Source organism: Oenanthe melanoleuca, chromosome 12 (genome assembly GCF_029582105.1).
Source record: "Oenanthe melanoleuca isolate GR-GAL-2019-014 chromosome 12, OMel1.0, whole genome shotgun sequence".
Lineage (NCBI taxonomy): Eukaryota > Metazoa > Chordata > Aves > Passeriformes > Muscicapidae > Oenanthe > Oenanthe melanoleuca.
In genome coordinates, this window is record NC_079346.1 from 20,262,595 (window position 1) to 20,370,885 (window position 108,291).

At 40.8% G+C, this 108,291-nt stretch overlaps 1 protein-coding gene across 4 annotated transcripts; it reads right to left on the reverse strand.

The window, feature by feature from the left end:
* Positions 1 to 4,350: 4,350 nt before the first annotated feature.
* FGD3 (FYVE, RhoGEF and PH domain containing 3) lies at positions 4,351 to 98,774 on the reverse strand. 4 transcript variants are annotated; one of them, XM_056501612.1, is made up of 19 exons: positions 98,464 to 98,774; positions 52,493 to 52,663; positions 48,184 to 48,352; positions 46,506 to 47,103; positions 39,272 to 39,361; positions 37,926 to 38,062; positions 36,443 to 36,599; positions 31,080 to 31,218; positions 30,242 to 30,300; positions 28,563 to 28,709; positions 27,799 to 27,891; positions 25,381 to 25,460; positions 24,950 to 24,980; positions 24,373 to 24,474; positions 20,147 to 20,209; positions 15,635 to 15,757; positions 13,257 to 13,409; positions 11,532 to 11,672; positions 4,351 to 5,753 (listed from the first exon to the last, which is right to left on the reverse strand). In XM_056501612.1, the coding sequence occupies exons 1-19, from the start codon at positions 98,474 to 98,476 to the stop codon at positions 5,529 to 5,531; spliced, it is 2,691 nt and encodes an 896-aa protein (XP_056357587.1). In that variant the 5' UTR covers positions 98,477 to 98,774; the 3' UTR covers positions 4,351 to 5,528. The 4 variants fall into 4 exon arrangements, with proteins under 4 accessions (XP_056357587.1, XP_056357590.1, XP_056357588.1 ...); XM_056501615.1 differs by lacking the exon at positions 98,464 to 98,774 and adding an exon at positions 55,958 to 55,984; XM_056501613.1 differs by lacking the exon at positions 98,464 to 98,774 and adding an exon at positions 55,374 to 55,455.
* Between the last annotated feature and the right edge of the window lie 9,517 nt (positions 98,775 to 108,291).

Sequence of the window (108,291 nt, forward strand, 5' to 3'; positions counted from 1 at the left end):
TGCATTGCCCCTGTGCAGTTTTAAACTGATTGTTGCAATTTTATTAAGACATTTTTATTTTTACCTTTTGCGCTTTTCCATTCACATAATGGATTTTTCACAGTCTCTAAGTGGTACAAATATAATTGCACAGATGCTCTGTAACATTGTCAATTTGGTCATTCAGCAAAGAGCAGTGATTGAAGGATATGCATGTACATGTCTAGCACCAACTTCAAAACAGACTAAGCTGATATTAATATTTCTTCTTCCAGCTGGTTTACTGGTTTACTTTCTTTCAGCTGTTTACTGAACAAGGGAAATACTGCCCACCAGCAAAGTCCTCACACATCACTACTGTTCAAGACAGTCAAATGACACAAGATGCTGAAGAGATGCTGAATATTCAAATATTCTTTGCCCCAGACATAAACAGTCTGAGACAGAAATGTGAAAAAAAAATAAATTCCTGCACCAGCATCTCCCCTTGACCCACCTCATATTCTGTGTCATCAAAGAAAGGAGATTTAAGGAGAGGAAGCAAATGTGATCAGAGCTATCCAGCAAGGAACAAAGAAACAGTCCAGACTCTTTAGTACAGAAAGAGACACCTGGGAAGACCCAGGAGACTTCTGTGCAACCTCAGGGTCCTGAGGAAGGTTACAGGGGAGCTGTTCAGTGCTGCTCCCCAGGCCAATCCTGGAAGTTGCCAGCATTACAGCTTAAAAAAAAAGTAAGAAACTTTCTACCAAAGTGGGGTTTAGCTACAGAATTCTTTGACACAGGATATTGTAGATATTAGTTAAAAAAAATTTACAGTGAAAAAAATCATCAGTTAAGTTCTAGGTCAAAAATCCTCTAAGGGGTTATTAAAACCGAGGTACCATCTCTAGCTCATCTCTATCTTCAAGCATCAGGCAGCTGGCATCACACATCCATACATGTTCCTTCATATCTGCTTTGGCCATGGCTGGAGACAGGTTCCTCACCTGGCTATGCTGTGTGCTCTGGGCAGGTACAAGGTGCTCACCTCCCAAATCCACCAGCATCCTCCACATCACTCCTGGAGAAGGGAGATGGGCATACACATGGTCCCAATGTGCTCCAGCACAGTGATTACTTTGTTCCATCTCTAAAATATGCTTATAATGGACATAAAAACATATTCCTCATTTTCACTGCTCTACTGTATTTTATCTCTCTGAGCAGCTCCAGCATCAAACAAGAAACTCACAGCTTTGTCATCTTTCTCTCTGAAGAAACTGTGAGTAACTGTCAGTGACAAGGAATTCCATGAGAACAGAAGAATAAATCTGAGATTCACATTGCCTCCCCTGCACCACCTTTAGAAGCAGTTTTACATATACATATATGATTGTGCTCTTGTGTGCTCTTGCATCTTGTGGGGACTCATGGAGTTCAGATTTAAAATATAAATTAATTCTTCCCTGTGAACGTAGTGAGGCCCTGGCACAGGGTGGCCAAAAAAGCTGTGGCTGCCCCATCCCTGAAGAGTCCAAGGCCCGGTTGAACAGGACTTGGAACACCTTGGAATAGTGGAAGGTGTCCCTGCCCATGGCAGAGGGTGTTACAAGATGATCTTAAGGTCCCTTCCAATCCAAATAATACTGTGATTCTGTGATTTAGCAAAAACCCTCATTTGATCACAACAAGGCACTGATAGGGTGGCACTAGTTCTCCTAAACCCTCAGTCAATGAACCCTGTGTAACCCATAATAGCCAACACAGATGCTGGAGAATGAGTAAACCAAATGAGCACACTGAAATCTAGCCTTTTAAAAAGAGATTAAGGTGAATAATGAATAGTCCATCTGAATGGATCAGTCCCATTTGCCTCTGTGAAAACCTGACCCCAGTTCCCTGGTGCTGATGTTCTGCAGCAGACACAGCAGATAAGGACCATCCATTTCACAGTTTTCCTGTTTCTCAGCAGATTTGTCCATGCCAACTTTGCCCCTGATGGACCCTGGTCACAACATCCCTGATCTTTTAGATACCCATGAGCAATTTGAGGCCTGCGATAGTAAAAGGTCACATATCATTTAGCAAAAACACAACTTCTGCCCTGATGATTTTACATTCCCTCTTAATAATTTTGAGTGGAGACATTGATTTCAAACAAAACCTCTTCACTGACTGGTTTGATTTCCTGTAGTCTTGGTGTTGACAGTGAGTCTTGTCCAAAATCCAAAGATCACAGCAGTAGAACTCAGGTATTGCTTGAACAGAACCAAAAGCTCAAATGTAGGTGGAGATGTAGGTTCATCAAATGCATCCAGACAATTTCTGTAATGCTGTCTCTCTCTGAGTCGTAGTTCTGTGTTGTTCCTTATCCTGATCACCACACTTGCTCACCACCTGCAAAATGAGCCACCCACCAACATGCATCGCACCTCTAGGTAGGAAATAAATAATTAGAGACTGGCCTCATCTGTCTGCTCTGTCACTGCCTTTCTCCCTTGCCTTTGCCAGTTCTTTGTATTTTTGCCTTTGCCAGCTCTTCCTTCTGAGGGCATAACACCACATTTTAACAGGAAAATTAATAAATAAGCACTCATAATGAAAAATGTGTGGGAATGAGATTAAATACAGCTAATTGATTTGTTAATGAAATCTTCCTGAAACAAATCCAGGGTTGCTCAAACCCTTAATCTGTGATTGTCAATTTACAGAAAAAAATTTAAAAATTACACACATCAGTTTAATTCAGGAAAGAGATGACAGGCATCTTGGAGAGACACAGCAGCTCCTGGAGAAGCAAATGAAAGGTTTATCCAGCTGTTAACAGGAAGGACCAAGCAAGCTCTCACAGATTTGTGAGGTTTAGCTCCAAAACACAGCAGAATTTGGGGATCCTGCAGTGCCTGAGAGCCCGGAGCACCACAGCTTGTTTTAATTCTGCACCAGCCATGCTCAGAGCAGGAGCTGGCTATGAGGCAGGCAGGGTCTGGTGCCTTGACCTGACAGGCAGAGTCACAAAGATCTGGTATGTTTTACTTCATGGTTGCAAGCAGTAAAGTGGAGAGGATTTGTTGGCACAGCTCCACAGGCTACATTCCTCATGCACAGAGAAGGTTCTTGCCTTATTGTGAGATTTTGGCATCTTTTCTGAAATGTGCTGATGTCAGGACACTGCAGCTATGGGTATTGTACTTTTAATCCCCACTTAATCAAAATTCAGTCCCCTGGTTAAACTTAACTGCTGCTGCCATATCTAAATTTTTTTCTCTGGTCTTATCATGGCCAGCATATATAATACAGCTCTGTGCAAAGCTGGAAAGGGGCTATTAGTGGCTAAAATCTTATTTATGCACTCATACGAAGGCATAAGTAGGATTTTTGGGATGCTTAATCCCTGTGCTAATCCTCTGCACAGAAGCAGGCTGAGCTCAGAAGAACAGCTTTTATGGCAAAGGAAAGTCTAAAGCTTACAGCTTTTATAAGAAATAGTATCAGCAATGCCTGTTTCTTCAGCTTTGGGAGTTCCCACTTCCTTCCAAAGGAGAGCAGATGAGGAAGGAGAATGAAACAAAAGACCTAACCCTCCAGCCTTTGATCTGGACAAGATCAGATCTTGCTGTAAACTTAGGACAAACCTTCAGAGACGAGTAGTGATTTCTCAGAGAACTTGACTGTGATTTCACAGCAGCACTGTATTTTGGGACCTTGTGCTGGTCAGTCAATGCAGATCAAGAGAGACTCCTCCTACAACAGTGTTCTGTAGCCTGTGGCTGCTCTCTGAGGGTGCTTTGCTCTTGCATTACTGCATGTTGGTTTGTTAATGTGTTCACTAAGCATATTTCCCTTGATTTGCTTAGAATCACAAAATGAGAGAATGTTAACACAAAAAAAAAAAAACAAACCCAAACAAAAACTCCACCTCCAAACCAGAAATGTTATTAAATGAATAAATTTTCAAGGCAAGTACTTTACATCATTATATTTTCAAGGAAGCTTGGGAGAAGAAATAACCACACACTGGAAAGAATTCCTTTTCATGGTAAAAGCTAGTCTTCAAGAAATCCTTTCTGTGTAGACTGCTGGGAGAGGCTGAGTAGGGAGGAGAGGAAAGATGCAAGTCTCAAGAAAAATTTCCAGTAGATAATCAAATACATGGCCTCTAATTTTTTATCATCCTGGACTTCAGATATTCACCAATATAAAAAATAAACCAAACCCCAAAGAAGGATAAGTCCTTTTCTGTAGGTCAAAAAAAATCACTGATTCAGATCATTAATTGTCAACAATCCTAAAAAAACTCTTGTCTGCATGGAGCATTTCTTCCTCTCTATCAGTATCAGTACAGCAAATGTAGAAGGCTAAGGAGGAAACAAAAGTTAAACCAAGCCATTTAAAAAGTACTGTGACAGATTTTATTTCATTTTGATTGATACTACATGCTTACTACCACTAGGAACAGACATGCCTTTTTTTGTTTATTTGTTTTGGACTTTTATATATTTTTTTAACCTATATTAAATGTTGACCTAAACTTTGCTGTGCTTTGGAAATCTGGCTCAGGAGTTAACTGCAGGAATTTTTAATTTAAATAGATAAGCATTTATGTTTGAAAATAGGACAAAAACAAGTGAACAGGAAAATAAAATGACAAATTCAGTTCATACAAATATCTCTTAACTATGCACGAAATCCTCTTAATTAGCTGAGGTCTTTTAAAAATTTTTAAAATACTTATGAAACATTATTTACAAAATATATAAATAAAATCTAGGCCACTTAAATTAACCAATACAACAAAAAAGTCACCTTTTTGTATGGTGTATACTAAAAATGTTCTTGTTTATTGATCATAACCCAGTTTGCAGTATAAAATGTTTGTTCACTTACATCAAAATGGGTTCCAATATAAGGAAGGAAGATATTGGTTCCAGAAGAAAGCAATCTATATAATAAATGCTTAAAATCAATGAGGCTTCTTAATGTTCTATTCTGCTCCATTTGCAGTCATTTTTAGAAGTCCTTTCTACAGTATTTGTCATTTGAACAGGTCATCTCAAAATAGCAGAGACATAGTTTTAGCAATGGGAAAATACTCAGTACACTGCTCACACATCACAAAGACCTTAGGAGGAGGGTGAGGCAGAGAATGGAATGTCAGTGGCCAGCACAAGCCTTTACAACACTTAACTTAAAAGGCAACATTTATAGAACTAATCACAGACTATACACATCCTGCACTCAACAGCAATCAAAAGGACTGGAAAATATACATTTCGGAAAACAAAAAACTGATGGTTTTCCATTATCTTTGTTAAAATTAATGTTTTGCTCCTTTTGTTTTAAAACCAGCATTGACACCACCACAAACTATAACTACTTTTTCATTTAACATAATAAATGGCAGGTAACTACTGTATGTGAAAAATGTACAATAAAAGGTAAGAAACCACTGAATTTCCTATGCAGACACATGAAAATATAAAGCAATACAGATTCCAAAGTGCCATGAATACCAAATTCAAGTGATAGTTTATAGCATGTAGGAGAGGAACTAAATGAATCTTGCTTTATGGGTTGCTGAGCCCTTCAGCTGTATCCTCAGTCTCCCCTTTGGCAACTTTGGTGAGAACTTCCATCCATTTCACCTGCAGCTCCTCATCTTCTGCACTGAAATAGAGAGTTTGATGGGACTGGCAAAGCTTAAAAACATGCTTCACGTCAAACTTCTCACCAGAACCTGGTAAACTGACTTCGTAGCCAGGTAGGGGGATAGGACGTGGGCTTCGTCCATCCTAAAGGAGAGAGAAGAAGTGTAAGAATTCAGGAGAAAATGCAGTTTGAGGCAGGAGGGGCGGGCACACTGCATGGAGCCGGCAGGCACACACTGCGGGAAGCACACAGATGCAGTCCCAGGCTCTGCAGCAAGGAAGCGGGGACAAGGCGGTACTGACTACTCAGCTTAAACCAGTAAAAAGCAATGCCTTACTGATGCTTTATTCTTACTTCACTGATTCCCTTTCACAGAAAATATAGCCACGGATTTTCATACAATTTCATGTAACTTATGCGTGTGTCTTTGACAAAATTTCCTCTGCATTAGATACAGGCAATGGGATCCAGCTGAGATTGGTGCTGTCCCTTTTGAACATCATGGGATATTTTGTAGGATTGGTTAAAAGGAAGCAAATAAGCAAAGCTAGACCCTGAGAGACACCAAGGCAACTAAAGGGCAAGGGAAAAGTCTTTGAAAGAAAAGACAGTTTTTGACTTTCAGTCATTTATGATGCCTTTGAGAGTTCTCAAGGAAGCCAATGCTCAAATTCTTGACCATCCTTTAAAAGCCTGATCTAAGGAGCAATACAGCTCTCTAACAGTCACATCTTGAGCATCAACCAACTCCTCTCCTAGGCTCTCAAGAAAGACATATTTTAGTAAGGCAGGGTGTGCCATGGCCAAGCAACCTCTTCAACTGCTCCTAGCAAAGTGTTTCTAAAGATGAGTCCCCAAACTGAAGTCTGACTCACAAAGGCATCAAAGCATCTGTACAAAGCTGTCACCTTCTGTAGCAGCTGCTTGTGTTGCAGCCCCATAGTAAAGCTAATGAAGCATCCCACAGAGAAGTGTCAAAAGTCATTCTTTCGTCAGCCCACACCAAAGGCAGATGACTTGGTAAATCTGGAAGAGGACCAAAACTCTGAAAACAATGGCCAAAAATATGCCTGCTTTTCTAACACTGTCTAAAGTAATTCAAGTATCAAAACTGCTCACATCAATGCAAACACATACATTAATTAAATGGGCAAGAAATACACAGTCAAAGATGTATCACAGTTTATTAAATCAATAGAGACTTCTTGATGTATTAATCTATTGCTTGTCATGCAAAAATGTCAGAGTCCAATTGCTTGAAGACCAAGCACTATTCAATGAGACTTAATGCAGCTTTAGGCCAAACACTAAATCTACATTCAGTTCCCATTTGAGTATAACTAGCTGTCCTAAATGCAGACAGTTTCTACTCCCTGACACCACAGCCACATCCTTATAATCAGGAAGGTCTTGCCCATGCAGAAGAACTGGCATGTACAGAACAGCTCCTGCACACGTGGCACTGCTCAAGCAAGCAAACATGGGACTGATGAACACAAATGCACAAGAGCACATGCAAGCTCAACCATGCCTGTTTCACTGGTCTTGATTTAGAAGTGTTGACATTAGACTTGCCAAATGGAAAATTGTAGGTTGCCCACGACAATGACAAATGATATTGTTTGTAGCCACGAAGTGCATAAGAGCAAACTGATGTTTGAGCTGTATGTGTTGCACCTACCCAACATGTGCAGACACAGGCAAATTAAGCAGTCTGCCTTTGGTCTTGCATCCTCCCTTAATATGCTGCCTTTGGCACTTTGTCTGAACCTGCCTGATCCAAAAGGAAGGGATTTACATTATCTCTGAAAAGCTGTATTGCTGACAGGTAAAGGTGAAGCACTTGGCCTTGAGGAATACCCCACCCCCAATTCAGGCTTCTCTTTGGGATCAGCAGCATCTGTGGTTGCCATGTGTTGCCACTGAGCCCTTCACTCCAACTTGAAACCCAGCAAATCTGGGGGCTACTATGAATCCATGAAGAATTCCAGCCCTTTACTGAGCATGTAGTAGGATTTACAGGCCTTACAAGAGAGATGCAATTCATGTTTTAGTTTTAAGAGCCTACCCATTTGGCTGGTTGGACTGTATTTTTTAAAAATATTTCTGCATGCAACATAGTACAACTGCATGATACTGGTATTTCATCAAACCAAAATACCCAGTGCTGAAAGAACTTCACTTTAGGGCTGATTACAATAATTTTTCTCTGATAGTGAGTGAGTGTTAGATAAAAATCTAGTGGATGTGTAATACTATCAGCAATCACAAGCACTGTACACTCATGCTGACTCTGAGCAGCACAATACAAATGGGTTATTTATCTAGGTCATTACAGCAGCATGTGTTTATTGCTCTGTTACAGTCATTGCAACACCCAGGGTTTAAGATCTGGGAACAGACAACTCAGTTCCAGCACACAGGCAGTTCTGTTTCAGGCACCCCTGCATACAGACATGCCTCTTGCACTACACAGCTCTTTGCCGTATATAAGCTCTCTTAGGTATCAGTGACCCACCAATGGCATTTTCCCTCTCCTACTTCTGAGTGGGCTTAGATAACCCCTGTTTTTTTCTACCTAAACTCCACTCTTTATCAACTCATGATCTAACCCCAACCTTACAGAAGCCATTGAGAGACTCGTGATGCGAAGATCTTCAGGACCAAAAAAGGGCAGGCAGAGTTTTGTGCAGAGCCAGGTAAAGCTTCTACTAAATGGAATCAACAGGCAAGTAAAAAAAAATTACTTCTCAAAAACCCTGAGCTCAATTTGAAACTCAGCTTCTCCCTTATTTTCTAAAAATAAATCACATTTACATGATGAATGGAAGATTTTTCTTCTTTATAAAACAAAATTTTCTCTTGGATCAAGCTGATCTGATATATACATAAATATACTACCTCTAGCTATAGTAGTTTTACCTTTCATATTTCTCCAGAATCCATTACTTTTCCAGCTAGTCTGGAAGCCTTAACTTTGCACTCAGGTAAGAGCTTTGCAAGCAGCTGTGGATTTTACAAGGCCAATAGGGGCAGAAGGTCCAGGTGGAGCCCTTGAAAAGACATGACTAATTTATCTTAGAACTGCTGCTCCTTACACTTGAAGTGGTCTTTGCTTATAAGTAAACTCATATAATTTCACTGAGATAAATATGACAAACTGTGACTCCATTTGAGGACAAATCAAACTGGTATGATTCCCAAACCTAAACAAGCTGGGAATCCTCATGCCTAAAGCCTTATGCAAGACTTGAACTGTGAACACTAGGGATTAATTCATTCTTCTGGAACAAGGGTCTAAAGCAAAAGAGCAGTTTTCTTGCTATTTTAAATCTGTGAGTCATGTTTCTACCTGCACTAGCATCACTTCTTCAGCATGAGGGCCAGGGGTGCAGAAGAAGAAGCTTTCACTGTATCTAAAGCTCCAGATGCAGCTTGGTTTGCTCTTTCTTCCCTAGAGGCAGCTATTTTTTCTTCTTAAAATTCTTCTTCTTATTCTGTTCTTCTTAAAAATAATCCCCCAACTTTCAAAATTCTAAAGTCATGCTTTACTCTATGTTTCAAGTTCTTTAATACTATTGTTGGCAATATTATTCCCAAAAGACAAATCTCAGGCACTGAAATGCTTCTTTTCAGGTCTAAAGAGGTCTGTGAGATCCACAGAGGTGGTTGTGCAAAACAGAACTATGCCTGGGAAAAGAATATTTAAGCACATGAGTAGCTCCCAACTGATTCCAGACATTCAGACTGAATGAAGCTCTGGAAGAGATTTTCCTCAAAAATCCAGCATATCCTATGTAAACCCGAATTAACAAGAATGTTTGATTAGTATCAAGAAATAAGACTGGCTTCTGAATTTTTTTCTGCAGTTGGAAGTAAATTTAAGTATACAAACGGGAATGGCAGGCCCTTGAAGAAAGGGGCCTAACTTTTGTCATTTTTGGTCTCATTCCAGACCGTAAATCCTGGTTTTGGAATGTAAGATAAATAACTTTGTCCTTTTGCTTTCTTGACACTTTATTGGGAAATTTATCTCACCCCTGATATAGCTGAGGACACTAACCACTAAATTTAACTGTCATAAAATTCACAATTAGTGCTGAGGCACCCTTTTCCCCTAAAAAAGAAAAAGGATCTTATTAATAATTATCAGCAGAGGCTCAAGATCAAATTTGGTAGGACATGGACAAAGTACACAGCAACTGAGGCAGAGAAGCTCCTCCAGCTTCCATCTGTGGCTTTGTCAGGTGGGGCCTGAAGAATCAAGCATCATTAAGTTTGCACTGAATGCAGATGAATTATGTCCATAAATTATTATTTGTGCTGTACTGCAACCATCAGTTGGGCAGTAGGAGAAATTCTCAAACATACTGTGTAAGGGGTGTTGCTTCCTCTCAGCTTCTCACCCCTGCCATCTTTTAGATCACACATGTTTCTGTGTGAGGAAGGACAAAGGACTTCTTTCCCTCTATTCCCACTGTCCTTGCCCAAGTGTGAGACAATCTGGCTTGGTTTGTGTAGATTGCAATGGCCATTGTCTGAGGCACAGCTTGCTCATCAGTTGCAAAGTTCTGTGGGTGAAACTGTTCTCTCTGCCTGGCTTTTAAAGCATCGTTCCTTTCCCCAGACCTCTACTCCAGAAAGAGCCAAAGACTGGATTTGTTGCCTTGTTTTTGTGCCTTGTCTGAGGCTGTTTGCTATTCCAATGTGTCATTTCAGCCACGCATGTCCTGCTGACTAGGAGTGAAACCAGGCAGCTCGCTGCCTGAAGGATGAATTAGATGCTTACTCAGTGTGGGGTTGGAATCACAAATGGAGCCAAGGGAGCTGAAGCTCCAAATTCAAGCTTTCAGCCTCTTTGAGCACTACATCACACAAACTTGCTTAAAGCCAGAGGTGCTCCTGCTGACAAGCTGTGAAATGAACACAGCTCTGACAACAAGGTGTAGTATTTGTTGATTTGTTGTGATTTGTTGATCAAATTTGTTGATTTGTTGATTAGAGGGTAAGCTTTCCTCTGAAATGCTTTATAAAATCACAGGGAAAATTGATTTCCCTGACTGTTCCTAACCACAAACAGGTGCTAATAAAAAGAAAACCTTATTACTACAACTACAGAAGGGTAATTGCTGGCTGAATTCAGTTCCATTCCTTCTTCCATCCCACACAGGAGATAAAACAAAGCTGTATAAATACGTCAAATGCCAAATGCAAACCTGGATATGGGGCATCTCCTTTCAGCACTGTTGTTCTTCAATGCTAAGGAAGCATGACAAATATTTCTAGTTTGGATATAGATGTTTCTATCCCTTGACTTTCATCACACACAAATGCTAGTTAGCTTCAATAGTACATTTAGAGACACAAAATTCTTATCAATGTAAATATTTCAAGTAAAGATAAAACCCAATGATGCTATGACAAGGAGCTTTATAATTTTCCAGGCTGAACAACATCTACCTTTCCACAAATTCCTCTACCCCATCAACCCAGAACTGGGTTTAAAAAAAAAAACTTGAACCAGCAATTCCAGCAATTGCAATATTCAGCCTCCTTTGCTGTTCTATATATTTAACAGGAAAGTGCTTTCCCTAACAAAAGAGTAATCAAACCCTTGACTTCACCTGTCTGAAACCTTAAAAAATCTAAAGGATAACCTAATTATCCTTGTTTTGTCCCCTTTTTTTGCTAAAAACTTGAATGAAAAAGCAATGAGCTTTAACATTTGCTCACAACTGTATCAGAAATAAGTACAGGTAACAAGATCATCTAAACTCTGAGGCTTTGTTCAATATCCAGAATAGGAAATTCAGTTCTGTTGTTGAAAACAAGCCAAATCATTTGACCCATTTCTGTGCTTGACATATTTAAACTTATGCTTTTCTTCTCCTGTATGTTAACCCTTGTGAATGCCATCTTACCTGGCTGCTTCCTTGCAGATACAGAACAAGAGGTTCACTCTTGGGGATGGTCACCCACATTTTGTACCAAGTCTTCCCTTTTTCAAGGAACTGGAGGTAGCTGCTGAAGAGGCTGTTTTCAGCTGCAAGGATGCTTTGCTTCTGAATGAAGGAAAAAAAACACAACCAACCAACCAGAGCTGCTTCCATTTATATTTAGGTGTGCAAAACACCTAAAACACCTAAAACACCTAAAACACCTAAAACCCCAACCTTAGAATTAAATAAAAAATACTCAAGTGGTGCAGTGTCAAATAATACTTGAGGGCAAATGTTGGATAGGCCATAACCAAATAAAAAATTAATAATTATTATATACAATTAAGAAATAGCATAATTCCATGTAAAAGAGGCAGAGGCTGAACCACCATCCCCAGTGGACATGAAGCTAAATTCAACTTCCACTCAGTAAACTGAGAATGGTAATTAAGATGATGCAGCTCATTTCTTACTTAGCAAAGTAGGCTGGGAGATTACTTCAAATTAATGCAAAAGGTTTATTAACAGATCCTCTTATGCATGGATGAAGCCAAATCAGACTCCAAGAAAAGATCAGAAGAAATTGTTGTGTTCTGATAGAAAGCGAAGAAAATCAAAATTCCTGTTTGCATTTGGATTTGCACAGAAGTATCCTGAAGATTTATGGCAGCTGCTAATAACATTTTTTAAGTGGCAATCTCTTCAGCTGCTACTAAGGTTGTTAAAAAGTTTAATGTAAATAGAAGTGAAAGAAAAAGCCTGACTCTGATATTTTCTTTCCATACACTGGCTTTCTTGCATTTTACCTCATCCTTTGAAGATTTAACAAAAACTTAGCAGCCTGAGTAGAAGAGGGGAAAAAAAAGACACTTTTCCTTGGGTTTTTACAGCTTTTGCTTTAATATGCTTTCTGAAGTAAAGCCATGGGTCACATGGGTCACAAAGCCTCTTGGCTTTTCAGATGAACAGGGCTCTCTCTTCCTTCTGTAGGTAACTTTTCCTACTGAAACAGTGCTGCAAAGTTTTTCATGAGGTACCACAGACTATATTGGCACCCATGAAGAGCTCACCATCTGTAGGCACAGCTGAAGCAGGTATCACAGAATCACAGAATGGTGTGGGTCAGAAGGGACTGTAAAGACCATCTCATTACAACCTTCTGCCACAGAGGGGAATATCTGATACCATATGTAAAGGTTTTGATGGGTCCAGGTTCCGGATCCAGAACTTCCTCTGCAAATCTGGCAGCTCAGGGCAGGGCAAGGTGGACCTGCAGTTTTACCCCACTCTGTTGCTGAGATCTTGGATGTGTTTGTCTAAAAGCTGACAAAGCACCCAAGCAACAGAGTTGCTACAGGGAATTAGAAGTGAAAAAAACGATCTTATTTTTTAATAGTTACTGTGCACAGATCAAGATAGGAAATCCTCCATAATAAAAAGAAGTCAGAGGGTTTTCCTTCTTTTTTGTAAGTTTGGAAGCTGAAGCTTAGCCACCAAACGTGTATGCATCCCTGTGTGATCAGCATCCTATGATGAACGCTCACTATCTACAAACAGTGTCCAGGCTGCAGGCGTGTTCAATGAGAATTATAGGTCAGAGTTTCAAATACCATGGTAGGGTAGAAAAGAAAACCAATTTCGTTAGTTTTTAATAAATATACTAAAGAAAGAGAAATCCTCACAAAGCTTCTTTGCCAAAGACTGTACCTCTGCAGCTAGTCTTTTCTTCTGTTCCCCAACTGCTTCCACCCCAGGATTGCAGGGGCTTGCTGGAAGTTGCAGGAAACACTCTTTACACACTCGATTATGGCGGCTGTTATCTGCAAGTGGCTTAAACTCAGAGCATTTTGCACAGATCACCTGTAACAGACAGATGGTGTTTAATTAGCCATGTTTAAAACACAACCCTTTATCAAAGAAATGGACTTGCAGAATTGTTGTTAGTAAAGCAAAATTCTTGAAAGCTAATGTAAATGTGAGACTAATATAATATTCACTATATCTACCTCCATTAATAATTAACATGTTTGTGATCCAATGCCATATACCACAATACTAAATTAAAGAAAATTTATGTCTCTACTGTATGACTAACATCATGGAAGTTTGCTTTTCTTGTCTTTTCTTATAAGCTTTTAAAAGTCAAAGAGAGTTTAAGTTTAAGAAGCAATTAGTGCTTTGGTCTAAGAAGGACTGATTTTCAGAGTGAAAGTGACTGGCATTCCTCATCAATCAAGGACATCCTGGAGAACTGAGGAATCCAGAAAGCACCAACTATTTTAAGAACATAATCCATTATTCATCAAGAATTATTTGTCTGCCTCAGCTGCCAAGAGCATGCAGTGGCACATTGGGCCCAAGGAACCAGTGCTTGTAAAGAATGATGGATCTGCAGCTCCAGAACCTGTTTTCATGCTAAAAATTTGTCAAAATACACCTGCTCCAGGGAGAGAAACTGTCACCAGGGTGACAGCCTGATGGACATCCATTCTGAACTTCTGTACAATAATGACCTGCAGCACACATATATGTTGTTACATGGTTCACTGTAAGAGGACTGCCTTAATTCAGGAAGTGTTACCCAAACAAAGACTAGACAGCATTTTTAGCAACATTATAATCTTTCCTTGAGACAAATTAACTTCTTTAATTCGAATGCTATTGCCAGACTACAAAGCATTGCAGAACAAACAATGGTTTAACAATAAATTATTAACGATGTAATTCTTGTTATCTCTCTGTTCCTGGGGGAAAGCCATTATTTCACTTCAGTTACACTGACTTTGCAATGGGATATTTTAAATCCCTAGAAATGTATTTCATGATTTAAGCAATTTTTAATAAAAACAAACCCAGAAGGTTGAAAATCCCAACTCCAGGGTAAAAATGCCTCCTCCACAGCAGTTTAATTTCAATTGCTGGGACTGAGGTTTGTTTAAATATCTTAACTATACATTTAGATCTCTCTGCAGCTGAAAATTTATCTCTATTTCAAATGACTAATGTTATTTAAATAACATTACTCTTAGTTACATTAGGAACACTGAATGAGGTTTCAAATCATCTTGCAGCAATCCGTCTCATCTTGGCCACGGTTACAATTTACAGAAAAAAAAAGGGAATTCAGTCGTCAATAAATGGCTCTAGGGGAGGTGGCTAAGGGCCTTCAGTAAGCCACCTTTGCCTTTCTGGGATAAATTTTCTTTGGTTTTTCAAGCAGGAGGAAACCACTCTAGCACAACCTTTCCTTAGGGAAAGGAACACAGAATCGCAGAATATACTGACTGGGAAGGAAACTGCAAGGATCACCAAGTCCAGCTCCTGGCCCCACACAGGACATCCCCAAGTCACACCCTGTGCCTGAGAGTGTTGTCTAAACTCTCCTGAAGCTGTGAGAGGTTTGGTGCTGTGACTGCTTCCCTGGGAAGCCTGTTCCAGTGCCTGGGCACTCTCTGGGGGAAGAACCTCTTTCTAACATCCAACCTAAACCTCCCCTGACACAACTTCAGGCCATTCCTTTGGGTACTAGAAAGGTACCAGAGAAAGAGATCAGAGTCTGCCCCTCCTCCTCCCCTCAGAGGAAGTTGCTGACCCCAGTGAGTCTCCCCTCAGTCTCCTCTCCTCCAGTGCCCCCAGCTGCTCCCCTCATGGCTTCACTTTGCCATCTTCGTTACCCTCCTTTGGATACTCTCTAATAGCTTAATCCCACCTTTAATATTTCATGTTCAGCTGCTCATTTTAGAAGAGCTGCTGTCGGGGTGAAGTGAAGCTGTCTTAAGGCCATTGCTTCTACAAACAAACTACAAATCCTTCCCCAGATACACACCCACCCACAGGAAAAGCACCACCTTTCTTTCTATCCACTGAGGCACTGCCATTAAACCAGCACAAACTAGGACCCTTGCACCACTTTTGCTCCTTTTCCCCCTGATACCCAGAGAATAAAGCAAGTGGAAAAACCTGATCTGACAATGACTTGCCATGAACCAGAATGTTTTTTAGTCCCTGCACTGAAAAAGATTAAAAATTGTCTTTAATGGTCTCTGCAGAAGAAACTCAAGAGCTGACTGTGCTGGGATACTTACTGCCCCACACTGCTTACAGTGGTGCCGCCTCTTCGTGATGGAGTTAAAGCTCTCACTGCAGCTCTTACAAGACTGTTTCTCCTTGTCTCGCTTGGATTTGGAAGATTTCCTAGAGGAATCACTCTGAAATTAAAAGCACAATATTTGATAATAGTAATAATAATAATAATAATAATAATAATAATAATAATAATAACAACAACAACAACAACAACAACAACAACAACAAAAAAAAAATTGTTCATAGAGTTCTACTGACAAAGATCCTCTTTGGGGTTCACACCATTTTAGGAAAGAATCTGCATGACTCTGCTGTTTGTCTCAGCTGGAGGGCTGGCTCAACCATCAGGGGCCTCGGGGGGACATTATGTGATCTGAGCCCCTCTCTGCCCACTCATCTCCTGACTACCATGGAGCAATCTCCTTTCCCTGTCTGTGAGGAGGTGGAGGAATGGCCAAGGTGGGCCTCTCAAGAAAAGCTTCCCTTCCAGCATTCACCTCTTCCTTTTTCAAGGTACAGCTTGACTTTGTGAGTGTGTTGTAAACTTCCCTCCCTTGGTGGGGAGGAGATATGAAGATTTTGGGGAAAATGGCTTGACTGAAGAAGTGAATGGTGTTGAGAGTGAACTTTGCACCACCCAAGTTCAAATATTTAATTTAGGAGATTTCTTAGGCTCCCTCCCAGCCCAAGATGAAGCATAAAGCTCCTCAGGAAGGCAGGTACACCTCACCAGGGACCTGGCCAGACAAGGTTAGCCTCTAAATCCAAGCCAGTACCTAAAGTTACTCAGCAAACCCTGTTGCACAATTTCGTGATAAACTGCATTACTGGATGCAGCATCAACTGGACTTCCCATGCCTGAAGGTGTTCAAGGCCAGGTTGGATTCAGCTCTGAGCAACCTCATCCAGTGAAAAGTGTCTTTGCTCATGGTGGGGGTTGGAACAAGATGATCTTTAGGGTACCCTTCACCCCAAACCATTCCATGATTCTATGATTAACATGCTAATGTGCAGTTCACAAAAATACACAACGCTGTATATATGTCTTTTAAGTGTTTGATGAATGCCAGCAATATTTCACAGTATTTGTCAATATTGTGAGAATACAGTGAGAACAAAAGAGTTTGAAACATTGCTATTGTAGTTGCAGAAAAGATAATAAAAATGAAGAAGTCTTTATTACTCGGCAAATTCCAGTGAGCTATTACAGAAGAAAGACTTTTTCAATAATATGTTATTTAACTGCAGACACTGAAAAAGAATTTTAAAAAATTGCTTTCCATTCCTGTGAAAACAAGGAGGCCATCCTGCACTGGCAGTGCCCTCATAGCACCCAGTGATGGCTCAGGTGACCTTACCACATACTCTTAACACATCATCTGAACAGAGGGGCTTTTGTAGCAAACAAGGACATGCATTATAACTCACTTTGTTCATCCTAGATAAATTAGATAAATTTAATGGTCACTTTGCAACTGTGTCCTTTATTACACAAGCTACTTTATTTACTGCTGATGCCTTTCAAAAGGGGTGCTAACACAGAGCTGCCCTCGCCTCAGCATCTTGATACTAATGAGCTTGAATAATTGCCATATTTCTCACCTTTCTCAATATACCCAACTCTGTTTTGAAGCTGCTAAGTCTGACAGGAAAAAACACTCACATAAAATCTGTTCAGAGCCAGGATCTAATTTCATACTAGGCTGTTTTGACTGCTAATTTGCTTTTACTCTACTGCATTTAACTCTCTAAATCCTGAGAGTTTCCTCCATTTTTAAAAATTTGGTGGAAAAATAGCATATGTCCCAGCAAGAGGTACAACTCAAATGACTGCAAGATGAAGGCCTGTGGCTGGCCTTCTTAGGTGAGCAGAGATCTGAACTTAGTGAACTATGCAGCCTCCATTTGCTTCTTAAATGCAGGGAAGAATCACCAAAAAAACTGGTAGGAGCAGCAAGAAAACCAGTGGCTTTGGAGACTGCTGTTACTGTTATTTTATTACTTGCTACACAGCTGGAAAATCATACAGTCCCAGAATGGTTTGGCATGGAAGTGAGCTCAAAGCCCATCCAGTTCCACTCACTGCCATGGGCAGGGACACCTTCCACTGTCTGAGGCTGCTCCAAGCCCCAGTGTCCAACCTGGCCTTGGGCACTGCCAGGGATCCAGGGACAGCCAGAGCTTCTCTGTGCCAGGCATTTCATTCTGTCTGGGCCAGCAGGTAGAAATTCAATATTGTTCATGTAATTCATAAATACAGTCTGATGAGACTCTGACATGAGCAGACACATGAGCTACAAAGCAGTTTCAATTATTTTTCTTCCCATGCTTTTACAGGTGTATTTCCATTTATAAATTAACTGCTTGGAGCAAACCATGATGTGGTAGAACATCAGCATGTGCTTCTAGAAATGCTTACTGTAAATGAAAAATTTTAAATTATATAGCAAATTTTGTACTTTGTAATATTTTAGTTTGTTTCTCTACATGCCAACATTGTACATGAAAGACTATGTGTAAGGTATTTTCCACAGGCTCATATTTCCTCCTGCACACAGAAGTCTGAACATAACCTGCAGTGCAAAGCAGCAAGACAATTCAGCAAAGAGGTACCATGATGCTTTAAACAAGCAGATGATCCTTCCTGCAGCAGGATTTCATTGCCTGGTTATGCAAACGCTGAAGAAAATCCCACAAGCCTCTCAAGCAGGCTGGGGAAGCACAGGAAGGTGCTCCCAGTTTGCTGGCCACCACTACCACCAAGTGGTTTGCACGTGAAGCTGCCGAGCACACGATGTGTTGCTTGTGCTCTCACTGAGCTGTTACTAAAGGGATGTCAGCACTAAAAATTATTCTTTTCTGAGGCTGAAACTAATATTTTTATTCATTATTCTCATTTATATTATCCATTTTTAGCAAAATTAGAGCTCAGAATCAGTACTACACAATTTTGGGTATTTTAAACTATCTTTTTGATCAATTCCATTTTTCTTTAAATACATGGTTTAAGGAAAATTACTTAATATATCAAGATATGTTATGCAAATCACTGACACAACTATTCATAATCAACTAAAAAGATACAAGTTTTTTATTTCATTCCAAATAAAATTTACATTTCCCAGTACTTAAGACCAACCAAAATTTTTATGTGGCTTTGGGTTTTTTAATACTATAAAACATCAGGTTTTTTTTTTAAGTAGCTCACTAAATACAGCTTCTGTAACTCAAGGCACAAAACACTAATCACAAAACCGACTATAAATAAAGAAAAAATTGTTGTATTTCATTATAAATAAAGAAATAATTGTTAAATATGAAGTGAGAACAAAAAAATAACCAGCAAGAAGCACACTAATCACAGACACTTATAAATTGTTTTTTGTATAGGTCAGGTTGCTGGCTTGTTTAACAGTTTTGTGTTGACATTGTGCACTCTACCAGAAGGTTCCAAGCTTGGCCAGAGGACTGGAGGAGCTGCTAAATTGCTCCTTTGTTACTAAAATCATCATGTTAATACAGAACATCCTATAGGACATCTCTAGGTAAGGGTATTTTTGGTGGTTGGTTGTTCTTGTGGAGGCTAATTTTCTGTAAATTCAACTGACCCTAGGTATCTCCTGAAAATCTTTTAATCTAGAAGAGATATAAATGATAAAAAATAGACCTTGTTAAGGACTCAAACACTTGGGTTTGACTCAGCAGCAGTCATAGCCATTTTACTGAGCAAAATGAATAATACCTTTGAAAGTAAATTTTGCTTCTGTGGCAGCCAATGTTTTACAGGCCAGAGACATAAGTATTATCATCTCTTCCTCTGCACTATCAGAAACATGGAAAGCATACTGTGGAAGAAGTGCTACTCAAAATTTGTTTCTGGAGATGAAATCCTGAGTTACACAATGCAACAGCGTTATTCAGATAGATTTCTTTATATGTTTTTGCTCTTCTCCCTTCAAGCAATCAGTGTAGCTCCCTATCACAATTTAAAAACATGCACAAAAAACCAACCAACCAACCAATCAACCAAAAAAACCCTCCAAAAATCCCAACAAAAAACAAACAAAAAAACTGACACAAAAGCCCCCCTCTCCAAACCCAGTGCTACAAACTGAAGGAACCAGCTCTGATGGATGTGCAGCATATACCCGCTACCAAATGAGTTATGGTGCTTTAAGAAGTCTGTGCATGCTTTAAGGAAAAACCCCCATACATCCAGCACTGTTAATAAAGTAATGTCAGCTCTCTAACCCAGTAAAACTGGTTGGAGAGTTTATTTCCCGTTTTTTTGTGACACATCTGAGCAAGATTCAAATTCTCTGGTGCTGCAAATGACAAGTAGCTATGGGTATAACTTAGCCAGGAGACTAATGACAGCACAGCTGAAGCCACAGCAGGACAGAAACCCTATAAACCTATACTGAAGAATGATTATTTTTTCCTGCTACAAAAGAAATGCAACCCACCTCCCAACACTGCTCTGACTAAAGTATTATCTTCAAATTACTCACCCCTCCTAATGCACCACCACCATCTGCTCCCGGCATTGATTCCACTGAGCTGGTGCTGGCTATCTGAAGAGAAACAGAATGATAAAGGAGAGTTTCAACCTGGACATTCCTCCTTAAATATATTAAACTGAAAAGAAAACAAAAACAAAACAAAACAAAACAAAACAAAACAAAACAGTAAAAAAAAAAGCAAACAAGGGCAGGGGAAGAGAAAAGAGAGTTTGCTTTCAGTCCCTCAACTCTTTGCTTGTGAGCACGCTTTAATTAATAAAATCAGATCACAGAATCATAGAATGGTCTCAGATGAAAAGGACCTTAAAGCTCATCTTGTTCCAGCCCCCTGCCACGAGCAGGGACATTTTCCACTAGCCCAGGTGCACATTATAACACATGTTCAGCCACCCTCAAATAAGGGCTGGGCTCTGATGTGGAGGACTTTGCAGATGGTAGTGAATTTCCAACCTGCCTTTGGATGCAACCTCTGCCTGTCCCCCACATGCTGCAAAAAGCCAGTGCCATGGTTTGAAGGACACTTCTCTATTGGAGCCTGCCAGCCAGACTGGAAGGGCTCTGTGAAGGCACTCGATTCTGAGAGGAAGGAAATTTCCTCCATCAAAACATCACTCAGTTAAGTTTCTCTTCTTCACAATACATCTCAATCCTAAATAAATACGAAGTGGCATCTCCATTTATTCAATTATAGAGATGTATATGTATTAAATACACATAGATGTTTTTATATCTTTATATATTCCTACAGAGTTCATATATAATATTAATATATCTATATGTACACCATACATATAGATATCGATATATAGATATATAGATATATATTCAATAGTATTCAATACATATAGAGGGCAAATGACAAGCTTTGTACATTAAATACCAAAATCATAGGATATATTCTAAAAAGGAAGGAAAACCACCTTATCTGCAATTAATTTACAGAAAGTTTGCTAGTTTACACAGGGTTCTCAAACTATTAGATCCTTTATGGTAAATTCTCTTCTTATTCCCATACATCATTCTTCCTTTGCCAGTCAGACAACATCTCTTTTTTTGAGATTATCCAAAGGCCAGTGCATTTTGGCATTCTGGCTCAATTTCATTTTAAAGCAAGAAGGTTTAATCTCTGTTTAAGTGGCCAAATTGAAGAGCTATTCATTCTGATGCCTCATTGGATCTATTTATATTCTAATACAATCAATCCACTCTTTAAAACAAGGAAAGGAGCAAATGCATCTCCTGGGGCCAGGGCTGTGTCACCCTAGACCACTTCATCAAGAAATTCGATTGATTTAAGGGAAGCATCACTATTCAGCTCTAACCACCTATTTCTGCCTCTGCAAAAACTCAGCAACCCAAAGGTATTCACATCATCTGTTCCTCAGTCCCCTGCAAAGGGGGTTCTTTTCACTGCAATTGTAATCAACCCAGGGTTTTACTCTGCCTAGTAAAAGCATGTATGTGTGCTGTGACAGGACTTGGAAAAAGAAAAATGTAGAGAAAAAACAGGGTTTGAAGAAGAGCTCAAGAAAACCCCTAGCAAATTTAGGGAAAAGAGTAGATTTCTCCAGTTGCCTATTCAGATCCTCATGTCTATTTGTTTATTTGGAATAATGGGCTAAAAATCAAATACCCTCTACTCTTACCTGGAAAATATTTCAAAAGGGCTTCTCCCTGTTACATTACCATTACCACTCATAGTGTCTCAGATCGGGTAAGAATAGTTATTGACATGTTTGTCAGAACCACCCCAGATCTATGGGGAAAGAAACAGCGGAGGGAAATAATGATGATTTAGCATCTAGCATTCATAGCTTAACTAACAGAAGCATTCTCAATCTCAAATCATAGGGATGCCACTTCCACAAAGCTCAGCTCTCTGCAGCACTTTTCCTTGCCAGCCTTCCAAGATTGCACAAACCGGGTCCGTCACCACACCAGGAGCCTCCAATTCTTCTGAGATGAAGCAGTGGTGAAAGAGGTCCTTTTCCCTGGGAACATTTTTAGATGGCTTTAAAAACTCCTTTCACACAGCCTGGAAATACTGAGGGTGAAAATGGAGGAGCTAAACCACAAAGAAAACTGAAGCTTTCTAAAAAGACTTTTTAAAAAGACCATTACCCTGCCTAGCACTGGTTGGCAACGACACTGGATATTCCCCTGCTGATAGGTGAGAGTTCATTAGTTGCTGAAGACCTGCACAGGCATAATCTGAGGTAAAATGTCAGATCTCTGAACCTCCCAGAAACCTCAAGTCTTCTCTAGGCAGATTTCAGGCTGACCCAAAACGCTGGTATGAGCTCATGAGTCAGCAGGGAAACACAGGGATGTGTTGCATGCACTGGTCATGAACTGCTACCGGTCCTAAGCACTATAACAGAGAAAATTTAAGGCCAAAGATGGGGAAAAAAAATATTAGACTCTTTTTTTGCAGGCTAATTTCTAGTAGCTGTTAAAGATCCAGCCAAGAATTCATGAGTCCATATCTATTTCTTGACTCATGAGAGAAAAACAGGGTCACTTTTTCCTCTAAAGTTGCTGCTCAGTATTCCATAGATGATATGTCTGGTGCATACTACCCAGCGCAGTGTATTCAGTTAGAATATTCTCAGTATTTGTCCAGTTTTTCTTACAGAAATATATCCAGCTTGTTTTAATGGACATCAATTTCTGTCACATTTAGCTGTGACATCAGTCTCAAAGCTGATTATCTAGAGAAACTAATCTCCTGAAAATGCAGGTTAGTATTCTGGCATTAAAGAAATTGTCGTATAGACTGCATTAATTTCACAGCTAAGGATAAACCAGACTCCTGCTCTGATTAGCCTTTATGAAGAGTAGAGTATAAATACGTGGCTACACCATGAACATATAAGAAAAATCAAACTGAATTTACAAAGTAAGATAATAATAATGAACTTGACCAGATGCTTTTAATTACATAGACAGAAATGTGCTTATTAGTTTGCTTATTAGCAAAATATTTTTTCCATCAAAGCATCCTGGCTCTGAATGCAGCCATGAGTTAACTGAAAAATATAGGCATGAATTGATTGTTTTCTATTTTTTTCCCAGGTATTTTTAGCTGATGAATAGTTCAGGATGACTATAATAGTTCAGGATATGCCAGATTCTGAAAATGGTTCATTGCTGGCTGCTATCAGTAGCAGGATTCTAGACTCTATGGAGTGTTGAGAAGATCTTCACTGTCAATCTGATTATGCTGGGATGAAAGGCATATCCAACATCTCTCCTGAGGCCCCTGGGAAATCAGGCAGATAAAAAATCCACATTATTGAGTCACCAAATCAGTCCTGAATCTTCAAGGAGAGATGTCAAAAATGGTTAGGTACAAAACCAAAAAAAACCCTAAACAAACAGTTTAGGAGGCAGGGGAGGGGGAAGATAAAAAGCTCCCAAAGTTCAATCTCTGCAGATGGACCTCTCCCTCTGCTACAAGATCTACCAAGTCTGAAGTCATAAAGTCACAGGCAGCACTGTATGATATTCCTAAATATTTTGCTCTCCCAGGCCCCATTCCTCTTTAGTTTGTAGCAAATGCCTGTGGCTAAGGTTATCACCATCAAGTCGAATGGAGAGATACTGTCATGATGTGTATACTTCTAAAACAAAATTCCTTGCAAACACAACAGAGTGATACCTTACGGCTATAGAGAAACAATAAACTTTCAAGACTATTTTACATATTTAGTTGAAGAATATTTTTCTGAAATATATTTACTATCTATAAGACAGCATTTTAAGATCCTTTTAAAATACATGATTTTCCTCCCTAGTTTTTAAAATATTTTAAATAATAATAAAATTACATCAAAGAAATAATCCCAAAATGCATCTCTGATGAGATGGGGAAAAGTAATGAACAAAATCTCCCAGGGACACAAATAACATTCCAGACTGCTAAGCACTCATAACATTAAGGAATTATACCTGTTCTGCTAAAAAAAGCCAGCAGCCTGGAAAGGATGCCTGATGTGTCTCTGGCATTGAATTGTCCGGGCAATTTTTTTCTGTATGGCATGGTTGTGTAACTGTGACTGACACACATTTGAGAGCCAGAGAAATGGAGATGACTGCCCTGTAATGTCACATAAAAGTCCAGAACAAAACTCCACTATTTTAATGTTATCTGTGTAAGTCTTAACTGTTGGTAAAACTGTTCTGGCAATGGAGAACAAAGCACTGGTACTTACTGAGGATTCAGGAAGATGCTCCTCCTCTTGTGAAAAAGAGCTGTTGAAAGCTCTGAAGGTCTCACTGTTCTGTTTGTGCTTTTCTATTGTGGCTTGAATGACCTGAGACAAAGATGCCAGCAAAGACGAGAAGCATCACCAAAAAACAATCTCTCATAGGAAGATGGGTAGGATTATCATTTGGTATACCCTTACACTTGAATAAATGAAAGGGAAACTTAAAAACCTTCAGTGGTGGTGTTAAACCTATTATTGTTTAAGTTAAAAAACTAAGACTGCCATCAGATAGTGTCTCTACAAGTCAAACTGGAAGAATATACAAGGTCTGATGCCTCATTCTCTTCTCATACTGGGCTTAAGGAATGCAGGAAAGGGGAGCCCAGCTGGAGTCCCCAGATACTTTCTCAGGCCACCTGGTCAGCACTGGGACCCTAACTGAGCTCCACACTTCTCCATGAGCAGTTCCACCAGACTGGCCCACCCAGCTTCCCTGTACAGCCCCAGAACCCCAAAACGATAATTTCAAATGCTGCCTGCATGGTGATTGCCCTCCTTATCACTGGTGCTTTGTACTAACATGAATCCATTCCCTCTTCTCCTCTTCTGTCCTGTTAAAACAAAAGAAAAATAGAGAAAACATCATTGTTCTACTTACAATATTTTCAGTAAATTCAATTCGCAGCTCCACAGCTTTATATACATTAGATTTTATCTTTGCTATCCACTATTTTAGAAACATTATTAATAATTATTAACAGTAATTATTTCCAAGTGCCAAAAATACTTGAATTGTTGACACAGTGGGCCCTACAAGCACTACTATAAACACTGTAAGCATTCTATAATGCAATCAACACACTTTGACTTAGGACCAACATTCTCTTACATATCTAAGTTATCCACCTCTGCTGCTCACCTTGTGATTTAAAGCTCTCACACTAGCACAGCCTGTAGATCAATTTCTCCACACATATTCACAAATCTTCAAAGACAGAACAAGTACCATACCTGGCTTGTAGTTCCAATGATCTCTTTTTTCCTGTTATGGAAAATGTATGAGCCACATTTTGTTTGGCAATTTCTTGGACCTGTAAAAAGCACATCAGCTTTTTACTCATTGACCTTGTCTTTCCAACATTTTTAATGACTTACAGTCATTCTTTGAAATGCTTAGTCGAAAGGATCATTTGGAATAAAGTACAGAGGCAGAAAAAAGAAGGGACTATTTCCATAGTTATCTGTCTTGCTACAAAACTTGTGGGTCCTTGTCCTGGGTTGGTGTTGTGTCTGCTCCTCTCCCGCCCCCACACCTCTCTGTCTGCATGGAGCTGCCGCCGGTGCCCTTCTCCCCCCCGGGGGGTGGTGCCCCGGGGCTGTGTTGCTTGGCTTGCCCGGCTGCTGCTGCTGCTGCTGCCCCGGCTGCTGCTTTTCCCCCCCACTTCTCTCCTTCAGCTCCAAGATCTGTACCGGCTCCGGTACATCTGAGCATCAGAGACTGCCTCCGGAGCCTGCCCAAGAAGCTTCTCGCCCTTCCCAGCAGCGACCGTCTCTCACACTGGTGAAAATGTTTTTTGTCATCTGGGATTGTACTTTCCTGTTGCTGGGAAGTGTTTTTCTTGTGTTTGTTATAAATAGGTTTGTTCCACTTTTCACCCTGAGTAAAATTCTTTCCGAGCCCAGTGGGGAGAGGAATTGTGAGGGGGGCTTATTCTCTGGGGGGCTCCTTTGGAGGCTTCCCCCCAGTTTGTCCTAAACTTGGACAGTCCCTATCACCAAGCAGACTCCTACAGCACTAGGTGGAGAAAGTGGCTCCTATGCCAGCCAGGGGACAAGGTAAGGCTCTCAATCCAAACATGCCACACAGTCACCATATTCTGCTCCCCTTTGAATGATTCTTATAAAAATTTTTAAAACTCAACTGTCAGAGACTGAAATATTATAATTTAAGTTTTAAACATCTTCATGAAAGACTTTTGCCTGTTGCAGCAAATCTGCACAAAAGCTACAGAGAAAACCACCAAAACCAAACACTGAATGGAGCCCTACACTGCTCATTGATGAAGGTAAGATAAAGTGACTCAGGGGGGAAGAATACATTCACAGAAGGATCAAGCTTAGCACCTTCGGGGTGGAGGCTACAGAGCCGGGGCTATCAGCAGCCATGCTGGAACAGACCTCACACCAAAGGATAGGGGGTAAAGAGGTTTTGGATGTGTGAAAAGGCTCTCATCCAAGCAGTGAACGCCCATCCTCTGCTCTGCAGAGGAGCTCAGCTGTGAGTCCTGTCACCCTGGGAAAAGTCACATCCACACGAAGGACAGCATCAAGGACCTCCCAAACGGATCCCCAGACCCTGCACCAGAGATGATGATCAGATCCACAGTGTTGTAAGGGACAGCGTCAAACTTGCTCTACGGGACAGGCACGTGGGCATTCCCACCTGGCCCAAACCACTTTATTAACCCACTGGATTCCATACTTTTCGATGATGGGTGGCAGGGGGATTTTCACCACCAAGACCAGATGGAGGGGAGCAGCGAGAAGTTGTTGGGACCCTGGGGAGGGTGATATGCTTCCACCTAACCCCTGTCACCCTCTCCCTGTGCCCCCACCCATGCACACCTCTTTTTCTATTTCTTTCCTTCTTTTCTCTTTCTTTCTCTTTGCCTCTTTTACTATCAAATAAAATACATCACTACTTTGGCACCAACATGTAACCTTGTTTGGTTTTAATCAAGCTTTGGGGTATATTTCAAACCTTTCTGAGTTCGATCCATGTTATTCACAGAGGCTTAGTTTCCTCTGGTCTTCTGTGTTAAGCCAGTTTGTAACACTAACCAACCAAAAAGCCCAAAAAGAGATAGAACCATAGAATCATTAAGGTTGGAAATGACCTTTAAGATCCTCAAGTCCAACCATCAAAACAGCACCATCACATTCACCACAAAACCATGTTCTCAAGTGTCCAGTGACCAGTTCAGGAGGGGGGGACTTCACCACTTCCCTGGGCAGCCTGTGCCAGGGCTGCACAATAATTTCAGTGAAGAAATATTCCCTAATATCCAACCTAAACTTCCCTTGATGCAACTTGAGGCCGCTTCCTTTCATCCAGTCACCCTTGAGAAGAGGCTAACCCTCACCTGCCTACACCCACCTTTCAGGCAGCTGTAGAAAGCAGATCTCATTCCTATCTCCAGACAGAATCCCCCCAGCTCCCTTATCAGACTTGTGCTCTAGATCTTTCCCCACCTCTAGACACACTCTAGCTCCTTAAGGTCTTTCTCGTAGTGGAAAACCTTCATTGATCCAAGGTGATCCAAAGCTGGGTTTTAGAATTTTATTATATTTTTACATTCATATAATGTTATGTGTTTGGATCAAAAGCTATCAAGAAGCATTAAAAAAGGGAAGAAAAGAGATGCAAACCTGCAGTGCTGCAATGTCCATCTTCTCTCGGACACTGAACTTCTGGCCAATCAGCCTCAGTTTTGGCACACAGTACAGCACCATGCTGTTAAACTGTAACGAGGCAAGAGTTCAATTTAGGCAGTTACATGCTGGACACAGTCTGCACTGTGAAAGTTTAGAGCTCTGGTGTGTTTTTCTCTAAGAGATAGTTCTCAAGAGAGATTTAAGGTAAAAGTGAGGCTGATGGATCATTACCAAAAGAAGTGGGCAGACAGAAACACATCAGCCAGTAACTTCTCCCTCCTGCCCCTCCCTCTGCATCTGACTTCCTTGAAAGCCTGAGAGCTCTTCTTCCAGCTAGAGCTGGCCATCTCCTGCAGGAAGGTGGTTTGGCTAGAAATCACCTCCTGTGGCACTCTGCAAAAACTCAGCCTCTGAGGAAGGAGAAGGAAAAGACCCCTTTGGGCCTGACAAGGCATCCGCAAAGGCACAGCAGGGAAGGAAGAAGGAATCCTTGAGGAAAAAGCTACAAGAGAAAATTGCTGCTCAGAAGGAGTAGCTGGGCTCAGCTGGTGAATGCTTTTTGTGTTTAAGCTTAGGAAGATGGAAACGTACCACAGAATCATAGATTCAAAGGATGATTTGGGTTGGAAGAGACCTTAAAGCCTATCTCGTTCCACCCCCTGCTGCGAGAAGGGACCCCTTCCACTGGACCAGTATGGCCTAAGGCCCATCCAACCTGAGCACAATCCTGAAAATAAAACAGCAACTAAAACACTCACCAGGAATAAATACCTATCCTGTGCTGTGCCATTCTTTGCTGAAAGTTTCTGAATGTGTCCCTCTTTAATGAGCTCATTGGCTGGATTAACAATATCCTCTTCACCACCCAGGCGCTCATAGACTTCCAAAAGCTTGTGCATCTTTTCCTGCAGGTACAAACCCACAGCAATTTAAATTAAAAAAAATATATATTCCATGTGGTCTATTGCCCACTGTTTAATTTCTGTGGTAAATGCATGTAAGTTGAATGAAAACAGTCTTTCACTTCTGCTATAGCTTTGTATTTATATTAAAATCTGTTGCATACTCTTCAGTGCTATTCCCCACTCTGGATTAGTACTGGATTAGTTATACTTGGATTGTACCATTTAATGACATTTTGAGATAAATTCATTTGACACTTTTAGACAATTATTATTCAACAATAAATACATATCATAGAATCATGGTTGGAATCAAGGTTGAAATAGATCTCTAAGATCATCAAGTCCAAATATTAATATTTGGAACTTTAGAAGCAATGTTCAATAAAATCAATGGCCAAGTTGGAGACCTATATGTTATTAAGTAATGTAAGCATGATTTATTTCTTCTACTGCACCACAACAGGAGTAAGCAGCCAACAATTAATTCAACCTGCCACTAACTTTTGGAGATTTTGCTACAGCACTCACTTTCCTTTCAGTCTGGCTTGGACCTCACGCAGCAAAATTATTATAGTAGCCTTTTCCAATGAGTTCTTGTGTACTAACAGAAAAAGCAACCGACATAGAAACCAATGAGCCAACAAGTCGTTTCATATTGATATCTGCAGAGATACTGTACATAGCCCCCAGGAAAAGACTTGTTAGAGACCCCAAACCAGAAAAATTTTCACCAAAATATATCCTTATCAAGAGAATGTGCCAGACTCAAACAGAAACAGAGGGTTTCCTGTGTTTTCAGACATACGGACAGTATGCAGACATCAACTGGCTACTTCCCCACAGCCAAAGGAAACGTGGTCTCATGGTGTCCCCACCAGCTGGGGGAGGAAGTAATGGTCTGACAGGGAAGTGAATAAAAACCTTGGACCTCCAAATTTTCAACAGGTGTTAAGACATATACACAGTATTTCAGGTCCCTTTGATACAAGATGTCCTGACACTCCTGGTGCACCAAATGCAATGCACTACCTCTTCTATATGTAAAATATGTGCTAATGTCCAAAATCTCCAGTCTGTGTCTAGCTTTTAAAGCACAGCTTTTTGAAGCTACTGATACAGGCAAGATTCTGTGCACTTAAGATGATTCAAAAGCAAATCAAAGCAACTTTTGTTTTGTTAAAGAACTGTAGGACTAAAAATCCAGTGTGAAAATCTGCAAGGACACCTTGTGAATGGGCCTAATTGGAATACTTGCAACACTTTACAAGGAAAAGCAAATAATGAGTTTTATAAAGATTTTCTTTTTCAACTCATTGGGTCCTTAAGAATGAGGGAAGTGGAATTTAAGCTCAACAACCCACAGAAAAACACACGTACAATAAAGAACTCAGACATGCAACACATGTTTAAAGCCTGACTGACAGTCAGATATTCCTCTCTAGCTACTGTAATGAGCCTGTTGCAACGGGAGGCCCTCAGTGTAGCCAAGTGTTTCAGTCAGATCATAATTCTTTTCTGGAATTGCCACTCACCATCTTCCGGATGGCTGCATTGGAATGGTTTGCTGCTGTTGATATCAGCTCCAGTGACTCTGCAATAAAGGTACCAATAGTTATGGATTCTCTAAATTATGTCTTTTAATAGCACCTTGGGGGATGGGTTCATCCCTCTGAGTATTCTTTTCCCTTCAAAATTGATTATACATAAGCAATTATAGACACAATCACTTCTGCTTGTTCAGCTGATCTACGTTTCATCTTTCTCTCCTAAAAATCTGATGACCCAAAGCACACAGTGACAAAGAACCCTCACCTTCTAGGAATCACCTATTAAAAGTTAAGTCTCACTTAAGTCTTCCTAAGCATATTTTTAAGGTTGTTTTCCTAAAACAAGGCTTGTCTGCTTATGGTGATATGGACCCCATTTTGGTTAAGATCAAAAAACTTCTCATAATCAAGAGAAGTCCATTTCTCCTGTTTCACCATATAAACAGAGTATCTGGCCTTTCTTGGCAAGAAATACAGATTTAAATACAACACCAATTTAAAACCATTCTTCCTCTGGCTACTGCAAGGATGTCCTTCTGTCTTTGTCCTTAGCCACAAAATGGATCAAACAAAAACATTAGATCTTCTACTACAGTAAACTTCAACATATTGTCACTGTTTATTTGTCAAAGCTGCTTTCATTCCTAGAGCAGGCGTTCCAACTTTTCTTCTCAACTCCAAAAGCATTCAAAATCCCTTTGTTTGGCAATAATTAATTCAAATCTCCATTTCTACCACAGTCCTGGTTGTAAGTCTGAACATGTGAAGAAAAAACTCCCCAAGATTTCATTGTGCTTTTAGACAGAGAGAAGTTTACATGTACTTTCAGCATCTTTCCTGTCTGGAGATTCTTCTGGAAGTTTCTTTAAATAGTCCTTTAGCAGAAGCTCATAACGAGGAATCCTTTGCACTGGTTCAAGCATGTGATGCTGCAAAGTCAGGTTTCCACACACTTCCTGTTTCTGTAATGGAGATAAAACAAAAACAGCAGGGTTTGGTTTTTTCCTGCCTTTGGGTTTAACAGCAATGAAAAATGACCATTCACATACAGCTAGAGGAGTGTATAGGACCTTCTTAAGCTATCATGGATCAACAAAGTCATTAGGTTGGAAAAGACCCTTGAGATGATCAAGTCCAAACATAAACCTAACACTGCCAAGGCCACCACTAAAGTCCACAAGTGCCCCATCTGCACATCTTTTAAATCCCTCCAGGGATGGTGATTCCATCACTGCCCTGGGCAGCCTCTGCCAGGGCTGGACAATCCTTTCCATCAAGAAATTTTCATTAATATCCAACCTAAACCTTCCCCTGGCCCAGTCTGAGGCCGTTCCCTCTCCTCTGTCCCTGTTCCCTGGGAGCAGAGCCCGACCTCCTTGGCTGTGCCCTCTTGTCAGGGACTTGTGCAGAGCCAGAAGGTTCCCCCTGAGCCTCCTTTTCTCCAGGCTGAGCCCCTTCCCCAGCTCTGTTCCCTTCTCTGGACACGCTCCAGCCCCTCAAGCTCTTTCTTGTTGTGAGGGGCCCAAAACTGACCCTGGGACTCGAGGTGGGGTCTCAGCAGTGCCAGCACAGGGGATGGGCACTGTGCTGCTCCTGCTGCCACACCAGGGCTGGAACAGGCCAAGGTGCCCTGGTCCTTCTTGCCCACTGTTGGGGATTAAGTGTTTTTTCCTATTGCTGTGTCAATTTAAAGAATTTTTCCCATTGTCATGCCAATGGAGCTGCCGGGTACACCGCGGATCTTTGCGGGCTCTGGACAAAAGGGGTAGGTGGGATCGCCTTGGAGAGGGGCTCTCATGCTTCCGGAGGGGACTTGTGTTTCCGGGGGCGGGGGGAGGAGGATCCTCTCGGTCTTGGAGCCGCGCGGCGGAACGCAGGAGAGAGCCAGAGCCTCTGTGATCACCTGCCCTGCATCTGCCCTGCTCCAGCCTCCAGTCTCTGCGGACACAGCTGAGCACCAGAACCCAAACGGTGAGCGAGGATCTGCCCGCTCCAGCCCGCTCCCCCCTGAGACCGGCGCGGCCGCGGCCGCCCCTTCCTGCCTCCACTCCCGCCGAGAGAGAGCGTGCTCACAGCTAAAGAAAGGACTGGAACCGAGTTATCTGTTCTGTTTTGTTAGTAATTTTAACAACTGCTGTTGTTTCTGCTGGTACAGTTGGATATATTAGTAAAAGAGCTGTTATCCCTACCCCCTTATCTCTGCCTCAGAGTCCTTGATTCAAACGTTTATAATATTTTGGGGGGAGTGGAATTCGGGTCTCTGTTTAAAAGGAAAATTTCTGCCTTTCTTGGCAGACCCCTGTCCTTCAAACCAGGACACCCACCTTGGACTCCTGTTCAGCCACTGCCACCAGCACCCCCCAAGGCCTTTCCTGCCAGGCCCTTTCCAGCCCCTCTGGAAAGCTGGAGCTGCAGGGGCTGCTGTGACCCAAGGACAGGACCTGGCACTTGGCCCGGTTCAACCTCAGACCACTGGCCTCGGACCCAGCCTATCCAGATAAAACCTATGGAGACTTCCTGCCTGACAGCAGAGATCTGAGCTGGCAGGTTTTATATGAATCTTCATCCTATGTCTAGCATTTTCTGCTAATATGCAACTATCTTCTTTCAGAAGGCTCAGAAAAGCTCTTCCCATCCATGGCCCTGTGCAGTGTTGTTCTCCCAACTACACTAAATTAGAGCACCCCCCAGGGATGTACTGCTTGCCAGAGTTCACTGTATGAGTAGCAGAAACACTGCTCACACAGCAGCTTTGAAAGGCAGAGCTCTCTCAAATTCTACTTTTTTTTTACTTGGCCAAGAAGGGGAGGAGGTTTGATTACATGAAACATCATCCGATAAGGCACTGATGTGCTCTGCATGCAATGGCACTGAGTATTGCAGTGTACCTGATTTCATAGGATCCTGTGAAGCAAAAGAATATTTCTATTTAAAAGAGAGGAGATGAGAATCTCAGTAAGAACCAGTAATTTGCTTTAAAACACACAGGAAATTTCTGCTAGTGATGCAATCTGACTCCACAGAAGCATGTAAACCACAGACACACAAAAGTTCTTCTACACAGCATTATTTTTACATCAGCCCACTAATGTGGTTTGTCCTAGCGTAAACAGTTTCTCTACAACATTAATTTCACTGTGCATTTCTCAGAGAAAGAAACTTCTTTCAAGTATCTGCAATTTCCTCACAAATATTTCAGCCCACAGCACACTGCTGACTTGCTCCATTCTCACAGCAAGGCTAGAGATAATGGGATGAATGTCTGAGAGAAAAATTTTAGCTATCTTTCCAGAAATTCAAAGGACTAAACTTGATAAGTCACAGTCATCAACTTATTAGTAACATTTGATTTTTCTTTTCTGCTTTCCCTAATTTAATATAAATAGTAACCTAGATGCCTTAACCTATATATAATATATATACTATTATATATTATATATACACTATTCCATTAGCAGCTAAGGTAGACAGTGCATCCCTGAAGGATCACAAAACATTTCAACTGGTATGTTGAAAACTATCAGTGGCTTTTGTTAGTACAGAGATATGTTAGATGAATGGACTAAGCATTCTGGGTCCAATCTCTGCCTCCTGCAGCTATGATCACTGAGCAATGGAGCAAAAGGTGCTGTGTAGGTGTGATTAAATAACCTACAGTGCAATTCTGTCATAAGCAGGCTTCCAAGGGGCACCTCCTGCCTGCATTGCCAGTGCCCACACTGCCTGGCAAGAGCTCTGCTCAAGCAACAGCAGAGCTGCCCATGGTCTGGAACCAGTGCAGACCGACAACACACATAGTTTGTGCTGGAAGCTTTTTGGTGGGAAGAGACAGGTGAATTTTTGCCTGTGCTACAGGGCAAACAGTGACAAATGGATTTACCCTACTGTTGGGGGTTAAGTGTTTTTCTATTACTGCGTCAATTTAAAGAATTTTTCCCATTATCATGCCAATGGAGCTGGCCGGGTTACACCCTGGACCTTTGACAACTCTGGATAAAAGGGGTAGGTGGGATCGGCTTCGAGAGGGGCACTCGTGCTTCCGAAGGGGACTGGCGAGCTCGGAGGAGGATCCCCCGGTTTTGGAGCCACGCGGCGGAAGGCAGGAGAGCCAGACCCTCTGCGATCACCTGCCCTGCATCTGCCCTGCTTCAGCCTCCTGCCTCTGTGGACACAGTGAATCACCCGGACACCAACGTCCCGCCTCCGCTCCCGCTGAGAGAGAGAGTGTGCCCACAGCTAAAGAAAGGACTGGAACCGAGTTATCTGTTCTGTTTTGTTGGCAATTTTAACAATTGCTGTTGTTTCTGCTTGTACGGTTAGATATATTAGTAAAAGAGCTGTTATTCCTACCCCCTTATCTCTGCCTCAGAGTCCTTGATTCAAACGTTTATAATACTTGGGGGGAGTGGAATTCAGGTCTCTGTTTCAAAGGAAAACTTCTGCCTTTATTGGCAGACACCTGTCCTTCAAACCAGGACATCTACAGAGAATCATGGCTTGCCACACGCTGAGGACAGCAAAACACAATGCTGGTGTACATGCCCTTAGTGGGAGCAGGATGGGAGCAGGCAGAAAAAGGGTAAGAAAAGGCCATCTGGAGCAGCAGCTTGGCAGGAAAGGACCTCCCCCAGTCCTTGCTTCTCCAAACTTCTGTCTGAATCTCCGACATGGCCCTAAACCTCCAAACAGGGCCTCTCCTCTCCCAGCTTGCTAGGGGATTACTTGATTCTGGACAGCTGGCCCAGGAACAGTCCTTCCATTTAGCGCAGGCAGCTGTGCTCCCTGCTCAGCTTAACCCACTCCTTGCCAGCCCTCCCCTCCCAAAGGACGTTATCTGCTTTCCCAGGAGTGGCACAGGGATGCTCATGAATGTGCTGGAACCTGCATCCTCTCAGCTGGCCCAGGGAATGAGTGGAATGGAGCAGTTCTGTGGATACATCAGCATAACTGAAGCTCTTCCCCAGCTTTCTGTGTAATTATCAGAAAATATGTGAAAATCCCTCTTAAGCATCCTCCTGTACAGCTGTGATCCTGAGAGCTGCGTGCCACTTTGGAAGCCTCAGGAAAACCAGACAAACAGCAGATGCTGTCAGTGACATATCTAAACTTAAGCCCACCCACCTCAGAATGAATATGTATTTATTTTAAAAAAATTAAAGTTAGAAATGAGGAAGACAAATCCAAAAGAATCAGAATTACTGGGACAAGGGTGAAGTTTCATTCTGTGACTTCTGATACTTCTCTTAAACCACAGAATCATGGAGTGGTTTGGGTTGGAAGGGACCATCCAGTCCAACCCCCATCCTTTGTCTCAGATTGCTCCAAGCCCCATCCAGCCTGATCTTGAAAACTTCCAGGGATAAGGGCAGCCATATCTTCTCCAGACAGTCTGTACCTGGGTCTCACCACCCTTTACAGGGAAGAATTACTTTCCAATATCCCATCGAACCCCGCCCTCTGTTAGTTTAAAGCCATATTAAAAAAAAAAAAAAAGGTTGGAAAAAAAGCTGTGTGAGAAATCTGTGTACTAGCAAAAGAGAAGAAAGGAATGCCACTAAAACTGTATATCTTTAGTATTAGTGTCTTATTATCTTGACAACATGTGTCATGAACTGGGAAACAAATAAACACACTTAAGTGAGGATCTCTCACTCCTGGTTCTGGCCAGCAGAGAGTTAATTTTTTCCAGTAGTCAGGAGGGGGTGTGGCAAGGGCCTCAGTGTTATTGGATAACACCTCAGGTCATTGCCAGAGAGGGAAGAGAGGGTGGAAGGCTGGAAGAGAGAGTATCACTTTAGAGGAGAAGGTTCGTTATGGTGGAGCAAGTGTGGCACATGGAGCAGTTTGGGTGATGTTGGTCCTGGCTGGAGGGAGTGATTTGCAGTTGGATTGAGCTCTGCATTCTCTCTTTATTTACTTTTATTATTAATATTGTTGCTCTTACTGTTTGTTTTCTTATCTCATTGGTGTTTCCAGTAAATTGTTCTTACCTCAACCCATGATTTTTGCCTTTTGTGCCTCCAGCTCTCCTCTTCAGATGCTCCATTGTGAGGAGGAGAGAGAGTGAAAAAGGGCAGAGGAGGGAAGCAAAGGAGTGGCAGTGTGATTTTGGAGTCTCAAAACTGAGGAGTATCATTCCTAAACCATTACAGTCTCCAAGTCCTATTATGCCAATTAACAACATACCTGTATATTCTGAACAACGTCTTTGAAGGGAGAGGACCGCTGCATACATGTGTTCACTATGTCCATTGCCCTGTCAAAGTTCTTTACATATTCTCCATACATTTTTAGGAAAGGAGCAAGTTTCTGTAGGATATCTCCTAGCCGTGGGTTGACACTCCTATGGTAAAAAGACAGGTAAATACTGAAATCTCTGGAAATACATGATACCTTCAGAGAGAAAACACAGCTGTAAGATTTCCCACATGCACATGTCTCCCACATGCACAAGCACTTACACATACATGCAATCAAGACAGGCTAGGTTTAGTTTAAGGTAATCTATACAATATCCTAAATGAAACTTCAAACAAGAATCCTGATGTACAAGGTCCTACATGAACACATAGTGAACGTGATACTTCTGCCCTCACTGTCTTAAGAGCAGACTGACTACACATCATTAAACAACATCTATATATCTCTACTGCCCAGCACAAAATCTTGTGGGAAACTTCTACTTATTAAAAATACTCTTTTCCACTACTGCCAAATATCTGGACGGGTTTTTATGCAAAGAGAGGGTTCAGTTCAGCTGGGTAATCCCTAGAGGCCAGTAACCCCAGGCTGGAATAGCAGTAGCTACACACGTCTCTCCTCCAAAGTCATAGCCAGGCAGAGAGCCAGCCATTTTTCCCCGGTCTGCCTGAGCAAGACCCTCTTTAGCCAGCTGACAAGCTTCTATCCTCTTCTGACTCCCAGACACTGCAGTTTTCCTCCCTTTGTTGCAGCTGCCTCAGCAAGTGTAAATCTGGCACAGAGGTGCTGAGATTCACTAATTCCTTCTGGTCACTGATGAACGTGTGAAGACTGGACTCAGCCAAGAGAGAGGCAAGCCCTGGTCTTGTCTTGGTCAGTCAGGGTACCTGGAAGGGTCAGCACTATCTGCACCTGCCAATGTAGGACACTGTGCAGCCAATGTGTCCCCTCAAATGGGGTTTCCTAGATCTGACTTAGAATCAACCTTTCTACCTATCACTGCATTTCTGCTTTATCTACAACTTACAGAATGACAAAATCATTAGGGCTGGAAAAGACCTCTAAAATCAACAAGTCGCCCCTTCAAATTATTATAGTATCTAAATTTCAACTGGTATTTGAAAATATTTATTTCGACTATGGTGGCAAAACAAGCAATTTCATTCCTTACTAGTACTGTAATTTCATAGAACTACAATAATAGGAGAGTGGGAATGCAGTAAGCAAAACAGGTCTGGCAATACTTTGAACTGAAAATATGCTCACAATGTATTCTGAAAATTTTGAGTGCTCAGGCCTACTCCTTAAGTTGGAAATATCTGAGAGACTTCACATTAATATATGAAATAACTAATATAACTACTGTATTAAACAATAAAAAATTGGAGTTTTTTAAGGGCTAGGCCTTATGGTTGCTACAATTTCTTAAAAATGTATTTTTAAAATAATTGCAATGACAGCTACCTACCATTCTTGTGTAATTCTTGTTTTGAGCTCAGGAAGAAGAAATTGTCCATGGAAACAATAGATGGAAGAAATATTTGAGAAGATGCCTGTTATCACTTCAGATGAAATCCCTGCTTCAGACAATTTAGTGCAAAAAACCTGCAGGAGGTAACAACACAGTACCAACATTTTTAGACTAAAACCACTGCTAGACATACTGATTTTAGATTGCAATTTTGAAAAGCTGACTGCTTAGAACAGAGCTGCAGATTTTGATCCCTGGTAGCCAGTCCTTGGAGTCTTCAGGAGGTTCGCAAAACTTAAGCCCACTGTCACCCAGGGTTAGACATATCACTATAGGCTACAGAAAACACTAGGAAAATCTGAGCTGTAATTCAAAAAAGATTGAAGTGACCAAGAAGATCAGACATCACATATTTGGAAGCGCAAGATGGAAAGAACATCCAGGCCTTGAAAAGCATTTACTGCTATTTACACAAAGTAAAATAAACCATGTGATTTGGTTTTTCCCAATAGGAAAAATTACACTATACTAAACAAATGGAAATATATTCCCTAGATTACTATGGTCTAGAAATAGCTTCTGTTCATCTAATACAAACACTGCAAGTATTCCATAGAGCTCCAAGTGTTGTAGGGTGAAGGGTTCTCCAAGTTATAGCTTCTAACAACATTTCTAGCCAGGTGACAGTTTTCTATTTTTATTTTTCTTCTATGCATTTTTAAAAAACACTTGACTAGCAATGTGTCTCGTCCTCATTTTTATTTCTTTCCTGCACATTCATGGTTTTTTTCTTTGATACAATTATAGAAAGGCCTGACTTGCATACTGTCAACTCCAAGTCTACAGGGAAGAAAGTTCAGACTCATGACACCAATTTCACTTCATCCCCATGTGTAAATATGATGGACAACAATGACAAAACACAGTGGTAAAAAAGCAGTTTGCTGTAGGCACAGGGCTGACATATGTGGCCTGATTTTAGTAAAACTTCAACTTCTTGAACATCAAAGAGCAATCACAAATTTCATCATTTCTAAGTGCCTTCGTTGTCCCTGTGACTTCCTCTCCTCATACACTCAGGGAGGAGCCAAATGCCGGCAGTGTCTGTGTCTTGGGCTGCTGATTTCCCATTTCCCTTTCTGCCATCCTAATCCTCTGGTTCCTTCTCAGAAAATGCGCTTGCCCAAAGCTCACCTCTGGGACCCACGGCACACAGCCTGGCAAGCAAACTCCATCTTACACCTACACACAGTGTTTGTATTGAGCTATAGCTTAGGCAATGGACAGGAGACATCATTGCTGTTCACTGAAAAGAAAGGAGAGCTAATTCAAAATGGAATTACCTGGTCCAAGAGATGGAGTCTTTTAACATAGGCTTCTTCCGTGTGGAGCAGCTCATTGGCAATGTTGAATAGCTTTTGGGGCTCTGTACACTGAAAAAAAGTTACAAATTACACAATCCATCGGCACCTCCATACCTAAGTTCCACTAACTGTTCTGCTTTTCATTTTGTCAGTGGCCAAAATCCCTACCAGCAGAGGAGCCTGGAGTGAAAGTGATTAACACATTTCAGAATCCACTCCACATCTCTCAAAAGATCACTTTGCTCCAGAGACATTTTTAATGCTGTTCTCTGAAAGAGCAATTAGTAATGCTATCTGGCTGGTCAGGACATCACTTGAGTTCATTATGGCTTTATAAAAAGAACCAGAAACACCCTCTAAACCTGGAAATTAGTCTATTTGAAAAACAAGGCAACAGGCTGTAAATCAACTGTTCTCATTTTTGGACCCAGATCCTCTAACTAAAATGAAAACTAGAAACCAGGATGTTCAGCCAGATTTCTACCCCTGCCAGCACAGCATTACTCTCTATGGCATATTTTTTAAGATTTTTGTGCAGCTTTAAACATGGGCCAATTTCCTGGAAAGAATTTTCAGCAAGGTAACCCAAGTCACTCAGTGAAGCCTTTCATTAAACTCATTTAAAAAAATAAAATTAGAAAGGACTACTTGAAAACTCTAAATACAGTTATAAAATACTGACTTTAGGCACAGCTCAGCCAAAAGCTACATACATAGACCCTTCACTCACTAAGTGCTTAAAAATACCTGAATTACTAGAATACAGGCTTGAGCTTTCCAACCATTTTTTAAAGTGTTAGACTTTAAACACCGTGCCTACTTATAATGAAACCAGTTCAGAACAGAGCATTAGCGGGCTTGTGTTCAGGAATACAAGCATGGAAAATGGGCAGCAAAGATGATCAAATGTAGGGAAACTACACTGGACTGGATCAAAAAAAAAAGACAAATGCAATGAAGGTAAGAGTTGCATTAATGATTCCTGGAACGGAGAACATTGACTGGGTGCAATTAATCACTATTTCTATGGGAAAACTGGAGGACATCAAATAAAATCACCAATGTGCTACTTCAGGGGCTGCTTCCTCACGCAACAACTGCTGGCAGCAATCTTCACGCAGGTTCACAAAAGAACCAGAAATACCCATAGATGAAAAATTCAGCTGAAGTCTATTAAACACATGGGGCAATTTCCAGTTCAGGAAGTACCTGGGCCTGTCACCAGCAGCAGTGCTCCATCCCAGATGCCTGTCTCTGGTGCTCGCATCTGGGGCAAGGACTTCTAGGTATAACAATGTGGGCCACCATCAGATTGTTGGAAAATATCAAATAAAGGCTCTCTTTAAGATTCTTCAACATCACCTTATTTTGTTGCCAAATAAAGTTGATGAGAAAAATTTAAACACCCATCCTCCACACACATTCAGACAAACTGCAGTACAACTGAAAACTTCAAAGGCTTTTCAAAGCAAGCCATGAACTTCAACAAATCAGACCCACGTAGTTATCCTACCCATGTAGCTATCCTACATGGAATGAGATGCCACTTGGCATGAAGTACCCACAGCTCCATGATGTAAGTATTATTGAAGGAAAATGAATAGCTTTTCTTTATTTGAAGCAACCCCTCTTTTTCCAGGCATAAATCTGAAGATAGGCAAACACGCCATGAGTGAAAGTTTTGACACAGACTCTCTATGCCTTGCCTGTCAAATTATTTCAAGTCAGTTCAAATATTCTTTTAAGCTCTTTCAACATGCTACACAACACCCTTCTCTGTTCAATATGTATTAATATTTAGTGGAAGAGAAAAAAAATCACAGCACAATAAGGTTTGAAATTGCTCCAAGTACATACATCTTATTCAGTTTACACTTATTCAGTCAAACCTAGTAACTACAAGGATCTCTCACTGAGAAAGAATTTATCTGCTGGTTTTGCTGGGCACAAAGGAGGGCTCAAATGAAAAGCACTGATGTAACTAGCTGGTATGCCAGCCACCAAGAGCACGCTTCGAGTTGTTTGAATTCAGAATTGGAAAAATACTTCTTGCCAACCAAATACATTTGTACTCAGAAGTAAATCTTTACATAGCACAGGCGATTTTTAACCTCCTGACCTTCACCATCTGCAATTCAGTTTATATTTCAAGAAAACTTGCTGACATCTGCTTAAATACCAAACAAGGGCTTAATAGATTCGGTGTGAGCTCAGTTTTACAGTGACTCTGTCTTCAGTTGCTCTCTCTGCTAGACAGAGAGATAGGCACATTTTTCAGACAAATTTGAAACATATTTGCCTTTCAACGGGCATAACATTTTAAATTAAATTGTAGATTAATTAATTGTGAGGCAGTCCCATTCTTCTAAGCTCCTTTAGTGCCATGGCAGGATAGCTTTAACACAGCCTGAGTCATCATTCAGTTCACTAGAAATGAGGTATTTCATGGTCCCTGTTTCTAACGGAAAAGTAAAATAAATCTGCAGACTGAGATTATGCTCTGCTTTGCACAGTGCTCTTGCTGGGTGACTGTTCGCCACAGCCACAGCTCCTGTGCAGTCATTTGCTGGAACCTTATGCCTACTGCACAGGCTGAATGGAACAATGTGGCTGGTGGGGTGACGAGAAAGATGAGAAAACTGAAGAGGGAGGTGTTGCCTTCACAACACAGAAAGTTCACTCCAGCGCTCAAAGCAGCATGATGCACCTTCACTTCTTTATGGAAGATTCAAAAATTCATTTTCAGCTGCAATTGTCCATAAAACATTTCAAATAAAAGGAAACAACAGCCTGAAATCAAACAGAACCAGCATCTCATGAAGGTCAGATTCACACTTGGAATGCATTTGCACCTCGAATCTTGCAGCAACCATTTTCATACAACGGATGTGCACAACTATATTCAGTCAGCATGTGTCTCCCCAGGGCTTTCAGCAAAGCTTACAAGAGAGCTGCTGGGATAGAGCTAAGGTTAAAATCATGCTTCATAACCCCACCAGTCAGCCCTGCAAAGAACACAAAAGTCCCAGAAAGATTATAGACCACTTCCTACTTGACAATGCTGAAAACAATACAGAAAAGTTATCCAATGAGTTAGGATATCTTTGGTTGTCTTTGCTGCACTGAAGTCACGTTTTCCTTAAGATATTTAAACCAAGCATGATTATGATGATGATGGCATATTTGAATTTTCTCAACCATCATTATGACTAAAATACTGACATATGGACTTTTTTTCAGAATATACATGGAGATAATCTCACCCAAAGGTCTGAGTAGCAGGCTGCAGGCCAAGTTTTACAACACGCACTGGACAATGAAATCAGATGTGAAACTCCAGCCATGTACAGGCAGAATGGAAGCATGTGTCCATGAATGCATGAGACCCATGTGGGACTCCACTGTTACTATTTACACAACAGGAAGCAGGGCAGAGGTAGAAAAGCATTTTTTTTTGTGATTTCAAATGAGCATATTTTACTCTTAGTGAAAGAAATACCTACATAAAAAACTGTGAAGCACTGATACCCCTCCCAGAAGCATTACTCAGACTCTCAGGCAGTCAGCAGGTCTTGGGACTTTGGAGCTTGACAGTCCCTCAGTCTCATGCCACTCTTTTCTTTGTAATCATCTTTGTAATCATCCAGGTTAATGTGCATCACTTCCTAGAGATCTTGACATTTTCTGAGACATTATCAAAACTAATATGCTCCCCTTGATTAATTTTAATTTTGATAAAAGATAACTGGAAATTGCAGTAAGCCACTCCTGAGATTTTAAAATTTGTGCTAATAATGAGTCCTGTTAGACTGCTGCAGACTCCTAAAGAAAGCCACATCACTGTATAGCTAAACCTGGACTAAATAAAACAATACAAGTCACATATCAGGCAAGGTTATCTTCCCCAGCCATGGGCTGTGTGAAAGCTTGGGCAGAAGATGGAGAGATAACTGAAGTAGAAAAGAACAGTTATTCATGAGCTTTACTTATGCTGATATCCTAGCAGTTACTGAGCCATCATTAAATCACTCTGCAGCTGTACTTATGCATTCGCCTCCAACTATAACAATTTTCATATTTAACGATACCACTGGTTACCTCCATGGTCCAGCTGAAAGGCCTGGTACTAGGGGTAGGAGGGGGAATGCAGGAAAAAGACACTCTCTCCCAACTTAAGGCTTTCTGAAGGAGATGAGGTCTCCCCAGCTCCCAAGTCAGCAGCTGATGCCAACTGAATTCTCCTCTTCTCCTCCAAGCAGGAAAATTATCAATTTTGTCAAGGGTGATGAGAAATTCCAGCTTAAGAATAATCATGAAACAAGTCAACTTTGAATCACATTAGCTCTCCTTGCGTCACTCTAGACTGAGTGCACAGTGCCTCATATCTGTGACAGAATCGAAGACGAGAGCAGGAAATGACCTCAAGTTGTGCCAGGGGAGGAAAAAGTTTCTTCACTGAATGGTCAGGCATTGGAAGAGGCTGCCCAGGGAAGTGATGGAGTCACTGCCCCATAAGGGACACAGTGTAGTGGTGGACCTGTCAGTGTTAGACTAGTGGTTGGACTCAATGATCTTAGAGGCATTTTCCAACCATAATGATTCAGTGATTTCATGTGGACACTTGGCACAGAAATCAGCTTCACCCAATGTGCCCCCAGAAGAGGGCACAATCTTTACACTGAAGAAGAGGTAGCTACTCCCTCAGCCTTCCTCCTCTATGTGGCTACAAAAACAAGACGACTTAATGTAGCTTGGTGAGCCTCAAAATTGCCTTTTGGAAGGAGAAACCAACTCAAACTACAAGGGAAAACCTGCAGCACAGCACATATATGCACATCAGGAGGAAGGGTAATACAAAAAAAGCCAGAACATACAAGTTTTCTTCTGGAGATACCTCTCTCATAAACTCACCAGGTGAGTTCCAAAGAATTATGACCTCATAACTCTGTGTTTTTTCATCCTTATTTCCTATTATATGGACACAACCTAAGGAACAAGACTTAAGAACAGCTATCAAATATTCAAAGTCTTACAAAACATTGGTACTTGTCAATAAAGCACTTCTTAATCATATGGCAAAGTGTTCATTTGGGGTTGTTACAGTTAATTTGATACAGCATTGCTAGTCCAGACTGCAAATTTAATTACCAGATTAGAGACTTTTTTATGTAATGTATTATTTTCCAGGAGTTGGACTTTGATGATTGCTATGGGTTACTTCTAACTCAGGAAACTGTATGATTCTACGGTTTCTTGTTGGTCTCTTACAACTAATAACGTTTCTGTGGCACACATGCACATACATACACATTATGACTACAAAATAATTGAAGTATGTCACAGTGTGTGTATGTATGTATAAACACACTTGTCAAGCTCTGAGGTACAGAACTAGCATGCCATGTTCATAATTCTTTTCCAGTCACCAGATGATTGACCTAGAAACTAAGAAATGCATTCTAATGTCCACATTTCTGAAGGGACAAGCCCTTGACAGTGTTGGGGGTTGGGTTTTGTTCTCTCACTGTCTCAGTTTAAAGAATTTTTCCCATTATCATGCTAACGAGACCTGCCAGGTTACACCCATGCTCTTTTGACGACTCTAGACAAACGGGCAGGTGGGGGGGAGGTGGGGGGTACGCTGCTCATGCTTCTGGCGAGCTTGGAGCCGGGGACTGCTGTCTCCAGCCCACGAGGTGAAAACGCGGGGGGAGCCAGGCACTCTGCCGTCGGACATTGCCCTGCATCTGCTCTGCTCCAGCCTCCTGCCTCGGAGGACACAGCTGACCACCAGGACTCAAACGGTGAGCGGGGAGCTGTTCCTCCACCCCGCTCCCACCTGAGACACAGCGCGGCCGCTGCCGCCTCCTCCCGCCTCCCGTCTGCCACCTCCGCAGCTGTGCGGGCCCTGCCACGTTTTTCACCACCGGGAACAGACACAGGCAGTGTGTCTGTGGCTAAAGAAAGGGCTGGAACTGAGTTATTTGCTCTGTTTTGTTGTTAATTTTTCATACCTGCTGTTTCTGTTTGTACGGTTAATTATAATAGTAAAGAGCTGTTAATCCTACCCCCTTATCTCTCTGCCTTAGAGTTCTTGATTCAAACAATTATAACACATGGGAGGGAGCGGAATTAAATTCTCTATTTCAAAGAGGAGCTTCTGCCTTTATTGGCAGACACCTGTCCTTCAAACCAGGACAGACAAACACAAATCATGATACACTTGGTGATTTCAACAGAATCACTCGATTTGTACAAACTGAGGTGTGGATGCTGCACTTCACTAGCTATAGGTCATTAGCTGCAGGTGCTCATCACATTCTTTAAAACACAAAAAATCAGAAAAATCTCATATATTAACTTTACTGTCATCATGGCTTGGGGGAGAAAAACCTAACAAACCCAAGCAATCCCAAATACAAACAAAAAGAACCATCAAACAAAAAGTGGAACATTTTGCAGATATTTTGCAGTATTCTATTCTGTTTTTTTGGAAAAATCTAATCCCTTTTAGCAGCACTATTTCTAAAAAGAACTGTTTTGATAAGTTGATAACCAAAGAAATCTGTCATTAATCTTACACAGCTGCTGCAAATACACAACAGCATGGACTACATTAGTCTGGAATCAAAGAAAAAATCTCTTTTCCAGCTACAGTTTCCTGAAGGGTAATTTGACATAATTTCAATTAAAACAACTTATATGCACTCAAGAAGTGGTCACACCAACAAAAGCACAGTTTTCTGTAAAAAAACACTCTAAATTTTGTGTGAGACAAGATTCGGATCCTGCCTGTTCTACTCAGACACAAGGTCCTGACACTGCAAGATGCATTATCCAATTAACTCTCTGAATAACACAAAGCTCCACAGAAAACAACATGCTCTAACAAGCTGAATCTAGACAAACTCAAACAACAAACACAAGTTGGGAGTCTTGACCTACAAAAGTATTTGAATTTTAACAGCTTACCTCCAGCTGTGATGGATTCTCTTACATGAAACCTTTCAAAGCAAGCTGGGAACCTTTTTAAAAAACTATCTAGTAAAAAGTTAGGACCTGCATAAAGCAGGAAATAATACTGGCTTTGATGATCCGTTGATGAAAAATCAACCAAACAAATAATCAATGTATGAAAGTGATGCAAAAGACCTCTTGCCTATGCCAGGAACTGGTTTCTAAGCACTCGATAGCAACAAACAAATTCCCTTACCTTGTTTACATCCAAATACTCTAACTTTGGGACTTCTGCTATCTCTTGCTCCTCACTGCTTCCTTCATCAATGTCACTGTCCTCGTCCTGTGTGGAGTCTCTCTTCTGCTCCACAGAGGAAGGTTTGGCGCCCTTTCTGTCAGGTTCCATCTCTCCTGGGTTCCCAGCCATGCTGGGCTTCTTCTGATCTGCCCCTTCTTCACTGGGGAATGTTTCCCCAGCCACACTACAAGAAGGACTGTCAATGCCACTGTCTCTGTTGGGAATTTTACCACTCCCATTCAGTTCTGCAGTTGAGTCTTTATTGCCAAGCTCTTCTTGGGGCTCTTTGCTCATAGTCACAGCAGTACAGACTTCATGGCTTTTGTTACTACCTATGCTCAGCTCTTTAATTTTCATTATGTCTGCGTTAGTTAGATCCATGCTGCATGGTACATTGGGCTCAGCTTCATCCAATTCAGTTTTGTCATTTGTGGAAGAGCCACTGGAAGCCACTGTGTCACAGTCACACAAGCTCATCTGCTTGGATGAGTCCAGGCCAGGTTCCATCTTAAGAGCTAAATTTAACTGGTTTCTTTGAAGAATATGCACAGGTTGCCTGTGGGTGAAGAGAAGCATTACAGTCATATTAACACTCCAGTTTCATAAGTGCCCTGAAAGAGAGGGTCTGACTGTCACTTGATTCAGGTTGTATTTCTTGCACCCCACTGACAATCCCAGAAAGCAAGAGTGTGCACATCGCAATAATAATGATCACCCAACAACATCCAATGAAAAAACATCACCCCTACATTCTACTGAAATGGCACCACCAGAATCCTGGGCCGTTAGTGCTTTCCATGTCACCTTGAAGAACAGTCTGGTTTGAAGGTTTCGAGAAGGAATCGCCTTTAAAAAGAAGCAATTGGTTCTGGGCTCGCTTAAACAGGAACTCTCATTCTTCAACAGAACCAAGCCTTTGAGGCAACGTATCTTCTGCAGAGAGGATGCACTGAAGCGTGAGAAGGCACTACTCTTCCTTTTTGAAAGACACCATGTTCACCTAGGTAGTAACACTCCAAGGCACAGTACGGTGCCTGTCTCCCTCTCCCTCTTTGTGAAAAAAGCCCCATCACTTAGCTCCATCAGGCAGATTTGCTCATTTGCTCTTCGTGGAAACTTTTCATGTATTTGTAAAATGAGCTGGTTTTACAGCAAAGTACATGTATTTTATCCAATCAAGTGTCTTTCATATACAAAGTTTCAGAACAGCTGCTGTTCTACATGACATTGTTTCACAGTACCCTATGCCCTTCCCTGCCTCCAAAATATCTGATGTTTATCGTATCTTTTTGACAGAAAACTCAATTATTTGATATCATAACAACCAAGTTCCTATGATGCAATTCCCACATCAAGCCAACTTACTGGAAGCAGACTGTGGGCTACTTGCCTCTGCTAGAATTTTACCAAATTCAGCAGGTCTTAAGCTCCTTAAGCATAACTGTATGCTACAAACTAAAACTCGAAGCTTTTATTAAAAAGATACTTTGTCCTCAGTGAAGCTTTGCACTTCCAGCAGAAAACATCCCAAGAGGATCCCTATGTGATCATTACAGTTAATGCTTTCTACTATTATATTCTAAGTTAAAAATGCAGAAAAGGGAGAAGAGAGCAGCTCTCACAATGCCGTATTTACCTAATATTTTCAAATTTCTCAATGAGCGTGTTGACTCCTGCTGATATTGGTATTTCCTCCTCTCCAGGTGCTAAGCTCCTTGATGACTTGGGATCAGCTGGCAAAGGCCGAGATGGTGCAGGAGGAATTCTTTCCTGCCCAGGTTTGAGATGGACAGGCTTAGGAGGTACTAAAGAAAGAGAAAGGAAAAAACAGGAGGATAAATCTCCATCTTCTTCATCTTAAACTGGAAACAAAATCCAGATCGAGATATGCACTCTTTCTTCATTCTTTATAAACAGCACAAGTGCAGTCCTGAAGTATTGCTTACACCAAAGCAAGCTGCTAAAGAAAAATGACGGGCTTCTATTTTGTGTTTCTCCAGCTAGGTTAGCCGTGCTAACAAACCAAGCAGCTTGCAGCACGACACTGCTTCCTCATTACCAAACAGGATGCATAGCTTATGCTTCAGTTTGCAAGTTTGCTTGCCATCTCAATCACACTAATGAGCTTCCCCTTTCATGACTTCTCAAAATTCTGGCACCCCATTGAAACTCTTGGGAAAAAAAAGGGCAGAGGGATGAACCAAATACCAAAATAAACCATCAAAACCCAACCCCAGCATGGATTTCAGTTTGCTTGGTCCAAAATGCCACAGGCTGAACACAATGGGTTTTCTTCCTCTCATTCTCCCTCCCCCCTCTCTTCTGTGGGGTAGTAGTCTTCACAGATTTCCTTCCTCTTTTGGTTTTATGTTGAGTTGCATATGGTATAAATACAAAAAGTATTGTAAGAACCTTCACATTCTACTTCAGGACTCACAAAGAGGCCAAGGTACAAAGTTTAACACAGTATTTTAAAAAAACAGCATTAAAATGTAATGTCATTTTCCCAAATTTATTCAGATCTTCCATCAATTGCAGCGTAAATGATTTATCATAACACAGGCAGTAAATCATGATGACAGGTTCCCATGCTGTCATGGTTTCATATAGGGAAAGCAACTCCCATAGCGAGAACTGACACTGGAACACAGGAAACCTCGCGGTGGGATTGTTCCCAAAGCACACACTGCATGGATAGCACTGCCAAGTGTACCATCCATTCTAGACTATCCAATTATTTGACACATTAAATGAGGAAATTCTAACTACAGGTTGTATTAGAAAACAGTTTCGAGAACAGTTTCTTTCAACCATTTCTGACTCTGATCATCCATTTGGCACATGTGATCAGCATTGTAAAGGGGCTTGAGTTAACAACTGTTCTGAATGTATTTCCACGGTTACTTGCTTTAGGAGGATAAATAGAGGCATATGCACCCAAAAAGACAATTCCAATTGTGCCTTCCTTGAAGAAGGCACTGCATCTGTCTTAAGATCCACATCAGCCTATATTGTTTGCCCTGCTCCAGCAGGTGGGTGGCTGCCATAGTAGTCCATAACCAGACAGTGTCTGAGGTCAGTGTTGAAGAGCTATTAAAGCATTTTGGAGTTCTGAGTAAAGGTCAGATTTTAAACTTCCTACATTATTTGGTTTATTTCAGCATGAAAGAATAAAATCAAATTTTCTAAGGATCTGAGCTTTAAGAGGACACTTCCTATAAGAGGATTGATTTGCCCAGTCTCCAAAACCATCTGAAATCCTATTCTAAAATAAAGGATAGGAATTTGTTAAAGTCCAATTTTGAAAAGACCTCTACAAGCCCTATCTTATGCAGGAATAACAGGGAAACAGGAAAAGAACACCTTCTTGCATATAAACGGGATGGTGAAGATCTGAGTTTTGTTTGCCAGGTTTTTCATGTGACCAGTGAGTGTCCGGCCATGTCTCTCCTTGTAAAAATAAAAAACAACCTAAAAACAAGCATTCACATAGTGATTTGAACCATCTAGCCAAAGACAAGCTCTGTGCTCCTTACAGAGGGTGCATAGTTCAGCAGGCAGGCATGTCAGAACCTACCCTACATACCCCATCAGGCCTTCAAAGCTTGCCCTGATCCATAATACCATAAAGCTTAATACCATAAAGCTTGCCCTGATCCATAAAGGTTTTACAGTAACACCAAAGCATTTACATTGGGTTTCACTGCTGTCCATGTAAATGTCTGATGTCTTTCCCATTAGTGGATTCATCTGAATCACCTCAGATAACACACTCTGCACTGGATCAAATGGAACCAGGAAAGCACTTTTGCTCATTCTGAATTTTTACCTACTGAAGTAATGTTGAGAAATGGAGACATCAGCATGAAGGCAAAGCCATTAATCCTACTAAGGACTGCTTAGCAAGCAAAATTTCAGCCACACCAGATGTGGTTCAAGGCCAAGTGCACCTGGGTCAGGGCAATCCCAGATGCAGACTGGGTGGAGAATGAATCAAGACTACTGAACAGACACTTTTACTATTCCTTTTTGTTGTCAGTAATAACAACATTCATGGAACAACCACTAATTAAACTTGGCCTACCAAGACCTCTAGGTGAAAGCTCCATAAAGACACAGACCTTGTGAGATGTTTCAAGCATGAAGTAGTATAATAATCTAATGTTTAAGATTTACTTCCAGAAGCATAAAATACAAGGCTTTCTTTGCTGTTGTTTAAGGCTGAAATCCTTTTGTATAGGTATTTTAATTGGGAGGGGATAGTGGTGCAATGGCTCAGTGTGTACAACAACAAAATATCTTCTTTTTCAGATAATCACCATCTATCACATGGACCATATCTTCTAAATATTTTAGTTTATGAACTTAGTATCTTCTTCAGGCTTAGCTTCCTTTGTTCCAAACACATCTCAAACTCCCTGACTTTTGCATCCTCAATTCCCTTGAGGCTAGCACCCACTACATACATAAGTGTTATCAATTCTATAAAGCATGAGGTGATGAGAGGAGAGCTCTTGGCAAACTGGCATTACAATGACAGACTGCGTTTCATTTCGCTGATGAAGAATCATGAAAACAATTTATACTCTTCCAAGAAATGTCCTGCATTTTTTTTTTTATTTGTAGAATTTAGAAGCCTTGGGGGGCCAGAAGAACAGCTTGGGACCAGTTGCAACATGAATCTTCCTGGCTCCTCTTCCATCCTACTTTGGGATTGCCACCTATTTGACTATTAGCTGGTAGTTCTGTGGAAGCATCACAGCATATAGGTTTAGCTTTCACTTCATATTTTCAAAATACATTTGTTCCATTTAGGCATTTCCTGTTGCTATATATAGTTCTTACAATTAATGGAAAACAGACCAGGTTTAAACAGTAAGATATTATTACCTAAAATACTTCTAAAAATTTCATCAAAAATACAAACAATATTGTTAAATTCAATTTACAAGTCACAGCTGCATGAGGTATAACAACAGGACGAAATATGAAGTGACAAATTAAGTAATTGGTTATTGCTGAATCAATTTCTCCTTGAATGCTTCTCTAAGTGGTTACCTAACATTGGAAAACGAAGATAGTAAAACCTTATCTGTTATACATTTGTCTTGCGTTGCAATACAGGATGTGACCAGAAATGTGTATTCTATCACCATCTGTTGAAGCCGGGTGGGGTAGTGATTTCCTTATCTCTGTGGCACATACTATCTGCTAATGGGCCATCTTTAAAACCAGGTGGGACAATCATCTTTATCTTTTTCACAACCCATCCTCCCTCCAGGAAGATATCATCTGCTGCTGGGCCAGTGAGTCCCACTGTATGACTGATAAAATTACATCATCCCACTGGGAGATGCTCCAGCCAGGGGGAGGAGCCAAGCATTTCCTACCTAGATAAAAACTGAGATTTTGAACACCACGATACATTCTTGCCACTGGATTTCCAGAGGAAAGCCGGACATTTCCACATCATCTCTGGACCTTCAGAGGAAAACTGCACCTTCTACAGGACCACAGATTCAACTGAACCACATCTGTCACTGCAGGGGGACTGTAGCCACCATTTAATAGGACTGCTACCAACATCCTGACTGACAGGGTGTCAGACTGTATTCTGACTCTGTCAGTGTTTTGGGATTGTTCTTTGTAATACTGTATTTCTATTTTAATTTTCCTAGTAAAGAACTGTTATTCCTGATTTCCATATCTTTGCCTGAGAGCCCCTTAATTTCAAAATTATAATCATTTGGAGGGAGGGCGTTTACATTCTCCATTTCAAAGAGAAGCTTCTGCCATTTTTGGCAGATACCTCTCCTCCAAACCAGGACATTACAATGTAAAAGTAGCTGGTTTGCTACGACTCAAATTGGAACAATAATTTTAAATTATTATACTTCCTGTGCAATAGCAGCTTGTACAACTTCTAGAAGGTCAAAGCCACTTGCCTTGGGGTTTCTGTAGAGGATGCATTTTGGCCAGTGTAGTTTTGGTTTTGGGCTTTCTTCCAGACTGATGGAGACATTGCGCTGAGTTGATGTGTTGCAGTTCCCCACATGCTTCCAACACAGGATTGGAGTCAAAGTGACACTTGATTTGAATAGGAGAACAAGGGCAACCTGAGGGAAGGAAGGAAGGAAAGAAGTCAGTACTTATTCTATTGATCCTGAAGACAATTTGTGCTACTTCTGGAAGTATATCACTCATCCAAGTTCCTGAAGAAAGGAAGAGGGGAAGGAGGGAGTTGAGCCATTCACTCACAAGTGAATTCATATCACAACCCAGCCTTAATTATCCTGTTAAACTGCCTGACTGATAAGAAAGGCAGAATTTCAGCAGTCCTGTCTTTAATTAATTAATTAATTACCACGGATACCCAAAATAATAGAGCAAATATAGAAGTTAAAAATCACGTCAAAAGGATTTCTCTGAAATACAAGTGCTGTAGCATATAACGTTATGTTACTTGATAAAATACAACTGTATTAGGATGATTCAGAAATACATTCCATGGGGTGGGAATGGTACAAGTGCCATTTCTTCAGATTTAATCACCCACATTGCATTTTATCCCTATTTATTAATCCTCCTTATATAAAATATTAACATGCTTGTAAAAGGCTCCAGTGTAGAAGATGCCATCAATATATAATCCAGCGTCAACATGGAGAAAGAAGTGATTAATATGATTGATGGTCTTTACATATATTAATATGATTGATGGTCTTTTTACATTCTTGATTCACTTCTGTGAAGACTCAGAAAACAAACCATTATGGATCCTGCAGTATTTGATCTTGGTTTGATTTTGGACTTGTGGCAAGCCTACATAAAACACTCACATCAGCTTTTCTAGTGTGTCAAGAGAACGTTAAAAAAAGTTTAAAATGGAAAGTGGCTAAAAGTTGCTGCATATGAACATATAAATATATAAGGTTCTGGCAGTACTCAGAAATGAAAAATACATCAAATTCAGAAATTTGAACATAAATGCACTAAAAAGGGGAAAGAAACCACAACAAACATTCTTTCCCTATTACTGTTTCGAAATGGACTAGTTGAATTTACCAGAATCTCGCCAGAGTGGAAGGTGGCCTGCATCACATAGAAAGGATTAATCTAAAGGTGAAAAACCTTTCTCTGATGTCTTCAACAATATGGCTTTAGCTTCAAAAATGCAACCTACTTTCAGCCAGATTCCTATTAAGATCAAAAACCTGAAAAAAAAAGTGCTCCTATTCACATCAACTAAATTATCCTGGATTTATATTAATGGTATTAAATCAGGATGTGACCTTTTGAATAAAGCCCCTGGAGTCTGAGGCATGGACAATGTACATTTTGTGGTCAAAAATAGATTCAGATGGCCCAAATCTACTTTGTGATCTCTGCCACCCAAATAAACAATCCCTGAATTCCCCATGTATGGCTGCCAGTTGTAAATGTTTGAAGCTTCATTAGTATTTCTACCACAAAGATCTTCTTTTCAGCAGATTTGAGACCAGCTATTAAGGCATCCTTCTAGTTAAAACCAGGAAATAATAAATAGTAGGTTCTATTCAAATATAATTTTGTTTAACAGAAAAATGCAGTGAAAACAGAGAATATTATTAGAACAGATTAATAGAGTAATTAATAGCAAACACATCATCACTGACAGAATTTCCACTGATGGCTCAACTCTGGGTACCAAAAACTCCCTGTGACAGCAGCTATGTTGTCACAGGCCAGCTTTTAAGGGGAAGGACTAGGACTTCTTCCTTATGAACAGTACCTCAACATAGCCAGAAATTAAAACAGTACACAAGGGAAAAGCCTGAATTTGAGAAGATTAAAAGGGCAGCATGCAGAAAACAGAGCCCAGTGTTTCACCAGGTATTCACCAGCATGTGACTGGAATGCAATCTAGCAATGTTGTATTTTCTTAAAAATTGCTTCAGTGATTCAATTCCTCAGTGGACAAATCTCTGCACCCACCACCACTCTAGAAAATATGAGAAGACCCCTCTAACCCATGCTGATGACACAAGCATGGCACCAGTCTCAGCTCTGGCAAGTACCAAAGTCCTGGTAGATGCCAGACACGTCCACAGTCCCCACAGCAGCTAAGGAGGAGAGCCATAGGCACCACATCCCCAACTGGACATCCTAAGCTGAGCCCAGCTATCCCATGCTGACTTGGGATAAAGTACCAGTTACCCTAAGTATTCCCCATTCTTCTTCAACCACTGCCACAACACTGCCTGTTGGTATCAGTTTGTGAAGTTTTAAAAGGAATTAAAACCCAATTATTTTTTCTTTCCTTCTGGGATTCATTGCACTTTACTTTTCTTACTAAAAACAAAAGCTAGTGGTTCCTTCACTGCTTTCAAATGGGTGGCATCACCAGACTCCCCTTTAGTCTAGGCTAGAACTTCTTATGAGCTACTTATGGTACTGCAAAGTAGGGTGTTTTGACCCTTATCTTATAAATTCACACATAAATTCTTCCTCTTATGCCTGTTTTATTAAGTCCAGAATTTTTCTCAAACCTACTTGAAGCTCACCTTTCTCCTATCCATAGCCCAGCAGAGACCTCAGCAGGGGTGTAAAGCAACGTGTGCTGGGGCTGTACAGCCGTGCTACAGAACCCAGCTCAGCGACACTGAAAACAATTAGCTTACATTTTTCTGGCATTCCAAAACATAAAATTCAGCAAAAAGAGTGAGAGCGAAGTTATCACCATAAGCTTTCAGAAACAAATGCAATCAAGCAAACATTATATTCCAAATCAAGCAAGAATCTGGCATGGCCTGCAATTCCCCATCAAAAGAGAGGCATATCACTTACTTATGCTTGAGCAGAGACTCACACATTTTTTCTTACTTGCTTAAGCTGTAAGAAAACCAAAAAGAAGGAAGAACAGCTCTTGCTGCAGCTTTCATTTCATGGGTTAAATGCCATGTTCACAGGAACTGGCTTCCCCCAGCTCACTTCCGACCACCACTGCGGTTGGTGAGTCAAAGTATATAAATGTGGCAAATGCCCATGGAGGAGCTGTGCTAAGCACAAGTCATGGGAGATTACTGCTGGATTTGAGTTTCAAACCATCTGAAAGGCAATACAAAGGATGGTTTAGAAGCTTGAATCTTCTGGAACAGAAAAGAGAAACCTAGATCGTGGAATCCTAGATTCTCAGAATGGAGTGGAAGGCACCTTAAACAAAAACCATTTTGTTCCAGTCCCCTTCCACTAGATCAGGTTGCTTAGAGTCCCATTCAACTGGTCTTGGACACTTCCAGGGATGGAACAGCCAGAGCTTCTCTGGGCAACCTGTGCCAGGACTTCACCAAACTCACAGAGAAGAATTTCTTCCTAACGGACCAAAGCTCTTTTAGTTTGAAGCCATTTCCCCTTGTTCTATCAATACATACCCTTGAAAAAAGTCCCTCTCCAGCTCTCTTGTAGGCCTCCTTCATATTTTTATAGAGCTTTTTGCTTAGATATAGTTTGATATTAATTCAAGAACAGCGTCAGTAACAGCAGTAACGTCATGGAAACAAAAAAAACCACAGTTCTCAGCACGCAAACTCTCAGTCTGCTTCACAGTCTGAAAAGGGAAATGAGGGACCACGAAAGGTAGCACTACGGAGAGGCCACAAAAGTGACAATAAATGCATTTCTACCAGCATGGGATGGAGCTTGCTAAAAGATTTACATCAAATACCTTGAAAATATTCAAAGCTTCTTCTTCCCTTATCCTCCTCTCCCATCAGAATCTCCATGGGAAATGATAAAGGATGAAGCACGATACAAAATTTTTGAATGAATGATGCATTTCAGGGCAGACTCCATCTCTGAGGAACCACAGAGGAGCTGCTGCTTTGGGTTCCTACAAAAAACACAATGCTGAAAAACCCAAATTGCCAAATTGCTCAATCTGAGTAGGGTTGCCAGAAATTTGGTATATTCAATTCACCTCACATGACCACTGAAATACAGACACACAAAAAAAGAGCTTTTCACAGAAAGAATCATGTCACTAAAATTAACATATTTGTGCATGTAAAGCACAAGAAGGACCAATAGTTTCCCTAGACCTATAATGCTAGTATTTGGAATTTTGAGATTTTGTGTACTTTTATCCTGTTCTGACTAATTTAAATGGCCTTAGGTGAAGACGCTTTCTCTAATAGATGCTTCATAGCATCTCGAGTGTCACTACTGAACATCATTGTCATTGTATTTTCTAAAAACCTGCATCAAAATATCCCACCTTTATTCTCATTAGATTCTCCTAAGGTACATTCCTGCAAGCTTGTCTTGGTTTGAAAAGCAGGATGTAACCAAAAGTATGTATTCTTTCACCATCTGTTAAAACCAGGTGGGACAGTGTTCTTTATCTTTTCCCCAACCCATCCTTTCTCCAGGGAGGTATCCTCTGTTAATGGGCCACTGAGTCCCACTGTATGACTGATAAAATCACATCATCCCATTGTGAGATGCTCCACCCAGAGGAAGGAGCCAAGCATTTCCTACCTAGATAAAATGTGAGATTTGGAACATCACAGAAACCTTTTTCCACTGGATTCCAGAGGAAAACTGCACCCATCTACAGGACCAGTGCTTCAACAGAACCACATCTGTGACTCCAGGACTGCAGCCACCGTTTAATGGGACTCTACCAACCCTGACTGACAGGGTGTCAAGTTGTATCCTGACTCTGTCAGTGTTTTGGGTTTTTGTATTACTGTATTTTAATTTTCCTAGAAAAGAACTGTTATTCCTATTCCCATATGTTTGCCTGAGAGCTCCTTAATTTCAAAAGTATAATAATTTGGAGGGAGGGAGCTGACGTTTTCCATTTCAAGAGGGGTTCCAGCCTTCCTTAGCAGACACCTGTCTTTCAAACTAAGACACAGCTAATCCAGAAAAAGGCTGTGCTTTACCAGCACTGGCACACACCTTATATCTTTTATCATCTGAATCACAACAGGCATATTCTGGAGAAAGGAATTTTCAGCTCTGACTTGTGTTCTTCTTGAACAGGTTTTTACATACAATGAGTTTTACATACAATGAGTAAAAACGTCTTTTACACACTCATTTCAGTGCAGTCTCTGTATCTGTCATTGCAATCTTGTTTTTATTGCCCTATCCAGAATAGCACCCTGTGCAAAGCTTTTCCAACACTCTTCTACCTCTCGGCCATTCACACTTGATCTTGCAGCCAGGGATTTCTCCACAACTGCTTTAAATTAATTATTACAGAATTTTAATTACTCATTTAATCTGGTATATTTTCATTTAAAGAATTAGCTTTACAACAGACATACATCAGCCATTTCCTAACAACAACAAAGCACACTCCTTGTCCCACTCAATGTTTCTTAGACAGGGTACTAGAGCACAGTCCTCACTTCCTATACTGCATATAAATTTAAAAACTTCACACTCTAGACCCACATTTGTCCAGCCAGAAACACTGCTGGCACTGTTGGTTCTACATGAAGCAGGAATGCAGTGTCAGGACAGGCTCTCTGGCCCCCCACCATTGCAGGGGCAGCTTGGCCACTGGGGCCTCTACCTCAGACATGAGTTAGCTGGCAAACTGTTAATAAAAACTGGCTATAAAAGTGATTAAGTGCTTACTTTACATTCATATAATTAAAATGCTCAGGAGAAGGTTTCTGAGTGACAGAAATTAGGAGCTTCAACACTTAAGTACTGCAGCACTACTTAACAGAGATGTGTAAACCAAATTCCTGACAAAATCTTCATACTTACCCAATGACAAAGTAAAGAAAAGGCAAAATTACAAGCACATCTTAGAAATCCTGCTGCAAGAAAATCATTACATACAACTTTATGCTGGAGCAAGGAAAAAAAACAGACAAAAAATCAAGCAGGCACTCACTTCTACTCTTAGGCATTTTATGTTGCTCTGAGTACAGCTCAGAGCCACCACATCCCCCACAGACAGCACAATGCAAGGATCCTTCCAAGGCCAGTCAAATACGCTCCATCATTTCCACCAAAGTAGCAATAATAACATCTCTTGAGATGTAATACAGGATCAATTCAACTTGCCATTAGCAGAGAAAATTTTAAACTCCTTTCCAGGACAAAAAATCAGAATCTATCATTAACTATATGGAGAAGGTCATCTTTACCTAGTAAAGAAGAAAAGTGGTATTTCTTATTTTATTTTTATTTTTTAGTAGGCTGCCAAGCGAATTCTGGCCAAAAACAAATGAAAGGGAAAAACACATCAGCTGAAAGGGAAGAAGGACCAGCTTCCAAACCTGGCAATTCCAAGGGGGCCTGAGAAGTGGAAGCAACAACCAGAAAAGCCATACTGAGGATAGAATAAATTCACTCAAAAGGAAAATAAGAAAAAAAAACAAAGTAAAGCACCACAGAATATATTCTTCTCCAGGACTAACAACAGGCACAACAGAGCCCTGAAACAAAAGTATTTTTATTTCCTGTATGAAACAGGATGTGGTACTGCAGTTAGCGAGCACTTACCTTCACAGCTCCTGAGGCTATTGGTACAAAGTTAAAAAAAAAAGATCTCGTGTTTTTACTGACTGTGTTTTAATTGAGCCCTCCATTAACATCCACACAGAGGACACACCATCTGCTGCACAGTCCCAGCCTCCCTTCAGTCACAGGTGTTAGCCCCAAATGAAAGGGTCGTACTGAAACCTCTCTATAAGAAAGCCCCCGGCTCATCCAGCTAGCACTCCAGGAGCAAGTCCAGCCTCACCATCTCCTGCAGAGAAGGAGGGACTGTGGGGAACTCAGTGGGACTCCTCACTGTGCATCACTGTTATCAAAGCACTGGATGGATGCAACTCCCAAGAGTGGAAAACTCCACATGTAATTATTTCTTTGCTAATAAACTTCTAAGTCATTATAATTTAAACTCTGCTGGCGTATAAATAAGGACTGATGGATTTTGGGGGGCTTGGGAGATTTTTTAAAGTAGTCATATATGTTCTCTAATGCGGCTTAATGCAAATACTGTAATTTCTAGATCTGTGCCTGCAGTGCTGCTGAGTGTGATAACGAACCACACAGTCAATGTCCTGAACCAATATCAACATTGTGTGCTTCTCCACAGTATCACAGGATCATAGAATGGTTAAGATTGGAAAAGACCTCTAAGATCACCAGGCTAAACTACCAATCCCTCTACCACCTGCATGTTCTCCATTAAACCATGTCCCCCATGGGTCACATCCACACATCTTGAACACCTACACATTTTGAACACTTCACCACTGTCCTGCGAAGCCTGTACTGGGCTTGACCACCTTTTCAGTGAGGAAATTTTCCCTAATGTCCAACCCAAACTTCCCCTGGCACAACTTGAGGCTGTTTCACCTTGTCCCGTCATTTGCTACCTGGGAGAAGAGACTGACACCCACCTAACTGGCAGCTCTCAAGTTCTTTCACGCTGTTCTGTGACAAACTTGTACGAAAGTTATTTTTTCTTATTTTGCTTATATTTGTATCCCTTTGGAGTGCATCGGTCTGGCCTTATATTTCACCTCTCAGTTGCCGTTGACACGCTGGTGCCTACCAGTAACTTTTGCATCAGCATTTTTATTATACCTCAGCATGTGGGCATATCTTCACAGATCTAGTCCCAATTCTTGCATTATGATTTCAAGCCTCCAGTGACATCCCCACAAGACACATAGGAAACAGATTTCCAATTTGAAAAAACATGTTTGATTTCTCTGTCTAGAGCTGGAGACTCTTCATTGGTAAGCAAATTCCTGTATTTAGCCATAGTCATCTCAATATTTATTTATCTCAATATTTGGCCTGCTCTTCATATTGACATACAGAGAATAGACATTAGGGGATACTGAACATCAAATCCCCATAATGGAAGGCAGTTACAAACTTTTATGATCTAACAAAGTATAACAAAGAGGCTGTGAAAATCTCACTCTTCTGGAGGAACATTTAGCTGACTTTCCTCCTCAAATGGCATGGTTTAATTAGGCTAAAATAATCACCACAGTAACCTTCCGTGACACATGATCAAAGGTAGAAGAGAAAAAACCCTGAGACTCTTTCATGTAGTAAGAAAAGCAGGTTAGATGACATAAAAAGGACTGAGGCATAAAGAGTGACAAAGTAAAGAAGCCTGGGGTAGGCGTCAGTCAGCCTGACATTGCAGGCGACAAAAGCCCTGCCAGAACACTGCTCATAGCACATATCAGGAGATTCAGCCATCACACGGGGCTGTCAGATGCTCTTCCTTTACTAGAGAAAGGAAGGCAAGAAGGGATGAGCAGCCAGACTGATTTCCCTGGTGCATACAAGTCTTGTCCTACTTTTGTGTGATGAAATGCAAAGGGACTTGTTTAACTTCAGCAGTAAATTTCATTACTTAATTCCTGCACTGGCCAAGGTCAAGACATCAAAAGTCTCTCTTAAATTGTTGCAGGTGCCTAATTTAAAATGGAAAAGGAGAATTTGTTTTCATTCATATATTTCATTACAATTAACCTGAAACCCAGAATTCATTAATTCGTAAAACTGCATTTTGTTTTACTTTCTCTTTTGCAAAAGGATTCATTGAAGATGGAAGATAATTCCTCCACAATACAGGGGTGCTAATCCATGGACAACTCCTGATCTCCTGGAAGGAACACCCCATACAAAACCGATCCCTTTACAGTGTCCTCAGAGATCAGCAAAATGCAGCTGAGCATGAGATGCAGTGTGTAGCTGCATCTATAAATGCAGTTTCACCACAGATTTCCCAGTTGAAGCTATCATTTTGCCTGATAGCCTCAGAGTCCTTACTGATGTCAGATGTCTATATCACTTCTAAGATGCCCACACTGGATGACTCTCCTCTAAGATGCACACACCGGATCCCGATGCAGAATCTTTATTCAGCATTCCTGAGACTTCCTCTTAGATGAACAGTTTGCTTTTTTCTTTTTCTCCTGACACATAAAAGGTATTTCATTATGATGAAAGAATCCTAATTTATAATTACACTGATTGTGCAAATCAAACAACTATTTCAGGCTAATGATACACCTGCAACTTCACATCTATATAGCAACATGATCCAGAGTGATCCATTACTGTGAAAACCTAAAGAAATTTATTCTACAAACAAATTACTGCAGCCAAAGCCATCTCAAGTTATTCCTTTTAGGTTACCTGCATCTGGGTGATTTATGGTGTTTGGGATTCTCTCCCAAGAACAATGAGAAAGATGTCAGATCTCTAATTCCCAGAACTGGTGAGTTGCAGGAAGAGAGGAGAACAGAGAAAGGATTACACAGCCCACCTTCCAGTGATTTAAAAGACACAATGATGAGAATCAGCCTGATTGAGTCCAATGAGCAAATTCCAGCCTTCATTCAAAACCATGTCAAAAAATGCTTCACGTGCTTCATTTCTTCTTTTACTAAAAGCTTATTAAATTGTTATTCCTAATGACAAAAGCAGCATGCAAGGATCTCTCTCTGCTCAGTTGATGAGCCTGTGCATCTTTTTAATGCTACACATTGCAATGTGTAAGATCTCATTTAACCAGCAAAATGAGTAAAAATTATCCTCCACTTTAATGGCAATATAATTAATCCAATGAACTGGCCTTCTCTTTACAATCCTGAATTGTTTTATTAGTTTTATTAAACCAGTAATCAGCCTTTGCTGACTTAAAAGTCTATTTAGGTGCTAAATAAAAGCAGGTAAAACTGAGCTCAGGTTCTTTGCTACAGAAATGAGCTTTGCAGGGCAGGACTAGCTTTTCTGTGTGATCACAATAGGCTGTCACTCCACACTGCAGATATTAAGAAAATTCAACTTCATTATTGAAAAGCAGAGTTTTGACACTATTTTGTCAACAGAGCTGCATATTTCAAAATCCAGAACAATTTCACAATAATTACTAAAAGAAAACACATTTCAGTTTTCAGTGTGACTGAAGTTTAAAGCTTCGACAGAAAATGGCTCAGCCACAGAGTCTTTGAGGTTGGAAGGGGCTTGAGGAGATCACCCAGTCCAACCCCTCTGCTCAAAGCAGGGCCACAAAGAGCAGGCTGCTCAGGACCTGGTTTGACTAGTTCCAAGCATGGACATACATAGTACACTGTGATAGCTATAGTAATATTTTTGTCCCTTTTAAAACAAATGTAACAAAATAACAATGTAAATTATCAAGAAATAATGTTCTCAAAAAATAAGCCCTTTACTGAGAAAAGGACGCAGAAGAAAACATTTCTGACTGATGAGCTGAACATGGGCAGCAAGTCGAGAGAAGCAAACAGGTCGCTGTGGTACCTCTGTTGTGGATTAGATGATTAAATGCCACAAAAGTGGGCTCATAAAAGCAGTCACAGTTTGGAAGAGCCTTTAAGAGCCTGGACAGCACTGAGAGACTAAAAGCAAAAGCAACCCTAGTCCTGTACCTCTTTCTCATATCTATACTTCTGACAAAGCAATCCCACACAGTGACTGCGAATCCAGCATGAGGAAAACCTTGGAGGGGTCTAGCCACTGTGAGTTTCTGCCTTTTGGAGACTTGGAGCAGCCTATGATGTTGACCAAAGGTCCGTGTTGTTTTCTCAGCTGACTAGAGAACACTATCTTTACCCTTCTCTGCAGCCTCAGACTCTGCACCCTGCTCCTCCAATGACCTACACACTCAGGTTATCCCAGAGCCGCTCCTGAGGTCAAATTCCTCATCTCTTCCAGCTGTGGAGGGGCACACAGACTTGTTCTGTACTGTCCTGGTTTAGGACAAATTAGTGGAAGAATCTCCAAAAGGAGCCCCCTAAGAAACAAACTCCCCAAACTCCTCCCCCTCCCCCCACCGGGTTCGGGAAGGATTTCTGCAGACGAAAGCGGAAAAAACTTGTTTATTTAGCAAACACACAGGAAAAAACCACTCTCCAACACAAGGAAGAAAAAAACAGCCACGGGTGATGCAGAAAGACTTCACCCGTCCGAATGGATGTACAGTCTCAGCCGGTGCTGGGGAGGGCAGAAAACGCGTATTTCTTGTCACGAACAGACATCCGGGGGTTTCTTGATGTCCAGGTGGTATTCCTAGCTAATAAGGAAAAACAAAGCGGAGCAAAAAATGGAGTGGGGGGGTGAGGGAAGCGAGCAAGCAGCAGAGCAACTACCAAGCCAAAGTCGAGCCGAGCAGGGGGGCCAGAGCCAGGGGAGCGGCTTGCCAGCAGGCGCAGCCGCAGCGGCTTGCCCCTGGGGGAGGAACGCTGCCTGGCTAGACAAAACAAACTCTCCAGGCATGAGCAACGCACGATTTGGGGATATAGAGCCCTGCAACGTCACCCCAGAACATGTACGTTGCTGATGGAGGAACCAAGAGCAAAGAGCACTGTTTCCCTTGAACGACCATCTCCTTAGCTTAGATCAATGCTTCCTCACTCTGTGATCCACAGCCTCTAAGATCCAAAATAAGAGCAAGAAAAAGAACCTGGAAAGATTAAAGGTGTCCATGGGAACAATGCACAGATAAAGTGGAAGAGACCGAAAACCACTGAACCAGCTCCAGTATTTTGGATCCCAGTCACAGGATAGCATAAAGCATCTTTTATTTGAGCCAACATGCTCCAAAGAAACTAACACCAGATCAAAGGCCTCTAATATAGAGTACAGAGAAAAACTGGAGTAAAAGGAATTAGTATGAGTTTTCCCAACAAAACTTCAGTTACTTAATTGTATCTATAGCAGATATTTCATCTCTCCTGTTATCTATAATTGCACTTTCATCCAATCCATAGTCACTACAATGTGAAACCCAAGGACATTTTGCAAGAATCCAAGTTATCATTTGGGACATCAGTTATAAATCACAAACAGTAAAATCCTTGTCAATTACTGCTAAATCTTCATTCTAAAGGAAAAAACAACAACACACTTCCTGTCAAAATTGAACTGCAACTTTCCAGAAATTATTTTAAAATATTTTTTTTAAAGAAATTGGAAGTTCAAGCTGAACAGAAACAGGCAAAAATTTCAGAATCAGATCATTAATCCAAAATACACATTCAAATTATTATTGTGAAAACTGCATACATTCTCTCTTGCATAGGTGATAGCTTTCAGTACTGAAGTAAACTTAGAGTGTGGTCTATCATTACATAAAATATAACAGGCAACTAGCATTTTCCAAGATATATGTATAGCTAACATGGATAATTATAAACTATGCCAGTTGCACAGGATATCTGAATATTTGTGTTTAAAATTATACTGCATAAAACAGCACATACTGCATGGCAGCCACTATTTCAATAATTATTGGTTTCCATATAATTTCTGCATCATTATTCCATATTATTCTTTCATTAACGGAGAAATCTCCATGCATATAATGTATAATATAATGCTTGTTGGCAAAGCTGCATTATTAAGAAAGGATGACTGGAGGGACTTAAAAATAAAAACCATTACAGAAATTTAGACGCTATTAAGAAAAATGCAAAGAATTTTCACTGTAGAAGAAAAACACTAGAAGAAAAGATAATTACAAGATTATTTCAAATAATAAATGACTCTTGTAATGAATTTACAATTTTGAACTCTTATAATAATTGATAGTGAAACTGTAATTTAGTAATAACATCATAATCCTATCAGTTGCTTAGAATGGGTTGTGGATAAATACTTTTTGCATTTATATACTTTTTAAATACTTTTTGTTTGGTTGGAGTTTTTTCGGATCTATTATGGCATACTTGTTTCAGAGAGCTTTAACTGCTGCCAGCTTCACAAGGAGAGGAACAAGACACCTTTCAGAGCAATATCTTTACAGGTAAAGATATTTTTATACATGCAAAGTGAGTATTTTTTACATGTAAAGTGAGGACCTGAGCTAGCACCCATCAATAAAAAACCAAGCAGTAACATTAATCTATCTTGAAATTGCCTAGGACACTTCCTGCTTCCTTGACAGCATGTTGGTGTCAGCAAACACCACTGAGCCCTCCATAGCCCTTCCAAAAAAGAAAAAAACCACCAAGCACAAGCATGCATGAATTGCAATAAGGTCTGATTATGTCCTAGCCACCCTGCTCCACTCTGGGAATGATTGATACACGCCAACTCATTGACTGTCGTTGATCATGACACCAACTGACCACACAGTCCTTAGCCACCTTCCCCTCTGGCACTGAGATCAGCTTCTGCATATGATGGGCAGACCCCTCAAAACACTGTGATGATTGTCACCACACAAAGTTACTGCTCAAAAAGCATCTTAAACCATGCTACCCTAGTTCATAAATGAACTGAGGCTAATTGAGAGATGCTTAGAGCTCAGGTGTCATCTCCCCATATCCAAATCTGGCATTCATAAATATATGCAAAGTCTGCACCAGCCATGTCTCCCCACCTGCCCTGCTCAGGAAGGACAGATCTCCTCAGAGAAGCCAAACACAGGACAGGTGCAGGTCTGGTCATTTCTAAGTTAGTCCAAGAGCACAGCCTGTTGTGCACATCTGGTCATGCCCAGCACATAGCCCTGTTGATGCCCCACCCTCACTCCGATGGAGGCACTACACCAAGGTGCCGTGGGACCACCCCTCTTCTGTGTTCCTGCCTCACCTCTCATCCTTCCTGCAGACACTCCATAGAGACACACTTAGAGGGACCAGCCCTGACGTCCAGTGACCACTGGCTAAAGCTGTGTTCTCAGAATGGGAATGCTCTGGTCAGGTTCTGTGATGTACTGTGGCAAAGGGAAAATCGGACCTGTCAAGCAAAATAATTGCTTCAAGGTGGTTTTTAATTGAAAAGCTCATTTGCACCAATGGTCAGGAAGAATTGGATATTTTGTTCCCTGCAGGATGCAGGGAACACAGTTACAGAATCACAATGATTTAGGTCGGAGGGGACCTTGAAGACCATCTAGTTCCAACACATGCCACAGACAAGGACACCTTCCACTAGACTAGGTTGGTTAGAGCCTCATCCAATCTGTTTTTACGGAAAAACAACCAGACTAAGACTAGAAACAAATTGTAAAGCCTAGGTAATCTCTCCAATTTTCTGGTCACAGATCCAAGAGTATTTCTTCTTTCTCACCATGGTGCACCTTCTCTTTCTGCCCAGATTACTTGAATGTAACTCCTACAGCATTCCCAATGCACTATCTACAAAAAACAAACATTCTTGGACTGAACAGATCCCTCTTCCTCTCCGCAGAGCAGTCAGTTTGGAATTCTCAGATGCTCAAAAGGCAACATCCTCTGCTACAGATATATGTTGAGAAAGGCATAGAGCACAAGATGCACTCTGCTGTGGACTACTGTTGCATCTAAGGTGTTGCTACAGACTACTACATTCATCTTCTACTAATCTTCCATAAGGAGATACATTTGATAATAGGAACGTGTAACTGGCTTAGTATAACAAACATTAAGTGTGTTAACCTCCAGTTCTATTTGCATTTAATACAAGCAGCTACACAATGCCAGAGTGCATGGGATACACAAAGCACGGGCAGTTTTCAGAATAAGTGACCTAACCAGGGATGTTCTCCAAATATGTCAGTTCAGTGGCCTCATCTGATCATGGAATTACAGCAGCTAGATTACAGTTCCATCAAAGAATTCATTATAACCATGAAAACTATACAAATTTCTTCATATCAAGTAAAATTCAATTTATCACATTCTAAACTATATTATGCACTAGGATTCCTCCTTCTTCTGTACAGTAAGATATGTTTTATTTCAAAACATTTTCAGAATTAAAAATATAAAAGCTATATAAAAGTCATAACAATATATTGGCTACTTTGACTAAAGAACTTTAATTGCAATAACATTTAACAGCATAAAATTCCAATCCACTCAGCAATCTATTGGAAAGACACATGATAATGTTAAATTAAAATTATTGGGGTTTGATATTTGAAAAAAAACCAAAGAAATAGTTACATTTGTTAAATTTGATTGTTTATTCTCCTGAATGCAGCAAAGGCTTCAAGCTGTTTCGGTGTTCAAGCCTTTTAAGAGTCACCACCATCGGGGCATCAGGGACAGCGGTAAGAAGTTGCCTCTCTCCTAAGACACATACACACACTGTGAGCTCATCATTACCATTCTTATGTAGATCACACCACGGATGTTCTATGACATTCTGCAGACAGATTAGACCAGAAATCCCTTAAGAACCAAAGCCTTCGAGGACAAGGCAATGACTGTATACCACACTTTTCAAACTGGAACTGTCCATGTCACTGAGAAGTGATTTATGAGCCAGAGCCCTGCAAAAAGTCAGTAAGACATTGAATTTTGTAACCATTTCCTCAGAAAAGACAACCAATTACCTGAAGATTAAAGGTAATCTTCAAAATATCTATGATTATTAGGAATTCAGTTCTGACTAGTGTTGCAGGACATGATGAAAGACACAAGTAATGGTTCTAGAAAGCCCATTTAGAGACTAATTGAACACTTCACCTCTTGCAAAGCAACAGCAATGCAACTAAGAACAGAAACACAACAGAAAGGACAATTACAAAGTCAAAATCAGGTGCTATGGCTTGACAAAAGATATTCCCCAGTCCATTACCAACACAAACCCCCTGGCTGTCAGTAATATTCTTTCTCCAGTCTCAGTCCTCCATGACCTAAATATTCACTGATTAGTACTTCTGTGTATTTAACTCTTTGAGGGCCCAGTCCTGAAGCCCTTCGTAAGTTTCCATCCACGCTGGTCAGAAGAAACACAAGAACACTGGGCAGCTCCCTTGGAAGGGAAACTCAGCACCTGGTAGGACCAGCACAAAAGCACTGCTAGCATATCCACTGTCCTTCTGCTTCTCATAGTAGTATTTCCAAAAAAGGACATTTTAACAAACTAGATCAAACAGCCAATAGCAGCAAGTAATGGTAGATCCTGGGCTAAAGGACAGAATTTAACACAGATGCAAGATACAGGTGGTGGGACTAATGAGGTGGTTTTATACTACACTAAACGTCCTCCCACTGAGAAAGTCTTCCTGCCCTGTTCTCTCAACCAACAGACACTTCATTATTCTTACCTAGAAGGTTCGACCCAGCTCAAGAATAGATTGAGCTGATCCCATACATAGGGCAGTGGTGTGAAAGCAGTGCTTGGGGTGAAAGCCAGTAAGACGACAGGCATCAGAAAGAGGAATTGGGCTTGGAGGCATCTTCTACAGTGATACCACAAACAGGGCTGCTGTTCTAACAGGTCCTACACTCTGCAGAACCCTGGGAACGACATGGTTTACTGCAACTCAACTAGGCAGCAAACAGAAACACTTCACCTCAATTACTGTTATCTAATGGCATGGAAAAAATATATCAGAAATTCTTGTTCTGCAGCAAAATACTTTTTCACTGGGAATCAGAAGTATTGAAAGAAGTATTCAAAAACTGGTACCGTTTATTCCCCTTAAAAACAAAGTCAACCTTTACAAGGAAAATAACTCAAATTTGATACTTCCACCTTCTCAGACCATGGCATCTTTACCACTCATTCACTAAATTTAACCCAAGTTAAACCAGCTTGCCTTTTTTAACCAAAGAGGTCAAGACCTTGAGCTTTTTAGTGTGTTTTTCAGACCTCTACAATTTTTGTGGCAAGGGTTTTTTATTGCCATATCATATTTATAGGGAAAATTAAACTTCAACTAATCCCATGCTGAAGTGAAAAGGCTCAGTTTTGGTTTCCTGTTGGAACTTGAATATGCAGAAACATCTTTTTTTAGGGGGCAGTGGTGTGAAGCAAGGCAAAGAATAATGGCTCTATTAAAAACAAGATTCAAATTTAATGTTGAATTGTGAATTTATCCACTGTGATGAAGTCTTCCCTTTTTTGAAAGGGTGATAAGTGGGATCCTGTAAGTTGGAAAGAATTTTCAAACTTTTGGATGCAGTTCTTCATGGCGGTCCATACACCCAAACTCCTCGTGTACTAGAAAGGGACAAAAAGCAGGATTACACTGCAAGCTACTGCCAGTCTCTGACACACAGCAAAACAAGGTGTTCCTAATAAAATACTGCAAATTAATTTAATCCTATTTTGTAGGACTGAAACCAAGACTCTTCTTTCCCCACTTAGAAATGAACACAATTAAAAAAATACAGATGCCTTGATTTCAGGTGATTGTCATTGACCTCTTTGAGCACTACTGCTGAGAACAGGTGGAGTCAAAGTGTCATTTCCATCACACAAACCCTTAAGTCCCAAGAATGCTGTAATAGCACCACCTGTATCACTCTGCTCTCTCCCCACTGGATTTTCATGTTAGAGGGATTTCTTTTGCGGTTGATTTCCTTACAGCACCAAGCTAGACTCCAACCATAGAAATAAGAGGTCTCTTTTGTTTTTTGTGGTTGGGGTTTTTTGGCAGAGAAAGGAAGGGCAGGTTTACATTCGTTTCATTTTTTAGCTACTCCTAAATTCAAGATTTTCAAGTTTTTGCCTCTAGTATTATGATATGTACCCTAACTGTAAGAATCTTGAAAGCAAGGTATGTAACCACAAAATTCCGTGTAACTAACTCTACCAGGCTCTTGCTCTTACTTGTTCTTTTCAAAATGGATTGATCACATTATTTGAGCCCAATGGCTCAAAATAAATCTTTTCTGAGACTTGAGATGAATTTCTGAAGGACTAAATTTTATGCATATTTTCTATATTCAAAATTATAACATCAGGTAACTTCAAGAAAAAGGGAAAATAGGTTACATCATACAGGCATGTGGTTCTTCAAAGGAGATAATACTATCCAGCTGTAGAACATTTCTTTTAAGCATTACTTGAAAATTTAGCTCCAGCACAAGACAGAACTCAACATTTTTTCCAAATTAAAAGATGCCATTTTATTGTTCATTTGGCATCAAATAGAACATTCGATTAATGGGTGTCAAGAGGAAAATACATGGTTCTTCACATTCTCATGTCGAGATGCAGTGTAATAATACCAGGGGAAAGTCACTCATGTCGTACTTACTTTTCAATTGCCTCAATACTGAAACATACAGCTGTGCCACAAGGGCAAGTAAATCCATACATTCTCAGAAAATGTCACAGACATACTTTCTCTCCAAGCTGTAGATGGGCACAAGTGACAACTGCAATTATTTTTACTTTCATTTACCCAAATTACAGTGGGTTTTTTCCATTAAGAAGTATGATGATAACTGAGAAGTATGTAATTACCCTGCTCTTCTGACACTGATATGTCACCTCCACAGAACATCTAGTACTACTCATTATTCCACCAAATTCACTATCAATTACACAGGTTGCTGCTGCAAGTATGAAACAAACACCTCTCCAACCTTGGAAGGAGGAGGCAGAATACTGCACCAGGGAGAGATCTCCAGGTGTCTCCTCCCCAAAGTAAATACTCTTCAAGAAGATTCCTAAGCTGGATCATCACAAAATGTTAACCACAAAATAAACACATCTAATTCCAAATACATGCCCACAGCTCTGGCAGTGGAGACCAGAAATCAAATGCTGCTCCTCCACAGCTCCTCATGAAAGCCTCTTACTCACTGTCCTGCAACTACTGCCTTCCCTGCACACCCTCTTTAACCTTCTGAAAAGTGCCAGGGCTTCAGGAGGGCTCAGAATGCCCTGTACGGTTCAACTTCTCACAGTGTTCACCACTCCAAAATGTCTAAGTGGTGAAATCTGAATGTCTCAGATGAAGAAAAGAACTGAACACAAACCTTATTCCCCTCAGGCAGCATGACTTCACTTGTGTCCCAACAAGTGCAGTGGAACACACCTTGCAAAACCCTCTTCCTCCCTAAGAGGTATATTCAGCACCCCTTAGCAAAGAAGGGTGGAAGAACTGTTACTCCCTCAAACACCTCAGGGAATGCCTAAATAACAAATATTTTAAAACAACAAAACAGCAGAAGCATAGAGGAAAAGTCTGATCCAGGTCCCCATGTTGTCATGGTAACTTCTCTGTCATTTATGTACTTCAGACACGTTTAGAAAAAAGCAACATTTACACCCTTCTCAACCAAATAATGTAAGAAAGGGAAAAAAAATCCTGCCAGCTTGTCCCAAGCCAACCAAATGGCAACTGAATCCTCTGACCAAGCAGCACCCCTGAAATATTTTAACCAATTCTTTTCCTGCACTGTGAATCAGGTACTCATGGAAACAGACATCAGCAGAAAATTCAAATTAATAATCCATCCAATCCCTTTGATTCTGACCACACTTGGACCAGACAGGTTTCTGCTTTCACTATATTTAAAAAATAATTACAGCATCATTTCATTCATCCCCCATTTGCAGACACTGTTTGCAAGCAATTGGTTTTCTTTTACCAAGTACTATGCGCCCCACATGCTGATGTTATCATACAGAGCAATCAAAGAGCCTTAGTCAGCTTAAAAAGAATAAAATCCTCTCAACATTTACATGCAAATGTTGCATAAATACGGATTTTAAAAAGCATAAAATCAATACAGATCATTATGGAGCTGCATGGAAAGAACAAATGTTTTACTACCAGCACTAAATTGCTCACACTCAACAAGCACTGCCCAACACCGCCAAACCCCCCCACTTCTACACCAGGAAAAGGCTAATACATAACACAGCCGAGGAGCAGGCATCTAGTAAGACACCATTTTCTACATGATACCTGAAAAAGCATTACAGGATTCAGAAGAAAGCACTATTTGAACAGATCACAGCATGCACGCTTACCAGCAGCTCATCAGCCCAGTCTGGTCAGCCATCTGCCCCTCGCCCGCCCACCTCCCAGCATTCAGGAAATCACAGACAGACTATTCTGAAGACCCCCACACTCCCAGTTAATCAATTAATGAAGCAAGACTGTTTCTTTCCTTACTAAGCAATGTACGGACACTAGGTCACTTGAAGGTTGCCTGTTCCTTCCTGCTGCAGGGCCTCCCAAATAAAAATTGCCCAGCCAAATTCAGGCTTTCTCTTTTTTTTTATATTCATTCAAAGCTGTAGGAATACACTTAGCCCTTGACAATGCCAGCTTGCATGATGAAAGAGAAAAAGTAGTTTTGAGGCTGCAGAATGCCTTCTCCGGGTTACCATGGAAATAAATGTGGGAAGGGGAGGGGGTTTCGATGATGGCAATTGCTGCTACTCGGTGGAGATGTTCTAAAGCCAGACTGCATGGGAGTGTAATCCAGGAGAAGAAAATGTATTTTACCATTACTACTGTAATTTTACCTGCGCTTCCTTTCATTTGCACCAAATTTCACATTGTTGAAAAGCATGAAACTTCCCTGAGATGCTGAGAGGACACTGGTTGAAACAAAAGTACAATGTACAAAAGTACAATGTAAGATCCCTCCAACGAGGAGCTGAAGAAACTTTATCTGCATATTGGAATTTACACATATGGGAATTAATGCTCAATTGCAATTAAAATTTGGTTGACAAATATGAACCTGTTGCAGAGCTGAGACTGTAGCAAGGAAGTTGTTTCAGGAAGGCTTGATAAGGAGCATCATCTTATCATTAAAACACAGGGTAGCCTTTCTCTTACAAACGATTCTCACACATAGTATGAAGCAGATCACTTCAAGGATTTTGTTGTCCCTTGTGGAACTGAGAAAAGTTCAACAACAAAAGCAGGATGGACTGTGATACACTGCTCCACAGTGCTTCTTCATGAGATCCTGACTCACAATAATGTCACTCTCCTCCTCCTTGGGTCTTATCAGTGTTGCCATGGAAAGTCACCCAAAATAATCCACGGGAGGAGGAAGCCTAGCACCAGAATCCCAATGAGAACAGCCAATACAATTTCATCAAACTGATTATATTTTATACAAATTTAATTAGCATTTTTAGGATATTATATTCTTAGTATTTTTAGGATATTAAGAAAAAGTCTTTCATTGAAACAGAATGGTTAAATGTTAGAATAGGCTAGCCAGAGCAGTGGTGGAGTCACTGTCCCTGCAAGTGCTCAGAAAACGAGCAGACATGGCATTCGGTGACATGATTTAGTAGCTATCATAGGATTCAGTCAAAGGTTGGACTTCATGATCTTGGAGGTCTTTTCTAGCCTCAGAAAGAGGTAAGAACTGCTTACTACAGTGATATTACCACAATGCTCCAACCAAAATGCAATGCATACTGTCCAATATTTGCCACAAAACACATTAACTTCCACAGTCATCAGTTAATATCTCTATTACCAATGTAATTTAATTCTGCACATCAAAAAATTCTCCAAACACTGTTTCTGAACACAAAGAAGAAGTTTTTTAACAACAGGTAACTAATAGAGAGCTCTACCTTGGAACACTAGCCAGACCTCCTCCCTCCTTAGCCACTCTGTAGAGGACACCAAGAAGCCTCCACCAACACAAAGACCACTTTGATTTGCAAGCACAGCAGCTAACAGTGATCCACTCCAAAATCCACCATTTATTTACTCATAATTTCCAATGGGCTTGTTTAGAAAGTTAAGCGAAAGAGAGAGGAGGTAAGCAAGTTGTGGGCCATATAAAAGGACAGAGTAAAGCTGGGGTGGAGACACTGAAAGAACAATTACAAGCCAGCTGGGCACAAGGCTGGAAAAAACCTGCCAGGCTTTGGAGCTTCTTCTGAAAACCCCACTGCTGGCTGCTCCACAGCTGCTCCAGCCAGCCCTCATGCAGGTGCCTTCTCCCTGGAGCTCCTTTATCTCTCCAGTCCCACATCAGAGAAAAGGAGACACCACCGAGGTCCTAGTGCCCCAAGAGAAGGGGCTGATATCTTCTACCCAAGCAGGACCAGGGGAGAACTGGTGGGAGAAGTAACCTAGGCCAGGCCCCTTTCTCACTTCTCTCTCACAGCAATTTCTGCCCCAAACTGAATTGAGAGAAAGAAAAAAGGATGAAAACATGGTTTTTGCAATATGTCACAGCAGTAAGATGAACTAATACATTACATTTACGCATATAAAATTCCTAGAAAACACACTGCTGGCCCAGGAGTGGAGAAACCCCTCCTGGACCTAAGGGAAGTTCCATCTCTCTGGGAAGCAGAGAGCAAACAATCCAGCCCACGTATTTCCACTTGTTTTCCCCCTTCAGATGAATAAGAGTTCATCATTTCTTTACTAGGCCACACATCAAAAACCCTAATACAAACAAAACTTGTGATATATTATGATATCACGATAAAAATCAGTTTTGCTGATCACATGCGACCCAGATCACAGAGTACAATTCTCTACACTTTCCCAAGTTCCTACAGGTGGCCTCACCACTATGTCTTCATAACCACCAACAGCAAAATTTCACTCGCAGCAAAATCTCACTTCATACACAAAGTCAAGGAAGAGCAGAATTAAGTCTGCCAATGCAAACACAGGAAAGTGCTCAAAACACTAGCTTCTACACATAAGCAATGGGGAATGGCTGAAAGGGCTTAAAAATCCAAAAAACCAGAGCAACCCAAAACCACGGAGCAATTCTGCAGAGCTCACCTGGCATGGGCTGACATGTTTCTGGACACATCCCCTCACACCATGCCAGCTTTCCACTGTGCCCCTCTCCCAGCTCCAGCAGGCACCAACCAGTGCAGGATGGGGCTAGTCCAGAGCAACTCAAATGTCCAGTGTCCTGCTGCCATCCTGATGCTTCTGCCCCTTGTCTCCTCTCTAGGGACCAGTCTATCTAGCTAATAAATTTTGGAAAAACAGAAAGGAAAAATAATATTGCATAGCTCCTTACTCCTTTTATTGGTGACTCTGAAATGAGCCTGAGGAGCAAGATGAGACAGAAAGCATAAAGCATAAACCTCACTTACTAAGGAAACCATACCATCAACTACCAGGAAAGCTCAACAAGACCAGGGAGAAGCTCAGATTGATTATTCTTTTCTTTAAAAGGCAGCTGCCAGGGAGAGACAAAGGTAAACAGTGAGGCTGAGCCAAAGGTCAAGAAATTGCAGGGAGAGCATATATTGATTATTAAAAGTCAAGAATATATCTATTTCTATATGTATACAAAAAATGTACATATCCAGGTATGTCTGGAAAGGGCAGCCAGATTTCTCTGAAGCCTGCCTGAACAAACAAAAAAGCATCACTGTTTTAGACTTTCTTATAGCTAAATAGCAACAGACTGATTCGCCAACATTCCTGTGATTATGTGGCTAAAACCACTGTGCTCCAGGAGAGGAACATACACATCATACAAATCATGCCTCGTTTCCTAGTAACAAGGCAAGGTATTAGATGTGCAAGCTGAGGGGAAAAACAGACTTTAATCTTTTATTGCAAAAAAATAAATTGAATAAAACTGACAAATGACTGGCTATTAATTATTAAATGATCCTGCTGTGATCTTCTTGAAGCTTTTTATCAGAACTTTGCATGTGCAAAGAAATGAAGAGTTAATCTCATGGTTGGTGGTAGCTTGTAGATGACTGATAACCTCTTATTGGAAGAGCAGATATAAAATTACAAAAAAAAACCCAAAAAACAAAAATGAAGACATTGTTAAGGACAAACTATCATTTCAAATCATGCACTCATCAAAACAGGGAACAAGTTGATATCTATTATTTATTTACCCTATATTTTATGTTCTGACAACTACATTCACCTACCAACGAAACAGAGGAAAAGTCAGCTTGCCTAACTGCAACACTGATTCCTGATGCAGACACATGTGCTGCTGTATATTCATACTATCACTAGCTGCATGCACCAAAACTAAATTAAAAAAAAACAACAAAAAAACAAAAAAACAAAAAAGAAGATGCAATGAATCACTCAGTGGAACAAGCAAAAGACCCTTGTTTTTTAAATGGAATCATATCTTTTGAATAACCAACAAAAATACGTTCAACTGCTATGTCTGAGAGCTGCACAAGTGTACTATGTTATTTGGTACATACCACCACTAAATAACACCACTAAAGGTGAAGTGATACACCTGCCCATGGAAATGAAGATTTATAGAGGTCCCCATTACATCTGGGGACACTGTGGTTTGCAATATGTATTTTTACAGTTTTCTCCTGTGCAGAGCTAACACATTAGGACAGCAGAACACTAAGGGTACTTTTGTGATCCATACAGATTTGCCATATATTTCAACCTGGTCCAAGTCACCTGAAAGGAAACCGAAGTGATTTTTTAAAATTGACTTTTCACAATCCTGCTTTAAGTTTTCAACATTTTAAATCCCATCTCTGGTAACACCCAGCATTTCCTTCTTATATAGCAGCAGAAAAATTTCCCATATGCACTTCTAAGGCATATAGGTACTACTCTGCAGACCCTGGCTGCCTTAAAATATCAATTTAAAAAAAGCTATATGAAACAATGTTTGTTAATTATTATTTCCCCCTGCATGTGCAATCACTACAGGGGTACTGCAACTTTAAAGCTTGATCATTCCAATCCACTAGGAGTTACCTTAAAGGCACTAAGACAGCAAGGGGGTTTTGTCACTGTTCTGGTGCAAGAGAAACTTTTGAAAACCAAGTAACTTTTGAGAAAATGGATGTAGCTCTGCTGTTAATCACCTCTGCTGCCAAAATACATTCCTTTAAGATCTCAGCATCTTTGCTCTTTTAGTGTTAAACAAACCAAACAGAATTTTTTGCCCTGGTCATATGAATTTCTGAAACTTATTTTAGAAACTCCCCTCATTAAGACCTGCAGTAAAAACAGAGAGGTTTAAATCACTTGCATGGTTTAAATGGTGGCCAAAAAAAAGGTTAAATACCCAAATAACTTCACCTACCTAAACTGGTAATATTTCTACTAAAACAACCAAACAAAAATACTCCTCAAAAAAGCTAGATGAATGGGTCTTTAGAGACCTTTGATCCAGCATTTCATGCCACATGTTCAAAAACTATTGAAATTCACTGTACTAATAATAGGTTATAATTACTATTATCATCATCCACAACAGACAGGCAGTGCTGACCATTCCTTTAAGCAGAAATACTTCTGAGTTTCACCACTGGGCTGCGTGTACCCAGAGTGTTCTGCTCTGGGACACACCAGGAGAAAACCCAGAACTGAGCCAGCATGATGTGGGGTACAGGGGGAGCTGGAAGTTCAACTCAATGAAATCTATCAGAAACAAATATGAAAGGTGTGAAGTGCCTTTTTCCCCTTTCATTTTATTTTCATAGCCCAAAAATGCTTTGAAAGTAAACAGAACTTATTTGTATGAGGTCATTGATGGGACCTGCATATTTCTTCCAAAATATTTAAAAAAGAGGAAAAAAACTTGAAAACCAAAACCATAAACTATGACACACTTTTATTTACAGCTGACTTTGCAAGTTCCAGTTTGGTTTCTATCAGGACAAAAGCTCATAGCCTCATTTCCTTCAGTTTCCAGTGAACTTCATTATTAAAACATGGGGTTTAAAATAGACCATGACTTCACCCAAAAAACAAAGGTAGTCTTTGTGCAAGGGGAACCACAGTTGTATGCTCTGAATGGTGCATAACACTGCATAGCTTTAGCAAGAACATGAGCCAGGCCAATCCTTTTTAATTTTTTATATGTAATTCTTAATTTTTAATAAATGTATATGCATCCATACATTATACACATATATGTACACACATATACACCTTGACAATGACTCCCTTTAGTAACTTCAAACTTAAGGAGACATAGTTTGCTTGCATTACAGTAATTGTTCATGATTAATTTTATGTATCATCTCTTTCAGAAAAATACGAATATAAATCTATCCGCAAATAACACCACTGAACAATTTTCTTCTCGAAATCTCTATCACTGCTCCCGTAGCAGAAGTGCACAAGAGCAGCACACTGTGCTCAGTTCTGTGACATTCTGAAGTCATCAGTGAGGAGAATGTATCTCTGCAATTAGCTGAATACAGGTGTACGTATAATGTAGGTAACTTGCCAGCTGCATTTCCAGGGATTTCACAGTTTTTTGGAAGCTCAGGGATGTGGAACACCAGGGCTTGCTCTTGGTGAGAGCACTTTAATAGCAGCTTGTTAGACAAATCACAGGTTTTAATTTTATTATTCCTACAAAGGCACCAAACAATCCCAAAGGAAAGCAAAGCCCATCGAGATAGGCACTGTACAAATACTTACTAAACACAGGCTTTGTTCACAGTCCAAATAAAGAATACTTGAAAATGAAAGAAATTTTTTTTAAAAGAGGAAAGTGTTGCCAAGGTTTCACAGCAGAAACAAAACTGTAGCATGGACTCCTGGCCAGCATCCTACCCAGCTCCTGGGACAGGGCTAACTCCCTTCAGCACCAGTTAGCAAGCTGGTAGTATAGTTTCAAAGAAAAAGAAATAAATAGGAGCCTTTTTTCTCCCACCCCACAAAGGAAATAACTGAAGTACGTGTATTTTTGGTGCCTGCAACTCCTCCACATGGGAGAGGCAGGGGAATTCTTGTGGGAATCCCCCACTAAAACATTGGCAAAACATCACTGGCACTACAGAAATTGAATCTGTACATTAGTCACAGCCCAGTGCAAACAGAAAGCACAATTCTGCAGTGAAAGAAAAAATGAAGAAGCATGCAGAGATTGACACCATGCAGAGAAGTTAGTATCATAATAGCATTTCATGCAAGAAGCAGTAAAAAGAACAGAGTATTATCCCATATGGATTCAGTTGCACTGAGCAGTAGTGTATTTGAAAGAAATTTGGTTTAAATCAAGGTTTAAATCAAAACCCATTTTTCAAAGAATGTAAATCCTCTTCATGGCATGATGAAATAGGGTCATCCCACTGCTGCCATACAAGGTTTAATAGATCAAAGATTTTGTCTTCCACATGTAAAAGAGCCTTGGATTAATTTTCACAAGCCCATTAAAAATTGTTTTTAAAGATACTTGTTAGCACATGGAAAAAGGCAGATAGGCTCATATAAAGATTTATATCAAAGTAACATTATCTGGAACAGAAACCATATTTCTGTAAGGATCTATAATGTAAATATGGCATGTCCAAAACAAGCGCCCATTCCCATCCAAATTCCATCAAAAATACAGCAGTCTTCAACAAAAAAAGGTGGAAGGTTTCATTGAATTAACATCTGTTTTTCGTTACTAAAGGTGACAGAACTCTCCAATAGAAACATAGAATCATTTAAGGCTGGAAAACACTTGGAAGACCATCAAGTCCAAACACCAACCCAGCACCATCATGTTCACCATTATACCATGTCCTCAAGTACCACAACAACATTTTTTGAACACTTCCAGGGAGTGTGACTCCACCACTGCCCTGGGCAGCCTGTCCAATGCTTCACTTTCAGTGAAGGAACTTTTCCTTAATAGCCAGGCTAAATCTTCTTTGGTGAGGAAGAGATCATTTCCTGTTGTCCTGTCCCTTGTTCCCTGGGAGTAGATCATGATCCCCCTCTGGCTGCCCTCTTCCTGTCAGGGAGTTATGGAGAGAGACAAAGTCTCCCCTGACCCTCCTTTTCTCCAGGCTGAGCCCCCCCCAGCCATTCCTGGTGCTCCAGACCCTCCCCCAGCTCTGTTCTTTTTCCTAGACACACTCCAGACCCTCAAGGTCTTTCCTATCATGAGGGGCCCAAAACTGAACCCAGGATATGACGAACAGCCCCACCAGTGCCCAGCACAGGGAGAAATAGGAGACTTCCCCTCTGGGCTTCTTTCCGGTTCAATGCAGCACCTCCTGCTGGAGCAGACAGAATGCTACACTGTTTTCCTCTACTTAAACATCCAATTGGACCACCAGAGGTCTTCCTTCTCTTACTTAGTTTCCAAATTAATTCAGAAACATCAAAAATGGTGTTAAGAAAATTTGCTCTGCAGAAATTTGCACAGTAACAAAGAGCCTGTGATTATATCAGCAATTTTCACATGGACTATTGCTCTACTTCTGATTTATGAAAAAAGCTTTTATATTTAAGGCTTTATTCTACAGCTTTTGTAATTAGCCCACTTTCATGAAAAACAAAGCAAAAGTATTTTTGTTTAGTTTTGCCTTTCAATTTATCCTTTGTTGTAAAGACAAAGGTTACAATTCACTCAATTACTCATTTCTCTACTAGACCTAAGAGGTACACATGCTCTCATTTCCTTGCCAGGAGCCAGCAGCAGCCCACTTGCTTGACCTGGCAAATCCATGCTTCTCACTCCATACCAAAGGAAAAGCTAAAGCTTTATAGATACAAATTAAAAAAATAAAAATTAAAGAAATCCTACTAATTTCAGTATTGCATTGATCCAAAATCAGTGCCTGTACAAAGATCTGCAAAATCCAAATGAATCCAGTCTGTAATTTCTAGAGCCCTCATCTTGGATTTTGGAATGTGTTCAATCATAATTAATCAGACTTAATAATTATCTTATTATACAAAAGGTATTTTTCAAAACTCTCCAAAAATCCCAATGAAGTAACATTTCCATTCACATGAAACAATATATCAATTACAGGCATCCAAACACCTCCTATCTGAGATTTTGCAGGTTTTTGCTGAAGGGACTCAGACAAAGAACCACAAATCAAGTGACTCAGTTCTTTGAATTTTGCCAGCTGTTATTTTGGGTGCTGAGCATGGCAATTCGGAGAGCACTGCTCTGTGACCAGAGCCTGGCCTGAGATGCTCTGGAACCAGAACTAGGTCAGCAGCTGCTGAAGGAGGATTTACTTTCATCCTTTGATTTTTCAAACAATCATGAAACTGCAACCTGGATGAGGAACAAAGTTACAATTCACTTGTCTTGCACTAACTTGCCTGTTCTATGGCATCTAGAGCTTCTGGTTTGAATGTTGTTCTTTTAAGCACAATCTCTCATATGGGTTTAAACTTTTGGCACAAGACAGCCCAAAAAGCTCTTTGTTGTATCTTGCTGCCAAGAGGTTTTGATTTGGCTGGTTATCATTTGTTCCCTCTATACTAATGACATACTTTAGACAAACATTTGGCAATGAACTCTTAGCTCAAAAAAACCTGCATTTTCTCAAGGAAACGTCCTTCTATATTGTTAAATGAATATGAAAAATTAGGATCTCTGTATGAAAAAGGTGGAAAACTACTGTACTGATTATGAAACAAAGCAAAACTTGGACCTGTTGGACTACAGAAAAAAAAAGGTAGGGCACAAGACGAGATACTAAAGGCAGAACACTTCCAAGAAATTCCCAAGTTTCCCACCGTGAGAAAATGTGTGTAAATGGAGTCAAACAAACCACCTATGCCCTCAGTTAATGCCAACAGCAGTAAAACAGAGCCACATTGAACCACCCTGTGACTGGTGTCCCACTCCACTCTTCCCCAACCTGTAAAACATGATTTTCCACACAAGTAATTTCACGTTCATATTAAGGTAAATATTTTGTTGCCCTTGGAACATTGCAGTCTTCTGCCTGCCTTCAAGAGCTGTTCAGATCCTCTTTAATCCAAAAGAAAATAATTTTTATGCATCTTTTGCCTCCTTTGGTAGTACACCCTGAGAATACTCTAGATCTTTTTTTTATTTTTTATTAAAACAAGTTGATTTTAAGAAGGACAATTTCCTGGACACTTGTAGTAAACCTTGCACAGTGGACAGAGCCCGAGGATTGCTGGAACTGGTCCTGCAAACACACCACAACACAGCTCCTCCAGAGTTCCACAGGAACTGCATCTGAGGCAGCAATAATCTGCTGTCACTTATTAAGCTGAGTTTCAACAGATGTTTAAACAGGACTGAGGTTTATCATCAATAATCTGTCATGCTCACTTAGCCTTGCCTCTAATTAGAGATGCGTAACAAATCCCTTGTTCAATTTCAAATTTCTTTCAAACACAATTTAAAAGCTCCGTTTGTCTCAGTTACTGCTTTATGGTTTTGGTCTAATTCTTTTATGGGGTTTTGTGACAAAACTGAAGTGGAACAAAAGAGTTGACCATGAACATTATAAGAAAAGTTGTGAAAAAGGAGTGAAAGTGAAAAATAAACAATTTGGGGAACAGGTGGTAAGGGAAGATGGAGGACAGCAGAGAACATGACAAATGCATGCCATGGCCTCTAAACTATTTCATCCCAGCTTGGAGGATTTGTAATTGCTGTCAATATTGTGGTAAAACCTGCAAAGGCACCAGAGATCTACCACACAAATGTATGTCAAAACTACTCACCTTCTGATGAGTTTAACATGATAAGAAATCACCCATCTGAGGGTCTTTGCTCCTACCAGTAACCTCTCATTAAACAAGAGTATAGAATCATAGAAGAGCCCTCAAGGCTTATTTCATCCCTTACCCTGCCATGGGCAAGAACACCTTCCACTATCCCAGGCTGCTCCAAGCCCAATCCAGGCTGGCCTTGAACACTCCCAGGCATGGAGAATATCATCTGTACACACCCCTCAAATTTTAAAAGTATCATATGAAAACACTTTGGAAATAAGATGTTCTGAATTTTTTTCTAAGTCAACATAAGAATACAGTATTTTTAATGCAGGACCACTCATATTTTCATCCTTAAACATCAAGTGTCATCTGGTGGATTGACACAGAACTGCACCAAAGGATGTCTCACAAAAAAATTTTACTAGGGAGAAAAAAATAAACGAACTAAACAGAGACAACATTTACCTATGGCCTCAGAGATGGAAAGAACAGAAGCCCAAACCTCTGCCAGGTGCAGATATTTATAAGAGGATCAACCATAACATTCTTATAACACATTCAGGGATTTGGTGGACTTACCTCTCTTTAATTTGGGAAATGCAAATTTTTTATGACTTACTATCCTAAAGCTACTAAAAAGCTGTATGCCTTCAACAAAGACATTGAAAAATCCCAATCAAACATTTATTATTCAGTTTTTAATATCTAATCTGACATCCATATGTAACTACCTGAATCTGAAACTGGAGCTTTAAAGAAAAACGGACAATTTTGGTGAAATAGCAAGCTGTTTTCCCTCATGAAGAAAAAAATATCATAAAAGGAATAAAGAATCAGATTTCTTAATCAAGGTCAACAGGGATGCTGCAAATGTTTAAATTAAAAAAATCAAATATTTAACTAGAAATTAAACTTCCTATTTCTTTCTGTGCCTTTGAAACATACATCCTGCACTTCTCTGTCAACCAACATTAATCAGCTCTGATACAATGATTTTAAAAAACAGACATCTCTATTTTATCACTAAAGAGAAGAGACTGAGCCAAGAAGAAAAATTACAAGAAAATCCTACTAATGAAGCTCCTGTAGACAAATAATAATAACATTTGAAAAACAATTATCTTTCAAAATCAATGTCTTTAAAGTAATATGTTCATTGGAGGGGGGATTACTTTTCAAATTGAACCATTAAAATGGATAGAAAATAATAATTTTGTCGTGATCCTGGCAATGGCTCTTTTCAGCTTTTTTGTTTTGTGGGGGTTTGTTTGTTTGTGTTTGTTTTGTTATGTTTTTAAAGCCACTTCAGTGAGGAGTACTCATGCCCCATTAGGGATTGCAAACTTTGTGTTTAGGAGCATGGAAAGAAGCTGAGAGATTGTGTTGGATTGATATGGCCAGAAAATTTGTATTCTATCACCATCTGTTATAACCAGGTGGGGTAGTGATTTCCTTATCTCCATGGCACATACTATCTGCTAATGGGCCATCTTTAAGACAAGGTGGGACAATCATCTTTATCTTTTCCACAACCACAACCCATCCTCCCTCCAGGAAGATATCATCTGCTACTGGGTCATTGAGTCCCACTGTATGACTGATAAAATTACATCATCCCACTGGGAGATGCTCCAGCCAGGGGGAGGAGCCAAACACTTCCTACCTAGATAAAAACTGAGATTTTGGACAGCAAGTTACCTTCTTTCCACTGGATTCCAGAGGAACACTGGACCTTTCCACATCATCTCTGGACCTTCAGAGGAAAACTGCACCTTCTACAGGACCACAGATTCAACTGAATCACATCTGTCACTGCAGGGGGACCGTAGCCACCATTTAATGGGACTGCTACCAACACCCTGACTGACTGACAGGGTGTCAGACTGTATTCTGACTCAGTCAGTGTTTTGGGATTGTTCTTTGAAATACTGTATTTCTATTTTAATTTTCCTAGTAAAGAACTGTTATTCCTGATTTCCATATCTTTGCCTGAGAGCCCCTTAATTTCAAAATTATAATCATTTGGAGGGAGGGGGTTTACATTCTCCATTTCAAAGAGAAGCTTCTGCCTTTATTGGCAGATACCTGTCCTTCAAACCAGGACAGAGATTTACAAAAATTAGAAGGACCACATCTTGAGTTTCCTACAACACCCCCTTTTCCCAGTGAAGGAGATCTGTGGTCTTCTGAGGACTCAGTCAAATGCCACTTTATCCAATACAAAAAGATGTAACTCCACCACAACACCAGCTTCTAACTAAAGGAATCTTTTCCTAATATACGTCTTAGAGATTCCTTAAACATTCATCTTTCTAATTTTGCCTTTGGTGTTAGTGCCAAGACTGCTGGCTCCCAGCACAGTATTAACTCAAGGGGGTAAGGGGGCAGGGGAGCATTACTGACAATATTAGCAATTAGGAATTTCCTGTAACAGCAGCAGAGCACTCACTGATGAACAGGTCAGAAATGCAGAAATTTACTTTCTTCTTTTAGACCTGATCAGCCATTATAAGATGGCAAGACATCCTCTGTTACCACTGACTGCCTGCAGGACCCCCAGAGTTGGCAGAGCCAACAGTTTAGACTATTCCCCAATGAACATGATCATTGCAAAGCTCCTTTCTTTGGCAGAACCCAAATTTACCTACTTTTCAGAATCCCTTTCTTCCCCTGCCCTCAAGTAACCACCTGAGCTACTGATCACTAAAAATCTTATATTTACTTCAAGAATGACAAATATTTTTCTTTGACTGCTGCAATTTTTCCTAATCTCCCGAACTGAAAGAAATCTAGTCTTTCCAGACGGACCCATCTACTTCACAAGCTGATGCACAAAAGGAACTTCTTCAATCAATTTCTACTGTAACAAATACATCCCCTCTGACAAAGAGGAAAATGAAGGGGGAAAAAACCAAGATTTTGTTCCTACTTTTATTTTCCCATTGGAACAGAGGGATGTAAGAGGCAGTAAACATTTTTTTTTTCCCTGTCATTTCCTGCTCTTAGGGACCAAAGTCTTTCATGCCATATAAACAATAAAACTCATATCATGTCTGTAAATAGACAGTGGAAGAGATAATAGAAAAACTATTTAGAATAGCCTGGGCTTTTTCCTAATGTTATTGACATGCTGAAGAAAAACTTCAGTTGTTAAGCACCCCAGATCTTAAACTAAAAATACTTTACAATCTGCGTCCTCAAAGGCTTTTAAAGATAATCTAGGGAGAATGAATATGGAGAACAGTCATAACATGACTTGTAGGGAGCTCTACATACGATTCAGATCTCTGAGCATACTTGGGACCTAAATCTTGGGAAAATAAATATCCATTTTCTTACAAAGCTGAATATAACCACAAGTGAATATACTGAACCCTCATGAACTCAGAAGAGCATTTTCCTCCCCTAACAAGACACTGGTCACCATTTTTCCTCTGCTGTACTGTGGGTCTGCTTAGTATCGCAGGCTGACTTCAGCACTGAAAACTCAAGTATCAGTGCTTGTTTCTGAAGTGCCATCCCAAAAAAATCACGCGTCCTGGTTCCAGCCACGATGGGGTTAATTTTTAGTGTAGAACTCAAGTTATTCCATACCACTTCACATCATTTTCCAGGATGGGGGGAGGGGTCCCTTGCAGGCGGCACAGCATGGTGTGGTCAGGTATTGTCAGGTGTTCTGTGTGGTGATGAGCACGTGAATCGTTGGCCTCTCTCATGCTCATTCTGTATTACTACTGTTGCCCTTAATGTTCATTTTCTCACCTCACTGCTGTTTTCAGTAAATTTATCTTCTCTCAACTCATCCAAGGATCCAGTAACATATAATGCAAACTAAGGCTGAACTCGTACTGACAAGGATCTGCTGTTTGCTCCACTGGGATGAAGCTATTCCAGCAGGTATACAACACATGATGTTAGTTTTGAAGGTCTTCATTAAAACCAAATACACACAAAAAACCCCAAAACAAACAAAATAAAACCCCAAACAAAAAAAATAAAACAAAACCAAGCACAGCATCCCTCCTCCCAGAAAAAACCTCTACAAATCCCCCAACAAAAACAAGAAAAACACCCCCAAAGGAGTACTTGTAACAAAGATTTCGGTATCTTCCTAGGCAGAAGATTCTTAGCCATGGTGGCCAGACCTCAGCTGAGTTTACATGGACAGCCCCAATAAGGCAGGAGCTGACTACCTGCAAGTTGTTTTGGCAGCAGAGAGCTTAAAGAGTGCTCCAAATTTGGAGACTAGCACAGGGAAACTAATCAAATCTAAATACAAATAGCTCTTTTTACATAGTCAGTATGACAGAAGCTGAAGGAAGGAACTGGAGGTGTCTGCATTAACTTTCTGGAAAAGTTAGTTTGCTGGGAATGTATTCAGAAGCAAGGCTGCCTGATGGAGTGTGGATCTGTCAGCTCAGGTCTAACATTTAGGAGACAATTGTTAGCACCGAAAAATCAGACTGGAAAGAAGGAAGTCATACTCCTGATTTCTTTCAAAAAGCAACTAGTTAAAACAAAAAATCCTAACGCTACAAGACAAAATCCAAGCCAAAAAACACATTAGATTTAATATCAGTAATCAACAAAAACAGAAAATCCATTTAATTCAATTTTAGCCCTTGTATTCAGACTACACAGAGAACAGATGTAATGGGTGGGATTGACAGAGAGCAGCAACGCTGACCTATCAAGGTCAGCTCCAAGTAAGAGACCAGAGATGTCAATATCTTTAATGAATATGCTACAAATTTCAGCCAGACAAAAGAACCAAACACTGTCACTCTCTAGCCTCTAAAAACATTTATTTCTAAGCTATCTATAAACTGCTGTAGAAATCCACAGCTGTGCTGAACTTCAAATCCTGCTAAATCAGCCTCTATCATGACTGCCACTAAGTAAACGTAAAAATAACAGGGTGGAAAAAATACAGACTTCCAGTTTTTGTGGGCTTTTTGTTTAAACAAACTAGTTCAAATCCTGCAATTGTGACATCCAGCTCTTAAAAAATGCATTTAATGTATTCAAAAAGGAAGAGGAAAAAAAAAAATTGGACACTAAAGTTTAATCAAGTTTACCAGCAAGTTGAAATGAAGACTCCACACCGCATCTTGAATAGGCTAGCTGGGTGCAAGGAGAGGGGACAAATTCAGTGTCAGCTAAAGAGGCAGCAACACATTTTCATCACTGAAAACCAAACTCACTACAAGTCAGAGCTAAAACAAGGAAGCGCAACAATGTACACCCAGTTTCTGCCTATTCATAGAATTATAGAATCACACATGGTTTGCATTGGAAGTGACCTTAATGACCACTACATTCCAATGCCCCTATCATGGGCAGAGACACTTTCCACTAGACCAGATTGCTAAAAAAGAAAAGACAAACCTATTTGATAAATGTGGTCCTTATGAAGAAAAATTTTGTTAATTATATTACTTTTATTCTGGACATTAATTACACATTCAGTAGACACATTTATACAAGTCTATTACCTAGCTGAGCATCACCTAAAAATACACATAATTAAGAAGCATCATTTTAAGCAGAACTCTCATTATAAATCCAACAGTAACTTGAACATTACCACCATATTTCCAGTTCAGATCCTTTTTGGATAAGTGTTTTTCTAACAGGTTCCCTTTCTCTGGGAAACTCTGTGCAAGCAATCTGGCTGATCAGCTCTAGTCCTGTACTGACATTAGAAGACATTCAAGAAGCAATACCAGGCAAAGCACTGCCTACTCTGTTTAGACAAGGCCTTATGTTACTCCAGCCTGTGTTAATCCCTGAAAGTGTGACTTCCCTCCAATATATTTATCTGGCAGCAGAATCATCAGGGGGAAAACAATAAAATTTCTTTGGGTCATGTCTTTTAACACCAAAGTTGTTGAAAAGATACTCTGCTTCTAAGTGAAATAAAGGAGTGCAATCATCCCTACATCAGACTGAAAAATAAGGATTTGGATTTGAAGGTCTGCCCCAAGCCTTCTCAGCAAGGGCAAACCACTGCAATCCCCAGCATAAACTTAAAAAATCCTTAAAGCACAGTCCGATTTTCAAGTGTTAAAAAAATAAACAAAACCAAAATGGAAGTTACAGAATCACATTTGAACTACTCCCCTTTCTATAACTGTTGCTCCCTTTGAAAACTCTTACTAATATTTTAAAAAGAAAAAACAATTTTATTTCATAAAAAAGTATTTTAAGGCCTTTACTGCAAATTATGATTCTGCAGTATTTTTAGAAAATAAGGCACATGTCATTTAAACATCTTTAATGCATTTCAAAAAGATAGATCAATATACTGATTTACTAATCAAATGGATATTAGATTAAGTCTCATCTTCCCCGTTATCCGGTGAAATAAAAAATCAGATTTAGTGCCAAGCACCTCCTCAGTAGGTGCCTATGGGATGCATGGTACTAAGGAATTACAATGATGATGGATTTTGTTATTAATCATATCACCACACGCAGAATTCTGCAAGCTAAACCAAGAGACTACATGCTCAAAAGTCTCATTTAATATGTAAGATTACTTCTTCCATCCCAAGACAGAGGAACATAAATTCAGTGGGGTGTGGGGATTAAATTAAATAAAATTAAAATCAGAGAAATGGCAGCACAGAGTTATCATAACTCCATAAACAATCTATGTAAACCTTAATGTTTTAGATAAAAAAACTAAAAGTTTTAGAGGGCTGAAAGTACTGCACAAAATGCAAAAATGGTCTCTAGAAGGATATGAAGATCTAGGCTAAGTTCAGCTCAAACTGTAGTAACTCAGGGTTTATTAATTTTTACTAGTCAGCCAAGCAGATGTCACAGCAGAAACATCTTGGGTTAGATGTCATCAGGAATATCCTGGAGCTTCCACAGAACTGGAATATGTCAGAGGGAAGAGACCAAGAACAGCTGGAAATGAGAAGAAAGAAAAAAAAAAAAAAAGGCAATAGCTGAGCCACATCAGTAGTACTCAAGGACCTCTCAGGCACTGTGAAGTGGAAAAAATAGATGACCAGGACTCAACAGGAGTTTGATGTTCATCCAATAAAGCTGATGGAACAGATTAGAAAACAGGAGACAGGGTAATCTAATGCATTTATCAGCTTTGGAATATACTCTTAGCATACAATACCTTTGTGGTTGTGGGACTCAAGCAATACAGGTGCAAAAGCAGATACAGGGGAATCGAACAGCCAAATTTAAAACCTGTGTTCTCAAGGTTTAAGATTTTTATGAGCATTTCACCAAGCCTCTCCCAAATTACAGCCACCACCTTTGACTCCTGGATTTCTGACCCTCCATTGAAGAGACAGGAAACCACCACCCTATAGAGGTTCTGCTGTCAAAAATCATTCAGCAAGATCCTTCTCAATTTCCATGGTGAAACCTAATCCAACCAAGAGGGAGGAGAGAAAAGGGAGCAATAAAATAGTGCACACTGTGCAGTTGAAGGCAACTCACCTGTGGGCTCCTTACAGCTTTGAATGGGTCAGCTCAAACCCAAAATGCAACACTCAGCACAGAGGAGCAGGGTGGAACATCCACCAACATGACATAGTGTCATGATACAACATTTTAACACTTCAAACATACAAGTAAAACAGTGGCCCAACTCTCTATACTGTTTCTGAACTAGAAATTCTCCTACCAGCCATAAGAAAATATCAATATCCATGGAGGCCATGAATTCTGTGAGACTATGAACCCTCCAGCTTTAAGATACAATGGAATTTTTAAACAATTGAGTGTAGAGGAAAGAAAAGAAATAATAAAACCACCTCTTGCTGCCAGCTATTCCATAACCGTTTGCTACAAAGGTTTTCAGTCTGTGGCCAGAGCCCTGAAGTAGATGGACAAGTAATACAGCAGCTCTCCTATCCTCAAAATTTGCTTCATCAGTTTCTTTGTCCTAAGAAGAGGATTAGCAGTTTTAAAAATAACTTTTTGGACTTGCATGGTCTGGGAAATACCAACAAAACACCAGACTATCCTTTTAAGTGAATAAGAAAGCATCTGTTCTACATTCCAAGTGAAGTAACCTTTTTGACTGCACAACCATCAAGATCAAACAGGCGTAACTCAAACCAAACACCCAGTTCCAACTCCATGCAGTACAGATGAGACAAAATTTTTAAAAATTATTATTTTTATTTTACTATTTTGAGGAAATCTTACTCTTCCCTAGCTGTGAACACTTGCACTTCTATCAGCAAATTAGGAATGGCAAAGCAAGGCATGTATTTGCATAAGATGAAAAAAAAAAATTAAGAAATGCGTTTCTTAACGGCACAATAATTAGAGGGGGACTTCTCCCCCTATTGTTGATATTTGGCTCTGCATTTCTACAGCCAAGAAACAGGTTGTGAGAATTTCAATAGCAATTAGTAAAACAGATCCGGGAGAGCTCAGCAGGCAGCACTATTTGTTCGTCCATGGGAAACTTCACTCTGCATGAATGACTCCCAAAGCCAGTAAGAGCGATTCAGAGAGGTGGAACACCTGGCTCCAACAGGAAATTGGAATGGCTGAGGTTTTCCTCCAGGCAAAATTCATCTACCCCCAGTCAGGGGCCTTGCAGATACTCAACAAACAAAATAAAAATGGGAAAAAATTTTGAAGAGAAAAACCATATATGTTACTTCATGTTGAGGGTTGGGTTTTGTTCTCTCACTGTCTCAGTTTAAAGAATTTTTCCCATTATCATGCTAACGAGACCCGCCAGGTTACACCCATGCTCTTTTGACGACTCTAGACAAAAGAGTAAGTGGGGGGCTGGTTTCCGGGGGGGGACTGCTCACTCATCCGGCGAGCTCGCAGTCAGAGGACGCCCGGTCTCCAGCGCACGCGGTGAGAACGCGGGGGGAGCCAGGCACTCTGCCCTGCATCTGCTCTGCTCCAGCCTCCTGCCTCGGAGGACATAGCTGACCACCAGGACTCAAACGGTGAGCGGGGAGCTGTTCCTCCACCCCGCTCCCACCTGAGACACAGCGCGGCCGCTGCCGCCTCCTCCCGCCTCCCGTCTGCCACCTCCGCAGCTGTGCGGGCCCTGCCACGTTTTTCATCACCGGGAACAGACACAGGCAGAGTGTGTCTGTGGCTAAAGAAAGGGCTGGAACTGAGTTATTTGCTCTGTTTTGTTGTTAATTTTTAATAGCTGCTGTTGTTTCTGTTTGTACGGCTAGATATATTAGTAAAGAGCTGTTACGGCTACCCCCTTATCTCTGCCTCAGAGTTTCTGATTCAAACAATTATAATACTCGGGAGAGATAGGAATTAAATTCTCTATTTCAAAGAGGAGCTTCTGCCTTTATTGGCAGACACCTGTCCTTCAAACCAGGACACTTCAAAACAAACCCCTAAGGGCTCCAGGATGCAGCTGTACACTACTACAGCCTGGGGCCTGTTCCTTAATCATTGTCAGTGTTTGTAGGTTCAGCCACAGCTCCAGTACAACTATGTCAACCAACATCACAGTTTTACCTATGGGGGCACAATCCCCTTTCCCATCCAATTTAGGAGAGAATACAATGCCCAGCTTGTACTGGGTTATGTGTTCAGCTATCCCATGCAGGTGTGCACACCCCTGCTCTCCTGACAGCTCACTGGCAGCAGCATGGAGCTGCAGTGGTTGATCCAAGGGCCAGAACACTATCCAATCCCTGGGGCTCCAAGCACATCTCTAAAGATGTGGCCAAGGTGGGCTTGTGTGAGGAAGATCCATCCTCCACTGAGAGGCTCCATGCTCCATCTTGCAAATTTCTCCCCCAAAGGGTGCGAGAACTGAGTAGACACTCATCCCCTGTCTTTTGCAGCCAGCACAGGTCATGATGCTGGATTGTGATAGCAAAATCTAGGAAAAAAACCAAACCCATGGGAAGCTGAGATCTGGCAGTATTTCCATTCACTGGTCTGCAGAAAGATCACCCCTTCCTTAACCGTATTTATTCAGCTCTCTGTTGGTCTTATCCTGGAGAACTTTTCCCTTACTTCTGCAGTGCCCACAGGTTAATCTCCCAGAGCATTTTTACAGGTTTCCTCTTCTACAAATTTCAGATTACTTACTAATTTTGACTTTAAAACCCCCTTTCTTCAAAATGTCTTCCTACACCCCTACCAGTTTTTTTTTGCGCTGTACTCACTTTTTCCTTCTTTTCTATTTCAGTATTCTCTTCTACTACTTCATTCCTTTCAGTTTTTACACAAACATTTTTATTCAGCTTTTTAAAGCTGCGGGTGAAATTCAAATCACAAGCCTCCATCAGACACATAGGGCCAGTGGCAGAAAACACAGTATTTCTGTAGCTGCCATTCTGGAAGTGACAACCAAATTACACTTAGCAGGTGATTAATATCAAACATGGTAAACCCATGTTTGGAGGCTTCTTTGGTCTTCCTTTCACAGCTCCTTGCCCCAATGTTTGATACATTAACTTTCACTCTGTCCAATCTCAAGGCTCAAAATGATTACTGAAGTAGCAAGAATTTCATGAATGTAAATATTTGCTCAGGGTTAAGTTACCAAGAGAGAATTTCTGCTCAGAGCCTGCATGCCCAGAAAGAAAGAATAAAAAGAGGCCAAGAGTTTAAGAAAACTAGAGCCCAGTGTTAAATTCCTTCATTACAATCAGATACTTGCCTGTTTTTCAGAGGTATAAAATACTGCCTGCTTTTCAGAAGTATAAAATAAAGAGGAGAAACCTCTGACATCCAAGTGATATTTACATGTCACTCGGTCTTTCAAAAAATTCTGTGACTACTGGGTTCTTCGGATTTTTAGAAATTAGATTCTTTAATATCAAGACTGGTATCCTCCAAAAATCTCAATCCAGATTGCCATGATGCCATGTACAGATGTGTATGCTGCTTGCACACACTGTCTCCAAATGTTCCATCCCAAGGATAGAGGTTGGGCTTCCAATAACAGGCTAACCAGACGTACATCTAACCAGTGTCAATTCCGGACTCAGTGTTTTAGCTATTCACATTAATTAACCAGCTCAGTGAGTATCAGAAATTAACTGTATAGGTACCACAGTTTTAGCAGTGATTCTGTATACTTCAGTGGAGATTATTCAAAATGCTTGAAGAGAGAAAAATGGCAAATACCATGTGCAATTGATTTACTCAATAGTCCAGCATAAAAATGCTCTCTCCTTGAATATTTATTAAATAAAAGAATTTCTATGAAGCAGCATAAAGTCAGATGAATAAAGAAGAAATAAAGAACTAGAACAATATTTCAAAAGGGGACATTTCAGGAATTTAAAATGCAATTACAGTAAAGCAATTGCTCATGGCCATGCTGAAATGCACGAGGACCTACAACATTTCAGAGCTCGTCACCTCTCACAGCAATGGCCAGTGATCTGCTCTGTCCCTGTTAGCACCTTGAAGTTTCTGTCATCCCAAAAGATGCGTTTTTCCTATGACTAACAACAGACATGAAGACCATTAATTCTACATACTCTATTCACTGCTCAATGTCTTCTTCTGACCTAACCTCTAGAGTGCCCACTGAACAAGTATACTTCCAGCATATTTAAACTCCAGAGGCCTATGAAATTTTAAAATTTAGAAATTGTTATTCTTGCCTTTAGTAACTCTGAGCTCTCTAGAAAGTCACCGGCATTTAAAACACCAAAGTCGGTAACACTTGACATATTCCTTCAAGACACAAAAGATACTGCAAAGTGTAGAATGCAAGTCTACTTATAATAACCCTTGTTTTTAGGAGCTGGCTGGAAATGGGAGGAGGGAGAGTAGAGGGAGAGGAAAAAAAGTTCCCCTGGAAGCACTTTCTAGTATACCTCACTATTGTTCCACCAACAAAGGCATCTCAAATTTCACCACTCATAACCTCCAAACCAGTCAGGGTTCTTTCTGTGACTTGACTGCCTCCCAAATGCTCCAGAGAAGGCAACACTGAGCTGTAGACATCTGTTTTCAATTTCACATGGATTTTCACCATGGAGGTCTGGGGTCCTGTGCTCAGGGGTGCCAAGATCAGTTCTCAATGGGGTGTTCAAAGGAGTCAGCAGAGGACAAAAAAAAGTGAGAGCCCTGAGAGCTGTTGACGGGCACGCAGTGTGGCTTGAGAGCTGTCACATCATGGAAAGGAGTTCAATGTTACTCCCTCTTATTTTCCCTCTCCTCTCACTCATGTCCAAGTCCTTCTTAGATCAACCCATGTCATGTACTCTGTTCCCTCATCTGAGAAATATATGAAATAATGTTATTTTTTACTCAAAAGGAACTTGCAGCTAGTTCAGAGATTTTGGAACAAGAGACATATTTTCAAAAGAGCATCAATATTCATCATTACGTAAGAATCGCGAATTATTGCCAATGGAAAGTCATTCAGTTCTCTCAAGTGAAACATCAAATTTCACATTAAAACTTGATAACGTCAATACAAACAGATAACAAAGTAGTTATTACTGCCTTTAATCTGTCACTGTTCACTCAAACAAGTTAACATCTGCACAATCAATGGCTCAAAAGCCTAACACAATATCTGCATCCAAGGAGCTAGAAATATCATTACTTAGGTTTTATGAGTCACCTCTTTTAGCTTCAAATTGAGTTTTCAGTAATTGAAAAATTTAAATTTAAAAATTAAAATGTAAATTTTGACAAAATAGCTTGAAGAAGAAAATTAATGTTACTCAAAAGCATTTCACAATTTTGTAGCTTTAGTAGAAACCAGTGCACAGTCAGAGGAATTAAAGCTTTAATCACATCACTGCTGCATGTACATTCCCTGCCTTTTCAATTCCCCTACAGACCACTGGGTCACACTCACTGACCAAAGCAGGACCATTATTGATCTCCAATAATCTTATCGAGATCCCTAAAAAAAAAAAAAAAAAAAAAAAAAAAAAAAAAAAGACCAGACAATCTGGAAAAAAACCCATGTATCCATAACTATTGAGCTTGGTCAGCAGGAACAGACATGCTTCTGTCAGGAACATTCAGTGTGCTTTGAGCTTGCAGACACATGAAAAGACAATGCTGTTGTCAAAACCTCCTGCAGAAGTTAGATGTACGTTTTTCATTGAAAACCAGTAGGAAATGGTTGGACTTTAGATCATATCTCAGTGGGTAGCATTGCCCACATCACTCCATCTCACATAGCTTGTCTGAGAACAAAGCTCTCTCAAAACCAAACACATTGAACCTGATCAGGGAACTCAGAGTATAAAACCACTGGAAATACTTTGGAAAACCCAGCCACAAAAACTGCCTTGAAAACACTGCAGTGTGAACAATGCATAAGTGAAAAATTATCACCTGGGATTCTGACTTCCCAAATCACTCCTGGTGTCACAAGGTTTCAACATTTCACTTCCATCACTACTGACCTAAGGCAGTCTTCCTTGTTCTGGATTACACTACAGAAGCTCATCCCACACAAAAAGCCATGAGGAACATCATCCCTATGCTTTTCATCATCACTACTGTTTTTATTGTTTTGAATGAAATATTCTCTCTTGCACCTCTGAGAGATTCCAAGACCAAATACACTCTGCAGTCCCAACCTTGTCCTACGTTATCACCTCAGCCAACGTCGGGGACTTAGGGAGAGACCCACAAGAATTGTGTTGGTCAGTATTTCTGTAGCATTAGTACACTACACTGGATTTCCTAAAGGAAAGGGCAACCCAGTATCAACCTTATCCTTCTTCCCTGCCTCCATGGAAGATACCTGACAGGCCTTAGATCTGCACACTTGGCAAGAGACAAAGATCTTCCGGAAAGAGAAAGCCCCAGCTTCACTTTAAGCAAGAGTTTTAGACATACATTTAAATGCAAGAAGCTGCACCAAATAAGAGTGGACAACAGCAATTCCAGCCCCATTTAAGAATGATTCCAGCCAGGACTATGCAAGCAGAGCACATCAGAGCCACAAGAGCAAGCAAGATCTACAGATTTCCTAACAGAGCAGGAGGCTGCAAACTTGGGCATTTCAACTACTGCAGGCTCCAAGCCATGTGGGACATCCAGCCTCTAAAAATTCATGTATTGAAGACTGGTACTCAAGGAGTTGCCCGAAGTCAAACTGCCTGAATATCTCTGGATCCAGGGCAGGTGGAGAACTTCAGCAGCTCTGCAACTCACCATAATCTTTCCTATGTTGATCCAGCTTTTACCTATCCAAGAAGCAGGGCAGAAAACTTACACTTTTTAAAAATAAGAATTTATTTCTTTAAAAATAAGGAGTTCCTTCAAACTCGGTCTCATTTTTGTCATTTTTCTTTAGAGTCATTTATGTAAGAACACATACAATATAAAGAACTGGGTCACAAGTGAGCTAAATCAGGAACAACCCAGCTTGCTTATTTCATATAAACACAGCTCTGCTAGATGGAGTATGAACTCCAAAACATCTTTCTAGCATTGTGAAAAACAGCTTTCTATGAAAGATAAACTTCTAAAGAATGCAAGAATACTTCTATCAATGTATTGTTCGCCATACATAACCCCTTCCATTCTCCATTTGCTTCTTAACAAAACCAGTTTTGGTCATTAACAATTGCCAGTAGTCTCTCCCATTCCTTGGTGCCACTGCGTATCAGGGACTGCAAGATTCTTTTATGTTGCAGAGCTATTTTCCTTTGTATTAAAATTCCCTAAAGCTTGCAATGGAGCTAAGGTAGAGTATATCCCTTTAACGTAGCTAAACCACTCTTAATATTTGGAATGGAAAATGTGATATAGGTACTGAGGTTTAAAAAACAGCTACGATGCACATGGCCAGTTTTCTAAACATGAATCTCATAAGGAGTTTTAGGGCTCTCCCCCCTCCCCTTTTTTTTTTTTTTCTGTTTTGTTCTTCTTCCCCCCATGAGAATTTTGGTTTTACAGAGACAGCCAGCTAAACACAACAGACCATTATGGTTAAGAGATTTCTGATTTGCACCTGGAAATCGTTTACGTTTTGAGTACTAACAGTTCCAAAAGGTATTTAAAAAGGAGGGAAAAAACCTCAGCATTTCATAAGTACTTAAATATGGATTGGTAGGAAATAAATTTAATCTAATACAGTAAATAGCAGTTATACTGGAATGTTTAACAGAACTGATTTTGTGTGGTTTTTGGAGAACTAAAAATATATTTACACAAGTCAGTGATGCATTTACTCAAACATGGATTCCCGGCCATTGTGAGCCGCACAGGGACGCCAAGTTCAGGCTGCATGTGCGGGAGCAGCTCGGGGTGAGCCCGCAGCTGGCGCCTGAGAGGCCGTGGGTAGCGCAGCCAGCGCCGCTGCGGGTCCAGCCTGAGGAGGGCGGGCCGGCCCCGCGGGCCATGGGTTTGCATCAGAACCGCGCCAGCCGCTCGCGGGGGCAGGGAACGAAAAGCAAAAAAATCAGTTAAAGAAAGTTAGTTGATCGCGCCCCTCGGTCCGTGCGGGCTGCTCCGCTGCGCCCCCCGCTTCCCCCGGTGGAGCGGCCCGACCCCCGGGCTCCCCGCTGAGGGCGCGGGCGGAGCGGGGCCCTGGCCCCAGCAGAGCCGGCGGGACCGCGCGGGGCAGCGCCCGCTCGCCTGCCGGCCGGCGAGCAAACGGCAGAGCAGGGGAGGAAAGCGGCGGCGGGGGCTCCGCACACCTGGAGCGGGGCCGGTCATGGGAACCAGCCTCACCGCCGCGCCGCAGAGGCCCCGCGGCCCGCCGGGACCCCCGCGCTGCCTCGCTCCCGGCCCGACTCCCCGCGGCCGCCGCAGCCTCCACCGAGAGTTCGGCGGGCCAGCGCGGGGCTCTCTTGGAATCGCGGCTAGGGCGCGGGGGGCTGGGCGTAGCCTTACCCTCCGGCTCCATCTGCTCCTGCCGCCGCTCCCCGAGCCTCTACGCGCTGAGCTGGGCCGGGCGGTTACAAAGGAGGCCGCCGGGCGAGGGGGGTGGGTTTCCTCTCCCTCCCACTGCAGCTGTATCGCGCCATAAGGCGCCGCCAGCGGGACGCGGCGCCCGCGATGGCGGCTGAGGCGGGATGTGTCCCCGGCCCGGCCCAGGCGCCAGCGGGACACGACGGAGAGGCCGGCCAGGCTGCCGGGGGACCAGGTGCTGCTTCAAGCCTAGGGAAAGGGAGCCCCCGCCGGGGCTGGCCCCTCCCCAGGGCCGGGAGCGGGGGGCCAAGGGGAGGGGGAGAACACCTTCCCCTGCCTCCTTCCCTCCCAGCCGTGGGGATGCAGCGCCTGCGGCTTGCGTGGACCCCGGGCAGCTGTACGAGGAGCTCCCGCTGAGCCAGGCAAGTCCTAGGCTAACCGATGGCATTCTACTCCCCCTGAGTGAACCGGTGGGCTCCGGGACGCGGCTGCAGGGAGCAAGGGGCGCCCAAGCTCATCACCATTCGCATGCCATAGGGAAGGCGTTTATGGGTCTCTTCGGTAAGAAAGAGGACGAACCGAGGGCGAAGCTCAAAATCACGTCTTAATCAATAGAAAGGGAAACCTTTCTGAAGGCTACAGACTACACCGGCTACTGCCCCTGGAGCCAAAAGCTTCTCAGTACAGCTGCTGGGGGCCGCTGCGGGATACATGCTGAGGCCCAGGAGAGATCCCGGGCTGTGCATGGTTTCTCTGACTGACCTGTTCTTCCATGTACGTGTCAAAGAACAATTCAGATATGAATTTTGTCTGAGGGGACCAAACCCTGCCAGCCTCTTCCCACCTCTCGGGACCATTCCAAGAAACAATAGCTTCTTAAATAGTCAGACCTGAAGGGCCACCTAACTCACTGCTCTGCCTGGACAGGGAGTAGGACGCTGTAGGTGGGAGGGACTGCAGCTGAGCTGGGCGGTGATGCTCTCTTTCGTAGCCCTTGTGAAGTGCTCCTTCCACAGAGGTAAAGCCCTGACTCTTAGGGTGAGGCACATATTTAAAGGAAAGCTTTCTGAGATTTAAGATCCCAACTTCTCATCACAAGGAGTAAATAATACAGAGAAAAACGGAACTGCCTATCAAGCAATCTATATCTGAAAGCACAAAGACATGTAAAATGGTCGTCACAAAGGCATTTACCTTAAGGAAAAAACAACAAAACACGAAAGTGATAAGTTATCTGTGCTGGGCTTTAGTCTATTTTTTATTACCCAGTAGTTCGTCATTGCTCTTTACCTTCCCTCTGAAATACCTAATGTTGATGCAGGCATTAGTGTGGAAATATACTGTGGAGCACCTCAGCGCTGTGGTGGAATGGAAACGCAGTTATGCCATTACATTCCCCCAATTAATTTCTGTGGACTAATCATTCCAGTATAAAAGAAGTGGCTGTTCATGTATTCATTGATCAACTCCATGAATAGGGTCTAGATAAACTACAGTAAGAAAGCAGATTTCATCAGTGATGAACCAATCTGGATTTCTTGTCACTTTGAAAATCCAACCTGTTGCTTTCAAAATCCTACCTTAAAGCATATATACATGCACAAATTTAATATGCAATTAATGATTTCAGACATTTATTGCTGTAAAAATGGATATGGCTCTTAGATTAGTCCTGTCCTTTAGGACAATGAGGTGGGTCTTCTCTACAGCATTTTCACTGGAACAGATTCAAGCTCACCAGTTACTGCTGCATGGTTATCAGATATAATGGAGATTCAACAGCAGAAACAAACTTAAAATTTTTGGAAATTTCCCAGATTCTTTGCTCTCATGAAAGCAAGGTGCATGCTGTAAAGTGTGAAGCTGAGACAAGCTTTATTTTAAGCATTTAAACTTGTTAAATATAGCACCAGAACACCAAATAACCAGTATCCCCTAAAATTACCCACTTATTTCCTGTCCAATTCTTTCCCATCCTAGCCAGCATTTTGGTTTGGTTTGGTTTTTAGGTTGGTTTTTTTTCTAGAGAATAGGATCATTTTTCATTTTAGGCACTCAGTATCTACAGTCTGGGCATCTGCAGCATTTAATTTGTGTCTCTGACCAGAATCAGTTAAGTTATTCTGAAGTGAGTTAACAATTTAAACAAGTTGTGCCCATTGCTTTTGACTAGCAAAATTGTAAGAGAAGGCCAGTGTCAGTTTCTTTACATCTGGGAAACAAGCCATGTCTCCAGCAAAGGTAAATCCTGTGGAGTCAGAGAGAAGTTCCAGCAGAGAAGCAACAAATAAAAGAAGGGATCTGCTTGGCAGCTCCGCTAGGGATTGGAAGGAATAAAAGCTAAGAAAAGGTGGTTTGACACTATCAGCAAAAGAGCAAAACAGTACAGATTTGGGAAGACAAAAGAAATTGCTGGAACACCCCTGAATAATGGAACTTTCTTCCCACCAGAATTGAAAGGCATGCAATCCTTTAAAACTGTGAGGAACAAAATGATCTTGGGATCATTTACAGCACAGTTTGTGACTCTTGAATAGCAAGCATGGGATGCCACCTTTCAGTGAGTTGCAGGCAGTAGATATATATCCAGCTCTGTAAAGCCCTTTTCTTCTAACCTGTCTCAGGTACTGAGCTGTTTCCCTTCATGTGTTATGAAGAAAGTCATAATAGAAACAAGTCTGCCTTGTCAATATTTCTGTCATTTCTAGCATTCACAGTGTTAGTCTCAAAGAAGTTGAAGAAGATTAGAAACTGGTTGGAAACCTGCAATGAACTGGACCTTGCTAAGCAACTAAAGGTCTTAGTTTTATTAAATCTTAGCTGCGAATTCTACTTTGTGCCCAATACAATGAACATCTTTAAGCTTTGAAGCACTGGGCCATGTCCATTAAATATGGTCTTTTTCTTGGGCTGGTTTTAATTGTTTTCAGTCCCTTGGTATTTAATTCACATGTGTGCAAGGGTAAGAGTAAAGGGCCAATAAACACAGTGTGACTGGTTAGCACAGTTCATACAAATATTCTTTCTCCCCAAAAATAAAGAAGTTGCCTGTCATATTACATTAAATTCTATTACAAGATGAGCTCTCTCAATGCAAAGTAATTCTCCTTCATGGCAGGCTTTGCAGTTCAATGAGGATTACCACTAAATGTCCAGGAAAGATAGATTTAACGAGGGTAAGAATAACCTCTTCTAGATTTAATGAGACATTGGGATCAAAAAGACAAGGCTTTGCAAATACATGGAGTTTGTCAGACCTGCTTCTCCTGGAGGAAATGCATGTCGTGTTTTGTTCCAGATCATGCAATCCTTGGGGTGACCCTCATATGCTTTTGCCATCATATGACACTCTACAGCAAACACAGAGTTCCTTTGTGCTCAGAGTTCTTATTTATAAATCTTGAATTTTGATTGGGAGATTTTTTCTTTCCTGAAAAGACTGCTTTTCATGTGAATATGAAGATTTGAAGATTACTGTGATGTCTTTTGAGTATTTGTGCAATCTCATTCTCATGAATTTGAAGCTGGGCCTTTGCACTTGCAGATAAAGCAGAAGAGCTTTATTTCTCATTCACAGTGAGATTAAACCAGCAAACACAATAAAAACAAATGTTACGGCAGCACTGAAACTTATTCTGTTGCTTTAAATTTGAAAAAAAAAGTCAGAAAGAAATGATTGATCAAAGGTAGTTTTCAAGGGAAAATATTTTTAAGCCAGAACCATATGGTGGAGGGGGGCAGGGGGGGGAAGTTGGTTGTGTTTTTTTTTTTTTAATGATATCTTAGGCAAAAGCAAGTCTACTCTATATTCACCAACCCCATTTACCACAGCAGCTAAGAATCCAGAGGAAAAAACCCCACAGAACAATATACAGAAATAAGGAACTGTAGATGAAAGTAAAATAGCTCTTCATTTGGGACGCAGGTCCTGTGGCAGCTTTTAAACTCTGGCATGAGATTTTTATAGCAGAGCGGAACAGTATTTTAGCTGCACATCATGAAGTAGTTGAACTTAAATATTTACTGGGGCTTGAATATTAATTTTTCTTAGCACTGAGGCATTTCCAATCCTGGACTTTCTAATATCACTGGTATTCTTTATACACTGACTTAACAGGTTTTTTTCATTTAAATTGATTTAGATCTTTTTAAGGTAACATACCTCAGAGTTGTTCTTTGAGCTCTCTGAAAGCAGAATTAGGTTCATATAACAGGTAATGAATGATCACTGTACCACCTGTTTTCAGAGCCTGATCTTCACAACGGAAAATGCCTTCTATGTCCAAGGAGAGCACAAGAACCATTCTTCATCTTTTAAGTGCTGTGCTGGGGAAAATAGTAATCCTGTTGCCATTGCTCAAAAAAAAAAAAAAACCAAACAAAAAAACCAACAACAACAAAAAACCAAACAAAAAAAACCAAAACAAAACAAAAACAAAAAAAAACAAAAAAAACAAAAAAAAACAACCAAAACCTACAAGGGTGGTGGATCCATTCACTTCTGTCTCTGCAGTATAAAATGAGGGTGGATCATTAGGGGACTCATAATATGCTGACCAGAAAGGCTACTACTTGATGTATGACTGTCCATCCTCACCAGAGAGGATGATGAGGAGATGTTGGTGACCACTAGCTAACAGCCAACATGTGTGACAGACAGAAGAATCCTCACCTGTCAGTGGCTGTCTCTTTGTTTACTGGCTGTTACCAGAATACCAGGGCTGAACTCATGACAGAGCACAGTAGTGTTACAGAAATCTCTGTGCATAGATTAGGTTCTGTTTACTGTGGGTTTGCATTTATATTTTTAGATTAATAAAAGCTGTAGGCTTGTCAGATGTGCACATTATTTTGCAGTGGTGGGGGTGAACTCAGTGACCCAGAAGATCCTCTCAGTTCCCATGTTCATAATTTATTCTTGTACCACATTATAAAGTAAATGAGGAGCTATAGCTTGTCACCATTCAATTAAACACTTCTAAACAACACTGACTTTTGCATTACCTTCGAAAACAAGATGTACTTTATCAATTGAACCATACATCAAGGATGATGTGTTTCACAATCAATGACTTTCAGGAATCCCATTATCCAAAAGGAAAAAGCACGGAGGTACCTAAGTGCTTTTAAAAATGAGCAGGATTAGGGTTAAACCCTTTCAGAAATTAAATAATGTAAAGGGCATTGCAGATTTTCCCCAAGATTTTCAGTACCCTGAAATGGGCCAAACAGAGATTGTCAGATTGCTGCTTTGATTAGAAAGGTACTAAAACTCAAATCACTGTCAAACAGGAGAGGGAAATGCTGTTTTTTTCCTGGGCACCACTAGATTAGAAATTTAGTCCAGAAATGTTGACTTCTAATACATGCCACAGTGGTCTGGCAGATGTGAGGTACAGCTTTTAAACAGAAAGAGGGAATTCCAGCACCTGATTTTTGTCACCCTCGTCACTGCTAATCTGGGTTCAGAAACAAACACTGACTCATTTTGGATCCTGATAAAAGAGTTTTCATCTCTTTTTTTTTTGTCATTCTACATATATTTCATCAATTATGGAATTACTCCATTACTTAAGGGTGACCCAGCAAATTAGCTGAAGCCCAAATATTTAATAAAACTTTACTCTGAAAAAAAAAACCCAAACCAAAATGGTTAGTACAATATTTCTGTAATCTATTATTAAATAATCCAGAATACAAATGTATGTTTTTTAAAAACAGATTCTCTGTGACTCTTTATGAAACTGCTCAAAGGTTCTCATAAAGTTTCACACCAGCCATCATCAATTGCTCTACACACAGACCTGGATGGTCTGTGTGTTACTAGGATCTTGGCAACTGCAAGAGTGTCATAAGTTACTCCTGTAGCCCTCAGAGCTGCCCTTGCAGCCACAGCCCAGGATGGTCACCACAGTCCTGCCCAGCCTGGACTGGGCTTGGCAGAGTCATAAAGCAGGTGTGGAAGGAAAAGTTGACATACAACTCCTGCCCTGCAATGACATGCCTGATTTCTGTCATAAGAGATCCCGTGTCACATCTCTACCCAGGAAAGCAGGTAAGTAAACCTCATTTATTAAAGCAGTCAGCTTGCATCATCTGTCTTCAAGGAGTCAGTGGGCCAACCCTTGCACAAAATGTATTGGGTATGATGGATCAGCAAAAACACCTTAAATGACTTTTTAGAAAAACAGTTTTTAAAATCACAGAATTACAGAATGGTTTGCATTGGAAGTAATCTTAAAGATAATCTAATTCCAACCCCTATATATATATACACACACACATATATATACACAATTATATAAAGCCTGAACTTCCTTGAAAGTCAGAATCTGTGAGTGGCTTTTTAGCCAAAGCACTTTTATTTCTAGATATTTATCCCCTGAACTATATACTAGATTTAGTTTTTACCTTGTGCAGACATTTTGGATATATTTAACAGACAGGAGATGTTGGAGTATTTGTCTTCATACCTTTATTTTCTTAGCTGTCACTATGATGAGCAAAGGCACGCTTTAAGTAGTGTGGCCTTAACTAGCAATCAATTTGTGAGACTTAATACTTTTCCACCAGCAACAACTGTTCCACCATATGATTTCACTCACAAGTTAAAAAATACAATTGGAGATGAACTGCAGATCCATTCTGGTGGAGCACCTTCAAATCTCTGAGAGAAATCAAATGTTTCCAGGAGTGGTATTAGCCTTTAATTGTTGATTAAGTAATATAATTATTTATTTTCACATAGCAGGTTGATCTGCTAGTGAGAAATTACACCAATTTCAGCAGGTATGCCACTGGGACTAATTACTGTAGTTTCCACATCAGCTCTTGGCAGCAAAACTCCCTAAACTAATGAAACTAGACATGTATGTGGCATGTATGTGGCCACGCTATCCATTTCCTAATGAGATTTTTGATTTATTTCAGTAGTTTTTGCTTTGTTCCTCTCTGTACAATAGGATAATGCCTGCTGCATGACCCTTGGCATTGCCCACCTGGTTTCTTACCTTTCACAAAGCCCTCCTGCAAATTGGCAATGCCAGTACGTGATGAGCTGAGAACGTGCAGAAGTACTCACTTACAAGCAGCCACATCTCCCAGCCTGGCCACTGGCTGCTGGACTCAGCTGGAATGAAACCTTGGCCATGCTGATTGAAGCAGTGCTCTCAGACTCGATGTAATGGATGGGCAAAGGGGAAGGTGCAGATCAAACTCTTGCTGGTTGCCAACCACTCTGTTAAACCTGTGACATAGCACACACTTGAAGACAGCTTTTGCTGCCCCAACCCAATCCCGCTAGGCATTGAAATAAACGAGCAGGGCAAGTTCCATGCACAACAGATCCTGTGCAAGCCCAGAATAGTTATGTGGCACACAGACAAATGGCAAATACTCAGGAAGTGAACTGTGCTACCAGAGAAATAAAGAAAAAGGGGAAAAATAAAAACTTCTTCACAATTGTGGCTCCATTTATTGCCTGTGGCGTGACTCAGGGTAATCATTTGCATCACTGGTACCCATTCATAAAGCTTCATACTCCTGAGTTGCCAAGCCAGTGACTCAATGAAAGAGCAAGAAATGCATCCAAGGAGAGGTGTACAAAACCGTGCGTAACCATGGCAAATCTGAACAAAAGGGAGAAGAGGAGAATTCTTGAGACAGAAGTCAAATCTTTTAGTGTGGAAGAAGTGTGACCAGCTTTTATCTGCTCTCAGCTCCCATTTTTCTTGAAGCAGCAGAGGGTCCTGTGAGCAGACGAGCCCTGCTGCCTGTCTCTATCAGGCCCTGTTTGGCTGTCAGGCCCTGCCTGGCTCTATCTGGCCCTGCCTGGCTCTATCAGGCCCTGTTTGGCTGTCAGGCCCTGCCTGGCTCTATCTGGCCCTGCCTGGCTCTATCAGGCCCTGTTTGGCTCTGTCAGGCTATGCCTGGCCCTGCCTGGCTTTGTCTGGCTCTGTCAGGCCCTGCCTGGCTTTGTCTGGCCCTGCCTGGCTCTATCTGACTCTCTCTGGCACTGCCATCTTGTGTTCTCTGCCAGAACTGTTCCCCGATCACACTCAGCTGCAAGTAGTTGTATTTTGCATGTTCTGGCCTAAGGGTCACACCCCTTTTATGTTTCTTATTATTTTTCAGCTCCCACCATGGATTCTCCTTTCTTCATGTAGATCACAGTCAATGTTATTTCTCCGAGCTGACTTCCAAAGGAAGTTGCTCTGGACATTCAGCAACTGGGTAATTATGTTACTGGTGAGAGCTGGTAGCTGGGATTTCTGTCCCTATGGAGAAAGACAAAACCACAAGGAACTTACTTTCACAAACTGAATCTTATTTTTGAGACCTGTTACTAAACAACCCCTTGATTGCCAGCTAAAAAGAATCAATGCTTTTCCCATCTTAACAGGGTAATTTTAGGATACTCCTTAGAGCCAGATAAATTCACACGATAAAACCTCCCTCTGACACTGTCCATAGCGTGTCAGTACTCTCTCTCTGATGGAGACATCAGGCTGCTAAACAGGAGACAGATTTCTGCTCCAGTTTCAGGACTCTGATACGTGGCTCAGTAGAGGTTTGTTGTTCATCTGTCAATAGCAGGAAGCTGATGTTTCACTGCTGGATCAAATATTTCATTCTTTACCCCTTGATAAAACTTTGAGCTGCATTAATTTGAATTCCAGGGTAGAAGCCACAGAGAAAAAAAAAAGCTAAGCAACACTTGAGATTAACAGAAGCTGCCTGAATGTTTAATCAATATAACTAGAAATAACTGTCATAGTTAGGAGCAGTTTCACCACCAGAAATTAAGGGGAAATGTTTGTTGTTATGGAACTGCCAAATTGAACGTTTTCCCTAAATTTGAGTTAGCATGTATCTGAATGCTAAGACAATGTTGAACCAAAAATTTCTGTGTAAAAAATAGGGAGTAAGGTTTTGTGAAGATACAGAAGAAACTATGTCAAACAATATGAAGAAGTATATAGTTAAATGAATTGTTTCTTATTCTTTCCTTAAACTTAATAATGGAGAATTGTAATTCCTCAAATAGATGACTGTTTGAAAAGCAGAAATGATCAATTTCAAAAAAAGATTTTAAAATGCTGTTATTGAGAATGGATCATATAATTGCTAGTGAGAATTTATTTTAAAAAGTTTTGCTCTTTTAACTTTTTTTTTCCACTTATAATTGCTTTAAAACCATATACTAAATCATCAGTATGGAAGTTTCTCCTGCCTGTTAAGATTGCTACATATTTTAGCCTAGGACATTCACAGCCCAAATGCTCACCTGCTGACATTTATTTTAAAAGTAACATCAGAGATATTTCAAATATACAAAATTGTTCAAAATTCTTGCAACATAGAGAATCACACAGGTACATGTTTGGCCTACACAGATTGTCCTTCTAATGACACTTGATTCAGCCAAAAGCCACAGTATTTGGGGATTCTGCTCTGAAAGTAATTTTCAGCTTAGTTAAATTCTTATTCTCATGGGGCTGGTGGAGGTCTGGACGTGAACTAACTCACTTCAGCCTGTCTTAAACTCACCTCATCTACATATATCTAACTCAAACTTTGCTCAGGTATGTAACTTTCACCTCCAAGTAACACATTACATGCATTGTCCTAGTTAGATATCAGTATAGATTTGGTCTAAATTTTAAAATTTTTTCTCAGATTTTCTCCAGCACAGTCACAAAAATCAGCTTCCATTACACTGCTCCCATTCAGTGTATTACCTTTGCTTCAGAAGTACTCTAACATCTAGAACCAGATTCAGCTTGTTGGCTTTCATGGGTTTTATGAGTT

Bases quoted from the DNA above. Each gene is read 5' to 3' on its own strand.
- FGD3 (XM_056501612.1), bottom strand. The intron at 28,710-30,241 runs GTGAGTGGCAAT...TTGTACCTGCAG, and splicing joins ATGCAGCCATCCGGAAGATG to GAAAAGATGCACAAGCTTTT. The intron at 25,461-27,798 runs GTTTGCATCTCT...TGCTTTTTACAG, and splicing joins TGGACATTGCAGCACTGCAG to GTCCAAGAAATTGCCAAACA.